This window comes from Pelobates fuscus, chromosome 9 (genome assembly GCF_036172605.1).
Source record: "Pelobates fuscus isolate aPelFus1 chromosome 9, aPelFus1.pri, whole genome shotgun sequence".
In the NCBI taxonomy this organism is placed as follows: Eukaryota; Metazoa; Chordata; class Amphibia; order Anura; family Pelobatidae; genus Pelobates; species Pelobates fuscus.
In genome coordinates this window covers 66,275,819-66,419,997 of record NC_086325.1, presented here as the reverse complement: position 1 = coordinate 66,419,997, position 144,179 = coordinate 66,275,819, and the positions used below count along the sequence as shown (strand labels likewise).

General features: G+C 40.1%; 1 protein-coding gene across 1 annotated transcript; it reads right to left on the bottom strand.

Moving 5' to 3' along the window:
* Positions 1-31,222: 31,222 nt before the first annotated feature.
* On the bottom strand, positions 31,223-130,750 carry GPC4 (glypican 4). Its single transcript, XM_063432043.1, has 9 exons — positions 130,278-130,750; positions 83,675-83,833; positions 64,894-65,285; positions 54,981-55,146; positions 34,617-34,747; positions 34,003-34,149; positions 33,515-33,645; positions 32,436-32,611; positions 31,223-32,348 (listed from the first exon to the last, which is right to left on the bottom strand). The coding sequence occupies exons 1-9, from the start codon at positions 130,435-130,437 to the stop codon at positions 32,125-32,127; spliced, it is 1,686 nt and encodes a 561-aa protein (XP_063288113.1). The 5' UTR covers positions 130,438-130,750; the 3' UTR covers positions 31,223-32,124.
* Between the last annotated feature and the right edge of the window lie 13,429 nt (positions 130,751-144,179).

Sequence of the window (144,179 nt, the reverse complement as noted above, 5' to 3'; positions counted from 1 at the left end):
TCACCCTAACTGAAAAATACATGGGAAAAAACATACATATAGGTATAATAACTTAAAAGTGGGGTTTATCCACTAATCAGTTAAGTGGGGTTAACCACTGTCCGTATTTATATATTTTTAAAGAAAAAGTTAGGCACGTATATAAAACAACTTATTTAGAAACAGGAATGGAGTAAGAGAGACTTACCCTGTTAGTAGATGTAGAACGGAAAACTGTATCTCACTAGGACAGTTGAACCGAACGCTTCTGACAAGGTTGGTGATCGCAGAAAAAACGCCGGGAAGGTCGCGCAATAGAAGCCATTTAAAATGACTGCCTTGACAGTTGACGGGGGCAGGGCTAAGCGTAAGGGAGACGTAGTATTATCAGAATGAGCAAGCAGGTTGCAGAACTTAGGTGCGAACTGCCGGGAAGTCTGAGCTGCAGGGAAAAGGCACCTAAACGTCAGGGAGGAAACCGGACAGTTAGGGGAAGCAGTGTAAAGGTCCCTGACCACGGGGACAGAGAGAAATACTCACAGGCCAACCAGAAAGTCGGCCCTGAGTCTAACAGTAATGAGTGAAGTTATTAATTTAATACAGTATTAAAATAAGGGCAGTATGTTTTTCTCTTTGTAGCAAAGTAATTGGAACAGACTCACCTGGGAGGCAAGCAGCAAAGAAAGAGGAAGCGGGAGGAGCTTCATCATCAGTTATTATGTGATATCTGTACTGTGATTGGGTGATTTTACTTTACATTGTTAACCATTTCTTTGCTGCTGGGAGGTTTGATTAAAGAAAGTAAAGCAAATATGAACCCTCCTATCTTGCCACGGAATCAGAGTTACCATGGCAAAGTTCTGACACTGTTTAAGTGTCGTTGTTCGTGAGACAGTTATACATTGCAAGCACTCGGCGAAGAAAGTGAGAGCCAGTCACTTTCTCCTAGATAACAGACTGAGCCACACGGGAAGGAAGACAGCATGAGGAGGATGGTGAAAATAACTATCTCTGTGCATACATCTCAGCATTTAAACACCAACACTACACACAAATACACCGCTGCATTGAAATATCAACACTACATACAAACACACCACAGCATGCAAAGATCAGCACTACATATAAACACGCCTCTGTATTAAAACACCAACATTACTTATAAACACACCACTGTATTCAAAAAACAACAATACACACAAATGCAAATCACCCTTGCAATAGGGGGCCCAAATAAAATTCTTACACCCAGGCCCCCTCTACGTTAGTTCTGCCATTGGGTGGCGCACTCATAATCTTAGTGTGAGAACTACTCAAACAAAGCAGAAGGGTGTGATGGGGGTGGCTAAATGCAATATTCCTTGCACCAGAAGGGGGGCCCTGTGAGTTTTCAGGCCACCCTTGTGGATTCCCTATTCTGTGAATTTGTGAATTTCCATATGCACAAGAAGCTGTAAATAATTCTTATATTTTTATTCTTCACTTTCTATTCCATTGTCATGTTTATTTTATATATGGAGTATTGAATCCCCACATGGACTATTTAACAATGCATATTTGGAGGAAGGGTACCTGATTGTGGACACATTTATTCTCTTGCTGACTTTGTGTAAGTGTTTAGAGAATGATATGTACACTAGGATGAAATTGAAAAAAATGATCTTAAAAACAGTTTTTATTAGTATAATGCAGTATAGCACCTCTGTTTGACTCTTTATTATTTAGAATGGACAGTCGACAATTAAAAAGAGGTTGATCGAGAAAGGACCCAAGTATAAGAACAAGACATTCACATGCCGATGTCACACTCGGATGAAGCCAGCTGGGTATAACTCTGGCGCAATTATGGGGTGATATTCAGTAGACGGATCGAACCTGGGATGCAGAAGGTTAACCTGTGCTCACATAAGGAGACACCAAGTAAAGATTCAGAATCACTGAACACGTTTATTTTGAGATTAACAGCCTAACAACACTCACAATAGCATAGTGTAAGGTTTTGTTTTTGTTTTTTTAATACTCATGTAATAATTGGTTGCGATGTTACACTATGGTTAAGTTCTCTTTATTTTGGGTACCAGACGCTGCCTAGGAATTTTCTCACAGGGTGCATTATTGGTACAGATAGCACTTTTCGTTGTCTTCTTCTTTTGCATATTTACAAATGATTTGAAATTGGAGAGTAATATGTACTGCTGCATGTAAGTGTTTGTGTGTTCTATTGAACTTGGAGGTGTTGCATGTTAATAGATAATACTACTGTGCACAATATGCTCACAGCCGTTGTTGTAAACATAATTCACCTAGAAGGTTACTGGAAACCTCGGTCCTGTCTTGTCATAATATATACTACCTTCAGGTGTCAGTGTTGCTAATAAAACTCAGGCCTCCATTTTTTTATTGCTCCCTCAAAAACAGAAGGATACCAAAAAAGATGGCTTTCTAAAGCATAAAGACGTGTTTGTTAGCACATGTCTGCTCTATTTTAGCTATGTATTACATGCCATTGTACAGAAAACTGGTGATACCTCACTTGGAGTATTGTACACAGTACTGGAGACCCTATCTCCAGAAGGATATTGATATTTGGAGAGAGTGCAGAGAAGGGCTACTAAACTGGTTCATGGATTGCAGGATAAAACTTACAAGGAAAGGTTAAAGGATCTTAACATGTATAGATGGAAAGGAAAGACGAGACAGGGGGGGATATGATAGAAACCTTTAAATACATAAAGGGAATCAACACAGTAAAGGAGGAGACTATATTTAAAAGAAGAAAAACTACCACAACAAGAGGACATAGCCTTAAATTAGAGGGGCTAAATTAGAGGGGCAAAGGTTTAAAATAATATAATAGAAAGTATTAATTTACTGAGAGGGTAGTGGATCCATGGAATAGCCTTCCAGCTGAAGTGGTAGAGGTTAACACAGTAAAGGACTCTAAGCATGCGTGGGATAGGCATAAGGCTATCCTAACTATGAGATAAGGCCAGGGACTAATTAAAGGACCACTCTAGGCACCCAGACCACTTCAGCTTAATGAGGTGGTCTGGGTGCCAGGTCCTTCTAGGGTTAACCCATTTTTTCATAAACATAGCAGTTTCAGAGAAACTGCTATGTTTATGAATGGGTTAAGCCTTCCCCCTATGTCCTCTAGTGGCTGTCTCATTGACAGCCGCTAGAGGCGCTTGCGTGCTTCTCACTGTGATTTTCACAGTGAGAGCACGCCAGCGTCCATAGGAAAGCATTATGAATGCTTTCCTATGTGACAGGCTGAATGCGCGCGCAGCTCTTGCCGCGCGTGCGCATTCAGCCGACGGGGAGGAGAAGAGGAGGATCGGAGGAGGAGATCTCTCCGCCCAGCGATGTAAAAAGGTAAGATTTAACCCCTTTCTCCTTTCCAGAGCCGGGCGGGAGGGGGTCCCTGAGGGTGGGGGCACCCTCAGGGCACTCTAGTGCCAGGAAAACGAGTATGCTTTCCTGGCACTAGAGTGGTCCTTTAAAGTATTTAGAAAATTGGGCAGACTAGATGGGCTGAATGGTTCTTATGTGCTGTCACATTCTATGTTTCTATTAGTGACAACAAAGATATGGTAAAAAGGTGTCTCTCAAATGCAGGGATCTCAAACTCTGACTCCTGGAATTATTTGGCTACAACAGATGTCTAGAGAATCATGGGAGTTATCGTTCAGCAACATCTGGTCAGAGTTTAAGATTTCTGATCTAATAAAAAATAAATAATGAAATAAATTTTAATTACATATATGCACACACCACAGTCCTGCACTTTCCTGCACCTTTCTCCACATACTGGTTGCAAAGGTGCACCTCGAGCTAGTAAATTGCACAAAGGAGAGAGCTCAGTGGACTTCTTAATAGTGCAACATATACATATACTGATCAGTCACAACATTAAAACCGCCTGCCTAATATCGTGTTGCCATAATAGTTCTAATACATCAAGCCATGGACTCCACAAGACCACTGAAGGTGTCCTACAATATTTGATACCAAAATATTAGCAGCAAATTATTTATGTCCTATAAGTTTCCTGCTTCCAATACATTAAAGTACTGTGCTGGCTGTTCACTTGCTGTCCAACATATCCCACCCCTTGACAGGTAGCATTCTAATCAATGTTTTAACTTCACCTGAAAGTAACCAAGTTTTGGTATTATGTATAGTGCTCAAATTTTCCACCAGCCCACTGACAAGTGGAAATTAAGCCTTGTAAGTGTACCATGGAGTCAAATAGTTTTTTGGGATCTTTGCTATTAATAGTTAAAGCGGCACTGTCATGTCGAACTTACCTTTTCCCAGTCGATTCCTCTTCTCTCTCTCTGTCTGGATCTGTTCTTCATTTCTTCCTGTCTGCTCTAGTTTTCTTTAAAACATAAGACAAAGTAGAGACTACTTTGTCTTATGTATATTTCCTACACTTGACCAGCTTTGACCAGCGGAGGAGCAAAGTGTGCTTCATTTCCTGTGGTCATAGAAATGTTCCCACAATTCTCACCTTTGATCCGTGATCTCGCAATGCTTCCTGTCAGTATTCCCGAACGTCCTGTCATTTAGACAGAACACCGGCGAAACTACCGAATTTCGTCCTAACAGAATGAGAACAGTTTCTCCATTCATGTTAGGACGCAATTCGGGACTTTGTTCGGATCAGAATTTCATTCAAATTAATAAAATTCCAAGCCGATTCGTGCCGTGGCTGCATCTTGCAGCCGCTTAGTAGATAACTCCCTAATTTTCACGTCATCAGGGAGCTATCTACCAAAAGGCTGAAAGACCTAAATTGGTCTTTAAGTCAAACTTACTAATACTAAGTAAAGATTACTTAGTATTAGTAAATTCTGCCCCTACTTGCTACATCACGACTGAGCATGTCTACTAAACAGTGAACTGACTGTGGCTGCTCACTGTTGTAAAAAAAAAACAAAAAAAACAAGTGTTTCCCTCACCTAACCTTGCCGCACAAGTGGGGGCTATTAAACTGAAGGTGAGACCTAGCGTCCCCCCCTTGCCTCCACCCATAAGCGGCGGATGGGGTCCCTAAATGAAAATGGGGGGCCTATTGTCCTTCCCCCGTCCCCCACCCTTGAGCGGCGGGTGAGGGCCCTAAATTACAATAAGGGGGAGGATCTATTGTCCTCTCCCCCGCCTCCACCCATGGGCGACAGGTGGGGGCTCTAAATGAAAATGGGGGGACACATATTGTCCTCCCCACGGCCCCCACCCATCAGCGGCGGATGGGGGCCCTAAATTACAATAAGAGGGGGACCTATTGTCCTCCCCCACTGCCCCCACCCATGAGTGGTGGGTGGGGGCCCTAAATTACAATAAGGGGGGGGAACCTATTGGGGCTGACTAGGGGGACAATTAGATGTAGAGGAGTCGGGAGGGGCGTTAAAAAAAAAGGGGGATTCGGCCATGACAGTGCCGCTTTAAAGGAAAACTATAGTGCCAGAAAACAAACTCGTTTTCCTGGCACTGTAGCGTCCCCTTCTGTCAGGACACCCTCCCGCGGTGCTGAAGGGGTTAATAACCCCTTCAGTCACTTACCTGGCTTCAGAGCCGATGTCCCTTGGCTCAGCTCTGCCCACGCTCCTCCTCCGCCGCCAACTGCCGGCGGAGGAGACCTAGTGCGCATGCGCGGCAATGGCCACGCTCGCATTAGGATCTTCCCATAGGAAAGCATTATGCAATGCTTTCCTGTGGGGATTCCAGCAACGCTGGAGGTCCTCATGTATAGCATGAGGATGTCCAGCATCGTTTAGATGACCAAAAGTCGTCTAAGAACCCAGAAGTCCCTCTAGTGTCTGTCTGGTAGACAGCCACTAGAGGAGGACTTAACCCTGCAAGGTAATTATTGCAGTTTATAAAAACTGCAATAATTACATGCTCACAGTTAAGGGTGATGGGAGTTGACACTCAGACCACTTCAATGGGCTGAAGTGGTCTGGGTGCCTACAGTGTCCCTTTAATCATGAATATTGTCTAAAGGCATCTATAGTGGCATTAAACAATAAAGTGTGGGTCATTGGCAATTTACAAACACGGGAAAGATTGTAGAATTTGCCGGTCAGCCACCATTCTGCACTGGATAGGGAGTATTTGAAATGCTGCAACACGCACCTAATATACTTTCTTGACCAGCTATTATCTTTATAACACAAATAAGTGCCTCTCTATTTCTCATAAATATAAATTCACAGGTATTCCTGAAAGGTTTCAAAATACTATCACAGCAAAGTTGATAACAAACTGGTCCAATTACTTTTTTTTTTAAATGTATTTTTTTTTACTTTACTGTGATTACATTTATGTCATAGGTCATGCAGGAGAAGGTTTGCAATGGTAACTAATAACTCTTAGGGCTGGCTTGTAGCACAGGATTTGAATTGTTGAGACCTTTATTTATATAGCTGTGTTTCTTATTGCATATAACAAAAATGTCCTTTTCTCAGTTTGTGCAATGGTGTGTAGAGCGTAGAGGAAACAGTGGTGAGAACACGCGAAGGACCATCTGGATTTGATGATATAGGTTGAAACTCAGAATATGGAAAATTAGCAAGTCTATGCGTATGGGAAAAAGTTATGTATAGGTGCAGAAATGTATTATGGAAATTTCTGATATAACTCAATTCCATGAACAGCCTACAATATATTCATCTACATTTTGTAAGCTTGAGTACATTATGGTAGTAATCTGCAGTTTGTGTTACAGCAATAAAAGTCACAATAATAGCCAGGGTGCTTTGTATGCAAAGGCGTGCACACTGGGTGTGCGACGTGTGCCTAGGAACACCCTAATGCAGCCGAAGTGCCGGTTGCTGAATAAGCCGGCAGGGAGATGAAAAGGTGTCCCCCCGCTGTCGTGGGGGAGAAAGGAGAACTTGGTCTGTATGTCTAGGCCAAGTTCTCAACTCCTTTTATGGTATTAGACTGTGAGTCTGTATTTTGTATCTGTGTGTGTTTGTATGTGTCTATCTGTGAGTATGTGCATCTCTAAATGAAACTTCCATGACTGATTGTAGTCTCTATATATGTGGGTCTTCTTATTTACATTATTAAAACCAGCATTTTAAAATGTAAAAAATGGGCTACTGTGCCATAAAATACCTAGCTCTATTTTATCTCCCGTGTGAGCCATGACAACTACTCACACACAGTCACACGCATCACTCACAGCTATCCACATTGCCTAAAGACAAAATGCTGGTTGGCGGAGCGCGGTAATTTCCATGCATACACCCTAGCCCCCCAATGCTTCACCATGTGATCTTCAGTAATGAGGAGCTCAACCAGAGGAGGTGCAGTGGCTGCAGCAAGGCTGGCATACTGGGTAGTAAAGGTAAGTAAAACTAATTTATTTTTCTATGTTTGGGGCCCCATAAAATTGAAATAGATACTATATCGCTGACATTAGGAAAATACTAACCAAAATAATGAATAATAATGTTTTTATTCCTAACTACACTTGTGCATGGCAAAATAAAAATGCTTTGTCTGAATCAAGTCATCTGAAAAATATTTTGGTTAGGACAAACAGAAATTCATCCATGTAATGATTTAGTTCCAACAACTTTTGTCCACACAATGCTTTCAAGAAAATCTATTTAGACAAACCAAAATGGACCTATAGTTTACAGGTTTACAGCGATGTCATTGTGATCACATGGCTGGAAGGGCCAGATTTGCAGTAGGGGGACTGGCCGGGTTGTTACGCAGTCCCTTGCTAACCAGATCGTTGTGGTAGTTGAGTGTGAGGATCCACAGGGAGTGGGACTGCAAACCGTTACAACATTTTATGCAGTCATAACTGCTTTTAAAACACAAAAACAAAAAAAGTGTAGCGCTACATACAGATGCGAGAGTTAGTTGAACCAGTCCAAGGAGTGCTTTTCCCAGTAATAACTGCAGGATGGACATATTTTATCTGAGGTATGCCTACAAAATGAATTACAAACTACAATAGTGTGATACTGTAGTAAATTAAATATTATTATATCTTTTTTTGAAAATACACTCACATTCTCCTGAGCTATACACCAAGCTCAGGGATAAACGCATGCAGGTCCGTAAAGGCGACCTTCCCCTTCTTCTGGTTGGGTGGTCCTGTGTAATAAATTAAAGGTGGAGCCTTTATATCGGCTCTGTCACAGCACGTTGTGTAGGTGAGGACTACACTCCTGTATGCAGGAACCAACAGCCCAAATAGGTGAATGTAAAAAGCTTTATTAGGGATCTTACGTTAAAATTCTAATGGCCAATTAAAGGGATTAAAAACACAAGTATAATATATCAAATATGGGCATGTAGGTAATCATAACAAATTCCCTGGACACATTTCACCGTAATCCAATCGGCTTCCTCAGCTGGGTCCAATGTCTCTCCTTGGACTGGTTCAACTAACTCTCGCATCTGTATGTAGCGCTACACCTTTTTTGTTTTTGTGTTTTACGTGAGTTGGCGTAAAAAGAAAGATTACATCTTGGTGTTATAGCAGCTATTAATTTAAAATGGATATACATCTGTAATATTAACCTATATAGATTTAGCGCCAGTATATATTATTCATTCTTTTGTAATAGCTTTTTAAGCCTATTTAAAGCAGTACGACGTAGTACACTGTAATGGCATTAAGGAGCTAAAAAATCAAACTGCTATAGTGTCCCAAAACGAGACTAAGGCCTATCAAATCCATCTATAAAAAAATGTAAGCATGAAAAGTGATAAAGAATACTCTTATATGGTAACTTCACAGAATAGTGGCAAAGGCATACAATGGATGTATCGTTGTACTCAGCTGAACCTCAATATTATTATTATTATTATTTTATTATTATTTTATTATTTATATAGCGCCAACAAATTCCGTAGCGCTGTACAATGGGTGGACTAACAGACACATAATTGAGATCAGACCACTGGACGTACAGGAACAGAGGGGGTTGAGGGCCCTGCTCAATGAGCTTACATGCTAGAGGGAGTGGGGTATAGTGACACAAACGGGTTAAAGTAGGGGAATTAAATAGTTTGTTAGAGAAGGGTTTATTGAGTGCTTGGTAGGTCATTTTTGACAGTTGCAGGAAAGGAGTCATGGGGTGGGGGATGAGAAGCCTGCTGACAGTTTAATTGATACGCTTTAACGAAGAAGTGAGTTTTCAAAGATTTTTTGAAGGAGTGGAGGCTGGGTGAAAGTCTGATTGAGGAGGGAAGGGAGTTCCACAGAATAGGTGCAGCCCTAGAGAAGTCTTGAAGGCGAGCGTCAGGGGTGGGGATCCGGGCAGAGGATAGGCGTAGGTCTTGGGATGAGCGCAGGGGTCTCGACGGGACATACTTGTGTATGAGGGAGGATAGGTATGTTGGAACAGCATTATGTAGGGATTTGTAAGCAAGTGACAGAATTATAGGGTTTCATACAGGAATACTACACTACAGATTTGCACATTAAAAAAAAAAACCTTATTATATATAATGTATGTCCAAAAATCTGGTTAACCTGGGGCAAATCACAGTGCAGCACAGTAAGATGTGCTCAAAGGATCAAAGTCAAGTAAACCATTAATTTAATTTATACCACGTTTAAAGTGGATCTTATATCCGCACTTCATCTATACAGAAAATCTTATAGATCAAAACGATAAAGACGTGAAGAGCTCTATTTAATCTAATATTGGATGGCTAGATGCTTTTTAGCCTCCGAATGGAACAATGTGTAAAGCTATAAATTGGATAAGGTTGGATGCTGTGTAGTTGCTTGAATAGCTTCATAAAGAAGCCATGTTTTTTTTTGTTTTTACCCCGGTCCGTGACACCTAGGTAAAGCCTATACAGCTAAAAAAAAAATAATCTATGTATCTGCTGGCTTCAGGTATCGATGGAAATGTATTTTCTGCAGAGTACCACCATATAATATTTTGCATGACAGGTGCACTTTGAACAACCGCAGTGTAACGAATACTTTACTTAAATTCATTTCTTTCATTTCTTTGTCTGCCAACAAAAACTAGAAGGCATCTGGTCACTGGTGAGTTCTTGATCTCTCTCCTAGCAGTTAAAACATCAAATAGCTGAGCTGGTTAGATACCAGACTTGATTAAGTGCGGATGGGGATACAGAGAATGGGACTTTATTTTGGCACAAATATGAAATGTGGGTGTATTTGCGAAGCTGGGCTAGAAACGCACGGAAAGATTTAAACATAGCACACCTAGAATATATATTTTATTTGGCCCTGCCCTGTCATGGAATTTATATGTGAAGGTATGAGAAAATATTTTCCAATTTAGTTGAATAAGCAGAGAGCAGAATGAAGGGGCCCGCTACCCCATGTTTCAATTCACTGAAGAGACGAGCTGGTAGATCCAGCTTGTAGGACTTTAAATGGTTTAGAAAGAATTTAGCACCACTCCTTCTGCACAAATACATATTTCGGCTCCTCCTAGGTGCTTAGCAAAAGGTTGAGAGTGTAAAAAGTGTTTTCAATGGAAGAGAAAGTGTTTATAAAATATAAGAGGTCGCACAGCTGTGAAGGCTAGAAAACAATGCCCTGCTTATAGGCTCATCCACAGCAGAGGTCATACCTTGGGGAGGATAACAAGAGCAGATGTTTTAGACTTGAAAAGATTTAACCGTGTGTCACCAGAAACTTTCTAGACTTCTTTAACAGTAAGGTAAGTTCGAAATTCCAATGTGAATGTTGAGGTTTTATTCAATAAATTCAGAGTTGGTCAAATGGACCCCATTACAAGCCTTCACTTGTCTCAAATCAGGTCAAAACGTCAAGGTCCATTGGCAATGGGAATCTTCTTACATCAATGTTGATTGCAACTGAAAGACACACTAAACAGCTCAGATCAAGCTCCCATTCTCGACCTTCTCATTGAATTGTAAATTTACTCAAACAGGAGCAAAGAGTATGGAATAGCACCCATATAAGGTGCGAACGTCTCGAGTGGTTGGGGGAGTGAATAACATATCATCTGTCTCTAATGCCCCCTACCATTACCTGAACAATACATAGATTATATATATATATATATATATATTTTAAGTTACCTTTATCTTAGAACAACTTGATTTAATGGTACTTATTGCTAGCAGTGCCATCATGGGCCTAAAATGCCAACAAGCAGGATATTTGAACTTTTTTATTCATTTATTTTGTTACACCTACTATATGCTTTATAGTAATAGTTCCAACCGTATGTGAAATATTACAATGCCCACTTTAACCTTAATTTGCTTGGGGTTGACAGATAAGTGGGTTTAGGATTAGTATTCTATTGTTTGTGATTATTAAGGTGTACTAGGGAACAACATGTTTCAGCTACCAATCTCTATTGGTACGTTTTGAGGTAAGCTAACTATCCTTGCAACATAGGTAGTTTTATATGAACACAGGCGGCTGGTTATGGGATTGCATGAGCATTTTAATGAACTATGTTCTTACGGATGGGATAGAAGTAATATTTTAGCAAGATTATCATTAAAGCCACCTTTAGCAACTGGTCTTTTGCAAAACACTTTAAGGCAACACCTATCAGGGGGTCATCATGGTCAGAACTATAGATGTTTGTTTTTGTTTTTTTTAAGGTTAACCTGCAAGGAGGTAAGATAATCTTATTTTATCTAAGCTACATTATAAGTTAAAGGATCACTATAGTGTCAGGAAAACAAAACGGTTTTCCTGACACTATAGTGCCTTGAGGGTGCTCCCACCCTCAGGGTCCCCCTCCCGTGGCGCTGAAGTGCTTTAAACCCCTTCAGCAGCTTACCTTAATCCAGCGCCGGGCTGCCTCGGCGCTGGTGACCTCTCCTCCCCTGCCGTTGTCAGTGGAGCCGAAGGCACATGCGCAGCAAGTGTCGCGCGCGCATTCAAAGTGTCCATAGGAAAGCATTTCTCAATGCTTTCCTATGGACGCTCTGCACGATGGAGGCGAAATATGCCTCCAGCATCGCAGATGCGCCTCTAGTGGCTGTCCGGAAGACAGCCACTAGAGGCTGGATTAACTCCAAATGTAAACATAGCAGTTTCTCTGAAACTGCTATGTTTGCATCTGAAGGGTTAAAACCTGAGGGACCTGGCACCCAGACCACTTCATTGAGCTGAAGTGGTCTGGGTGACTATAGTGTCCCTTTAAGACTTTGGATGAGATTTTATGGCTTTTGAATTATTTTACAAAAGCCTATCTAAAGCCTAATATACTGCCAGTACCAAGATATGCGTAGAAACTGGCACACACAATGGATTTTATGGAGCAATGGGGTGTAGTAAATATGTAGAGATATTACTAAAGTAGTTACAATTAGTGGATGTAAGTGAAAACAACTGGTTGTGGAAGGGAAAATAAAATAAATGGTAAATGAAAACAATACTGGAAAAAACTAAAAAAAAAGGAAAAAACGTATATAAAAAAAAAAAATATTGTTGCCTAATTGTTTACAGTTTTTTTTCACCCTCTTCTTAGTAGCTTACTTTTCTTAATACCCATAACTTTTAAAAATGTGGGACTATTTTTGTGGTTTTCAAGTTATGCACTTCAGGGTAAAGAATGCACAAGCAACTTATACCAGATGGTAGTGAATTAGGGATAACAATACACTAGAAGGATTTGGGAATTGTTATAGACAACAAACTAGGCAACAATGTCCAATGTCAATCAGCAGTGGCTAAGGCCAGGAAGGTATTAAAATCAAAAATAAAAGGAAGTGATGTGACATCTTTAGTATTTATAGTTTTATAGTGTAGGAGTTTGGTTCTAAGTAATTTTGATCTAAAAATAGTTTTGTTTTTTTTAAGCTGTGACTGATTTTTAAAATGCTCTAATAAAGTGCAATTTCTCCCAATTCGTAGTAACTGGCTTTTAGGGATGTGATTAATCCAGCGCTGTAATAATAGCTACCCTAGTCTATAACAGCATTGGTGGGTATTTTTTTTTGTATGTTTTTTTTTTTTTAAAATGTGTGTATCGATTTTACGGTCTTTAATAAAAATCTAAAAAAATAATTTCAAGTTTATTGTACTGTGATGTGAGGATGATACCTTTATTAGTGTTAAGATATATTAAAAAAAAAAAGTTGACTATTTTTCGATTCTTTCAAATAAAAAAATAGGTCACCAATATAGTGATAGTAGTAGACCAGACTCTAGCTCCAAGCATGCTTCCCTTATAAGGCAGAGGACTTCCAATCTGCAATAAATAGGTAAGCATAACTCGGAGCGACCCTGGTCCTCATAGTTGTTTCATGTTTTTGCAAGTAAAAATAATCTAAAATCCCCTATTATGTAAAATTAAATTAATCCCTTCAATAATAAAGTACATTTCTTGGTTAGGGATAACTTCATCTTTGTAAAGTATGTTATAAACCACTTGACAGCCCTCGTTTGGAGAATAATGGTGTATAGCGACTGAACGTTGCAGGTGACTATTACATAGTTTGATATAATTAAGGGCTTGGATAATGACTTAGAGTCTTCCAAATAAGATTCTCTTTTTTGTTTACAGAGGGTTGTAGGATATGTCTAGATATTCGAATAAGTTTCTTAGTACAAAGCCAATACCAGAGACAAAAGGTCACCCCAGCGAGTTTAGTTTTTTTTTTTTGTGAGTTTTAGGGAGGAGGTATAGTATAAGAATTTTGGATTAAAATTACTCAGAAAACCATTTAGATTTAACAATATAAAAAGTTAAACAAGATAGAACCAAACTTCTACAGTATAAAACTAAAAATACTAAAAATGCCCCATCACTTCCTTTTATTTGTGATTTTAGTAACAAAAAAATTCAAAACTATAATAAAAAAAAAACATTATCACGTCTTAAGATCTTATTCCCCACACAATAGGTGGTGTGGAGAATAAGATCTTAAGATGTGATAATGTTTTTTTTTATTATAGTTTAGATTTTTTTTGTTACTAAAATCTTCAGAGGGCACCTAAAATCTAAAATCATCTTCAGAGGGCACCTAACTGAAAAAAAAATTCTTACAAAACATTATACCAATAAATACAATATTACTAGCAGCATTTTATTCAACTATACAGGTTTTTAATGTTGTATTGAAAGTAGGACTAGTGTACTCACATTTGAAAGAGCAGTAGTTCCGCTCAAATTAATGTGATTTTCTTTTATTTTGTTCTTTTATATTCAGATTTTCCCTGGTAAAAGGCTTGCGACTTTGGCAGCTTGAAAAAGCTGGACATTTAATCAGTTTTTAGGGTCTAAAAGCTATTGTTTATTTTTTCTTTCATATATCTATATTAGTGCCACCAAGTCTGCCCTGAGAGCTCAGTTGTTGTGAATAACAATGTGATGGAGGTTCCATCAGAAAGGATTAATGTCCAACATATACAATTTGCAATATTCTAAAATATTGTAAATATATAAAACAATAAAATTCTAAAACCTAGGAGAACTGATAGATATTTAACAAGGAAATTAGATCTGCATGAGTTCTGAGGGTGGGGGAACCATATGAAATGTAGCTATAGGGGTCTCAATCTGTGTAAAGTCACAAGAATATATATTTAAGATAATGTTTAGACGGTACACAATTCTTGCAAAACTGTTTTGGATGGGGAAGGCACAAAATGTTTTTTTGTTGGAGCGATTTGTGGTAAAATAGGCAATTACCGTCACATGTGGTGGACCTGGTGGAAACTCACTAGTGAGACATCAAGAACATCTTGGTTGGGGGTGGAGCCGAGCTGCCGAGGAAAGCGGTCGCAGGAAACTAGAGCTCTAGACACAACACGACGAAAAACTGCTCAAACTAAACAAAAAATAACCACTGACCCCCAAACGGCTGCAGAGACCCCCCCAAAGCAATATGGGAAAGAAAAATAAAAAACTGGGGCCGGCCAAACCTACTGTGGTGGAATCTCGGTAAAAATAAATTTAGTAGGCCGAGATTACCACGTGGCATGTGTACGTGCATATGCTGACGTATCGATCAGTTGGTTGCACGAGGCAAGATACGATCAGTAGTGTACGGAGCATGTGCAAGAATACAGGATATAGTATTCCCCTCCTCCATTGTGCTGGACAGGCCATGCGGTCAAACAGGAAGTTAATTCTTATTTGTGTTGATTGGTTAAGAGAATGTGCGGGTGGAGCTTAATATGGGAGGAGTTATGTGCCTATATAAGGAGCCTGCACTATTGTCCGGGGCTCAGAACTTGCTGTATTTTGGTGACGTTAGTCCCTCTGAGTCCCGATCGGTGATCCAATAAAGAATCTCTTCCTTCCTGAAGAAACCTGTGTCCATCTCTCTGTGCTTCGCTTCCGTCAGTTTCTCCGGTATCATTTGGTGCATTGGCCGGGAAACTCATCGTTCAACGGTAGCTGAGAGGCAGAGGCGTGAGACGGTCTATCTTTGCCCACGTTCTCTACGGCTGCACCCCTGAACTTCTGCGTGGACCTCCCTTCGTCTCGGCGCCACTGGTCTGTTGTCCAGGAGATCATCGGCCTCTACGTAAGAAGTGCTGGGGTGTCCCCGTCGATGAGTGTGAACTCAGGTTCAGGAACGAGGAGGTAAGACAACTGCTGTTTTAGACGGCAGACCCACTAGGGGTATACCGATTGTGCGGTAGGCCCATAAGGGGTTATTTGTGTATGGAATCTGCCCCCTCTGTCGGAGGGAAGGAGCGAAGGCGCACCGCTCGATCGAACGCTCTTTAGTCAGACCGTTTGATTTTGTTAGTCAGGCGGGGTTCTGGTGTAAATAGCCCTAGCCGGACACCGGTGTCTTGTCTAGACTAGCGTTCTAGGGTGTATATTTTGTTCGCTAGGTCGGAGGGACCGGGAGACTAAGCGGCGTCTGTGTAAATTCGGTTCGCTAGCTCTCAACCTATCTTGGCTAAGTGGGAAGGCGTGTAAATTTGGAACCCACTAGATTTTTGATAGTTATCGACTAAGAGGCGTCTGTGTAAATTCGGTCCTCTAGCTCGCTATATGTGGTGCTTGGGCAGTGTGGCTAACCAAAACGTATGTAGATTGTTTTTAGGTAGTCCATTCAAGGTACTGGCCAATAGTTTAGTTGGGAATTGTAAATGTGTTAAAGATTGTTTAGTAAAGTGTATATCTTGTTAGATAGCGCGAGCTCAGCCGTCTAGCGAGAGTGTTAATAGTGTGTTGCTGTATTATAGTGCACGGTACCATAACCCTGTATATTTACTGACACTGTATATAAGTACTAATCACTGTCGTCCATTGCATGTTTAACACCATAACCACTAATAATTGTATTGTGACCTTAAATTGTGCTTTGACCTATGCTAACCGTACTGTAACCGCTATTTGTAAAAGACGATGTTACTGGGGTGTGTTATAGACGGGTAATTCATATATAGAGAATTATAGCGTGGGTGACTGTATAGTTTCGCCAAAGGGCATAATATTGATTATCTAGTGACTGGTGTAACAGCTGTGTGTGTACGGGAATTCCCTGAGTGTTTATTGTGTTATTGTGTACGTTTCACTTGGTAACCGTACCACGTGGTGCTGTTGCCAGAGGAAACAGGTGTGACTGTTGAATAGTACGCGTGTATAGTATTTGTTGTCGACGACGTTCCATTGATAAGTATGGGCGCGTCGCAGTCAACGATTCCGGATCCCTTAGGTTGTATGGTGAAGAATTTTAAAAAGGGATTTACAAAATGTGATTTTGGGGTTAAAATCTCCTGTACGTTTGGTCACTTTGTGTACTAGGGAGTGGCCTACTTTGGTTGCGGCATGGCCGCCACGTGGCAGTTTGGATCCAACTCTGGTACAGCGCTTACACGTGGCTGTATCAGGTAGGCCTGAACTTTACGGGCAGTTTCCTTATATTGATTGTTGGAGACAGGCCGTAAATGACTCGCCAAAATGGATTCAGACATGCCACGAGGAGCAATGTCGCCTCATGGTGGCTAGGACTTGTTTGTCCACTAGGACTGGTGTTAGGCCCATTTTGGACACGCCCCCTGAGTCCGAGATCCCTTTGCCGCCCCCTTACTTTCCTTTAAGAGGAAGTGACGCAAATGCAGGAAGTCCTGCACCCCTCCCCTCATTGCCCTCATCCACTTCCGCTTCCTCCTCCAGTACAGAATCCACCCCCTCTCGTACTAAATCTCCCCTTCCGGAATCAGAGCCAACCCCCACTAGATCTGAATATCCTGATTTGGCGCCACTTCAGACTTCCGGTCAAGCTTCTTCTAGCTCGGCTCGAAGTGTTTTATTTACTACCTTTTCCCAAAACCATGCTCCCACATCCTCATGCCCTATTTCTCCCCGACTGGAACCCATGACTGACGCCCCTCCACGTAGCCCCATACAAACCCGACAACTGACCGGTACCCAACAATTAAAACATTATCAGATGCCTCTTCGTCTGAATCCCGGGTCAGCCTATATCGATGCCGCAGGTCAAATGGCACATGCTGACCCAGTCTTCGGATATGTCCCATTCACGACAACCGATCTCTTAAACTGGAAGACCCACAATTCCTCGTATACTGAGAAACCACAAGCTATGACAGATCTGTTCACCTCAATAGTTCAGACACATAACCCGACATGGGCTGATTGCCAGCAGTTATTAATGACTTTGTTTAACAATGAGGAAAGGACAAGGATTAATCAAGCAGCCATTAAAGCGCTAGAGGATAAAGCCCGTGCTTTGAATCAAGCCAATCCATCAGCATGGGCCGCAACACATTATCCTAACACCGATCCCGACTGGAATGGTGCTGATATGGTTCAACTCAGAGCCTATAGAGACGCTATAATTGCTGGCATGAAAGCCGGAGGAAAGAAAGCCATTAATATGTCGAAGACAGTTGAGGTGATTCAGAAAAGTGATGAAGCGCCCAGTGTCTTTTATGACCGATTATTGGAGGCATACCGCTTGTATACCCCCTTTAATCCGGAAGACGCAGATAATTCCCGAATGGTGAACTCCGCCTTTGTCAGCCAAGCTTACGGAGATATTAAGCGCAAGCTACAATAGTTAGAAGGGTTTGCAGGTATGTCAATCACCCAACTAATGGAGGTAGCGAATAAAGTATATATGAACAGGGAAACAGAAAGTAAGAAAGAGGAAGAGCGCAAGATGCGTAGAAAGGCAGATATGCTAGCGGTAGCGATCGCAGGCGTAGATAGACGGGGCCCAGATAGAGGCGATAGTAAGTGGAATGAGGAACCTTTAAGTAGAAATCAGTGCGCATACTGTAGGGAAGAAGGGCATTGGAGAAATGAGTGTCCGCGAAGAGAACAGTATGAGAAAGACAGACCTAGGACAGGTTATGGAAACTATAGAGGCAGAGCGAGAGGTAGAGGAGGCCCCGGAGGGAGTAATGGTAATAGAGGGAGCAATGGGAATAGAGGAAGTGTTAGGGAAGATAGGTATTTCCCAGCAGCGCAAAGGTCCCGCGATAGAGAAGGTAGGGACTTTGTAGGATTGGCTGACACGGTCATGGAGGACTATTGATACCGACCGGGCTCCATCCCCCTTGGTCGAGCGGAGCCTATGGTCGATGTATCAATAGGGGGAAAAAGGAGTGCGTTCATGATCGACACTGGTGCTGAACATTCAGTGGTGACTAACCTAGTTGCTCCTCCATCTGGAAGGACTATTACTGTGATAGGAGCAACTGGAAGAAGTGCTGAAAAACCGGTTCTTAAAAGTCGACTCTGTACATTGGGAGGCCACGTAGTAAAACATCAATTCCTTTATATGCCTGAATGTCCAGTCCAATTGCTGGGACGTGATATGCTATCTAAGTTACAAGCGCAGATTACGTTCCTACCAAATGGAACAACATCCTTAAAGTTTAATGGACCTTCAGGTATTATGACATTATCCGTACCAAAGGAAGAAGAGTGGCGACTTTATACAGCGTTGACTAGCCAAAACCCTAGGAGTGATGAGTCCTTATTCAACATACCAGGAGTTTGGGCAGAGAACAACCCACCAGGACTGGCCCGCAATATTCCACCTATTAAAATCGAACTAAAACTTGGGGTTTATCCAGTGAGCCTAAGACAATACCACATCCCGCAGAAGGCTAAGAAGAACATCCAATCTTATCTGGATAAGTTCATACGGTATGGTATCCTAAAATTCTGTACTTCCCCCTGGAACACCCCATTGCTGCCTGTTCAAAAGCCCGGTACAGATGAGTATCGACCTGTACAGGACTTGAGAGCAGTCAATGATGCGGTTGTTAGTATACATCCAGTTGTGCCCAATCCATATAACCTGCTTGCTTTAATTCCGGGCGGGGCTACTCACTTTACAGTCTTAGATCTCAAAGATGCCTTCTTTTGCCTCCGAATTGCTGCAGAAAGTCAATGTATCTTCGCTTTTCAATGGGAAAATGCTGTAACGGGCTCAAAACGCCAAATGACCTGGACAAGACTGCCCCAAGGGTTTAAAAATTCACCTACCCTATTTGGTTCAGCTCTAAGCCAAGATCTACTGGATTTCGAGTCCATCCCAGGAGAGTGTGTATTGTTACAATATGTAGATGACTTGTTGATAGCAGCAGTTACAAAGGAAATATGTCAGCAAGCAACGCACGATCTACTACACATTCTCTGGAAGGCAGGATACAAGGTGTCTAGAAAGAAGGCTCAGTTGTGTTTGCCAACTGTCAAATATCTGGGATTCCATATCTCTGAAGGTCAAAGAATTATGGGGCCAGAGAGAAAAGAAGCTGTGTGCCAAATACCAATACCCAAGAATAGAAGACAAGTGCGAGAATTCTTGGGGGCAGCAGGCTTCTGTAGGATATGGATTCCCAGCTACGCGATACTGGCAAAACCTCTGTATGCAGCTATCAAAGGTACAGAGCACGACCCCTTCTTATGGACTCAAGAACAGCAAACGGCATTTGAAGATGTGGAGAAGGCTTTGATGAGTGCCCCAGCATTAGGTCTACCTGATCACACACGACCATTCTACCTGTATGTACATGAGCAAAGAAGAATGGCTGTGGGAGTATTGACAGTACTTGGGATCATGGCAAAGACCTGTTGCCTATATGTCTAAGCAACTGGATGCAGTGGCCAGCGGACTTCCACCTTGTCTAAGAGCCGTAGCTGCAGCCGCCCTGCTAGTAGCTGAAGCCGATAAACTCACTCTGGGTCAAGAACTTTATGTACGAGTCCCACATGCAGTACAGACGTTGTTGGATTACAAAGGAAATCATTGGTTTAGTAATAGCCGTATGACCAAGTATCAAGCAATGTTGTGTGAAAACCCAAGAGTGCATTTAGAGACTGTAAACACATTAAATCCAGCTACCCTTTTGCCACAACCTACTGAAAGTCAACATGATTGTTTGGAAGTAATGGATGAAGTATTTTCAAGTAGACCAGATCTTCGTGATTTTCCCATCCAGAACCCCGATGTTCAATATTATACCGACGGCAGTAGTTATGTGAAAGAAGGGATCCGCTATGCAGGATATGCAGTAACAACAATAGACAAGGTGATAGAAGCTCGGCCACTGGCGAAAGGAACATCAGCACAAAAGGCAGAATTGATAGCACTAACACGAGCGTTACAATTGGCTGAAGGTTTAAGAGTGAACATCTACACGGACTCCAAGTATGCGTTTTTAACCACTCATGCCCACGGAGCTTTGTATAAAGAAAGAGGACTATTGAATTCAGAAGGCAAAGAAATCAAATATGCAGCTGAAATCCTACAACTATTGGAAGCAGTGTGGGAGCCGAAAGAAGTCGGTATCATACATTGTCGAGCGCATCTGAGAGGAGATGGTGATGTAACTAAAGGAAATCGGATGGCAGACAGTACAGCTAAGCGCGCCGCTGAATCGGGAAGACAGGAATATGTGGGGCATATAGCTGCTCTTATACCAACTCCACTGTCTCAATGGACTCCAGTTTATACAGCTCAAGAAGAGGAGTGGTTAAAGACTGAACCTGGAAAGTACTTGGAGAACAAATGGTATCAGTTAGAAGATGGAAGAATAGTCATTCCAGCATCACTAGCGGTAGAAATTGTCCAAAATTATCACAACGGGACACATTCTGGGAGAGACAGTACAGAAGAATCTCTCAGAAAACATTTCTACATACCAAGATTGTCCAACTTGACTCAGGCCATTGTACGAAGATGTGTAACGTGTGCTAAAAATAATGCAAGACAAGGACCAGTAAAGCCACCAGGAGTCCAGTTTATGGGGGGACTCCCCATGTCCGATCTACAAATAGACTATACAGTGATGCCTAAATCGGGTGGACATCGTTACCTGCTGGTAATTGTGTGCACCTATTCAGGCTGGGTAGAAGCATGTCCTACTCGTACAGAGAAAGCAGGAGAAGTTGTGAGATTCCTGCTACGAGAAATAATACCCCGATATGGACTACCCTGTTCTATAGGATCGGACAATGGTCCAGCTTTTGTTCATCAATGCCTACAACAACTGACTCATATGCTTGGTATAAAGTGGAGGCTTCATACTGCATATAGACCCCAGAGTTCTGGTAAGGTAGAGAGAATGAATAGAACTATTAAGAATCAGTTGGCTAAAATGTGTCAGGAAACCCAACTTAAGTGGAACGTTCTCTTACCCATAGCTCTATTGCGAATCCGCAGTACCCCTACCAGAAGGATGGGCCTCTCTCCTTTTGAAATCATGTATGGGCGACCACCTCCCGTACTTGGTAACTTAAGGGGGGATTTGAGTCAGTTGGGAGAAGGAATTACCCGGCAGCAGGTTCTAGAGTTGGGTAAGACTATGGAGGAGGTACAGAAATGGGTACAAGATAGATTACCTGTGAATATTTATCCCCCAGTTCATAGTTACCATCCAGGAGATCAAGTGTGGATTAAAGAGTGGAATAATGTACCGTTAGGGCCCAAGTGGAGAGGTCCTTATGTTGTTCTTTTGTCTACCCCTACAGCGATAAAAGTAGCCGAAGTGACTCCGTGGATACATCACTCCAGGGTTAAACCAGCAGCAGTCGATTCTTGGCAAGTTACAGCAGATCCAGAGAATCCCTGCAAGATCCGGTTAAAACGCACGACTCAGTCGGAGTAACGAGGAACTTTGTGGATTACAAATTTTATTGTTACAGAGATTTGGTGAAGTGAGTGTTTAGACGGCCATAATAAAGCCTGTCCGCTCACCGACATATAGTGTATAAGCCAGGAAAGTCTCGAAGGGACTCCTGTGAAGACGAGCAGAACTCCATTCCCTGCAGACCTTACATCCTGGAAGCTGAGGTGCCTTCGCACGGACGAAGACTGAGGATGACGACGAAAGATGTGTTTATGATAATGTTTATTTATGTGTGTTTTTATATTCAGGAAGGTAGAGGTACCGACACTCCTAGCTGTGAGGTATGCATTAAGACTACAAGAACAGGTAACCATATTTCCCAAACCCTAATTTGGCATTCACAATACGAGTGTAAAGGAGATGTATCCAGATGTAGATACCTTAATATAGAATATAGTGTGTGCCATTTAGGAGTAGGAGAACCTAAGTGCTTCAGTCCGGAGTATCAACCTCGTACAATTTGGTTGACTCTCAGGAATGGAGATCCTCAGGGGACCCTAATTAATAAGACGGTGTTAGAATCCGTACATTCTTCGGGTGTTCTGCTATTTGATGCATGTAAGGCGATATCAAGTGGTAGAAAGCCGTGGAATGTATGTGGGGATCTTAGATGGGAGAGGACGTATGGGTCTAACGATAAATATATTTGTCCCAGTAGTAAAAATAAATATGTGAGTCCTAGATGCCCAAATAGAGATTATAACTTTTGCCCATATTGGTCTTGTGTGGGGTGGGCAACTTGGGGACAGACAGTAGACAAGGACATGATTGTGACTAAGTTGCCTACCAGCCCATATTGTTAGTCTATGGAATGCAATCCAGTCCATATACTTATAAATAACCCCGACAAGTTCTTAGATACATATGGTAATTTATTTGGGTTTCAAATATATGGGACGGGTTTAGATCCTGGGACAGTATTGTTTATAGGGATAGAGACTGATACAGTATCCTCCCAAACTCATCAAGTATATCATTCCTTTTATGAAGAGATGAGTATAGATAATAAGATCCCCCATAATGCTAAAAACCTGTTCATTGATTTAGCTGAAAGTATTGCCGGTAGTCTTAATGTTACCAACTGCTATGTGTGTGGAGGTACTAACATGGGAGACCAATGGCCTTGGGAAGCAAAGGAGGTAATGTCCGGTTCTGAGGCAGTTGTCCAACTAATATCTACACAAGCCGATTATCATATGAGTATTAGAGGTAAATCTGAGTGGAGATTAAAGACCTCCATCATAGGTTATGTTTGCATAGCAAGGAAAGGAATGATGTATAATACTTCTGTAGGAGAATTAACTTGTCTAGGGCAAAAAGCTTATGATGATGATGATACAAAGAATACAACTTGGTGGTCGGCTTCAAATGTCTCAGAACCATCTAACCCGTTTGCTAGATACGCCAATTTAAAGGATGTGTGGTTTGACCTATCCATCACATCTACCTGGAGAGCCCCAGCAAATTTGTACTGGATCTGTGGTAAGAAAGCCTATTCGGAGTTGCCACAGGACTGGGAAGGGGCATGTGTGTTGGGTATGCTTAAACCATCCTTCTTCTTGTTACCTATTGAAACAGGTGAGACTTTAGGTGTTAAAGTGTATGATGTGAATCATAGGAAGAAAAGGGGACCCATAGAGATAGGCGCCTGGGAAGATAATGAATGGCCTCCCCAGCGTATTATAGATTATTATGGGCCAGCCACGTGGGCAGAAGATGGTACCTTTGGTTATAGAACCCCTATTTATATGCTCAACCGTATTATAAAATTACAGGCTGTGGTTGAGATCATTACTAACGAGACATCACAAGCGCTCAATCTTCTAGCGAAGCATAATACCAGGATGAGGACAGCAGTCTACCAGAATAGATTAGCCTTGGATTACCTTTTGGCAGTAGAGGGAGGTGTATGTGGGAAGTTTAACCTGAGCAATTGCTGTCTTCAAATAGATGACGAAGGGCAAGCAATAGCTGAGCTTACTAGCCATATGGTTAAACTAGCGCATGTGCCTACTCAGGTATGGAAAGGGTACAATCCAAGTAGTTGGTTTGGTAGCTGGTATGAGTGGTTTGGAGGGCTTAAGGCAGTGGTAGGTGGAGTCCTATTGATTTTAATGTTGTGTCTACTCCTGCCGTGTCTTATACCCTTAGTAGTTAGGTCTGTGCAAAGCCTGATAGAAAATATAGCAGAGAGGAAGGCTGCTGCACAGATAATGGCAATTTATAAATATGAGGCTCTAGATCAGGGAGAACCAATGCAGGAAGATGAGTGTTGAAGATTCACATCATAAGATAAGTCTGGTCTGGTTCAAGGTAACTTGCGGTGTATGCAAACTAAGGTTAAGTGATGCCTCAAGTAATTGTGAAATATCAAGAGGCATCAAAGGGGGGAATGTGGTGGAATCTCGGTAAAAATAAATTTAGTAGGCCGAGATTACAACGTGGCATGTGTACGTGCATATGCTGACGTATCGATCAGTTGGTTGCACGAGGCAAGATACGATCAGTAGTGTACGGAGCATGTGCAAGAATACAGGATATAGTATTCCCCTCCTCCATTGTGCTGGACAGGCCATGCGGTCAAACAGGAAGTTAATTCTTATTTGTGTTGATTGGTTAAGAGAATGTGCGGGTGGAGCTTAATATGGGAGGAGTTATGTGCCTATATAAGGAGCCTGCACTATTGTCCGGGGCTCAGAACTTGCTGTATTTTGGTGACGTTAGTCCCTCTGAGTCCCGATCGGTGATCCAATAAAGAATCTCTTCCTTCCTGAAGAAACCTGTGTCCATCTCTCTGTGCTTCGCTTCCGTCAGTTTCTCCGGTATCACTACCTCTGGGCTGATGATCGGAGATATGTGGAGGCAAGCACGACGGAGCCCAATATGGCGGCTGCTCTGATTTTTCTGATGATCTCTCCGGAGACACTGAGGACGACTACCTACCAGCCCCAGCCATACCACAGAAGACCAGGCCCCAAGAGACAGGTACCGACACTGAATTGGTAACCACAGGGGTACTGAAAGCCCTACTGGCAGATCTTCAAAAGAATATACTGACAGGTGTACATGCCCTCAGGAGAGAAATACAGGGCCTGACAGGCCGCATCAGCACGCTGGAGGCATCTTCACAAAGCCACCAGCAGAACCTGTCGTCCTTACAAAAAGCAGTACAGGACTTACAAGGGCAGAACCAGCTATATGAACGCCTCTTTGCGACACAAGAGGACACCAGGAGAAGGCAAAACTTGAAAGTTAGAGGGCTCCCAGACGAGTCCGAACTGCCGCACGTTATACAGCGCATAATAGCAGCCATATTGCCACATGGACAGCCTGAAGCCATCACCCCTGCGGACCAATTTCGGATCCCTAAACCCCCCAGGGCACCGCCTTCAGCCACCATAGTCACATTCCGCACTGGTAGAGATAAATCAATGATCCTCACGGCCCTACGGGGCAAAACCCCACTGCAGTTTGAAAACAGGGGACTGACCTTCTTCGCCGATCTGTCTAACGGCACCCTGGCCTGGCGCAGGTCGCTTCGACCACTCACCTCTCTGCTCCACCAAAACGGAATCAGCTACAAATGGCGGAACCCCAGGACTCTCAGCGTACAACAAGGAAAGGACTCCCATCTGATCCACGACACCCAGGGCGCACCAGACCTTCTGCGGACTCTGGGCATCCCACAGGACTCCCTCACCCGACCACATCAGATCATAATTGGGACCCGACAAAAACCAACCCGTTTATCCCAAGAGGCTCAACCCCTGTGTCCTACGCTGCGGTCACCACCTAATACGTGCGACACACCAAGGACTGTACAATCCTCAGAAGCTGAATGAACGACACCCCAACAGACACCCCTGAGACACCTACAAGAAACACAGATTTCTCCTTGGACTTGTAATGTATATGCCTGAATTACAGGGTGGTGCCCCCCCCCCCTAGGGCACAGCAGGGCCATGACCCCTCCTGACCTCACGAGACCCATAGACAGACTCATTCCCAAATGAAGGGCCGTATAATAGCTTTACTACCCCCTAACACCTACCAGCGGTGACGAGTTATAACCCACTCACGCACACTCACCACACAAATGACCAGACATGGACACGCACCATTCAAGGAGCTGCCGGGGGACACAAAAATATACACTACAACACACCGGACCACACATACACACCAGATCACCCAACTTACACACCTCAACACACCTCCAGACACAAGCCTGCCTTGCAGCAATGGGGTACTGGCCAATGGAGGGCATGACGGAAACACAAGTCCCAGACTAACGTAAGCTAAGATAGGTACGGTCCCCCCTCACATACGCTCACAACCTTCACAATGTCTGGCACAGCGACTATCCCCGAGCGACCCATGACAGACTTTACACGACAGCTGGAGGACCTGCAAGCTAATGTTACCTAACCTCCCACACTGTATAGCACAACACAACTAAATTGCATGTGCAATGTTTGAGATGTGCGACCGACCTGCCTACACCTGTAAACAGTAGTGAAGCCTCACTATGCTATCTATTTCTGTTAGTTATTTATATATATTTGTGACTTTTTTTTTTAAAACGAATCCAATTAGTTACCTATCGCTTTGAGTAATGCGCAGAACGAGCCGTACCCCTTTTCAGAACTTCCCTGATCTCATCCAACGCAATACTACAAGCCCATCTAGACGCATAAATACCGAAAACGACCGACCCTATTACATGCTAACCTAGCCTAGCAGGTTTGATAGTTACCTTTAAACATCACAATCTCTTACACGCCTAGCAAAAACTCGAGAGGATACCACTGAGGCGATCTATTGTTTAATTAAAAAGGAACGAAGTCAGAAAATAGTAGGCAGCTTAAAATGTGCAATGTACACATGGGGCCACTTAACTTAGGGAGTGCTCACAATAATCCCTAGCATGACGCCGTTTTGTCATTACAACCTGATGTCACTGTTAGTATTCAGGGCTCTATCTCAACTCTTTAGTTTACGCAAATTCATTATATTAAAAATGTAAATAATGCAAAATATAAAGAAAATACCCAGCAAAAATCTTGCCCCTCCACCAAGTAGGAAAAAAAAAAAAAAAAAAAAAAAGAAATCCCCCCCCCCCCCCCAAAAAAAAACAACTCCAAAAATAGCTTTTGTTCGCTTTAATTTATTGAAAATTTTGTTTGTGGAACATAATGTCTGAGTATTTAATGCAGACAATGAAACAAGATTGTACAAAATGTGAATTACAACCAATTAACAGACACAAAGTCAATGAAATATCCAAATAAGTGGGACATGTTATAAGCTTTCAATTTGTTTTACACAGGAGATACCATGACATTTTAATTTTTTTTTTTTTTTAAACGCTATTTCTACATACAAAGTATTATTTTATTAGGTATCAGCCACATTATGTCTTTAAATCCACGAGATCTTTGGCTATAGAAAGACGATTTGCCAAGAATCTTCTTTAGTGAACATTCTATGAAATAATGAATGGACGCCGAAAACAAGGTAAATCCAAAAGATATGTTCTCTGTTGCAATTGCACCTACAAAATGATGTATATTCTTTCAATTTCAACAAAGGTTTAGTGTCTGATCAAAACCGGCAGCTTTTTCACCAACATAATGGAGGCACACGTGTCTGACTATAACTTTGTCTTGAAGAAGACCACTTTAAATTTACAAAACAAAATATAGATAAATGGCAAAGCATGATCGATCTCTAAATGAAAGCTAAGGGCCCTACTTTGAAACAGAGCCCATATATAATTACATACATATATATATAATTTAGCAATTACCAACACATTCATTTACTTCCAGCCATCTATGACAACTTATAACTTTGTCCATATAACAAAAAAAAAAAAAAAAATTTAAGAAAAAAAATAAATGTAAAAACAAAACCCTGCAAAGGCTGTCTGCCCTACTTTTATAGTTACTATGTAACTGTGTCAGGTTTTGGTTTGTGCAAAGACATTAGGCAAAAGTTGATTCAGCTGCAAATATAAGCGTGTAAGGACATAGAATACAACTTTCAGTTTATTTTAGTGCATGTCTCTTATTTAAAGGGGGAGAAGGTCAAGGGAAGGTTACTATGGTTTCAACACAATTCACATTTGTGGTTGCGGAGTTTGAGATTAGAACAGCAAAATGTTGACGGTATCCCAATGTTTATAAAATTTTGTTAACAAAACTAAATTTAATATTTACTTTAAAAAAAAATGATGGCTTTATAGCTTACCACAAATATTTATATGCCAGCCCACATCTCTGTACAATAGATATAACAATGGCTTGTTTCTACAAATGATTTAGTTTAATAGCCAGTGATGCGTAAAAAAAAAAAAGCTATTGTTAAAAGGCACATTTTTACATATATTTATATTTTTTTTTTAAAAAGGCTGAACAACCAGTGATTTAATAACGTACAATGTAGCTGTTCAGAAGGCCAGCATTGCCCCTTACACAGCAAATGGGGTAAAATTATTGATGGATTACAGACACATCATATTTAACTAATCTGCATAAACAGATATATACACATACACATCTAGAAGAACGTCCTCACAAGGCTTTAAGGAGGACACACACATACATGTTTTCATGTGTCAAGCGTTTTACAATGCCGTATTTATATTTTGCTCTGTTTACCAATTCAAGATGTAATTTGGGAACATAATACATCCATAAACCGTATTAAAATCTATACATAGCCAGATAAATTAACTGAGATGTAGATCTCCCATGTTCACGGAGAATTCAGCCCTATGAAAAAGTAATTGTCTCATTGTCTATTGGCAAGATTTTTAAAGAACATATATATGTATGTGAAGTATATGTGTGTACAATTCTATATTCACAACAAATTTAATCATAGATTAATATACAACTACTTGCACTTTCCTTCATAGCTTAAATAAATATAGACATATTTAGACATGGAGATTATTTATAAGGTCTAGGAAAGATCCAAATGTGTGTCTGGGTTTGCAGACTAGCTTTTGGAATGGGAACCTGTTTTGAGAACCTGGATTGTAAGGGTACACATGAGATATAGTCTAATGATCTTAATGCCATTAAATTCTATAAATTCTTGTTTTCCAGTGAGTTACATTTACCCAATATCAAGAGCTGGAGTATGTCTTCCTGTTACTAAGGTTGGTGAGAAATCAATTTTCAAATAATCCTGCAACACCCCTTAAATCAAAGCTAAGCAGATTATTAGTCATGGAAAAAAAAATAGTACATATCTTAGGATCTTACTTATTGACAATGGAAATAGATCTTTATAATTAGAAAAAAATTATATATAATATTAGTAGATTTGGGGTTTTAAGATCTTTCTGCCGTTTCAAAACATTTGTTTTGCCTCCATAACTTGTCTACAGCGTAAAACCCATTCGCACAAGCCTATTTATGTCCTAGCACATACTACTCGTATCCTTGATTTACACATACTTCAATATTCATGTAATTTTCCAAAATCCTTATGTTATGAAATACATTTATACTTTTTTTATTTTTTTGTTACAATGGTCCCAGGTTTTAGCAAATACAAAATTAAATTCCTTACACTGACCAGGAACCGTTGTCAAGATAAAATGTTTGCATATTAATAGCAGTCAGGCTAAAATATTGTATACATAACGTCTAACTCATTTATAGCAGAATACATATTTAGAGATGTCTTGGGAAATCTGATCAATTTACCACTATTGCCTCAAAAAAATAAAAAAAAAGGAAAAAGTGTGTGTGTATATTTTTTTTAGTTGCCAATCGGAATTGAAACCAGAATATTTACGCAAACAATATCTCTGGAAATCATAGAAAAAATAAATAAAAAAAAATTTGCTTCATTCAAAATAACAAAAATGCAAAACTCTTTGAAAATGTCAGTTCTAAAGAGCCATCATAACTATGTCAATACTGAATCGGATGGAAATACTTTGAAGTCATGCCAAACTATCAAAGCTTTAGTTTGTATAGAGGGCAAACATTTGGGTTGCTGCAAACCATTTCTACCAGAGGAGAGTGCAAAAAGAAAATCTACGAAGTTAGAGTACATGGACTAAAGAAAAACAGCTGGAAAAAGTTCAATACTTTAAATGAAAAGCAATCTTATAAGGTCTATAGGGATACGTTTTCTAGTTACATTATGGAACCCAGATTCATTCCTACTAAAAGTAATGGCCTCAAAGCTAAAAAGGAAATTCCTCAGAATTGAGGTAGTTACAAAATATGGGCACATTTTCCTGCATCTCACATCCTCACTAAAACTATTTACAACTGTTCTTTCTTCCACAAGCTTATTTTTTTCCTTTTTCCTGGAAAACAAACAAACAAGTAATTTCCAGATGAACCATTCTGTTATGTTTTAATAAATAATGGCTAAAGAAATTACCCCTCAAAATATGTGGGTTTAAAATTGAATATTCTATGGCAAAACTAGTAAATACATTTGGGAATTAACTCTACAAATCTGTTCCTTTTTATTCTAGATATAAAATACATTTAGACAAATACGCAAAATGTCAACTTCTTGTAACTGTAAAAGTAAGCTTTACTAAATTTTTTACAAAAAAAAAAAGAAAAGAAAATACGAAAACAAATCAAAAATACATTATATGAAAGATTTTTTTTTTTTTTTTTCATTTTTACAAGTAAATAAGTAAAATTTTGAATTCAGACTATGGAGCAGAACTGAAAATTATACGAGTTGATGTAACTGATATGGACACTTTAGATTTGAAATCCAGTTTATAATAGACACATTTAAGTACCATTATAAAGCAAATAAATTACCCTGAGCTGATAATGAATTGAAATTTGTATCTGAACGCTAATTTTAAAGATACTGCAAACAGTACATCATTAGGGGAAACATGAGAACATTTGTTGTGTTGTGTAGTATTAAAAACCTGGACAACACCTCTAGCAATTGATAAGTTGAGTGGAAATGTCTAGGTAGGATGTCTGCAATATTATTAATTTGCAATGTGTTAGTCACGCTTATATGCCCTATGGTGGTGCTATACAAGCAAGAATAAAAAAAAAAAAAATAAAGATTTAATATTGCAAGTATAAAAGTGTGTATAAAAATAAACAATGCCACTGTTCAGAGAAAAAAATATGACCCACAAATGACTGTCTTCTTGAAACAATTTAATAGCATGGCACCCAGAAGAAGCAGTCATTCACATCGTTGTCAACAGTATCACTATTTAGTACAACTTGGTAACACACAAAATCACACGCGCACATGAACACACATACACCAAATTAATGAAAATCCTAATGTTGCATCTGAGTGATTTTTTTGGGGTGTTTAGAAGCACACAGAAAAATATAAAAATGACAAAAATAAGGATCTATTACATACAGTGATAAAAACAGGTTAAAACAGACTTATTTTTTTACTGTTATCAAAGGCCTCTTTGCTTGCATTAAGTAAGCTGTACTATTGTTATTGTAGCCAGTATTATTACTGTGTAGCAGTGGATTTAGCCCAAACACTTGGTCAACGTACCAAATAAGTCATTGCAATTCGTACTAGTTGAAACCAATTTTGAGATCGAGCAAGTGCAGTATTGCCATATAACTGAAATCTTAACTCGAAGAAGCATATGTTGCTGACTGCTTGGTCATTTTTTTCCTCTCAAAGAAGTTGGTTACAATGATAAATAAAAATAGCTTCTGTACAGATATTTCAATAAAAAAAAAAGCATAATTGTTACATGCCAAGGTGTGACCATAGTATTAATTGTATGGAAATGTGATAAAACAATAATGCAAAGCTACCTACAAATCTGTATATACATGTTTTGTCTGCCACATTAAACCGGACAGGTCATTAAAGTCCATATCCCACCCCAATGATACTGTGGGTTACAGGTGGATCCAACTTGAACCAGTGGCAACATAGTAGAAATGGCACACCTTTGTCCGTTAACTTAAAAAGACGAGTCAATTGATGGTAAAAATGTAGAAAAGGTGCAGTTCCATATTGAGAAAATTAGTCTCTTCGCTATAGCATAAAATCCACTTTCATTATCTCAATTGCCTCAGCAAAACCAAGGTGTTGAGAAGCAGGACTAGTAGTGAGACAGTGCTGGTGGAAGCTGCGCTGGGCTGTTCTTCCTTTCTATTGTCACCCACTGGCTTGTGCTTTTTTGTGTTTATATTAGGCTCATCTGTGCTGTTAAACACAAATTCTCCGGAACACTTCTGAGGATCACAACCGCTGCCGCTTCCTTCCCCACTGCTCTCGTCACCTGCAAAGCCCAAGTGGAAAATGTTTAGAGTGCTTGTCCTTACAGCTCTCTTTGAGCAAGAAATTATTTTGACGAAACAATACTTACTTATATCAATGAAATTCACATCGTTCCCATTGTAGGCGTTCTTCATTTTGTTTGTCATTACACGTAACGCCATGATCTGCTGACGGATCACCATGTCAGGCCTTGTGATATCGACTATAACATCAGGGTTGTTGATCTGATTCGCCAAGCCGTTTCCCATCACGGCATACAAGTACCTGAAACAAAAACATCAACCATTATTCTTTGCATGTCAATAATAGAATTCAATATTTTGGGGTCACAGATATCGCATTCGTTTACAGGGATGTTCCATGCACCACAACCTATGAATTTGCACAGGATTTGGTGTGAGCAGGTTTCTTATCCTTGTACACATCCTTTGAGTTACCCTATTTTGTTGATTTGCCAAAATAATTGCAGAGCTCTAACATGTCAGTCATTTTATTCGACATAGAATCAATTTTCCGAAATGTGTTTTTCTCCAAATCTATACATTTGCTAGCACAATGTATAGATATAGAATTTAATGCTACTGGAAAAGTTGTACATGGAATGACAGCTACCCTTTAAGTTTAAAACCAAATCTAAATGTACCCATTTCATGAATAGCACTTGTAGAAGCTCTTAACAATGCAAGATGGATGTGCTAGGATGCGCTGCAATATGTAGTCAAGGGGAATTAAGTCCTGAATATATCAACAGGATGTTTCAACAGGTTTTATTCCATAAAAAGTAAATAGAATCCCAGAAATATGTCTAATAGCTCATACCATTTCTGCATATTATCCTTCAAGCAACAAGTCATTACCCATTCTCAATACAAGTAAAGAAAATTTTTCATAAACAATACATTTTACATAAAAAGTATGCATCATAACATAGCATAGCATGTACAACAGAATCACAAAATGCCAAGCTTCTTCTGAGCTCAACTGGGGAGTACATTCAAATGTAAAATCTGGCACTAAATTCTAAAAATGCAGCAAGTGGTAGGAACATTTTACTAATTTCATTGAGTGTTCCTCTACTTTTAGAACTTGAAAAACCCTAACCCCAAATCTTTTTCAAGAAAAAAAAAACAAAAAAAAAAACAAAAAAAACACAATCATCACACCAACCTGCTCTTGTCGCTTCCATTCCAACAGTCATCTTCATTGGCTCCCGATGTCCAGTTATTCTTACAAATGCTTCCAGGCAGGGAGGACCAGAACTTTTTAGCATTCTTCAACTTTTCTTTAACATCTGCCACCTGCAGACAAAAGATATCATTGGAGGATTTGCATACGATTATATATCTGCGCAAATATAAATTGCTAAACAGTTCAACTGGGTATTCAAAATATTAGATCAGGCCCTGGTATGAAGGAAACATGCAAAATGGTTTCAAGTCTGGATCAGCCAGAAGATTATATCCTTTTATCTTGTAAGCCACTGGATCATAGTTTCACGGTCACTCAAAAAACTTGAGGATATTAACTACAGGAAAAGAAATAGAGAGGCACAGCTGTGCAAGCACATGTACAGTGGACTGTGTTTAATAATCTAAAAAAAATACAAAAAAAGTCCAACAGGCATCATTAATTTGTATGAGAAAACAAAAGCTTACCAGTCTATCTAAGCTTGTACCAGCAGCTGTTGTTGGCCTTTCTTCGGGAGCATAGGATCTAAAGCGAGAGTTGAATCCTACATCTGAAGCCGAACGGGCAGTTCTTCCTGGAGGAAGAGGTTTTGGCTGGCCACATCCTTGGAACACCTTTAAAGGTAATGGTACAGATTTGAAAAGAATGCATTGAAACGGTCAGGTAACAATCTGCCAAAGTCTGAACTTTTTTCAAACACAAGGCTGATTTGTTTTATATTGCTTTGCTTCTTCAAACTACGTAAGCCAGATTTTACATTCTTCTGGTTTAACATGGCAAAACTAGCAAAATCTAGCGCTATGTTAAAGGACCACCATAGTACCATAGCATCATTGCAATGAATTTATAATGGTGTGAAGGTGGTACCGGGCAGCATTTTACAGTAACGAACGGTTCAATCCCCAAAGTTGGCTAGCGTTCACTCTGCCCTTTCACTTTCTATGCAGGTTTGAGGCTTTAATCAAAAATCCTCGGACTAGGTAATGTTCACCATGTGAAAAGTTTATTCAAGGTAAAATATAAGCAAGTTTTCCATTACTGTCTATTACAGGTTAGACCATCTGAATTCTTGTGTACATACCTTTTCGGAGACTTGCACGCTATTTTCTTGCATGTTCATTATGGCGTCAGAAATCTTCACATCAATTGGGTCCATGACAGTTTCAATGTTAAATGGGCCCTCCAGCCGCTCTGCTACCATTAACATGGCATCTATAAAACAAACGTTTTGAATATAATAGATGTGCAAAATGTGAATGCCATTCAAATTACTTTGAAACAAGTTCCACTGCCATGGTGGAACAGACCTGTCATTATGTTTTGCTGGCACAAATGCTACATCACACGGAATGCTAACACTTGTAACTATATTGATTTACACAGTGTATGACTGTTCTCAAGATTTATCTGCTACTGTAGCCTGTTAAAAAAAAGCAATATGGCCATTGCCAGCAATCCTTTTTTTTTTCCTGAATTTGAAACATTTTATAAATTAATTGCATACATTTAAAAGAGATAGGCGACCTACCCAAACTTCCGCCCCATCTCCCTACTGAATGCAAATGTGAAGTTATACGCCAAAATATTAGCAAACAGAATGGCAGCAACATTTATACCACGTATAGTTAACACAGATCAGTCGGGCTTTGTTCGCAACAGGCAGGGGTCAGATAACAAGCGCAAAATATTGAACATTATATCACACATGCAAGAGTCAAAGAGAGAAGGTCTTCTACTGGCATTATATGCAGAGAATATGCAGAGAGGCTCATTGGCGCTACATGGAGAAAGTTCTCACGAAATTTCTAAAGGCATTCACAGCTGGAATCCTAGCACTCTATAATCGCTCAGAAGCTTGTGTCTCCAATGCGGGGTTTCTCTCCTCCAAATTCCATATCACCAAGGGCTCTAGACAGGGTTGCCCTCTCTCCCTTCTTGTTTATACTCTCTCTGGAGCCATTGGCGAATAAAATCAGACACCACTACAGCGAGTGAGGATAGGCAATGACCGCTATTGCCTCTCAATGTTTGCAGAGGATATCCTGCTAACCCGAGAGCAGCTGACCACTATGGTTCCAGGCCTCCATCCAATTACTACAGGAATATGGGAACATTTCCCATTACAAACTAAACCAATCAAAAACTCAGGCCTTGCTGATTGGTCTACCAACAAACACTGTTCAACACCTCACTCACCGATACCAGTTTGACTGGAGAAAGTCTACTCTGACATATCTAGGGGTTAAATTGACAGTCTCACTACAGAATATCTTTAATATGAATTACAAAACCTTGCCCAACATATGTACTGCAACCTTCTCAAAATGGAAAATCGGTAAAGCCCACATGGCTGGGAAGAGTAAACAACTAAAATGGTAATTCTGCCCAAACTTCTCTATGTCTTTAGGATGCTGCCCCTCCCTATGCCCATCTCCCTAGGCAAACGCCTACAGAAAATAATTAACGCATTCATTTGGGATCATCATAGGCCCCGCATAACACTCTTACACATACAGAAACATCTGACACAGGGAGGAGAGGGCTTACCCAAAATAATGGCGTATCACAAAGCTTCACTGTTAGAATCTGCAATAAAAATAAATGAACGCACGGGCATACTACATTGGGTGGATATTGAGAATTCACGAGTGACTGGCTCCACATTAACCGATATCATGTGGACACCCAAGCACCTGAGGCCGAAGCCTTTACGTTTGTTGCCAACCACACAACTGTCTATTACCCAATAGGGAGGCAGTTAGGAGGGTCCCACAAATATAATTATGGCACACCACTGACAGCTTTGACAGCTCTGTCTCCTTGGCTTACCTTCAATTCCTGGATCAGCAAGGGCATATACACTATAGGCGATGTATACAAATACTGAGAGATCCTACCATTCCCAGATCTCCAAAACACATATCAATTGCCAAACTCATATGTATTTCAATACCTTCAACTAAAAAGTAGTCATCTCACACGTACACACACAGGAACACACCATCCCACAGCTAACAACCGTAGCCTCCACCATTTATGATAGATGTTGGAAAAAAACGGAGGCATCCCAAGGTTTTATCGGTTTGCTATAAAGCTTTGAGAGAGGTGGTGCCTGATATACCCCTCCTCTTTATTAAAGGTGTTGACAATCAATTCGCTGAAGGGTATCACTAAATGTTACTCACACGTAGAGGCACATAGGAAGCTCATCTACAGATGGCATTGCACTCCACATAAATTGCACAAGGTGTACCCCACAATGCCCAAAAACTGTTGGCGCTGTGACCATGCTGTAGGCAACATGTCTCACATTTGGTGGCAATGCCCAACCATATCCCCACTATGGGAGTCAGTGGCACACATCCTAACAACTCTGGGGTTACTAGACATTAAAATTAATACGTCTACTTGTCTATTCCCAACTATCTAAATCATCTAAGCAAATGGGAGTATTAATCATACTAGCGGCCCATAGCCTGATCGCCCTACACTGGAAACAGCGGTTGTGTCCTTCCAGATCCCAACTCAGAGAAAATACAGTTATTCTATACATATGCACATATGGCCATAGAGACAGCAGGAAACTACCATTCCTTCACAAACTCATGGCAACCATGGGTAGATTGTTACACCAAAGAATGCCTTAGCACCAGGTGGCCCCAAAGGCCTACAGGGAAGTTTTGTGTCAAAACCTAGAACTTAGACTGGATTGTATATCCTATGTCATATAGCTTGGGAAATGTATAGCTGTAGAGTGTTGTCACCCCTCACTTACCCCCCCCCCTTTCTCTTTCTGTACCCCTCTTACCTCCCTACGATAATTTGTAATAGAGTAACTATTGTGTGTATGTTAGCCTGAAAGACAATATGGGACACAAACATTCTATAGTTGCAATGTATAATTATTTGTAGCAAGATGCTCGCAACTGCATGACTATTAAAAGGGCTGTAAGCTGCGGATCCAATTGTTGATCCTGAACGTAACCAACCTGATAATCTCAGTAAGCAGTATCAAGACACAAGGCAACATTTGTATTATGCCTGAGTTGCAGCCTTGCTTTTGTCAGTACCTCGAAATGCATCAATTGGGAATACTGAATATTGTATGCCATGCAGGTTGTTTTTAACATCCTTCCCTCCCCTTCCTTCTTTTATTCTGTACCCTCTCCCCTACTCGTTATGATTTGAACAAAATAAAAAAATTCAAATCAAAAAAAAGAGATAGGCGATACAAAGTTTTATAACCGTTAATTCATACGACATAAAACTTATAAATATCCAGATTTCATTCAGTAAGCTTGAAGTCTAAAATACATAGTATCTTGTACAGAAGTGCTGGCCATTCACATGATAGCATGTCTAGATGTACCTAGTATCTGTACAGAGACTTTAGCACTTTCAGCAGAGTACAGAGACAGCACCCCATTCTCCAGGAACTAGAAATTACTGGAGGTATCCCAACACAAATTGAACAACTTTTATCTAGACCAGCGGTTCCCACAACGGAACACACACACACGGATACTGCCCCTATCCTGGCAGATCCCAGGTAAGTTGTCAAACCGTTCTTAAACAGTTTGACCACTTACTCTGGGAGGGCACTACTGGCACCATATCCACTGCAAAGTGATGTAGTGGTTATTGTGCCTGTATTGTTTCTTTAAATATTCTACCAGTGCCCCTCCCAAGATTAGGTTCTGGATCTGCGCTTGAACGGCAAGCATTTCTGCCGAACAGGGGTCCAGTATATGCCGCTGCGCATATTATATATACACACATACATACACATATATACATACACACCTAGGAAACTATTTTAACTTGGAATATTGAAATATTAAGGGCGCTTTGAACCTAAATCGTTTGGGAACCACTGATCTAGACCCTTAACCATTGTAACTAAATGTAACACGCTTCACCACATATATATATATATATGTATAAACTTGTATTATATATATTAACTTTCAAAAGAAAGGACTCCATAATGTGTTTAATAGCTCATGCATTTAATGTAAATGATTTCATGATTCCGATCAAATCTCTGGCAAAGTTCCTCAATGGGACTGCTATTGTTATTGGTTATTAATGCAGCATCGACTCCACTTAGACAAACTAAGGAATGCCCCAAGATGACTTCCCAATTAAACCAAAATGATTCATCTCTAAAGGATAGCTACAGAAACTCATGGATGAAAACATAGAATTACTATTTAAAATGGCAGCTTGCAGGGGGCGTGGCCTGGCAGCTCGAGGAGATGGTTGTGTGAGCTGTTAGCTCCAGCGAGGGTACGTACTAAACAGCGATTAGAAGAGAATTCCTGACCTGACCCAGCACTCATACACCACCACACGACGCCCGAGATAGCCATGGCACAAAGAACAACCAAAAAAAACAAAATTCGCCCTGCAACTATGAAAATCGCGGCACTTACACCTCCGCGACGGACCTCTCAAAATGGCGCCGGCGGCCCAACATCTCCCGCGGCACGCTCAGATAGAAGTGACAGCACCTCAATTTCAATAGGGACTGCTATACCAACGTCGGAATCGACCCTTCAAAGACTGCTACAAGATTTACAACAATCGCTCCAGGCAGACTTCTCCAAACTAGCCCGTGATGTGAGGGCAGATATACAGGCTATTGGGGAACGCACATCTCTACTAGAAGATAAATCGGAAGAGATTATTGCTGCTCACAACTCCCTAGCAGGTGCTTATGACGCCATGGAAGAAAAACTCACCTATCTCACAGCAAAGGTAGCCGATCAAGAAGATCGAGACCGACGTAACAATATACGTATTAGGGGGATTTCTGAGGAAGTAGGCCCCGCGGAACTGAGAGATATACTGTCAACTTCTTCAAAACACTCTGTCCGGAACTCTCGGACCGGGACCTATGTTTGGACCGAGTGCACAGGCTGCCAAGGCCCAAATTTCTAGCTCCATCTGTGCCCAGAGATGTTATCACCCGAGTGCATCACTTTGTCTCCAAAGAAGCCATAATGCGCGCGGCGCGAATTACCAGCAACACGCCAGCTCAATATGACGGGATTAAATTATTCATGGATTTATCTGCAGCCACCTTAATGAAACGTAAGGAATTTATGCCTGTCACCAAAGCATTACGAGACTCTGAGATATCTTACAAATGGGGCTACCCCACACGTATTATAATCAAGAAAAATGGTTTGGAACATCAGATCAGATCCCTGGCGGAAGGAGTAAAGCTATTGAAGGAGTGGGACATCTCTATTGAATATCCAGAAGATGGCAATTCTACTAAAATCACGCACAAATCACCTACGAAGATCACTAAAGACTGGACTCAAGTGGCACGAAACAAATGAGACTTTACCCTTCGTAGCTGCCAAGTGCAGCCTTGATCTTTCATGACGGTGATCCGTGAGGACACGTGAGAAAACTATACCGTTAACATTATTATTATTTCTGTTATTGCTATTATCGTTTTTTTATTGTTAAGTATGTATATCTCTATGCCAGACGGTATCTGAAGGTCAAGATATCCAACAGGCTAATAGCTCCACCAATCTTTTAAATACTCTTGATTTAGGGCGTTACTGGCCGTTGCCGTGACCTTGAAATTATCTCCCCTGAAAGTGCAGGTCTTACTAACCGTTGGCGACCGGAGGTCAACATGCAGAATGGGCACTAAGAACTGCGAGGTCAGGCACACATAATCAACATTTACCCTCCCCCATTATGGCTCCGAAGGGCCGAAACTTTTTACTTTTATTTGGACAGTGGACTCAATGTCCTGGTTTGTCCTTATGTATATAGTTGCCCTAGGGCATTATGTTTGTTATGTACACCTTGTATCCCTCCCCCCGGTGTCACGAGATATAGCACCATATACCAGCAGGTTCAGATTCACTAAGGGCTGTGTTGTACTTAATTGGATATGCATGAACAATAAGGTGCCAAATAGGCTTGGCGGACAGGTTCATTCAGGCTATAAGGATAGGAAATACTGTGATGCCCTAGATCTCAAAACTTTTCATGTTCTACCATACCGGTACCGCTCAACATTGTTTGTGGTAGTGCACCACACAGGCGCACATAATAAGCACGGCGCAAGGGCCAAATGGGCAATTGTCATAAAAATTTTAAGTGACGGTATAGGTATTAATCTAGGCTCCTATCAAAAGGCACTTGCAATGATGTCGCTGGATGCACATACTTCCACTATCTATGGCCTTAACTATAATGTCCCTTAACGCCAAAGGCCTGAACTCCCCTCACAAGAGGAGACTGGCCTTGGCTGAAGCAAAAAAGCTAGGAGCAAATATAGCATTCTATCAAGAAACCCATTTTTTGAAGGGCCATATGCCTAAATTTTATTCCAAATCCTTCCCAATTAATTTTCACACTGGTTATACCAAAAAGAAAAGAGGGGTGTCGATATTGGTGCACAAAGATGTGGTTTTTGCACTCCAAAAAGTTGTGAAGGACAAGGAGGGTAGATTCATCCTCATTCAATGCAGCATAAATAATGAACCATACACACTACTGAACGTGTACGGTCCACATGAGAATCAAATAGATTTTGCGAATAAAATGATTTCTCTAGCTCACATGCACTCTGTTGGGACGCTAATTATAGGAGGGGACACAAATTTTATTCTAGACAGTGGCCTAGATACCTCATCAGGCACATCAGTAACACATGCAACCGCTCAAAAAAGATCTCAGGTGGCAACACACATTAGAACAGCAATACATGATGCGGGACTATTAGACATATGGAGGGTGTTACATCCCTCAGAAAAGGATTACACGTTCCACTCTCAGGCACATAATTCGTATTCACGAATTGATAGATTCCTGACTCATGCATCCATTACACCGACAGTAACGGCAGCACATATCGGGGTCATTACGTGGTCTGACCATGCCCCTATTACCATATCGATAAAAGAAAAATTTTCCACCATAGGAAGGGGAACTTGGCGTCTCAATGACACTTTATTAAAAAACCCTCTGATCGTTGCCCAAATTAAAGAGGATTTGACCTCTTATTTTGAACTTAATACCACCCAAGACTCCTCCATAGACACAATATGGCTGGCCCATAAGGCAGTAGTAAGAGGTCTGTTCATTAAACATGCTAGCCGAGCCAAACGCATAAGAGAGGAAATATATCGCAAACTTTTAGCAGACATAACGGCTCTTACGCACACTAATAAAAATAGTCCAACCCCAGCGCAATCTAGTGAACTGAGGAAACTCCAAACTACACTACAGGAATTTGAACTAGAAAAAACAAACTATATGCTACAAAGATGTAAATTTAAATTCTTTGCACGTGGGAACAAATCTGGTGCGGTGTTAGCATCCAAACTGAAAGCACGAATGGCCAACTCACGGGTGGCTGGGCTCCAATCCTCTGACAATAGCAAAATTACCAACCCCCAGAAAATCGTAGACGAATTTGCACAATACTATAAGAAACTGTACAACCTTCGGGAAGACGCAGACACACACACGCCATCGCTAGCCCAAATTCAGGATTTCTTAGAATCAGTTATCATTCCCAAGCTACACAAATCAGACATGGATCTCCTCACATGCCCGATTACCGACACTGAAGTGTTACAGGTGATTAAGACTTTACCCGCACAAAAATCACCAGGACCAGATGGCCTCCCTAACATCTACTACCAGACGTTCTCTGGGACTCTCATTTCCCCTCTTACAATGCTCCTAAACCACTGTTTCCTAAACGGCAATATGCCAAAGGAGATGTTAAGAGCCCACGTCTCCATCCTGCCGAAACCAGGCAAACCAGCCACTCTATGTCAAAATTTCCGGCCTATTTCATTGCTGAATTGTGACGCAAAATTGTATGCTAAAATCTTGGCTGAGAGAATGAAACACATAATGACAAGGATAATTCACAACGACCAATCTGGCTTTATTAAACACAGGCAAGGTTCAGACAATACGAGAAAAATTTTGAATATATTGTCCCATATGGAATCACAGAATATGGAAGGTCTTCTCTTAGCGCTGGACGCGGAGAAGGCCTTTGATAGGCTAAATTGGTGCTATATGGAGCAAGTCCTCCTAAAATTTGGGTTTCCTACAATATTTATCACTGGGATCTTTACCCTATATTCTAACCCTACGGCTAATGTTTCTAATGCTGGCTTTTTGTCGCAGCCCTTCCCAATTACCAATGGTACCCGCCAAGGTTGCCCTTTATCACCCCTATTGTTTGTGCTGTCCTTGGAACCTTTAGCTTATAAAATACGAGAATGTAAAGAAATCACAGGGGTTCAGGTATCTGCTAAGGAGTATAAACTGTCCATGTTTGCTGATGATGTTTTAATATCTCTGTCTACACCAATGCAAGCCTTACCCCACCTCATGCGAATTTTAGACGAATATAGTGCAATATCATACTATAAACTGAATAAAGCAAAAACTCAAGCCCTACCAATCAGACTTCCTACAACTGCAGTACAAAAATTAAAGAACACATTCTCCTTTGATTGGAGACACACACATATTACCTACTTAGGGATTAAAATAACACCTACTCTTAGAGGCATCACCACTCATAACTTGTCTCCTTTACCACTAATGTGCACACGATTACTCCATAAATGGAAAGATGTTAAGCTGTCCTGGATGGGAAGGATCAATGCCATTAAAATGGTGATACTCCCCAAACTATTATATATCTTCCGAATGATTACAATTCCAATCTCACCTACGCTGAGCAAACACATTCAACGCATAATTACTACGTATATATGGGAAGGGAAAAAGCCGAGGTTACCATTGTCCTTACTCCAGACCCCAACTAATGGGGGTGGATTGGGTGTCCCCAATATCTTAAATTATCAAAGAGCGGCTGTGTTGGAAACAGCGGTTAAACTCCACGCTCCTAAGAACACCATACAATGGGTGGACCTTGAAAACGAGTACAATCCGAAAAGCTCAATTCCGGAATACATGTGGACCCCCAAAAGCCTTAGAGATCCTACATGTACCTTGCTACCACTGTCGAGGTTCTCAATAAAAGCATGGGATAGCATACACCGCAATCTCACTACTGAAAATAAATTCTTGCCGTGGGCCCCACTGACTACTCTAAACACAATATCGCCTTGGTTATCTCTAAATAAATGGAAAGATCTGGGAATCTCCCGCATTATTGATCTTTGTAGACAAGGCGAAATCAAACCGTTCCCAGAATTGCAAGCCACATATAACCTACCTCACTCATATATCTTCCCCTACTTGCAATTAAAAAGCATAATAGGGAACAAAGTAATAACATCTTTGGGAGAGACACAGGACAAGGTGGGAGACAGGATCGCTCTATATGACAGGTGCCATAAAAACCCGATTAAAAACAAAACTTTATCTCTAAGCTACTCAGTACTACAGAACCTGATCCCTACCACAGAATTTAAGTTTAAAACACAATGGGAAAGGGAAGTTCAATTGAACTTTACTAATGAGCAATGGATCAAATCGATACTAGCATTAAAAGGGATAACATCTTGCTATTCCCATTTAGAGGCCCATAAGAAACTAATTTTCCGATGGTACCTAACACCCGACAGACTTCATAAAATTTATCCGAATTCTCCGGATAGATGCTGGAGATGTAGTCGAGAAAAAGGAACCATGTCCCACATTTGGTGGGAATGTAACATTATTGCTCCCCTATGGGGCGAAATTAAGAATTTATGGACCAAGATTTATTCACAAACTCTTAAACTAACAATGCCCGTAGGCATCTTTCTTAGGCTACCTGACGATTTAGCTGTCCCAGACAGACAAATACTCACGGTAATGATACTGGCGGTTCGCAACCTAATTGCCACACACTGGAAGCAGACAATATGCCCACCCTTACCACTGCTTCACCAAATAATTCGAGCATATCTAAAATATGAAATGCTCTCTGCCATTACTCCCAAACAGCAAGAAACCTCGCAATATAGTTGGACACGATGGTCTTCCTTAAATATGGAAAACATAGGGTGAAGAGGTGATTTAGTGCTTCAACACACAGCCCCCCACACTACAATCGTTTAACAGGATGCACTAATGCACTACCTGCACAATATTACTGTAAATATCACAATCTCGCTCCTCTTTAGTTGTATATCTCTTGCAAGACTATTGACGCAATGTATGTAATTGTGGGGTTTGCTGCAAAATACTACTACTGTTTTTAGTTTGTATAACTGGGACATATGTATCTAGTACGATGTGAAAATTGTATACTATCATATTAACTTGTCAATGCTGTATAATCTCGTGACCTTACCCCCCCCCCTTCTTTTGTTTTCTGTTTGTTAATAGTGATAAACGATTGTTGTCGCCCCCCCTTTTTATTTCTGTATCCCTTATTGTATTTGAAACTGAATAAAATACAAATTTGAAAATGGCAGCTTGCAATATCTAGTTCAGTGTAATGGTCTTATTTATACATCTTATTTGGCAAAATGCATCAATGTTTAGTTGAATGAATATACTATAAAACATTAAAGCTGGTATTGCCATATACAGACAGAGAGAAAAAGTGATGAGGTGCCTGGTTACACACATGAGCATGTATGAAAATGCAAAGAAACTGCATACATTTTTTAAATATAACAGAAATGATGTTTAAATCTGAAACGGTGCATGGAAGGGCATATTTTCCAAGCTGGATATTTGCTGTAAATGGGCACTTTGTGAAATGAAGTAGCTGAGGTTCCAAGACAAACTGTACATTTTGTCAAAGCAGGAAGACTATTCTGGCAGACCTTTATCTATTAATAAGACTTCGACCAAGACGGTGTTATTGGATCCTTTACCAGAAATAGGTCAAATGGCCACCCGTTAACTAATGTTAACAAGACACCTTAACACTATACACCAGACAGTGTACAGCATGTACAGATTGAAGAATATGCTATAATTATAGAAAGAGCCAACAACGCTATCCGTTTATTCAATGACGGCTGAATATCAACCTTTTATTATATATGTTTTATAAAACAAGAATGAACCTGAGATTTATGCACAAAACCGTGAGATGCGTTGTATTAGAGAGCCGAGCCAATCAGGAGGTTTTTTTTTTTTTAATTTGTTTATTCTAGCTCGCAATATTTGTTGCGGTCATCCGAAACAGGGTTGCTTTTTGCTGCCTATTGCTCAGTAAGTTTAACTGCAAAGACCAGTCATCAATGTGATTTTAACACATGTGACTCATTCCGCATATACGGATAGAAACTCTGCAAAGCATATTCTCAAAGACAAGCTCATTGTTATACAGCCCAACTACTGTATACTACAATTCTTTTTTTGTGCTAACATTTTTTTTTGCATTGTACTACTAATTATAATATTTCTATGGTTCTCAAAAAAAGTATTTTTACTTTTTATTTATTAATTTTAAGAGGGGCCTAAATTATAGAAAAGTCATTAGTTTAAAAACTATTTTTCAACACAAATATGTTATCTGGTGAATAAATTCTGCAAAACACCTTCAGATTCTTCCCAGATTCAAAACGGTCTGCAAGCTGTTTCATGGGATCTGACCAATGATGTGCCAGTTTCCGTTTCAGTGAGAAAAAGTTGCATTATGTAAAATTAGTAGCCACATAAAGGTCATAAAAAGGGGGAAAGATTGACTTGGCTACACCCAAAGGGACAACTAAAATTCCTGTCCCTATAAGTTACTATCCTTGGCCCACATCTGCAAAAACTTTATGCACACCGCCTCAAAAATATCAACAGACATGCTTAAAATCAGAAAGATTTTTATAGAAACCTTTAAAGGAACACTATAGTCACCTAAATTACTTTAGCTAAATAAAGCAGTTTTAGTGTATAGATCTTTCCCCTGCAATTTCACTGCTCAATTCACTGTCATTTAGGAGTTAAATCACTTTGTTTCTGTTTATGCAGCCCTAGCCACACCTCCCCTGGCTATAATTGACTGAGCCTGCATGAAGAAAAAATGGTTTTAGTTTCAAACAGATGTAATTTACCTTAAATAATTGTATCTCAATCTCTAAATTGAACTTTAATCACATACAGGAGGCTCTTGCAGGGTCTAGCAAGCTATTAACATAGCAGGGAATAAGAAAATCTTAATTAAACAGAACTTGCAATAAAGAAAGCCTAAATAGGGCTCTCTTTACAGGAAGTGTTTATGGAAGGCTGTGCAAGTCACATGCAGGGATGTGTGACTAGGGTTCATAAACAAAGGGATTTAACTCCTAAATGGCAGAGGATTGAGCAATGAGGCTGCAGGGGCATGTTCTATACACCAAAACTGCTTCATTAAGCTAAAGTTGTTCAGGTGACTATAGTGTGCCTTTAAAAATTATATCAATTAATACCAGAAAATATGTGGCAAATATAAATAGGGCCCTTAAAAAAAAATAATAAATAAAAATAATTGAAATATATACACAAAACCAACCATACAAATGTTTAAATCACAATTACAGTTTAAAAAAAAAAAAAAAAAACATAAAGTGATATGTAATTAAAAATAAATTAAATTGCTGTATATTAGAGAAAAATGCTAGGCTATAATAAAACAATAATACCCCAAAACACCAACACAAATAACTAAATATATATTCTCGTCTGGCTTTTCACGAACTATGCTCTGAAAAGGAACGACAAAGCCTCTCACTAAGGAATTCAATTGATCTGACCTGGAGACAGGAATCTGACTAAATGAATATTTTGTTGAAGGAAAGAAAATGTAATAAAACAAAAGAGTCAGACTTTTTTGTGATGGTCTTCAATAAAAAAGTTGCTTCAAATCCCTTTGCAAAGACTGCTGGCATGAATATACTATTGTGATACGGAAGAGAAAAAATCTTTTGATGTGTCAGCAAACGAGGCTTGGTAAATAAAAACGCACAAGCCAAACTTGCCGGCTGTCTTAGTAGCCATTCTTTAGTTTGTAACCGGCCAGGTTAAGGAAGCTCCCTTTTACATTTTAATATGGCAAGCATTCTCACTGTTCCATATAGAATTACAGTTTTGGTGTGCGATGGCTATTTGAAGAATTTTTTTTTTTCATCTGGTAACTTTGTATTCCCTTAGTGGCCAAGGGAAGGCCCCCAGATCAATAATGTGTTTGTGAATGCCTGAAAAGAAACACAAACCCCAATTCTTCTGGCTGTTTGGGGTCTTTGTCAAAGCTGAGCTATCCAGGCCATACACAAGAGCATGGGAATTCTGTACGAATCAGGGCTTTTTGTTAGTCCTGGTGCCATGGCGTTGCATGTAACCCAGAGAAGGAATGCAGTTTTTCGCTTTTGTCTGCCCATATAGAAAAAGCATTTGGGCTCCAGCTGAGCACCTAAAGTATGCTATAAAAAGATAAGGACTTGAATATGTAGTTGTGGACTAATTATTAAACTGTGGCTCTTCTGTGGCAGATTGACATTGTCAGAAAAGAGCTCTTTAGAATTATAGAGTTACTGTATTTGATTTTTTTCAGGTCTCACTCTACACAACTTGGCTGCAATCTCATTCCTGGCACCAGGAGCTAACCCTGCAAAGATCACCATGTCTTCATATAACAGAGTTTTGGGAATGTATATCATATATGTAGAAACCAAAGGGATGTACACTTATACCAGCTCTTCTAAATAACAGACGGGAGGGTGTATTCAAAAGAAAGAAAGGAACAAATAAAATGTGGACAGGTAACTGTAGTGTCTAAAGGTTTGGATCAATTTTATGCCCAGTGTTCCCAGACTGCCGTGTGATTGCAAGGCAATCGCAGAGTGGTGCAAAAAATAGGTAGCATGGGGTAATGAATACATACAGGGCACAGAGCCCTTTCTCAATGTACAAATGTCCCCTTGAAGTACCACAATAAAAAGGGTGCTATGAATAACTCCCCTCCTGGGAGGTAAATAAAAAAAAGTTCTAAAAAAAGTCAGATGATTATTTAACTGCGAAAATAAATAAAATATACAGAGCACAAGAATGCATGTGCAGCAACATAACATCAGATTTACTCATAAATATCCAATTGGGTGGCACAAAATCAAAGTAGGTCTGAGCAATAACTCTTCAAGTACAAGAACGTGTGGATCAAAGACACGACAAGTTTAAAATACGGTAAGCCAAGCCCTGGTCCTTAAGTGGTTAAAGACCACAGTTAAAGAGAATTGATGATAAAAAAATAAATAAAAAAAAATAAAAGTGATCCATCTCCTTTCTCCGATTTACATGCTGTTAAAGGGGGTATGAAATATTTATATCATATGGCAACTGTACACATGCATCATCATAAATACCCGTATTTATCGGCGTATAACATGCACTTTTTTCCCCTGAAAATAGGGGAAAAATCGTGGGTGCGTGTTATACGCCGATATCCCATAATTACTTACCTGTCCTGAAGCGTGGGCCGGCTTCACAGCTTGCACCGCGGTACAGGAACTTTAATTTCATGTTCCGGTTTCCGGCGGGACTGAAAGGAAGTGTGCACAATAGTGTGCACACTTCCTTTCAGTCCCGCCGGAAACCGGAACATGAAATTAAAGTTCCTGTACCGCGGTGCGCGCTGTGAAGCCGGCCCATGCTTCAGGACAGGTAAGTAATCATGGGAGGGGAAGTACACTATGGGAGGGGAGGGGGGGGAGGGAAGTACACTATGGGAGGGGAGGGGGGGGGGGAAGTACACTATGGGAGGGGAGGGGGGGAGAATACTATGGGAGGGGGGGGAGAATACTATGGGAGGGGGGGGAGAATACTATGGGGAGGGGAGGGGGAGAATACTATGGGAGGGGAGGGGGGGAGAATACTATGGGAGGGGAGGGGGGGAGAATACTATGGGAGAGGAGGGGAGGGGGGAGAATACTATGGGAGAGGAGGGGAGGGGGGAGAATACTATGGGAGGGGAGGGGGAGATGATACTATGGGAGGGGGGGAATACTATGGAAAGGGGGGGGGAGACTATGGGATGAGGGGGGAACACTATGGGATGAGGGGGGAACACTATGGGATGAGGGGGGAATACTATGGGATGAGGGGGGAATACTATGGGATGAGGGGGGAATACTATGGGATGAGGGGACATTTCCTGGAATTTCTTTCTAAAAATGAGGTGCGTGTTATACGCCGGTGCGTGTTATACGCCGATAAATACGGTACATGTTCTAAGTAAGCAATGTTTGGTTTTCCTAGGTTACTTTAGTAAGTGGGAACCAAGACAGAATGGCTGGCCTGAGAATTTTAGGAATGTTCGTTTACTAGTTATTTAAACAACATTTTTGAGTAGCATAATCCAATAATGCGGCCAAAACAAGATGTGTAAGGGAGAAACTTTTATAAATAGAAAAGAAAAAAAAAATGGCATTTTAAAAATGCAATCATTTTGTCACTTTATTAACACAGACCTAAAACCTTAATGCTCTTAGTTTGGCTACTACTTTGCATATAATTAAGATGGCATCTGTGCCTTTGTGTCGGTGGGAGTCGTGATTGTCACCCCTGCCTTTGACATTCACTCGCTGGTATCCCAAGAAATAAAAACCTTGTTAGAGGTTTAGGAATGCTAACTAAAAACTGATCTGTCTGCTAGGGTAAGCTCATTGTAACTGTGCAATATGCTTTATAAAGAACGCCATAGTAAGACGTTTATTTCAATGACTTCAGTGCAAGATTAGTGGATGTGGATAATGTGCAATATACTGCGTCAGGCTTCGATTTCACAAACTCTACATCACTGCTATGGCTGGTAAATATAAATGTATCTTTCATTATTAAAGGGACACTATAGTCACCAGAACAACTACATCTTATTGAATTTGTTCTGGTGAGTAGAATCATTACCTTCAGGCTTTTGGCTGTAAACACTGTCTTTTCAGAGAAAATGCAGTGTTTACATTACAGCCTAGTGATAACTCCACTGGCCACTCCTCAGATGGCTGTTAGAGATCCTTCCTGGGTCATGGCTGCCTAAAATGCATCCAAACATCCAGTGTCTCCTCCCTCTGCATGCAGACACTGAACATTCCTCATAGAGATGCATTGATCCAATTCATTTCTATGAGGAGATGATGATTGGACAGGGCTGTGTTTGAATCATGCTGGCGCTGCCCCTGATCTGCCTCCTTGTCAGTCTCTGACAATCCTATGGGGAAGCATTGTGATTGGATCAGACTACCACTTCTGATGAGGTCAGCAGACTGCTTGTTTTTCTGAGTCTAACAGCATGCAGAGTTACAGCTTCAGGCTTGAATACAGTAAGATTTTTACTATATTTTTGGAGGCATGAGGGGCCCAGGGGGGCTAGATGGTGGTTTTAACACTATAGGGTGAGGAATACAAGTTTGTGTTCCTGACCCCAATTTGAGACTTTAATTATGCATGGGCAGACAGCCTAACACTCCTGCTTTCATATTACATTTGCATCAGCCTCACTATATTCTGTGACAGCCAGACAACACAGAATTATTACCAGGGACAGTATTTAACACTTCACGTTCCGGAATACTGGACTCTAGCATTCTACCTAGTACACAGAGGGTAAAAATGGGTTTGCAATTCTGTGAATCTGGGCAACTTTATTCTTTAACACAGCAAATTATACTTTGTTTATATGGCTCCTTGCCTCAAAGAGAAAAACTAACATACACATCAGTCAGATTAGTTGTACTAAATCAGAAAAGCCTAATGACAGATACACAAAGCAATTTGCTGTCAGAGGCTTCTGGAAAAAAATAAAATAGATATGTATACCCATAACTTAAATCATAAACAAATAGTGATTTCTGTGTTTTAAGTAATGTATATTAATACATTTTTAGCCATTTGGGATAAATGAAATGGCAACACACACACTTCCACCTGAGGGCGATAATGCTCTTTGGAATGGATAATAAGCAAGTCTGAACATTTCCTGTTCATAAACAAGTCTCTTCACTGAAAGGGGTATTTGCATCATGAAAGCATCATCTACAGATACTCTTTCTTGGTGTCACAAAACGCGTTTGCAGTACCGTGAGATAGTTACACTTTCAGCAGACAGTGAAACACTGAAAAAGCATTCTTTGTGGTCCTCGTTTGATTTAATAAACAGGAGGCAAAAACCCTTAAAATCATCTTTTACTTAATGGGAAAAATATATATTTCTCTAAAAAAATATTGCAAAAAAGTAGTTTATCCGAACAGGAGCTAGGATCATTCCATCGGCCACTGCGTCTAAAAAGAATTTGGGGGTAGTCAGGGGCGGACTGACCGGTCGGGCACTTCGGACATGGTCCGAGGGCCCGGCCGGGAGGGGGGCCCGCCATCAGGGGGCCCGGCCGCCCCTTTAAATGCTGCAGCCGCCTGAGCGCTCTCTTAAGAGCGCTCAGGCGGCTGCAGCTTCTCACCTCCCATCCCCGTAGCGTGGCCGAGCTGCTCTGCGTCCGCGGTGCCGGCCGGAGTGATAGGAAGGTGCACACACACTGAGTGTGCACCTTCCTGTCAGTCCGGCCGGGTACAGGAAACAGAAACTCCTGTTCCGCGCGGAACAGGAGTTTCTGTTTCCTGTACCCGGCCGGACTGACAGGAAGGTGCACACTCAGTGTGTGTGCACCTTCCTATCAATCCGGTCGGCACCGCGGACGCAGAGCCTCTCGGCCACGCTACGGGGAGGGGGTAAAAAGAGAGGGGGGGGGGGGGGGGGGTAAAAAGAGAGGGGGGGGGGGGGGGGTAAAAAGAGAGGGGGGGGGGGGGGGGTAAAAAGAGAGAGGGAGGGAGGGGGGGGGTAAAAAGAGAGAGGGAGGGGGTTAAAAGAGAGAGGGAGGGGGGGTTAAAAGAGAGAGGGGGGGTTAAAAGAGAGAGGGGGGGTTAAAAGAGAGAGGGGGGGTTAAAAGAGAGAGGGAGGGGTGGTTAAAAGAGAGAGGGAGGGGTGGTTAAAAGAGAGAGGGAGGGGGGGTTAAAAGAGAGAGGGAGGGGGGGTTAAAAGAGAGAGGGAGGGGGGGGTTAAAAGAGATGGGTTAAAAGAGAGAGGGAGGGGGGTTAAAAGAGAGAGGGAGGGGGGGTTAAAAGAGAGAGGGGGTTGTTAAAAGAGAGGGAGGGGAGGTTAAAAGAGAGAGAGAGGGAGGGGGTTAAAAGAGAGAGGGAGGGGGTAAAAAGGGAGGGAGGGGGTAAGAAGAGAGGGAGGGGGTAAGAAGAGAGAGAGGGGGAGTAAGAATGGGGTAAGAAGAGGGGGAGGGGCGAGTAAAAGAGGAAGGGGGGAGTAAGAAGAGGGGGAGGAGAGAGTAAGAAGAGGGGGGAGGAGGGTAAGAAGAGGGGAGAGTAAGAAGAGAGGGGGGGAGTAAAGGGGGTAAGAAAAGGGGAGGGGGGAGTAAAAAGAGGAAGGGGGAGTAAGAAGAGGGGGAGGGGGGAGTAAGAAGAGGGGGAGAGTAAGAAGGGGGGTAAGAAGAGAGTGGGAGTAAGAAGGGGGTAAGAAGAGGGGGAGGGGGGGTAAGAGGAGGGCAATTGCCCCCTCCCCTGTCTACAGGCACCGTGCGGGCAGCCGGCAGGGGAGGGAGGAAGAGAGGACCCGGGAGCTCAGCCTGCAGCTCCTCTGGGTCCTTCTTGCGCGAGCACAGATCGTTGCCGCAGTTACCACGGCAACGTTACGGCTCTTGCGAGAGTAAACTCTAGCCCTGGAGCTACGGGCTAGAGTTCACTCTCAACACTGTGACCACCAGGTATTCCTGGTGGTCGCAGTGGTGAGAGTGAACTTTAGCCCCATAAACACACTGCCCCCACACACCATACACATTCACACACATTGCCTCACACACACACACACATACACTGCCCACCCATACACACACAGCCCCCATACTAACATTGCCACACACATACACAGCCCCCTCGTACACACATTGCCCCACACACCCTACACATTCACACACTACACACACTGGACCTTTCACACACACTGCAACCCTTACACATTGCACCACTGCTCCTATACCCTACTACAGCCTCATATCCCAGCAGACCCCAGGTAAGTTGTCAAACTGTTCTTAAACGGTTTGACTACTTACTCTGGGAGGGGGGCCCGGCCCTCCTGGCACCATAACGACTACACAGAGTAGTAGTGGTTATTGTGCATGGATTATTTCTTTAAATAATCTACGAGTGCCCCAGTAGCCAGCAAGCCAGCCAACCCACAGGCCAGCCAGCCCACAGGCTGGCCAGTAGACAGCCAGCCAGCCTACAGGCCACTAGTTAGGCTTAAAGCCAGCAAACCCACAGCCTGCCAACCGCAGCCAGCAAGCCACAGCCTGCCAGCCAGCAAGCCACAGCCAGCAAGCCACAGCCTGCCAGCCGCAGCCAGCAAGCCCACAGCCTGCCAGCCGCAGCCAGCAAGCCCACAGCCTGCCGGCAGTAGCCAGCAAGCCCACAGCCTGCCAGCCGCAGCCAGTAAGCCCACAGCCTTCCAGCAAGCCCACAGACTGCCAGCCAGCAACAGTAATTAAGGTAAGAGGAGCCAACTTGGCCTAGGTATCAGCTATGTTGTGTTGCTATATTGTGAATAGGAACCAGAGTGTTGGAGAGACCCCCCTCCAGGCCCCATTAGACTCCATTGTAGTCTCTAATGGGACCTGGAGGAAATTCTTTCTAACACACTCTCTAAAGGACACTGAGATAGCCTCTGCTAGAATGCTCCCCCCCCTCCATGGCCCATTAGCCCTCAATTGTAGTCTCTACTGGGGCCTGGAGGCGACTGTTTCCAGCAGGGACACTGAGATGGCCTCTGTTAGAAAGACCCCCTTCCAAGCCTATCAGACTCCATTGTAGTCTCTAATAGGGCCTGGAGGGGATTCTTTCTAACACACTCTCTAAAGGACACTGAGATAGCCTCTGCTAGAAAGACCCCCCTCCATGGCCCATTAGCCCTCAATTGTAGTCTCTACTGGGGCCTTGAAGGGATTATTGCACTTTTGTTCCTTGTGTCTAAAGATTGTGTAGGGTGTGGCTGGAGGCGGTGCATGGAGGCGGGACATGGGTGGCGCTTGCTGCGGAGTATGGGTGGGGCCTCTAAGGGGGCTCTTGATTTATTTTGCCCGGGGGCCCTGAGGGTTCTCAGTCCGCCCCTGGGGGTAGTGTATCTGGGGCAAAGCTCTGCATTCCTCTGGTTTCCGAGGAGATGGCTCCACTTTGAAAACATTGTGCCAGAATTCTTAATTTTACATATTAACTCCCATTACGCCAAGGTTTAATCTAACTGGCAGACAAAATATAACCACATTTTGTAAAAGCTAAATTTTTAGTGCAACAGTTCTGTAGAAACACCATGAAATTAAATATAAAAATACATGATGTGACCTCTGGAAGATCAACTAAAAGTATGATGCCAAGAAAAAAAAAGTGTTTTTTTTTATGCCAATTCAAAATACAATACTTTTTTGTATTGTTCCTTCATTAAAGTGGTTAGAATTCTTACCAATAAAGTTGTTCCATTCAGCGTCCAGATCTCCAGGATTAGCGAGACAGCCTTTCATTACGTTCAGACAGTAATTATTACAAGGTTTTACAGTAACAAGCCCACGACAATAAGGACAGTAGGTCATTTTCATCATTGCTTTAATACAGTGAGGTGTGGGATTTACCTAAAGGGTATAAAAAAATAAAAATTACAAATTTTAAAGCGATTTAAAACGCAGTGATATATTAAAATCTCCCAGTGTTTACAACAAATACCAGTGAAAATTAAAAATACTACTATAATTAAACATTAGCATGGGTTTAAACACAAAGGATAAACTGTAACAGACAGACTGGGAGCAATTTATTTTTTTTCCCAGAAGTGCATCTGATGTGCTGCAGAAAAATTAGAACGAGGAATTCGCATGCGGATATTTTGCTCTGTGAAAGTTTGTCGCTGACCTTACATTTTTGTTCTGCTGTAACTACTTAAACCTTTATATTAACCTAAAGTAAAACAGCCAAGTTACTTATCCAAAAGAGAAAACAGGAAACAAGGTAGTAAAAACACAGACCTCTGATTACATTCAGAGTAAGTTAAACATCACAGTGTTGGAATGGGTCAATCAAATAATCTTATCTTCACTGGCATGTTTACCAAGGTGTAAATGTGCCCCCTATTACTTATCATATTAAATGCTTGTTTCAGGCTGTTAAATACATCACAGCACAAAACACTTGTTTAAACAAAGAATCCAATTGTTCTCTTTCTAATGGTAATACACTCCATTGTTATTCATTAACATTACAAGTCACTGAAACCAATTATACAATTAAGTAAAGCATACAATATAAAGGTTTATTTGGGCTTATTTTTACCCAGTCTGAATTTATGTCAAAGATTAAGGGCTGAGTGAGCACATTTGTGCTGCTATTGGTCTATTTGGAATGAAAAGATCTAAGCAATTGGCCAATCATTCTTGGTTCAGGGAAGTCCATAATCCCCTATTAATGTATGGGCCTGAGTGTGTTACTCTGATTTATCTGACAATGTCACAATGCAGAGATATGTAGCTATGTGGGTTTCAGTGGTGTGCTGGAGTGTATGTGGTCTGCCACTGTGCCACCTCATTTTCCTCTATACTGCTGCTTACGTGATGCTAAAAGCAACAAGCACATTCACTCATATTGACACTACACACAAATACACAAGCAAGTATATATTCAGAGACATAATACCCACACTTTAGAGCCTTATGCGATTGTCCAAATGCTGACCATGTCTAATTAAGGTCTAAACAGTTGCTTCAATTGGCAACTACATAAACTGCAGATATTTATAGATGGTATAAATTTACACATGGCTGTTTAGGAAAGGCAACTTGCAGATGATGCGGGAACTGAGAATGTTGCATAATGAACACTTAAAATCACTGTAAGGATATGTTGATACATAGAACATCTTGTAGATAAAATGGAACCAGACTTGTAGTACACATTCTAATATTTACGGTTCTTCGCTCTGTTATGGTAACGCTTGCCTTAGCACTTCATCCAGAGAAGGTTGTTCAAGCAGTACCGTAAACAAGTCGATGGAGTTCAGATGGAGATACGGATGGTCAGCAAAGGCATTTGTGTTTGTTCAAGCAAAAATTAGCCAAGAGCTCAGCATTCCAAACTCCTGAACCAGTGACTTCTATATGCTAACTCTTCATTCCATGTAAGCAGTTATTGCACAAAAGTATTTTCTTGAACAGCCGAAGACTGACCAAAAGGAATTTTAGACTAGATATGGTACCTTTCAGAAGGAATAAACTACATTAATTTATGGTGCAGTTTGCTGTATAGGTAGTTTTGTTTTCCCAACATTAACTTCCAGAAACTCGATGGCAGAAGAAAATCACAGCTCATGTTAAACCTAACTTTATTTTCTCTCTCCTGGAAATGAAATGCGAACTTCCATACTGATGGTCATGGCGTTTGGGTCAAGAATACAGCTCTGGATAAATCATCAGGTAGCTGACTTGCACAACACGTAAAAATACTAATACCTCCCCATCTTAAACCAGTAGTCAGGAAACAGGTAGCCACGTAATGCTATTGTGGGTTTCTGGGCAAGCATAAATGATCCACTCACCGACATGTCTACAAGAACTGGAACCAGATAGCAAGTAAATGTTTTCCTTGAACAAGTCTTCTTAAGCCTTGTTTCTGGCTTAACTACCAAGAATTGAATAGATCCCTTTACGACAAACCACATACAGCCAGCACACACCACATGCAGCCAGAATACACCACACTTGCACCAAACAGTCAGTACTCTGTGCATGAACATTACACACAGTCAGCACCCACTGCAAATTCACATGACATACAGCCAGCATTCACCACACACACAATGTAAAAAGGGGAGACTATGGGAGAAATACCCTTAGGGTATTTCGCAAGACTAAGTTTTGCAAAATAAATCCAAATGGCAAAGCTGGGACAAATAGAGCCATGTTGTCACTATAGCAGAGTTAGATAATATTTCCACATTAGCTAGCTATTTTTGCCTCCACTGTTTTCATTTAGATTTATTTTGTGAAAATTCAGAGTTCAGCAAATAGCCCTGTCAATGTCCTGGGCGAGAGGGTAGAGAGATAGAGGGTAGAGAGATAGAGGGTAGAGAGATAGAGGGTAGAGAGATAGAGGGTAGAGAGATAGAGGGTAGAGAGATAGAGGGTAGAGAGATAGAGGGTAGAGAGATAGAGGGTAGAGAGATAGAGGGTAGAGAGATAGAGGGTAGAGAGATAGAGGGTAGAGAGATAGAGGGTAGAGAGATAGAGGGTAGAGAGATAGAGGGTAGAGAGATAGAGGGTAGAGAGATAGAGGGTAGAGAGATAGAGGGTAGAGAGATAGAGGGTAGAGAGATAGAGGGTAGAGAGATAGAGGGTAGAGAGATAGAGGGTAGAGAGATAGAGGGTAGAGAGATAGAGGGTAGAGAGATAGAGGGTAGAGAGATAGAGGGTAGAGAGATAGAGGGTAGAGAGATAGAGGGTAGAGAGATAGAGAGATAGAGAGAGAGGATAGAGGATAGAGAGATAGAGAGAGAGAATAGAGGATAGAGAGATAGAGGATAGAGGGTAGAGGAGAGAGAGATAAAGGGTAGAGGATAGAGGGGGAGAGAGAGGGACAGAGGGGGAGAGAGGGGGACAATTTTAGACCACTGCAGACAAATTTTGGAAAACGTATTCTAATAATTTTATATTTGTAGAAGCCAGGAATTGTAATATAACATTCGTCGAGATTCTGATATAATGTCTTTTTTGTCTGGGAGCCCTCAGGGACCAGACAAATGTAAAACCAAGGAAGCACATGCCATGCATTACCACAGTGAAAGCCATCTCACACTACACCCTTGATTACATGTGTCACGCACACAGCATGATTAGGTTCCTTCCAAGTTTGTATGGGTTAAGGAGCACTGGTGATGAAAGTGGGCCTATGTGTATGGTGTGTGTATTTAATAGATCGCAATCTTGATCCATATTTACTGTCCCCCTGAGTGCTGTAGGGTACTCCAGATCCTGGAAACGTAAAGACCAATTCAGATCTGTTGAACAGATACACTTAAAAATTGTACATTCATCAGCAAAACATAGGTCACTATTCAATATTCCAATTCAGTAATTTTGAAGAATACATCAGAATTATATCTATAATACATGGTTGAGATATTGTGTAATTGTGCTTTCAAAATGAAGTCTGAAAATAGCAAACTGCATGTAAATAACAAGGAAGAATCCAAGGAGAACTCCAGATGCTAAATTAAATATCCTGCCATGTTCGGCGCCCATCAATTAGTGAATATTACATGTGATATTTTTTTTTTATCCAATACATTTTCAATCCTGCAAAGTTTTTCCTGTATGCTCATATAAAAAGTTCTACATAAAGGAAACAATATAAAGCTGCTACCACACTGATGTAAATACTTTGCAAAATTTACACACACTTAACATGAAAAGAAAAGTATAACTGTGTGGCAAGGTCCACACCAGTTAAATCAGTGGAGCACCAAGATGAATAAAACACTTACCCCGTATTAACATAGGGGTACTACAAATTTATAGCTTTAACCCCTTAAGGACCAATTTTCTGGAATAAAAGGGAAATCATGACATGTCACATGTCATGTGTCCTTAAGGGGTTAAAGAGAAAAAAAATAAAAATAAAGATATAGTTCCATACAGTTTAAAATTAAGAAAAATGTTGGAAATGCTTGAGGTAAATTCACTCACATACGGTAGAGACACTATTTGATGGGCTCAAATCAGAAGCGCAAGTGAAGTGTGTGCTTAAGTGACTCCAAACCTCTTCTATGATGAATCAGGAACCAGCTTCAGTAAAATATAATGTGGTAGAATTTTGTGCAGCATCAGAACAGCTCACCTTAAACAGAGCCACTTATTGACCTGGCTCTAAGAGTACTTGCATATGTGTCTAAAAGGGAGACACTTATACAAGACACCAACAGGACTTCAAAGTGCAGTGTTGCCAAATAAATATTGATTTATGCCAATATGCACATACAAAATAAAAAAACTAGTTCAAAAACAATCTTCTTCAAGATACGTTTCACCGATAAAAGCTTTCTCAATCCGGTTGTGATGTCTGGCAGTTGAAACATAAACAGTCTAACTGGCACGTGTACATTAGAGATTTCTGTGCTAGGTTTTAAACGGACAGTCTATGCACCATTACAAATTTGTCAAAATAGCGCTTGAAAGAAGAGCTGATAATATTGTAAAATGCATTTTACATAAGTGTTGAACTAGAAGACATTTTGTCACGGTATAAATGTATACGATTTTTGATACATTTTAACAGCTCCTTCAGGGCTCATGTCACTGTAACCGGTGTAGGGCCACTTTCCAACTCGAATACATAAGCACATGCCTACATATGGAGTTAATTGAGCCGCTGCAGCATTGTCCTCATTACAGAAATCTGCTTTTGCGTGGGGAAGGGAAGAGTCCGAAACAAAGAATCGAAGAATGATCCTGTAGTGGAATTCAGGGGTTTAACCCAACTTCTATCAAAAGGAGTTAGCAGAATGCTGCGGTGCCTTGTTCAAGAGATTCGGTGTTAACATGGGTTAAGACGGCATTAAAATGAACATTGCTCTCAGTTTAGTTCCTCTGCTACAGTTTGCACAACTGATGTGAATCCCACGTCCTTATTATCAGCCCTGCAGGCTGTGACCTGCAGGCATGCGTCTATTATCTTTGTGCTGCCAAGTCATACGTTGTGCTACAAAAAGAGCGACTCAGGAATCCTATGCAGTCTAGACAAAGGGAGTCAGGACTTTCCAGTCCGGCCCTTTAGGTTTTAAGGATTAAACATCTCAGATTCCTGGTTAAATCCTTGCTTTAGGAGATTTACTTACTCAGGTGCACGTTTTCCCTATTTACTCTTCTAGCTCCTCACCTGATTAAAAGAAAAATTAAAAAGAAAACCAAGTAAAAAAAAAAAAAAAAAAAAAAAAAGAACTCTTTAATTCTTTTTCCGGGAAACTAAAACAAAATAAATACAGACATAAAATGGTCTTTAAGACATTTACTCCCTTCGGTTACTAAGGGAGCACAGCGATCACCACTCCTGTCATTGCTGCAAAGGTACAATGGTTAATAATATACCCAAAGAGGCCATAATGTGCACCTGGTGTTTTCAGTTTACCCCTGTGCTGTCTAGCAATCTAGGACTGGATTTTTCTCTATTGAAATATCGATAGCCATCAATTTAAAACTACTGAATGAAGAATTTACAACTATAGTTCCAAGGGTGCAAGGCAAGAGACCCTCATGATTGTGTGATTAAGAAAATAAATTAGCACTTTTATACAAGAAGACAGAAGGAATCTTCTGTTAACCCCTTAGAGGGTTACTCCAAGCACCATGACCAATGCAGTGCTTTGAAAAGGTCATGGTGCCTGAAGTCTGTATGTGCAGCAATTTGCTTTGAAATGCGAATACAGAGTTTAAAGGGACACTCCAGGCACCCAGACCACTTCTGCCCATTGGAGTGGTCTGGGTGCCAACTCCCACTACTCTTAACCCTGCAAGTGGAATTATTGCAGTTTCTTATAAACTGCAATAATTACCTTGCAGGGTTAACTCCACCTCTAGTGGCTGTCTGCTAGACAGCCACTAGAGGGCACTTCCTGGTTCCTAGCACAGGAGCGTCGCTGGACGTCCTCACACTGTGTTTTCAATGTTTTTTCAATGTTTTCCTATGGGGAGCGCTAATGCGCGGCATTGCCGCGCATGCGCATTAGGTCTCCCCCGCCGGTGGGCGGGATCAGTCTCGCCCACCGACCAACGCAGTCAGAAGGAGGAGCGGTGCGGAGGGAGAAGCAGCGACGTGGGACATCGTCGCTGTCTCAGGTAAGTTACTGAAGGGGTTTTCACCCCTTCAGCAACCGGGGATTGAGGGGTGGGAGGAAGAGGGGACCTGCAGTGCCAGGAAAACGGATTGTTTTCCTGGCACTGGAGTTTCCCTCTAAGGCCTCTGTTACTGAAGGTATAACTCCACCTCTGGCAGCAGCATTGAGGTGTCAACCAGCAACTTATTGGGAGTTCCGGACTGGCAAATGTCAATGCCGTGCAACTGTCAGTACACAGATTTGCATTCATTGGCTGAGAGCATCAGTTGATGTTCTCAATTAACATAGAAACATAGAATGTGATGGCAGATAACCAATTAACCCATCTAGTCTGCCCAATTTACTAAATAAATACTTTACATTGGTGAATGGTGATTGCTGTAGCAGAAGACTTAAGTGCATCACCAGATCACCAGGGAGTCTGGCTGGGACCTAGGTAAGGGAGCAAACCATTGCTAAACGGTTTATCACTTTAATTGGGGGAACCAAGCCACGATACTCCTCACATCAGCAGGCTGTAGTGGTTAAGATGATTAAAATAAACCTTTAGTTAGGCACTTCAGCGAGTCAAAGGGTTTCATGGACTGTAGCATTCCTGTACGTAATAATATTTTAAGGCTTGACTTAAAAAGACTTCCTTCAATCTTCAACCTGTTGGTGCAAATGACTTATTGTTGTGGCATATGTACCCCCCATGGATACTACTTGAAAGGTGAGCTAGAGATCAGAGATGATTTTGCCTACAGAAATATTTTTAAAGCAAACACCCAGGTAGAATATTTAATACTTAGATATTACTCATTGACAGAAACTCTGAGATGCTCACATTTTGAAAGTTCCAAAAATAGGAGTGAAATGAATGAAGGCCCAGAATTCCTTCAGTATATACCAGAGTGTGCCAATGGCTATTAAAAGGGGTTAACATTAGGGTATATCCACATTTGCTTTCGAGTCTATTCATCTTTGACTGTCTACAGAGTACCAAGTCATGGTACATTCCTTGATCAATAGTATTGTCCACCGCAAGGGAATTCTCAACTATTTATCCTGTGCAACCGTGAAAATAAAGGAGTCAAATAAAACGCTTCTGTGTTCCTTTTAAGGTGATACCATCCCCCAAAGCCATGCAGACATTTTGACTGTATAAACAGCTATACCATAACAGTATTCAAGCAACAATAATATCTAGCAATTATGTTACACACAATTACACAGACATGTATTTAAAGATGTCAGATTGCACATTAATAGAGGTGTATGGACTTGCCCTTCCATACAAACAAAAGTATGATCTTAAAAAAAAAAAAAAAAAAAAGTATACACATACCTCTCACACACACACACGCATGTACACATACAAAAATACATGAGTGTCTGGTATCTTCTTTTAGATTGTGCTGTAGTGATTATGGTGCTAGGAATGTTCCACCAACAATATTAAACAACATTATAAAGATTATGACATTAATATTGTGCAAACACTTTGAAACAAATGTGTACATTTTGTTGGCAAGATTACTAGGAACATGCAGATACAGTTGAAGTTTTATGTATGACTGCAGCTTGAATCTTTAATTCTTAAGAATATATTATAAATTATTTTTACTATTATGTAATAAGACTGTGTGAAGGAATACTTTGATCAGGAGTGTACAACTTCATACTCCATGTGCTACAGGACATTATCCACAAATCTCTGCTAGCAATGGCTGACAGAGAATTAACTGAGCAGCCCGTCAGCTAGTGCCCAAAAAATATATATATAACATGGGGGGATGGTTGCACTCACCTGAACATGCTTAAATGGGGTGCTGCTGGGGGCCATATTATACAATAAACAATACACAAGATCCAGCGCACTCTCCTAGCTACTAAACAGCAACTTCGATGTTGACAGATTGTATTAGTTTTTAAAAGTTTTTTTTTTTTAAAAACACCTAATCTAGGCAAAAAAAAATAATGGGGATTTAGTTAGATTATATGATCATATATTGCATAAGCCTGCCACAACGTCAATGTACCCCATCTTTGGCAGGGCGCATATATATATATATATATATATATATATATATATATTTTATTATTATTTTTTTTTAAGGTAAAGCAATTTCATTTACAAGAATATTTCAGCAGTGACTCACAGGTTTAATCAAACTGATCAGTATTTCGACACCTTTCAGCAAACCTGAACAGTTGGAACAAAGAGAATGTAACAAATGACTATTTCAAGGCTTCTACCAGAAAAAAAAATATATATATTACGCAACACCAATGAATACAAGACTGAAAAATCTTGTGTTAACTTTTTTCATGCAATGCACAGTTTTCTTGCAAATTTATTTTAAAGGTCTAGCAATTGACATCACAACCCAGTTTAAGTCCAGGCACAGCCAGGGGGCACACACTGGATGCTCAATGGAAAAAGGGTAGAGCTTCAAATGGTCCAGAGCTGACAGGAATCCAAGATGCAGACATTCAGTTTCAGAATGTAGCTGCTAAACGCAGCTTAGTGCAGTTAGAAAGTATGGACAGAACAAAAATGGCATCCTTAATTTGACGTACAAACGTTTATTCTAAAGAGTCTTATACAAAGAGTAGAATGTTCAGATAAATGCATATTTCTCCCCCTCCACCAACGGCTCGGAATACTTTTACACAAGCTTTTATATGTGGGAGGCAAAAAATGACATTAAAATTGAAATATGAAACCCTTCGAGTAAGGGAACTACCTACACATTATAAAAAATTATAGTCAATTTTACCTACGAAAATCCCTGTAATTTAACATCCAGCGATGTGCTCTCGATCATTGCAGAAAGTTTATGTGGTTGACTTTAAAAAAAAAAAAGCAAACATACCTGCATCCTGGGGGGTGAGATTTAAAGTGGAACAATACCAAGCAAGAATTCTAACAATCTCCTAATGTAACTCCTCGTCTTATTTTACTATTGGGGGTTGAGAATAACTTTGTGAATGGTGGTCAGCCCATCCCCTAGAAAACATCTTATCACAATATTGAGCAAGCACTTCCCTGTGAGTACTATAGGGCATCTATTGCATTAAAGGATCACTCAAAGCTCAAATAACCACTTAATTTCATGCACAGCATAACACTACTGACTTACCTCCCCTTTATTAAAAACAAATGCAAATAATCAAAATTTCTGTCTAGTTCTAAACCAACACTCAACTCTCAAAATATAGGTCATCCTTAATTACAAGAAATATATATTTTCTTAGAATAAAAAAAACTAAACTAAAACAAAATACATCTAGATTACAAAGCACATCTACAAAATCTAGAGAAGAAACTGGCTTATAAAGTGGTCAGTGTGTGGTCTCCTTAGTCTAGTGTGGCACGTAGACCTCGTACAAGGCTATTACTACACAGAGCATCAGCCAAAAGACTGAGCTTATTCCCAAATCCATTGCCAAAACACATTAATACCTCTGACAAAATATAAAAATGTCATCAGGTTTCAGATGTTAAATAAAAAGATCTTACCGTTGAAACCTTGTTGACTACATCTCTAGCCACTGAAAGCCCTTGTGCAAAGGTTCGAGCTGCTACGAAGGCACGTGTGATTTGGATTTTGAGTTTACGTGGTACATCCCCAAAAGGTTTTAACTGGTCAGTGTACTTGCTAACACATTCTAAATAGTCATCTGTGAACTGGAACTGTGGGTTTACCAGTCGGAACATGCGTTCTAGAAGTCGTGCCCAGAAATCATTCAACATCTCCTCTAAGTTGACATTGCCACCAACATAGTATTTTTTCAGTTCCACAAAGAAATCTTTAAAAAGCTCGGAGTTCTGCATGTAGAGTCTTCCGTAAGTCCGCACAAACATATCATTCAATGAGGTCTCAGAATTTTTAAGCAGCTCCTTGAAAAACTCTGAAGGTGGGAAGGAAAACAAAATATTGTTAATATGAATCAAATGAAAGGAATAATGATCATCATCAGTATGTTAACATTTTAACAATTGCTTCTCCTGATAATAGTCTCCTTAAATCAGAGAAGCCACTTTTATTGTTCTGTCTCATACAAAGTAATAACATTCTGCAAATACTAGGAAAGCCTCAGGAGTCAGATAGCCAAAGTTTCGAACCTTTCAGCTATTTTATATGACCTGTAGGCCTGTATACTTTTACTTTCTAAAATGCATTACATAAATGAAATACCACTAATGTGAACTCGACCTCCTATTTTCAAAGTACAAAAAAAACAAAAAAAAAACACTTCGGGTTAAATGACAGAATGCATTAACAGTGGTCTACATTACATTCAACAAACTTTTTTTTTCTCATTTATAACAAATGAGACGTACAAATTTCCCACGGCAAATTAAATAAAAGAAAAAAAAAGGTTGAGAAAATACAATTAACTCTTAGAGTGTCCCAGAGGCCTTTAATATGTTGTAGGTCAAAAGGCACTAAAATTACACACATTCCATTAGGTAGGTCTGTTTCTTATCTCTTCGTTGTAGACCAGGGCTTTCCAACCTGCGGCCCCCCAGATGTTGCTAAACTACAACTCCCATGATTCCCTGGCTATCTGTTTCATTGAAAGAATCATGGGAGTTGTAGTTCAGCAACATCTGGGGGGGCCGCAGGTTGGACAGGCCTGTTGTAGACCAATGATCAATAAATGTTTACATTTTGCTGCCCTTAACCTCAATATATACAATTAAAAAAAAAACCCTGACTAAATAAATGCATTTAGTACGAATTCATTGATAAAAAAATTTAATAAAAAAGATTAAAAAGAACAACCAAGTCATTTTCCCCAAACATTAGCAAAACAATTTCCTATACGAGTGGCAATTCCTGTCTGATGGTGAACTTCGGGTTTTAGTGGAGAATGTTTCAAATTGTTGGGTGAATGCATATTAACCACAAAATCACCCTGGTTGAAAAAAAAAAAAAAAAAGAAAAGTTCTGCCTTTACTGGAGCCCTTTACACAGGGAGGGCATGTGGTTTACCTACAATATTTCATAAATTGTGGGTTTACTCTTACAATGAACAAACACAGATATCATTATGCAACAAGCCAACAGGAACTACATGCTTATGCAGTGTTAAGACACATTCATCCACAATTACATATTTCCATGGCTGAATGAATGTGGGACCTTGAACACAAAAGCTTACAATCGACATACTGTTTGCATTTGTTTTCATTTTTATGGCTCTCAAAATGTGCATACTACAAAGTATAATTAAACAGTGTTCACAAAACTTTAAAGGGACACTGTAGGCACCCAGACCACTTCAGCTAATTGAAGTAGTCTGGGTGCTGTGACCCTTTTGCACTTAGAGCTGCAATGTTCATATTGAAGCTCTAAGTCTGCCAGACAGCCACTGAGGGTGCTTCCAGAATCCTAAGGGAGTTTTGGTCCGTTATCAGACCTCCTCCTCACAGACCTCCAGCGTCAGATTTTCCCCATAGGAAAGCATTGAATAATGCTTTCCTATGGGGAGGTCTAATGCGCCATTGTCACGCATGCGCATTAGGTCTCCCGCACAGGCTGACTTTATAACCCCTTCAGCCCTGCGGGGGGGGGGGGGGGGGGGGGGGGGGGAGTCCTATTAACCCTATAGTGCCAGGAAAAAAAACGGCTTTGTTTTCATGGCACTAAAGGATCCCTTTAAGTGTGGAGAGGTAATTATTGTCCTGAAGGGATTATAGAATACGGCTCAGTCAATGATGAGAATTAAATTCACTAGAGAGTACACTGTTCTGCTATTTTTTTTTTTTTTTTTTTTAAGTGTTGGTTTACAATTCTTACAAAGTTACTTTTCTATGAAATGTCTATCACAGAGAAAATTCTATTTATATCAGCAGTGGTAAAACATCTATAGAATGCAAAAGAAAAATGACTGCAATGATATATAATACTTCTTAAAGGGACACTCCAGTGCCAGAAAAACAAACAGTTTTCCTGACACTGCAGGTCGCCTCTCCCTCCCACCCCCACCCCCACCCCATGTTGCTGAAGGGGTTCAAACCCCTTCAGTGGCTTACCTGATTCCAGCGCTGGTGTTCCTCGGCGCTGGGTCAGGGTCCGCCCACGCTCCTCCCCCACCAACGTCATCCGGCGTGGGAGACCGATTGCGCATACGCGGCTGCCGGCGGGGAGACCTAATGCGCATGCGTGGCAATGCCGCGCACGCGCATTAGACCTCCCCATAGGAGAGCATTGAAAATGCATTCAATGCTTTCCTATGGGAATTTAAGCGACTTGGGAGGTCCTCACATAGCTAGAATCTGTGCTAGAATCCTGGAAGTGCCCTCTAGTGAGTGTCTAGTAGACAGCCACTAGAGGAGGAGTTAACCCTGCAAGGTAAATATTGCAGTTTATGAAAACTGCAATATTTACAGTTGCAGGGTTAAGGGTAGTGGGAGTTGGCACCCAGACCACTCCAATGGGCAGAAGTGGTCTGTGTGTCTGCAGTGTCCCTTTAAGTCAATGTTTTGTGTGATTCACATGAAATTCAAAACATAAATTAATTTCAACAATTTGAACAATGAACAGTATTTTTCTTGTGATCACATAGTTTTATCATTGGGTCGGCAAAAAACAAACAACAACAACAAAAAAACTGAGTATGTACATTCTGGGATCATTCTGCTCACTCCAGTACATTAATCATGTTTACCGGTTATTTTTCTATTATTTTCCACAATTATGGTCTTTTACATACTGTGTATCTTTGTTTTGTGTTCCATTATATGCTCAACTCTACCTGCAAGACCAGTTCTTGTAAGACAAACAAAATCCATGTACTTAGAGGAAACCTGCCACCACTTACCTGACACTCCGCTGCAATCTCATTACAGAGGTGGGTGTTACACTTCTGTAACAGCCATCTCCGGTTGGCCCTCACTCCTCCTGCTCACGAATTTGCCCTGCTTGGGAACACTTCCAAAAGCAAAGTAAACCCACTCCCAATCCATAATGCTGACACTGGCTTGGTTGCTTCAATCTCAATGTTCCCATGCTTCCTTGTCAATGCCAGTAACTAAGGAATTACTAAAGCAACCAAAGGACATGCGCTGTGGTTGCTATGGGTTGATAGCAGATGAACCACCTGTAGGAGGAGCCTTCTGCTCTCATTTATCAATTAAGTCCTTGGCATAGAGTCTGTGCCAAATAATTGATTGACAGGCAGGAGAAAAAACTAAAAATGAATTTAAAGATTTCTTCTCACAATCTATACATTTTCTAGCAACAGTGCCAACTAATTTGGTTATTGATTAACTCATTCAACTGCTCCACAATGTTTAATTTGCTGAAACACAATTCAATCTTGTAACTTCTACTACTAAAGTTGGTCTTTATACTATGTTCAATACAAACATGGCTGGTGCAATAGCAAACACACAAAAGAAGGGGAGAGGGAGAAAGGCAAGATAAATCCCAGAAATGCTGTGGATTTTTATGTGAGTGCCTTTGAACATAGAGCTAATGACTTCCTTATATTTACAAGCCTCAAGATAAAAGAAACAGATGTCATATCAAGATTTTTTTAATTCCCGATTAAGTGGGTAACCTCAAATGGCCAGCTTATCCAAATAAAGCACTCAACAGCCAAAGTCATAAAACCACACAATCTCATTACCGGGTCTTGTCATGATACATTAAAACACACACACACACACACACACACACACAAATTCAGTGTGCACTGCCAGTCCTATGAAATGTGTATGGTTTTAAAATTATCAGTATATTTGCCACAAAAAGTTGTGGGTTTACCAGTTCTTTAAAGAACACAATATTGAAGTTTCTACGATAGACAAAATCTAGTCTAAATCAGTTGTGAGTGGAAGAGTAGTAGGGCTTACAAGTAGAACAAGAAGTCAACTCTATGGCACTACCTACAGACTGAAGAGTCGAACAGAATATTTTTTTTACAGAAATATTCCGGACACCTAAGGTGCAAGAACAGACAAATCAAACAAAGTCCTGTGAATTCTTTGGCGTAGTTTTATATGCATGTAAGGAAAAGCCAATGTATGACTCTATAGCTCAGTCCCTTTGTCCTCCACTTTAGTATACCTAAAATAAACCCATAAGTTTCTATGCACTAATGCATAGCAACTGTGATATATTTAATTTGGGGGAAAATGTTATTAGAATATATATAACGTTCAAGAAGCAGTAGACCCCAGGTATTACGAAACAATGGGTTTACTTCGCTTTAATATCGTTTTAGAAAGTATTCATTTAGTTCCCCTTTATTGACTGTACTTGAAACCATGTCACCAAAAAAAAAAAAACATACCGCTCCATAAAATAAAGAATGATAACTAAAAAAAAAAAAAACTAAAATAATCTGATAAAACCCAGAGAATATTATCCATAATCTATGAAAGATAATAAACTGCAATCGGTAAAAGCTTTGGCCCTACCAGTTTAGGAAAAACTAGAAGATTGCTTTAGAATTGTATTCTTCAGTCATTACTTACATGAAGTGTTAAGCGGCATTTATTACAAAAGAAAACCCACTACATACCATTCAAAATTTATTTGGGGAAAAGATGTGGAATCAATGCTCTTTTTCTTCGGTGTCTCGACTACTGGGTTCCATAAATTAACACCTCTATCCAGAGTCGCTTAAACAAAGTCTACGCACACAAGGATTACGTTCTTACTTTGCAGCGTTGTAAAAACATGTTTTATTGCTGAACGACAAATACACTACACTCATTAAATCACCACATCAACACAAATCCCTTGAAAATCTGTTGAACACAAACATTTTTTTTTAGGGATGACAAATCATACTTTTCTTCACTCTTCGAACACAAACAAACAATGTTCCCTTTTTCACCTAGATTCCCTCCCCCACCCCTTCAGCCAGGTACTTGTGCTAGGGTGGAAAAAGTTTTATGATTTAAGTTAGGACAGTGGTTGCCAAACTTTTTAGGTTCAAGGCGCCCTTAATATTTTTACAAGGCACCCCAAGTAAAAACAATTTTCTAGGTTGTATAAACGTACAGCACAGCTGCATATACTGGGCCCCTGCTCGGTAGAAATTCATGCTGTACAAGCACAGATCGATCCAGAACCTAATCTTGGGAGGGGCCCTGGTAGATTACTTAAAGAAACAATCCAGGCACAATAACCACTACAGCACTTTGTCGTGGTTATGGTGCCAATAGTCCCATAGTGCCCTCCCAAAGTACTAAAACTGTTTAAGAACAGTTTGACAACTTACCTGGGATCTCCTGGGATAGGGGCTGTAGAAGAGGATAGAGGCAGTAGTGTGTGTGAGGCATGTAATGTGTGTGTGTGTGTGTGGTGGAGTGTGCGTGTGAGGGGTGCGTGTGTATGAGTGGTGGAGTGTGTGTGTGAGAGGTGCGTGTGTGTGAGATGTGTCTGCATGTGGAGCAGCTTGTGCTTGTGGTGGACAGTGTGTGTGAGGGGTACAGTTTGTGTGTATGGAGGGGCAGTGTGTGCGAGGGGTACAGTTTGTGTAGGGAGGCAGTGTGTGTGGGGGGGGAAGCAGTGTGTGTGTGTTGGGGGGGGGGGGAGCAGTGTGTGTGTATTGGGGGAGTTATTGTTGTGGTGTGGGGTCTGTGGCGGTGGGAGGGCAAATTCATAAAATATATAAAAAAAAAATTATTTTAATTAAAAATAATAATTTTCATATCCCCCTTCCCTGCTTACCTTTGCCTGGGAGGTGGGACTTTTCCTGCAATCCTGGTGATGAGAGTGAATTCTAGCAGCCTCTGCTAGAGTTAATTCTCGCGAGATTCGGAGCGTTGCCGTGGTAACCGCAGCAATGCTCCGAGCTCGCGAGAGGAGAACCCAGAGAGGAGAGCTCCCCAGAGTCCTCTCTCCCTCCCCTACCAGCATTATACTGCTACCAGACTGGAGGGGGAGATCTCTAAACTCCCCTCCGGTCCTGCAGAGCCAGCAGGGGAGAGGAAGGCACAGTTCACGGTGCAATGATCATAGCACCTAGAAAATATCTTGCGGCTCCCCTGTGTGCCACACAGTTTGGGAACCACTGAGTTAGGAAATAATATTTCAAACCTATCATATCAATCCAAGAGGAATAACTGATCGACTGCTATGACTAGCAAATTGGGAAACATTGGCATAGAAAGTGTAGTATAGCCAAGTTATGCCTTTTCAAATAGTCTTTCATTATGTCAGTAACTCAATGGGGGAGATTTCTAAATTTGACGTGAAGAGTTTATTTTATTTTTCATCTCTAATCCGTTTGCATTTATTTAATTGTTCCAAATGTAATGTAAGAAGAGTTTGCCTAAATCATAGGCGTGCGCAGCCTATTGCATAAGAGTGGGCACCCTAAAGCACACACACACACCGCATGCATGTATGTATATATATATATATATATATATATATATATATATATATATATACATACATATACACACATATACATATACACATATATATACATATACATATACACATATACACATATATATACATATACACATATATATACATATATATACATATATATACATATATATACATATATATACATATATATACATATATATACATATATATACATATATATACATATATACATATTTGTAGTCGGGGACAAAAGCCGTATACATGATAAGTTAGATATATGAGCAAGTCGGTTGTGGTGTGCCGAAACCGACGTATCGGGTAGGCCTGTAATAAAAGAGGGCCCACCTGTAATAGTAATATGTATAAGGGGAGAGGTGGGAGGGATGAACCAGGCAGCATCAGCCCTGTGGTGTAGGGGGCCTGAGTTTAAATAGCCGGGTAACCCCTCCCACAACTTCAGGCTACGCCTTCCAATTTGTAGTCGGGGACAAAAGCCGTATACATGATAAGTTAGATATATGAGCAAGTCGGTTGTGGTGTGCCGAAACCGACGTATCGGGTAGGCCTGTAATAAAAGAGGGCAAAAAGTTGAATAAGATACCTTATTACACACCTTTACGTTGCAAGATTCATAACGGCTTGTCCTACTCAACTCTAGCTCTGGTTGTGGTATGTATCTAGTATTATACTGTGGATTTCCAGCGTCCTAATGTTTATGGTGTGAGCAGGGACATTTTTCTGGAAGCAGCTGATGCTGCCCTGATTCTGGAGGAATGTCCCGAAAAGGCATTGGGGTTGAGTCCCCGCCTAGTTAAGAGGGTTCTGAGGTACATTATGAATTTAGCTGTAGTGAGTGGTTTGCCCTGCAGTTAAATAGGGGCATATTGAGATTTGGTCCTGTGAGTGATAACCTGTAAAGGTCTGACATTTTGACCGGCACCTTATTGCCCGTAGGATTGTCCCTACGTATTACATATGGCAAGAGGATGTGAACTGTTTGGTACTAGGATGGGCACTTAAGACATGGTGTAGCCAGCCAGGTAAGTTTTGTAGTGTTAAGAGAGATTTTATAAATTGTGTGGGCAAAAAGGAGAGGAGTGTCGCAATGGTGACTAGTGAACGAATATCGGTTTTATGGTAATCGGTGGTAAACTTGTTGTAAAGGTGAAATCTCTATTGTATGCTTGTGATGTATAATCAGAGAGGGCAGCTCAATCCAGAAATCTGCCAAATGCCATGAGGCGAGTTAGTGCAGTATTAAGCCATGGAATGTGGGTATAGCCAGCTGCTTTATTGTCAGAAAATCACTTGACTTCCCCTATCCGATCATACCTCCCCAGGCCTTGTAGGCGGCCACTATGGGGCAGATTCCAAAGAAATGTTGACGAGGAATAGAATTTTTTTTTTTTTTTTTTTTTTTTTTTTTTAAGAGTCTCAACTGGCCAGGCAACTCAGAACCAAAAGTCACCAAATTGGCTGTGAAATCAGTGTGTGCGGACGCATTGGTCCATGTAACTGGGAAATGATGAGAAATGGCCTGAGCCATATGTGTAGGTCTGCTTACAACTAGTGCCAGAATGCAACTGTCGGTGGGAAGAAGACTCAGCGGTCGGGAAATAAATGTGCAGAATAATTCTCATGGCAAACCTCAATGTGCCCAGTAGGACTGTAGATCCATTCTCCCCCCACCCTCCCCGCTTGTTCTTCAGAAGGAAAGGTTCCCAGGACTCCGATGCGCTGTACCTTCTCTGTAGGTGGACATGTTCTGTAGCTTATTAATGTCAAGATGAATGCCTAAGAAGGTCAATTTGTGAAAGTGGAACCCATAGTGAGGAAAAGTGCCATCGTCTTGTGAATACTAACCAGAGCGGAGTGAGGGCGTTCTATCGTGAGGAAGTTATCTAAGATAACCGGTGACTGCAGGACATTCGCTAATATTGAGTGTTAGTCAACATAGTGTGTTAGCAAATAAGATAAACAGCTTGGGGTTACTCTTTGCTCTAAAAGTTACACGTGAGGGAAATTCATGACAATCCCTCCATAAAATGCCATGAACATGCCCTTGGGATGGCTGAATAGGTAGAAGCTTGGAGGCATAGGAAATGTCTGTCTTGCCCACCCAAGCTCTGGTCAACCCCTTTGGCTTAGTGCTGGGAGAATTCCTTAGAGGAAATCAATGAGTTGAGGCTAGGGGTGGGTAATTAATATGGTTGAATACCTTCTTAAGCAACGTGATTGTGTTGCGGGGTCTATTAATGCAGACAGAAGGTTCTGACACTCGTGCATACCGGACAGGAGTGTGACCTTGACCTGTGTGGAACTGGTGTGTGGAAACCTTGATGTATAAGTCGACTGAGTGACAGAAAGGCTGTGCTTAGAGGTAAAACTCCAGGTTGTCGATGCAAACCTTCTCTATGGTGAGGAGAAGTAGAGCCACTTACATCACAAAAGTCTGAAGGCTAGGATGAATTCTGGGATAGTGAGTTTCTGATTGAGTCTGGGATTCTGGTGTATAGAACGACGTACAGATCATCGTAGTAGTAAGACTTGTACTCCAAGACATTGTGGGAGGCAATCAGTAAGGAGACTGAATTAACCTTTCCAGATGTCTTTGCGTATGGTCAGGGACACAAAGTATGAGGGAGTAATAATGTAAACCGATGTGCTAAGGGAGGGATTTGAAAGGATAACATAACCATGAGAGGGATTTGGGAGTCCTGTGGCTGGGATGTGCATCAGTGCCTGTGGAGATTCCAGTCTCTGTAGTCCATCGTTGATGTTATATATGGAGGCAAGTAGAGTGGATATCAACGGTTTGACTTCATGTGATTTGGACTAGTGGGCAGGGGCCACTGAAAGGTGTGGCAAGAACGTTGGCCTCTTGGGGACTGTAAAAAGAGTCAATATAAGAGGCCATGCTGGGTGAGGCCCTAACTCGTAACCTGGAGAGGTTGATGTGAGGCGTTAGCTATGTGTTGGGCCGAGGGGCGTGTACCTCCATATGCGGATGAAGATGGGTGTTGGCCTCACGGAACTGATAATGATGAGGCTAGTTACTGGCATAGCTGGGTACCAGGCTGATAGCTGACATAGCGGATCCGAGAATGGGACGGGTAATGGGTAGTAGCGAGGTGGGTAAACATACCTTGCTTGGGGTAGAATGTGGTTTCCTTGCCAGAGGAATGAGCTATTGGAGAACCTAAAGAGAAATGATGGTGGGAGGCAAGTTGGAACTGGAATTGGGCTTGACTTACTGTGAACGAAATACGCCTGTATAATCGGGGTGGTTGGTCTTGAGGCTGGTCTATGAATAGGTAACCTGAGGACAGTTGTTAGAATCCTGACCCTACGATGGTGGGTACAAGATTCATAGGACATAAATCAAATATCCCAATAAGTGAGTAGGGTGAGGATCCTAGGCCATTACCAGAGACCATGGGGAGTGTTTGACCAATACTGCGACAATAATGGGGGATAGGCTGAGTCATGAGTGACCACTAATTGGTCCTGTGACTTCTTTAGCTAAAATACATATAGGGGGATATGGAATACCAAGCTATGATGGCAGTTTTGAGCTATCCCGGTAGGACTTAGAATATTTAATTATGGTCGTGCCAGCATGGGAAGGAGGGTGTATGTGTGGGGAATTAAGGATCCCCGGGCGTGGGCCTGTGTACGGCCTGGCAAAGGAATTGCGTTCCAGCGTTGGCTGATGTAACATAGAACAGTTAGAGTGGAGTTGCTGTAGGTTTAGTGATACAAGGGTCGGTTAGGATGATGAACTTGCTTGAGTAGAATATAGCAGCAATGAGTAAATAACCTTTAGTGCATAATACGTGATTATTTTGACGTAGAGTCAGGGGGAACATATGATGGTATGGTAAAGCCTGGTACACTAGGGTTTGTCCCAGGGAACATGACGATACATATGAACATAGGAGTGTGGCGTGTTACAAAAAGGTTTAGCGAATAGGTGATCGTCCTCCAAATAAGTAATATACCTATCGTGGGAGCAAGTATACAGATTGGCCATAACACATGGTAACAAATGTGAACGTGATGACTGCCTCAGAACAGTACCAGGTCCATAAGTGATAGAATAAGACATATGCGATATATGATGGTAATGCTATAAATGTAGTGAATATTAAATGCTTACCAGAGCTGAATTAGTAATGGGAAACTGACAATATCCATGCACAATCGTAAATAATAACAAGAAACATAGCAAATATAACAGAACTACAGGGGGCATGTAAGGATAACTAGTAGCAGGCTAAAGAACCTGGACATTTCATGTATCAGGGAACAGTGTAAAACTAACGAATTGGTACTATGATTGTGGTGGCCGTTAGATGGAAGCATGTAATTGAGATAGACTGGAGACTAGTTCGGTAGAAATTTGACGAAAAGAAACTAGCGAATAGGAATGGAACGAAGAGCAGGCAGGAGTAGGTGAACTGACTTAAGTCCTGAATGGGAAAAAGTCCAGAATAGACGGTATGTAAAAACGTAAACGTGTGAACAATTGTGTGTTCATGTATTTGGCCCGTACAGGCAGACTCACGGTTCGTGGATTTGACTGGTACAGGAAACAAACGAGAGGTCAGCTATGTGGCTGGAAAGTACCCAGACTTGGTGGACACGGAGGTTTGGTCCAGAAAAAGGCCCGATAAGCCGGTAAGGGGTCTCATAGCGCCAGCGGGAACGAACGGGCAGTTCTGGAGAGGAGGTGAGTAGTCTTTGACTGCGTGTGGCTGGAACAGCGTGATGGGAGTTGTTGGAGCAGGGAAAACTTGGTCCGATCGGCGTGGGAGTCAATGACCACATGTGGCTGGAACAGCGTGATGGGAGTTGTTGGAGCTGGGAGAACTTGGTCCGATCGGCGTGGGAGTCTGACCGCATGTGGCTGGAACAGCGTGATGGGAGTTGTTGGAGCAGGGAGAACTTGTCCAATCGGCTTGGGAGACTTTGACCGCATGTGGCTGGAACAGCGTGATGGGAGTTGTTGGACCAGGGAGAACTAGGTCCAATCATCGTGGGAGTCTCTTACTGCATGTGGCTGGAACAGCATGATGGGAGTTGTTGGAGCAGAGAGAACTTGGTCCGATCGTCCTGGGAGTCTCTGACCGCATGCGGCTGGAACAGCATGATGGGAGTTGTTGGAGCAGGGAGAACTTGGACCAATCAGCGTGGGAGTCTCTGACCGCATGTGGATGGAACAGCAGGATGGGAGTTGCTGGAGCAGGGAAAAACTTGGTCCGATCGGCATGGGAGCCACAGTAGGCCCAGACCAGCTTGTTTGGAGTTTTAGGCAGTCTGTGTTGATGACCTTTGAACTGGAAGTAGTCATGAACCAGGCAGCATCAGCCCTGTGGTGTAGGGGGCCTGAGTTTAAATAGCCGGGTAACCCCTCCCACAACTTCAGGCTACGCCTTCCAATATATACATATATATATACATATATACATATATATACATACATATATACATATACATACATATACACATACACATACACATACACACAGATATACACACACACACACACTGCTGTGTGTGAGGGTGCCGTTAGTGTGCTTTGTGTGTGTATGTAAGGGTGCTGTGTGTGTGTGCTGTGTGAATTTGTTTGGAGGGATTGTGTGTTGGGGTAGGGGGACAGATTAGGAAACAGCCCCTTTTTACCTTTTGTTAAGCAAACACAATATATATACACAACACTTTATCTAAATCAATAATGTGATGGAAAAACAAGAATAGATAGTGGTAGCCTTCTCCAGGAATATCCCAGACTATATTCATTTTATATATCATCTTGTGAGCGCAATTTGTGTTTGCGCATGTGATTATTTCATATAACAGTGTTACGCTATATTTGTTACTTTTGTGTTTCCTCATTTTGTTTGTAGCTCTACAGCCAGTCTCTCCAACACACTTGCTCCTTTTTAACTTTTGCCTGGAAGGGGGGATCCTTGCTGCCATCCCTGATCCCTGGTGGTCCTAGTGTGAGTGAACTCTAACCTGCAGGGCCACAGTTCACTCTCACGAGATCTGAGCATTACCGCGGCAACGCTCTGACCTCGCGAACGGAACCCCGCGGACCTGCTGGCAAGAGCTCCCCAGGTCCTCTTCTGCCTCCCTCCCTGCCTGTGGAGGCACACAGCACGGGCCGCAGGGATTAGGGTGTGCCCAGGCACACCCGGTACACGCCCATGGCCTAAATTGCCATTTTTTTTTTGCAGAGAAGGTCATTCAGGGTAAGCTGGCAAAATTAGAGCGTGAAATAGAACATATTTCTGGGGCAGAAAAAAAATAACAAAAACATAAATCTGTTGTGTTGCCAAAAAAAAGGCACAGACAAAAAAAAAAAAAACCCTGAAAGGATGCACAAAAAATAAAATATATATTTTAATATATATTTTTAGTATTCCAAGTGTCACTAACGGTGTGACTAGGGTTGGAGATTATCATGTAGCCAATTTATTCATATATACTTGCATTCCTACTCAGAATGGGACTGTATTTTGAGAGGTGGTTGTGTGGGATAAACATGCACTAAGTATTATGTATTTTGGCAATTTTGGTATGTAAGGAGGTAAGGAAATCACTTATATATATTCTGACAGGGGGGAAATAAATGCTGTTTTGATTGACCACTAAAGATAGCGATAAATAATAAAAAATAAAAAAATTACCTACAAACCAAAATAAATACGGATGCAGCCTGCTAGGGAAATTGCATAGCCAGGCACCACATATATCTACCAACTCTTCCAGGGAATTGCCCAATTCCCCATGGCGTTTAGTAAGTGTGCCCATTCCACATTTTAAGTAGTCACAAGACATGGAGTGCTCCCTACCAGTCAATTTGTTTCAAGTTGGCTACGTAGAGCACAATATCTGCCAGAATTAAGAAAATCGTTTATATAGAATTCCCGTGTAAGATGATGAAACATGCTTTTGTCAAGCATTTACTTTAAGTTTTTATCTCCTGCACTTTACATTGAAAGTTAAACACACACAAGAGGCTTCTATGGCGTCTATATGGCTTTTAACAAAGCAGAAGAAAATAAATTGTAAATGAAGCAGACTGTGCAATAAAGGAAGTTTAAACATTAGAATTCTCTTTACAGGAAGTGTTTAGGAAGGCTGTGTGAGTGACATGCAGTGAGGTGTGACTAGGGCACTATAAACAAAGTGATTTAACTCCTAAATGGCAGAGAATTTAACAGTGCTCTTGCAGTGGGGTAATCTACACACCAAAACAGCTTAATTTAGTCCAGCCATCCCTGTTTATGTGCTACACAAAATGTAACTTTTACCGACATCCAAAAAAGTTTATATCAGTTGGCTGTGGTGTTTTGATAGATGTAATGTAACCTGCTGAAATGAAAAATCAGCATTTACAAAGCGCGCGCACACATACACACACACGTCTGGATTACTAAGGCTGGTGCTCAAGTGGCTCTTCGTTTCTCCCATGTCTTAATCAGAACAGTTGTGCTGCATGTATGAACCTACCAGGCCAGCTGCTTTGGACCAGCCCTGGCATGAGAGATAGAATGACTTGAATGGCTGAAATAGCTGTAATCTGGGAGCAGGTCAAACATATTAATGCACTAAGCCATATCTGAAAAAGCACTGCTGTTTCCACCAATAGCAAGCTTTCTTTTACTTGATCCAATACTAGGCTGTGCCGAAATTACCTGGTTCCCCATAAATCCTCAGCTCACCACCTGCATGGATAGTGTTCATGCTTGTTCACAACAATCTACTTGCATCAGAATATTTTGCAAAATGTCCTTGAAGAATCCTTCTACAAAACTGGGATATTCCACCAAGATTATCAGCGGATATCAACAACACAGCAAATCACTTACAAACGTAGACATTTCAATGTTGTTGGGTTGGGGATGTTCTTTGGATTTATTCCCAACAAGATCACATCACTATGAACTCCATTAAAGGCTGCCACCGAATTTGGTGTTAAAGAGCACCGTATGCCCACACAAGAACTTGTGCAGTATGTACACATCATATATTTTCTAAGTAACTTAAAAGAGAAATTGTTTAGCAGCCACCAGCAATTATATTTATTAAAGGCACTTGGCTACGCAAGATACCTGGTGGCTGTTTTTACAAATGTAGTTTCCTTCCTGTATTTCATGAATAAAACTACTCTCAGCTAGGTCTCCATCTTGCTGCAAAAAAAACAAAAACAAAAAAAGAAAGAAACTAACAGCCAGATGAACTACACATCCCATAACCACTTGCTGCAATTATATGAGGGTAAATGCAGGTCAGCAAAAGTCACTTAAGAGAAGGATGAAGTACAGTCATTTATTTTCACTAGATCACCATCACCAACAGAAAAATCATAGGTACAATAACATGATTCGGTTTTGTCAGCAGTTGAAATTAGTTTTTAAAATAAAATGTGTTTGTATTTCCATCCAGACCAACCCTGTGAAAATCTAATGTGTAGTGTGTTTTCGAATATAAAAAGGGGGCTAAGCAGGGGGTTAAGAATGTGCACGGTAATAGATCTTCAAAACAAGTACTGTTCTAAAAACACTTTATTTTAAAGTCCCATTTTTAGTACAATATTATTTGTAGACATTCTATACACCAGCAGGGTCACTATTAATAGAGCTGTGTGTCTATTGCTATGTAAAAGTGGTAATACACAGCAAGTAGCAATGGTTTTTGGCCAAGATGTACTTCGTGAGTTATGAATGTTTTACTTCTACCTACTGTGCACAAAAGGTCAACTCTCCCCGAATCAATGAGGTGCAGCTTTCAATGCATGACACAGTGGGCGTATGATTATCTAAATTATCAGTCTGAGCGCGCAACAAAATTAAAAATAGGAATTGTATCTCACAAGATGATTACACTATATACCGGTATATAGGCTTAAATAAAATGCCACATTCACACAGGTCTCTATAATTTCTGTAAATTATCGTCTGAATACTAATGGAGAGATTCCCATGGCTGAACATACAGGGCAGTTAATTTATATGCAGTATTTCCAAATTTTAATATAGCCTATTTGCCAGATCAGCAGGTGACGAGGAAACCTATTTTAACATGTGCCCTAAAGGGCAGCATGAGTAGAGCATGGAGACGCTACCTCATAAGTACCAAAACAGCAGCAAGGACTTCCACTGGCTGCTTCTACTTTTTCTTGTGAGCTACGTGGAGGTCCCAGAGACCACTCAGATCTGGCCGTTTCTACTTACACAATGGAGGAAATATTTTGTGAATGTACTGCTAAAAATGGCTATTCTGCTGAAAGCCCCAAAGTAATTAGATATGTAACATATATTAATAAAAACATGGGTGTGTGTGTGTAGCAAGCGTTGATACACACCCTCAATATGTGAAACTTGTATAAACTCCCAGGACTTTGCTTGCAGAGAATTCCACATTTTGGGTGTGTGTAATATTGTGGTTAAATGGCTCCCATCCAAAAGGGAAGCTTTGTAATTGGAAAAAGGGGGAAAATATGGTACAAGTCCAAAGGTGAATGAATCCTCAAAATGTTTTAACTGAACTCAGGCATGCAATAGGTATAAAAACGTCTTAACTACAAGTGGAACATAAGTTTGAGGGGAAAAAAAAATAAAACTTTATTATATACATATACGTGTGTGTAAATTACATTTAAAAAATATTATGCCCATTTTCAATGGCATACAAACCCATAATTACACAGAACAATCTCTAAACAGCTGTCCATTTTTTTTATGGCCACCATCTAAGTTTTGTGGTTTAGGATTACGACCAACCCCTTCCAGAAGGAATTCATTCTTTGGTTAGGAGCTGAATTAGATTTGGATAAACAGCAATTAGGGGCACTTGGGGTCTGGTGGCAGCTGGGGTAAGGGTCAGCAGGCCTCACATGTAAGTCCAAGTGGGATGCCAGACTTGGTGAGGGGGTTAAATAATAAATGCCTTCTAAATAAAGGTTGTTTGGGTCATAAAATACTCTGCCTGTACAGTCAAAGCTGTGTTATTTAAAAAGAGTCCAGAGGGAGTTCGGTGCTGAACAGCCTAAAAGCAAAAATAAAGTGTGGCTTTCAAGCGAATATGAGCTCTAAAAGTTTTTATTCCACATGAGCAAGTATTCCCATTATATATTATGTACATGTGCTCATATGACATCAAACACATGCAAACGAGAAGGATATTTGAAATAAGTGAAGGAAAAGCATTTAAGTAAACCTATTTAAATTGTTTCAGTTAATGAGAAGCTGTCATTGTCTCTGTGCAAGCACGATTCTGTACAAACCTTAACCTTTGAAAATTGAATTATACAGAGCTGAATGCAAAATCCAGCAGGTTTGTAGCTCATATTGAATAGTATACTAATGCTGTGCATCACCTGCATATCCAAGTTTAACTGCCATTGGGCACAGAGATTTGAGAAATCATGTTTCCACAGCTATCCCAGCTTGACATGCATATGAGCACAGGCAGGCACTTGCTTCAGACTTCACCTTACCGTTCTGCAGGCACCCTTGGTAATGGACACTCTTTTAAACAGGTTTTTTTTTTTTTTTTTTTTTTTTAGATTCAAACTAGAGCATGGGTTATGATTAAAAAAAAAAGTGACTAGAAATCAGTCATGGACTGCACAGTTTCAACAGTTTTGGTCTGACCAGTATGGGGCTGGTTTTGGTCTGAAAGTTAAAGGGATTCTATAGTGCCAGGAAAACAAACCTGTTTTCCGGGCACTATGCTCCTGCAGTGCCCCACTCCTTCATGCCTCCCCTCCCACGGTGCTGAAGGAGTTAAAACCTGAATCCAGCGCCCATGTCCTTCTTCGCTGGGTCAGGCTCCAACCACGCTCCTCCCCCACTGATGTCAGGCGGCGAGGGAGACCTAATAAGCATGTGGGGAGGAATTAACTGTTAGAGGTAATTATTACAGTTTCTCAGAAACTGCAATAATTAGCACTGCGGGGTTAAGGGACATTGCACCCAGACCACTTCAATGAGAGTGTATAGCTAGGTACCAAAAGTAACACCAAACACAATAAAACTCTGCACAGTGCTTGGTCTCACCATATTTACACACGTACACATATATATTCATCTCATATGCTTAAATCACAGTTGTAGGCACACTGCGGAGTCTAGTCACCAATCTGTATCCCATTACTAGAAATTAATTTAACTCTAGTAACTGGATAGCAGTTCTCTCAGACACTTATGAGTCGGCCACTATTCATCATCAGAGTTTGGCTTTTCTCCAACAATAGAACCTAGCACCTGGTTTAAAAAAAAAATAAAAAATAAAAATCTTAAAATGAGCCCCGGGATTAACACTACTATACTTCCAAAGATGTTTTGGGTCCTGGGACAAACTATAGATTAAGCAGGAAATTTACTGCATTGAATGTTGAAATGGCAATCCTTTTTATGATAGATGTGTTTTGCATTGCCTGAGGTTAAAGGGTTACCAATGATTACTTGTACGCAAAAGAAAGGGACATTATGGATTTGGCCATTTGTAGACTACAATAAAAACAAACCAAAACCCAGAATTCATGTAATATGTGAAATGGATTTAAAGCTTTCGTATGTTTGGAGAGTGAGGTGTCACCTATTCCAAAGGCTGGGGGAACAACAAGGGAGTGGACTATAAAAATCTTCAAGGCCAATGCTTGGGTATGACAGATGGTTCTCATATGTCTGTCTGCTGGTAGGAGAAGGGCGTTAAACCAAAACATATAGTATCAAAAGGAAAGAGAAACACAAAAATATAGTATCAGCACATATTTTACCTACAGCGAGCCACCGATACTGTCTGCCTAAAATAATGCAGCAGAGACCATTCACTATTAAAGGCTGAAAAACTGCAATATATTACATAGAGATAGACAAACACAGCATTGCTTTTAAAAGGTAAATAAATTGTCCTTACCATCAAATTTGCTGTATCTGGAAGCAAAAGTATTTTGCACATTGTTGCATGGTTCGATGACGGCTGCCTTGAAGTCGTGCTTGCTCTGTTGGCTGTATTTTTCCTCCATAGCCTGGGAGCAGCATGTGTGCCCCTGTGGACATACTTTCAAATGATCACCTATAAGATAAAAATGTATTTAATCAAATTGCACAGGACTTAAGGACTGCCAATAAGGAAAGGGTATCACTCAATGAAAATCTATGGGTTATCTTTCAATATTCAATAAAAGCTCTGTGCCCACATAGGTCTTACCTACATAACTTTCACATTTTGCCTCAGAGTGAGCAAGAAAGAGAGTTCATTATCGATTTAACAAGATATCCAGTTGCTTTGGAATGGAAAACTTACATACTGCCCAACTACTTGTGCTTCTTCTAGGCACTCATTTGGCCACCTATGCCTCTGTTAATTCTGTCCCTGGGAAAAGCGAGTGCCTCTGTTACTGATAAATTTGTAAGAGGAGATGGGCAGAATTACATGTATCTGCTAGGTAGCATTGTTCATTTTTAAAGGAACACTATAGGATCAGGAACACAAACATGTATTCCTGACCCTATAGGGTTAAAACCACCATTTAGGTGGCTTGCCCCCCCTTAGAAGGGGTTAAAATGTACCTTATTTCTAGCGCTAGGTGGATCCACTGGTGCTGACCCTGGCCCCAATCCGCCTCTTTGTTGACATCAGAAATGCAGATTTTTAGCCAATCCAATGCTTTCCCATTGGGAATGTATTGGATTGGCTAAAATCGCCAAGGAGGCGGGATGAAGTGGGGCCAAATCCCGTTTTGGCCAATCAGCATCTCCTCATAGAAATGCACTGAATCAATGCATCTCTATGAGAAAGATTCAGCGTGGAAAAAAAAAGCAGAGCGTGGAGATGCTGAACGGTAGTGCTGCCTACTGTACAGCACTGTCCCAGGAAACACCTCCAGTGGTCATCTGAGGTTATGATTCTACTTACCAAAACAAATACATTAACCTGTAGTTTTCTGGTGACTCTAGTGTCCCTTTAAAGTTTAAACAAAAAAAAAAAAAAACAAAAAAAAAAGGTTCACAAATTTATCCCAAACAAAACAGTAAAATGCACTGCTGTAAGTTATACTGCTATAATATAGGAGCCCTTTCTGCTGCACAGAAGCTCCATGTCTTTTATTTCACTTTGTCCATTAGGTTTGCTCTATTCTGTGATAAATACACACAATACACAGACATATATGTGACATATACATACATATATATATATATATATATATATATATATATATATATATATATATATATATATATATATATATATATATATATATATATATATATATATATATATATATATACATATATATATACACATATATATATATATATATATATATATATATATATATATATATATATGTGTGTGTGTGTGTGTTTTGGAAGACTAGGATAACATAAATCAAAGGCCACAACTGTTGTTTTACAGAATAATTAAATATATATGGAATCATTCACTTAAAACACCTCGTTACTGAGATAAATAAGTTAAAAAGTTTCATAACAAGTCAGGGAGATATCTGTAAAAAGCTGCTCAGCCTGATCCAAATCTTCTGGGCTGGGGGCAAAGGTTCATTCAATAGAAGACAGCAAGCACATTTTTCAAGCAGGTCTCTTGGTTAGGGGCAGATTCATAAAACCTCACTCAGCTGTTCGGGGCTATCAAAGGATCATTTGTGTTCATAATTGGCAGATTCACTGTACACAGGCATGCAGCATTCAAAGGAAAATCCTCTGTCTGGGATGAAGATGAGCCGTTCTTTATGTGCAATCACCAATGTTTTATTTAAGTTTCTAATCAGTACAACTTTCTTTTAAATCAGTGTTCCTTAATGTGATATGCTAAGCAACATAATTACAGCCTGCTATAGTGGTTTTGGTGCATGTTTCCCCTAATCAAACCATGAGAGCACCCAATGTCCATAGCTTATATTTGCTGTCCAAATTTTGATGTATTTATAAAACTTTCACATTATCTCAATACCAGCAGAGGGGGCATGCTTTAATTGCTAAAAGAGCCCAATTACAGAAATAATTTGACAAAAAAAAACAAAAAAAAACACAAACACAAAATAAACACCACAAAACAGAGGGACTACACTAAACGCTCCCTGAACCACAAGTACAAAAAACTGTAGTGGATAGGATGATCAGGTCAGATTTAAAGGGACACTATAGTCACCAGAACAACTACAGCTTAATGTAGTTGTTCTGGTGAGTATTATAGTTCCCTTCAGGAATTTTTATGTAAACCCTGCCTTTTCAGAGTAGTGGGTTTAGCACTATAGTGTCAGGAATACATGCTTGTGTTCCTGACCCTATAGAGATCCTTTAATATTGGGAAATGCTATTTTATTACAAAATTTGTGAATAAAAATAAAATAAAAAATATATATAAATTAAAACAAAAAAAAAAAAAAAGACTGAGGGATTCTTTTTGAGGGCAAGTTTGGAGCCAGTAATGTTGCCCTTAAGGGCAACACATGCGTGAAGGTTGACAACTGTTAACAATGTAACAGAGCACAGTTAAACCTGATGCGGGGAAAGGCCTATCTAAACTGAGCTACCTCATTCTGTTTCAACTGAAATATTGAAAAATAAACTGTTTTGCATCAGTGTGACACATTTGCATAGCTCTGACAAATTATGTATGCTTGTGGCATAGATATCATCTAAAGTAATAGCACTTTAATGAAACCTACTAAGTTTATTTATTTTAATAGAGCTCTTACCCTCAGGGCACAAGGAGATCGGTTGGCCAATGAGGGACATGGCGAGACACTACTAATCTAGCATACATTAACATTCTTCAGAGTAGAGAAACAGCTGAATATAGATCAGGTAATTTATTTCAGATTAAACACTCAGCGGGGAGGATGAAAAGTACATGAAATAATATAGTAATATGAATATATACTACAGAAAATAATAGCTCGAAGAAATGGGTTCTGTTCACTTTTTGCTAAAACATGGTGGGAAACCACGTTGTGTATATTACAGCGACATATACGCCAGACATCTTTCCGAACACCTAATGAGTCGACAAGCCAATAAAATTATTTTCACCTGGCACGCAGATTATAAAGATAAGAAATTAATCTACAATCCTGTAAACCCCTCCCTTCCTGTTGTATTTAGCAGGAACTAGCAACAAAACAAACATACAATTAACTGAAACATTTTCTAAATGACTTGCAAATTTGTCATAAACCAAAATCTCAAATCTCAAGCGCACAATTTTTGGAAAATAAAGTTTCCAAAATTTGAATGCGCAACATATTAGATAGCGCATTACATTTGGGGCAAAATTAAAAATTTTCTGGCAAATTTACACAGGCAAATTAAAGCAGGTAAATTCACACATGCAAATTTACACAGGCGAATTTCATTTGGGAGAATTCACACAGGCAAATTCCGTTCCTGAAAGAGGGCTTAAGAAAAGATAGACTTAACATGTAACACTAAAACTGAAATACCTTCAATGTTACTATGGTACATGGCAATACACATTTTCATTGTAGCACAACGTGCATTACATTCGCCAGCAAAAACATTTGTTTGCCGTCATGCTTCAAAATTTATTTATTTTTAAATATTAAAAAAAAATAGAGGTGTGTATTAAATTCGATGGCGCATTAGATTTGAGTAAATACACTATAAAAAAAAAATTGACTAGAAATTTGAGGCATGATGTTGGAATCAATATCACAGAGTGCTTGGCCAGGACAACATTAAGCGCGTTTGATAGCCCTATGCATGAAGCATGTGCCTATGGCGCTTTGAGAGTTCCTTTAATAAAATGCTGCATAATGTCAATTACATTGAAAGAGTGTTGCAATATTTATGCAACATAATGTTTATTTTAAGTGGGAGTCGATTTGCATACAAAGTCTGTTTATGACTGTCTTATTGTTTAAAGACATTTCGCCATGTGATCAAGTTTGCAGTGCTTATGGCCAAAGCCCTCCAAATCAAGTCTCAACAGAGATCATTACTGTAAAACAACGAGGGCCTCTGTTTGTGATGGCATAAAATAAGAATGAAAAAACCCTACAGATTGTTGGAAGAAAAAAAAAAAAATAACATTCTAAGAAAGACGTATCATCAGCATTTCTAAGGAAGAAGCAGAGGGTGACGCAAAGGTGTGCAAGTGTAATAGAGCAACTCTTGCACTTGGGCAGTGGGATAACAAGAACATGCAAGCTGTTTAAAATAACATGTTTCTGCTTTGTTGGAATTCTTGCATTTGTGCTGCGCATGTTTGTATGATCACGATTTCCACTGAACTGACCAACGCGCATACAGGAAATTACTTAGCTTGCTCTTTGCGGTATATGCCACAAAAGCAAAACATTTGCAATTTTTTTTTTGCAAGTATCACAATCAAAATACAGAAAGTTCTTTTTGAGATTGCAATATCCGCTTCTTTTTCTCATGGTTATTAAGATTATCCAGAAGCATGTGTTAAAAAATAAATAAAAAAATGCTGATACATATTTTCACAAGAGGAGAAGTGTACCTACTCTCAACTTTATTACGTCGTAATAAACACAGGTTTCACCTACCGACCTGAGATACACAGCTAGGACAAGAAGATATATGTGAAACTAATCTCTTAGCTACACCGCAATGGCAAAAGCAAGGTTTGATTTTTTTTTTTTTTTAAACAAAATCATGCAATGGCACTTGCACTAACTACAACAAGCTACTTTTTTTTTTTAATAAAAATAAAAACAGTATAATCGCCAGTATAATCAAATCCCACTGGGTGCGAAGGTAATTCCGATATTAACTAGACAATACAAATGTGACTGTTCAAAGAAATCCGAGTCTTTGGGAAAAGTTCCTCTCTTGAGTTCGTAACCCGAGTGAGTAGGTGTTCCTCGTTATTTAGAAATTCTCATTTGCAAGAGGAAAGCCAAAGAAGAATACATTTAAAACCGCCAGACAGATTATTTTCAAAGCCCTGTAATAATAAAACTACTCAACAAGCGGGATGTATGTTTTGGCTGAACTGGTATTTAATAAAGCGATATGTCAGCTGGACGTTAGCAGCAACACCCTCCTCCTTAATGCTGTATCATCCATATTTTGTGAATAAGCAGCCAACCTAAACACTTAGATTGAGTGCCAGCCCAAGTAAGCATTAAGATCTACCATACGAGGAGATTTGCACCATTACCGCAAGCACTTTTGTACTGAAAAACACAAGAAAGGCTTTTTTGCTGGTTCATAAGTAAAGGAAGTACAAGGGGAAAGTTTTTTTATTTTTATTACATTCTATATGCACATTATCAAATCACAGTATTTTTTTTTTTTTTTTTTTTTTTTTTTAAAAGGTAGGCCTTGAAAAAGGCCCAAACGGGTCGAAACGTTGATCGGTGCAGATATTATTTTATTTGGTGAATACATGTTGTAAAGTCCTCTGAGTGCGTGCAGCGCGCGCGCACACACACACGTTCACACGCACACACGCTAAACCAGCAGAAACATAAAGTAAGCAGTCTCTGAAATCGGTTTATAGGGTTCATCACCTAATAAAGCAAATTTAGCTTTCAATTGTGGGCTGGTTGCCAATGGGTAGTGAGAATAATACCCAATACCAGTAGACAAATAGATCGATTTCTAGTATGTGTAAAAAACAAAACAGATTTCAAGGTTTCATTTGATTTAGTTCTGTTGGGATGTAAGGTTACTTCAATAGCAGTATCATTACAAAATGAAAATCTATAGCCATTAGTAGCACTTGCCAATTAACCCAAAATAAGGGGTGTTGGATTGAATGATCCCTGCGTGGTGTAAAGTTGAGAAAATAAAGAAGACTCTGTTCATGATTCTTCTCCGATATACTCACATGAATATCGATGTCCCCTCAACACTTAAGAGTATACAATCTTACTCTGAATATAAAGACCACAACATGGGAAACAGATGCATAGCAAATTTCCTGAGTGTTGCTACAATGGGTAACAGTGTTATTTACTGAGAGAATCACTGTCAATACAAAGATTTTCAAATTTAAAGGACCACTCTAGGCACCCAGACCACTTCAGCTTAATGAGGTGGTCTGGGTGCCAGGTCCTTCTAGGGTTAACCCATTTTTTCATAAACATAGCAGTTTCAGAGAAACTGCTATGTTTATGAATGGATTAAGCCTCCCCCCTATGTCCTCTAGTGGCTGTCTCATTGACAGCCGCTAGAGGCGCTTGCGTGCTTCTCACTGTGATTTTCACAGTGAGAGCACGCCAGCGTCCATAGGAAAGCATTGAGAATGCTTTCCTATGTGACCGGCTGAATGCGCGCGCAGCTCTTGCCGCGCGTGCGCATTCAGCCGACGGGGAGGAGAAGAGGCGGATCGGAGGAGGAGAGCAGGAGGAGATCTCTCCGCCCAGCGCTGGAAAAAGGTACGTTTTTACCCCTTTCCCCTTTCCAGAGCCGGGCGGGAGTGGGTCCCTGAGGGTGGGGGCACCCTCAGGGCACTCTAGTGCCAGGAAAACGAGTATGTTTTCCTGGCACTAGAGTGGTCCTTTAATGCCGATGTAGTCAAACTGGAAAAAAGTCTCCAGGTCAACTGTGCTTCCAGTTTGACTTACCGTATATACTCGAGTATAAGCTGACCCGAATATAAGCCGAGGCCACTAATTTTACCCCAAAAAACTGGGAAAACTTATTGACTCGAGTATAAGACTAGGGTGGGAAATGCAGCAGCTACTGGTAAATTAGATCCTAAAAAAAAAAAAAAAAATTAGATCCTAAAAAAAATATATTAACTGAATATTTATTTACAGTGTGTGTATAATGAATGCAGTGTGTGTGTATAATGAATGCAGTGTGTGTGTATAATGAATGCAGTGTGTGTATAATGAGTGCAGTGTGTGTGTATGAGTGCAGTGTGTGTGTGTATGAGTGCAGTGTGTGTGTGTATGAGTGCAGTGTGTGTGTGTATGAGTGCAGTGTGTGTGTGTATGAGTGCAGTGTGTGTGTGTATGAGTGCAGTGTGTGTGTGTGTGTATGAGTGCAGTGTGTGTGTATGAGTGCAGTGTGTGTGTATGAATGCAGTGTGTGTATGAATGCAGTGTGTGTGTATGAGTGCAGTGCGTGTGTATGAATGCAGTGTGTATGTGTGCAGTGTGTGTGTGTGTGTGTGTGTTACAGTGGTGGGGGTGGGCAATTTTATTATTTTTTTATTATTATTTTTTTATAATTATTTTAATATTTTTTTTTTAATTATTCTTCATCTCATTTTTTATTTTATTATTATTATTTTTTTTTCGTCCCCTTGATATATGGCAGGGAGGGGGGCTCTTACTCCCTGGTGGTCCAGCATTGGTAGTTCAGTGGGGGCTGTGGGGGCTGCAGAGAGCGTTACTTACCTGTCCTGCAGCTCCTGTCAGCTCTCTCCTCCTCCGCGCCGTCCGTGCAGCTCCCTCTGTCAGCTCCCAGTGTAAGTCTCGCGAGAGCCGCGGCTCTCGCGAGATTTACACTGGGAGCTGACCGAGGTGCTGAACGGACGGCGCGGAGGAGAAGAGAGCTAACAAGAGCTGCAGGACAGGTAAGTAACGCTCTCTGCAGCCCCCACAGCCCCTGTCTGTATTATGGCAATGCAAATTGCCATAATACAGACTATTGACTCGAGTATAAGCCGAGTTGGGGTTTTTCAGCACAAAAAATGTGCTGAAAAACTCTGCTTATACTCGAGTATATACGGTACTTTGGCCTTAAATTTTAAATGTTCTTTTAAGACACTTTGAAATTATGTCGATTCTCACGTAAATAACTCTGAAAAATACCCAATGCAATTTGATGTAAAATCCAGGGAAATATATCAGACAGACAGACACATCCGCAATGTCATTATTCACCAGAAAACTTCATATGGTGATTTATGTAGATTCTGGTTCTCTGCTAAACTGGAATGTGAAGAACAAAAAGTGGATAACTCAGGATATACTATATTATTATTATTATTATTATTATATTATTAATATAGCGCCAACAAATTCCATAGCGCAGTACAATGGGATATCAAGATGAACCCAACCACAATCATCAAGCTACTTGCCGATTCTATGCAAGGTCATGTATTGGTTCACTTAAAGTTGCTCTGTCACCAAACAAAGTGTATCTGAATTTGGTTTTATTTTATTTCTTGAGCTCCATCGTTTTCATTATTTACATATATAAAAGTAGGGACCATTTTCCCTCATGTTTAGCAGTCACATTGACAAAACTTGACAATGGATGAGGCTTAAAGGACCACTAAAGTCACCCAGAACACTTCAGTTTAATGAAGTGGTTTGGGTGCCAGGTCCCCCAGGTTTAACCCTGCAGCTGTAAACACAGAGAAACTGCTATATTTACATAGCAGGGTTAATGCAACCTCTAGAGGCTGTCTTCTTGACAGCCGCTAGAGGCGCTTCTACGACGCTCAATGCGAAAATCGCATTGAGCACGCAGAACGTCCATAGGAAAGCATTGAGTATGGGTGGTTTGAATGCGCGCGCGGCTCTGGCCGCGCATGTGGCTCCACTTGGGAGTTTACGTCGGAGGGGGAGGACAGGTCACCAGCGCTGAGGGAGCCCGACGCTGGATTAAGGTATGTGGCTGAAGGGGTTTTAAGCCTAGCGGGAGGGTGGCCCTGAGGGTGGGGGCAACCTAAGAACTATATAGTGCCAGGAAAACAAACTATAGTGGTCCTTTAAAGTAAGATTCTGTTTCACTTAGCAATTAAATATACCCACAAACCATCAGTTATATCAGTCCACAGAAGGCAAACAGCAGACATCATGGGCAGTGGAAAACAAAATGGCTGCATCCAGATATTGATATCCAGCACAAGGAAGAAAATAAAATATAAATAAAAGCAAGTGGCACAGACCAGGAATATAATCATTAAGACACAGGGGACATAAAGAAAGCTTTAAGAGAATATCTGTGTTCATCACTACTGGGTGAAACTTTGGCTTTTTGATTCAGATGTAAATTTTAAATATTGTTCAATGAATTCCAATCCTTTGTATGCAAGCCAATTCTTTCATTAAATACATTTCTGATTACATGCTAGGGGTCATTAATTACTATTGTTTATTTTTCCAAATGTGTTCCTTGTGGCAATATCTGCTTCGAGAGTAAGATAAATAGTTTGAATAAAACTTTAAATAACCAGGAAAAGTGCTTGCATTAGATTTGCCAATTTTGGTTCCAACGCACAATCCATTTGGCATGTTAAGATCTAGAGGGAATATTTTTTAATAAACACAATCTTGCCTACAAGTCATTTAGTTAAATACAACGCACAGTGATTGTTTGTTTTATAAATTTAGTTAAATGTAAGAAGAAGCAGACAAAATAATAACAATGGTTTCTTTGTGCAAAAACTTGCATACGGAGGGAGCAAACTTTGCTCTAGTGATAAAGGTTGTATATGTTTTTCTATTTACGCAATTAACTATAAAATTCTTAATAAAACAAACAGGAAGGGTTCCATGAGTTTCAAGTGCAACGTTTGCAAATTTTTAATATATATATAATATTAGATATAAAAAACACACACACACACACACAGGGAAATGAAAAGATATATACAAAATTGTATTAGTGAGAAAAAGTTATCCTCCATCCTATATTTGTCATTATCGCCATGACAAGAAAGGTCACAAATGTGCCATCATTTTGTTCTCATGTATAAAGTCTGCTTAGACAGATTTATGAATACTGTATGTAAAAAGAGTAAAGGTAAAAATATGCCCAAATAACAGATACTGGCCTCTACTTAATAAGTTTTTCAAATTATTTTTTTGGGGTGGTAAACTATCAACATTTAATGGAACTATTAAAATATTTTTCAAAACAAAATCATTTTAGAGGTTTATCCCAAAATATTAAATCCAGGGCACTGCTGGCCCCAAGGTTCATATAAAGAGATGTTGGATAAACTGATCGTTAGGACTTTTTTTTTTTTTTTTTTTTAGAACATAAGTCATAGTGATTTGTGTCACGAACCCTTACAGAGATAGTTAGACTGAGTTTACATTCAAAATAAAACCTTAAAAATCAATAAGTTATTTTGTTCTTTTCTTCAATTTAACATTTCGCTCTTGTAACTAGCAAAATCTCGGTTTTTAAGAAGTCATGAGATTTTAGTCAGCGAATTTATTAACCCGAGGCCAAATCGTGGTCACTAATTATTCCAAGAACGTGGTAAGTTCATTGCACAGTTCCGTCAACGTCTCATCAAGATAAGAAGAAATTAGACTTGTTTTAGACAGAGAAACAAAAGCTGTTCTGTGCAAGACATAGAAAGTAAGGACAAACAAAATATGACCTTTAAAAGGGGGGCTATAAAATATAAACACAAAATGATCTCAAATTTAACACGGGCTGTCACATTTATAGTTCTAATTTTACATTCATTAGAAACCATTTCCTTTCTAGCAGATGTGGAGAAGCTTACTTTAGTAGGTGCATCTTCCGAGACGCACGCCATATCAGTTAATTGTAGGGTAAATATCACAAATGCTCATCAATGGCTAGTGTGGGCTAGAGCCTCAAGTTGAACAATGGAGCATCAGCAGAAGAAGGTACTGAAATCTGTCTAATAACCAAGTCCAGCTCACTGTCTGTTCCTCATCCAGCACAAATACCAATTACACTGCTCCATTGACTTTCAGTGTGGTCATGTCCACGGGGTATTGGGGTAGAAAAGTTCTATTCCAGGGCTCACCACAAACGTTAAAAGTAAATATATTACATTTAAATATGGAGAGGAGGACAGGACCTAATTTTGCCAATGAGATGAGCTTTAACCCCTCATGAGCTGCCTCCATGTTTTAGCGTAAAGGATGCCGACTGCCCCAGTTGATAAAAGTCACTTACTGTTAAAATCTTGTTTTGTCAAGTAAATCAGCAAAATGGATCTCAGCTAGGTTACATCCAAAAAAATAAGGTTCTCATTGCAAGAACAAAGACAGGGGTCTCTCACTGCAGAAACAGAGACGGGGCTATCCTCCACGGACAGACAATAGCAGACAATCCTCACACATATTGCCTTAGTACGCAGTCTACAGACACCTACAGCTTGTCAGCCATGTCAGTGTAAAACATCAAGGACAAATATGTCAATTTTACACAGCTTAAGTGACACATACATTTTAAGTTTTGGTTAAATACCAAAGTATTATATGTGCAGGGTCAACACACTAGATCTGATCTGCTCTCGTGTTTGACTTCTTATAAACACATTTAACAGATTCTTTAAAATATTTCACTTAAAGTGTTAAAGAAGCAAACAACGCGTATCTAGAATTTAGTCAAAGTTTAGTCACTAAACAATGAATTGTAGCGAATTGAAAACCAAAATTGTGATTTTAGATTAGAGCTATTGCAAATCAGTACTTTTTGTCAAACTTTTACAAATCTGTTTTAGTCAATACAATTCACCGTTTAGAGAATAAACCCCCACAATGTAAAACAAAAGCGTAAAAAAAAAAAACACAATTACAAAGTTGGCTTAAAGGAACACTATAGTGTTAAGAATATAGACTGTAAGCCGTTTGAGCAGGGTCCTCTTCAACCTATTGTTCCTGTAAGTTTACCTGTAATTCTCCTATTTATAGTTAAATCCCCACTCTCATAATATTGTAAAGCGCTACGGAATCTGTTGGCGCTATTTAAATGGCGATAATAATAATAGAAGCCTGTATTCGTAGTGCCCCTGTCCCTAGTTTTATTCAGCATCCTCCCCTATTTTTTTTAAAATTTCCTTTTTCCAGCATCAAGAATACCTTGGTACTGCTGTCCTCTCTGCCTCCCGCAATGTGGAGAAGGCATGATTTCCTCAGGCAATGTCCCTCTCAGCTGCAATGTCACATGGCCAACCTTTACTCTGTCAGAGCAGCTGCAGCACCTCTAGTGGCTAGAAACCTTTTCAACCATTCAAGGTAACATTACCCTTTCTGCAAAATGGCAATGTTTTCATTTGTAGGGTTAAACATACAAAACCACCCAGACCACTTCATGTACCGCCTTAAATGAGAGAAAATTAAAAGATAAATTAAGACAACACATGTGTGAGGGTTAGGGAAGCAATGAATGCAGAGAAGGGTTACAAATTAAAACAGTGTGGGAAAAGTAGCCATTTGTTAAAAAATATATTTAGTAAACACTTGTCTAACTACTCATCCTCCCTATTACTCCGTACAAAATAACACACTAAGCATCCTGACATCTGGTGCAATGTTATTTTTTAATACAAAATAAAAAAGATGGTCAGAAGTTCAGTTTAGCTGTGCTTTGGAAAAACACCAAACCCTGAGGTAATAGAAAATATTCCATGTACCATCAATGGTTCAGCGGACACAGATCATGTGATCTAGCAGATACAAGGCATGCTGCATGAACAACGCAAATGGCGCGGGGGAACACACCGCAAATGGCGCGGGGGAACACACCGCAAATGGCACGGGGGGGAGCAGGGAGAATCCCAGCACAATTTTTTTTTTTTTTTTTTTAAATAATAAATCTGAAGCGTGATCTTTGGCAGATATGCATACACACAAGCTCATGGCATTGAGAGTTAACAAGTATTAGAACGCCCCCCACAGTAAAATACAGACTAGGTCAGACAGAAGCACCACATCCTCAGACATTGACCCTACAGGAATGTCTATTAGCTCAATCAGCTACATTAGGCTACCCAGGCAGCACCCATAATTAGTTCAACCTCCATTTTGGAAAGGACAGTGCATTCTCCCATTACAGCAAACTCCCTGCCAAACAGACCAAATAATGCTGTGCTATGAAAACATGTAGGTATGCTTTTTAAGAGCATAATATTTCCACACTACAGCATAAAGTTAAGAAGAGGTATGTGAGGTATTATATACATTTATATTTATGAAATAGTGCCAGATGGTATTTTAATGTTGACTGTGTGTAAGTGTGCATTTCACCTTGCTAGAGATAAAATAATGACACTATAGTCATAACTTGGCAAAATTGAGGCCAAAATAGATAAACTGTGACTATAGTGAACTTGGGGCCTTTCAAAATCAGCACCTTTTCACTACATTTTGCAATTTGATTTTCAATTCACAACAATTCTGTTTTTAGTGAATAAACACAGATGAACTAGGTGGAGTTAATATTTAAAAAGCAACCCAAAATATTAAAAAAAAAAAAAGACAATGAAAAATTTGGCTCAGAGAAAGGGCAATGTTTACATGAGCCAGAGAAAACACTTCTAGTGGTCACTAGAGAGAGGCACTTCATCATTAAGACCTTCGGAAATCAAAGGTCTTCATTTTCAGGGGTCATCACACATGGCATGAAGATGCCATACAGTGTTAATACTTTTATCAGAGAAGAACTCTGTTCAATGCTTCTCTATGCATTGTGTTTCAGACTTCATCTTGTACTTGGCACCGATACCAATAGAACAATGTTTTAAAGGGACACTATGGGCACCTAGAACACGTCATTGCAATGAAGTTGAATGGATGCAGTACTCCTGGAATTTGAACCATGCATTGTAAATTACAATATGTATCCTTAACACTTAAGTGTATTTTCTGGAGACCAAAAGTTATACTACAAACACCCTAGCAAATCTGTTATAAGAATCCCAAAGTCCTTGAAGAAAGATATCTTATTTGCCATTGCATTCCTTCTAAAGCTTTTTGGTTTTTTTTAACACTGCAAATATTTCACCTCTGTTATCTGTTTATTTAGCAGCCTACCCCCTGGGAAAGATCAACACTAATACACCTGAGGTGTTCGACCCCAATTTCCTGCTACTAAATCAAACTGAAATACTGAAAAGGCAACAAATATGTCATTTTTTTGTATAAAAATTCTAACATATATAATTTAACATATAAGTACCGTGGACAATTAACATTTTAGCAAAGTGCAGTAGCGAGTGCTTTCTCAAATGTGTGTACGCTAATTAAAAGTTTTGACTTTATTAAAGGAGACAGAGCAATTAAGATTTTCAGGTGGGACCTTTTTTTTGTTAATTCTCAGTTTTTACAAGAAATATAAAAAAAAAGTTATTTAAAGGAACATTCCCACGTTATAAATATATTCATTTATACCACTAGAGTGTTGGATGTGCTATTGCTATCTATTGCGCTTTCCTTCACCCTATATTAATGAGGTTACTTACCTCTAATTCAGCTGCGAGAGGGAAAGTTCATCACTGGCGCTGATATTCTAACCAATCTAATGCTTACAAAGTAAAGCAGTATGAGGCACGGGAGATGTGCAGCAATCACTGCACAACAATGCTTCTCATAGAAATGTAATCAATCCAATATTTTTTTGTTGTTATAAAAAGCCTTCCATCCTCTGAGCTTACGCTCAAAGCGTGCAAGGAACAGGGTGCAACGCAGGACCTTTATAAGTAACAATTTCTCTTGAGGTCAGCCTTTTTCCCAAAGACAGAAAGAGTTGAAGTATCCCTTAAAAAAATAAAAAAAAATAAACTTGTTTAAAAGTGACAATTTTTATGTAGATTAATATGATCGTACAGGAATGTATCTTCCAGAAGTGGAACAAGCAAACAAAATTTAACAATGATCTGTATCAGAAGGCCACTGAGTTAATCACTTAACTGGAAATTGTAGAGAATTGACAAAAATAATTTCAAGCTTTAGGCTACAATAATTGATCCAGAAAATTTAATTTGGAAACTGTTTGGCCAAAAGTTTGCAATTCCCCACAATATTTTTTTGTTGTTTTTAATTAATTTATTTTTTTAATAAAGAAACAGAAATTAGACTGTTTAGCATTAAAGAGAGGGTGCATCCATAGAGAATTATCTCCACTAAGTATCTCCACTAAGAGCCGGTAGTAAAATTTAAGAAGGCAAGGCTCTGAGCATGTAGGACACAGAATGCAAACTTGGGTAACTGCGAGAGAATGCAAATGTTACGAGCTGTGACTGAAAAATCAGTAGCTCATTAATCATGCTCTTTACTCAATCTCCCAGACAATTTCAGGCCATCTGTGAGTAACTGAGAACATGTGGCTTCTCGGAGCGAGTATACCATGCAGCAACATGTACAAATGAAAGCAGGGTTTGGAACTAAGGAATATCTTCATCATACGAATGGAATCATCCTACAATTCCGTTTGCAAGTTAAATATGAGAATTTAAGTTTAAAGGAAATATAGAGTTAGGAATACAAACATGTATTCCACATGCATGTTCTGATAATATTTTGCCGATAATTAAATTAAAAAAATAATAATTGCACAGCAAATCACCAAGCTTTGCCGATCAGCATAGAGATACATTGAATCGATCTTTGCAAGACCAAACTCAGGAAGTTCCACTAGTATATTATGGCATTAATCAATTAACTGAAAATCTTTTTTCAGGCAAGGGTTAACTAGTGATTACATTTGTCCCTAAAGGTAAATATAGGTGATCACTCACAGTGGTTTCACTTTAATTAAAAAGGGTTTCAATCCACAGTGGAAAGCAGTTTCTATCTGCATGGAATTCTGAGGAAGATTTTGAGCTAGAAATGCAACGATCACTGAAAACATTCTACACCATTATCTGCATATTGTTTCTAGACGATAAAATCCTTTTCTCCCAAAGTCTATTTTCAGCTATTTTGGCCTTAAATTTGAAATTCACTTTGTATTCAAGTAAAACTCAAAATTTTAGTGAATAGCCTGGTAGATTACAATCCAATGAAAGTGTACACTTTTTCCCCCTGAAAGGAACAATCTAAACACCATAACCACTACAGCCCTGATGCACTAAGCAAATGAGCACAGTTCCTCATGGCGCTCCCATCAGTCTGCTGATGGATCCGATGGATCCCAGGTAAGACATTAAAACTGCGCCAAGACGTTTTAGCTATTTACTGTGGGACATTGCCAGAGCACGACTGGCACCATAACCACTACAACCTGGCTTAAGTAGTTATGGCGCTGCTTGGAGTAACTGACGATAGTAACAGCATTTTCTAAATAGGACATAGTTTAAAACGTTGACTCAGTTTTGATGGCTAACTTTGGCACCGCACAGGCTTAACTGCAGTTCCCATGATGCCAATCGCAATAGCGAGCCACTATGTTTCTAAAGAGAAAAGTATGAACAAAACAAAATCATGTGATCTGCTTACCACACGCACTGGAGGCTACGGTAGGATCCACATGTTTTTTAAAAACATCTGTTCCAGTGAAAAAAGTGGGCCATATAATCACATGTAACATGGTGAGCCATGTTTGTGACGGCTATACAGGAATTTCAGATCACACGCTAAACTACTTATTTTGCAATTGAAAAATAGGCCCTGACCTTCCACATTATCTATTCCCCCTTCTAAAACAATGCTTTGGAAAAGGAGGTGGAGACCTGAGTAAAAATGGACAGGGTAACAGCAGGAGAGCATTTAAAATGTAACAGAAACAGAAGGGGGTTAAAGTCTGCGAGATAAAGTTGCACATCAAACACTCTGACGTTTTTTCACATCTGTAAGTCAGTGGAAGCTTAACAGAAGGTGTAAAAAAAAAAAACTGCCCAATCAAATGTTTGCAGATCTGAGTTGTCACAATAACTTGTGAGCATGTTTTCCATTCTATCCCCCCTGAATGGAAGAATTCAATATACATACATAAATGGGTACCTAAACCTTCCAAATAAAATCTACCGAAGCTAAGGTACGTTTAAGCATTAATAGAATGTGTAATGTTGCAGTGTGGGGAATAAAACAGGTCATGAAGGGGTTAATCGCATATGGTACAAAACAGTCTTTAGGCATACATGAAAAATATCAGCCTAAAATCTATTGATTGCCAATAAGCCCCCAAGTCTTTTAACATGCCTTTACAGGCTTTATTTAGCTCTGCAGACCTTGTGTTATACAAATAAACAGCAGATATTATGGGATATTAGAGTCCATTTAAAAAAAAGTAGTGTAATGCATTGCACAATAAAACACAAAACACAAGTAAAAAAGAAAATTCTCTAAGTCTATGACGAAGGTTTATTTTCTAACAGTAACTTATCAATCTATTTAATTACACCTTCTGGCGTGAAGGGGTAAGATAGGTATGCATCTTAATCAGGAAGGAAGGTTTAAGAAAATAATATTGAGCTTTTTTGCACATGTTGATGTTCTGTAGAAAACAGAACACAGTGCCTTGATACAAAAGAGATACCATCACTTTCCCAGGTTTAGCTTAAAGGGACACTATAGTCACCAGAACAACTACAGCTTTTGGAAATTGTTCTGGTGTGTAGAATCATTACCTTCAGGCTAGGGATCGACCGATATTGATTTTTTAGAGCCGATACCGATACTGATATCCTGTGAACTTTCAGGCCGATAGCCGATATAATTTGCCGATATTCTGTACATTTACCATTTTGGAAAATAAACTATTTCTAAAGGTAAATGCACAAAATATACATGCCACGTGTAGTGGATGCAGTGTGTTTAGACAGGGGAGCTGTGTATGTGTGTGTAGTGGATGCAGTGTTTGTGTTTGTATAGGGTGTGTGTATATAATGCAGTGTGTGTTTGTATAGGGTGTGTGTATATAATGCAGTGTGTGTTTGTATAGTGTGTGTGTATATAATTCAGTGTGTTTGTATACTGTGTGTGTATATAATGCAGTGTGTTTGTATAGTGTGTGTGTATATAATGCAGTGTGTGTGTATATAATACAGTGTGTTTGTGTAGTGTGCATTATATATACACACACTATACAAACACACTGCATTATATATACACACACTGAATGATATACACAGTGTGTTTGTGTAGTGTATGTGTATATATGTAATATTGAGTGTGTGAGGGGGCATTTTTTATTAAACACATTTTTTTTTTATTTTTATATTAAATTTTTTTTTTTTATATATTTAATTATGATTATTATTTATTTTTTGTTGTCCCCCCTCCCTGCTTGTTGCCTTGCCAGGGAGGGGGGATCTGTTAATCCCTGGTGGTCCAGTGGCATTGGCTTAGCTGGGGGAGGGGAGGGAAGTGAGGTGGGCAGCAAGCGTTTACTCACCTCCCAGCAGCTCCTCCAGCTCCCCAGTGTAAATCTTGCGAGACCCGCGGCCTTCAGAGCTGGCCGCGGGTCTCGCGAGATTTACACTGGGGAGCTGGAGGAGCTGCTGGGAGGTGAGTAAACGCTTGCTGCCCGCCCCCCCCAGGACCGCCGGGCTTGTAATGAGCCTGGCGGTCCTGGGAGGTATTATCGGCAATATCGGTATCCCTATTGGCCGATACCGATAGTGCCGAAAATACCGAATATCGGCCGATTATATCGGTAAAAACGATTATCGGTCGATCCCTACTTCAGGCTTTTTGCAGTAAACCCTGTCTTTTCAGAGAAAATGCATTCATTGATTCAACTCATCTCTATGAGGAGATGCTGATTGGCCAGGGCTGTGTTTGAATCATGCTGGCTCTGCCCCTGATCTGCCTCCTTGTCAGTCTCAGCCAATCCTATGGGGAAGCACTGTGATTGCATCAGGCTACCACTTCTGATGATGTCAGCAGACTGCTTGTTTTATTTTTTAGGCAAACAGCATGCAGATCTACAGCTTCAGGCTTGAATACAGTAAGATGTTGCTATATTTATGGAGGCATGAGGGGCCCAGGGGTGCTAGATGGTGGTTTTAACACTGTAGGGTCAGAAATACATGTTTGTATTCCTGCCCCTATAGTGTTCCTTTAACAAATAATGTAGCTATTGATTGAGCTTAAACATAAGTAAATTAATAAAATCTACATTGTTTCTTTTACTTTAACTCGCATGCTTTAGTGGGGAACAAGAAACAGTCACATCTCTGGAAGGGTTAGTACCTCTTTAAACTAAGACTAAAAAATACTATTGCCAAGTTATGGGTGAAAAAAACAGGCACAGTGGTGTATTAAAAAAAAAAAAAGAGGCATAGTGATGAACCTTTTAAATTTTTTTTCCGTTTTGTTTTATATGTAGAAAAAAATAGAATTGAGAACCAAAAAGTAACAGGATATAAGTATGCAAATGTGTTCACTTGTAGTGCCGTACACATGCACTCAATGTGAGCCTGAGGGTTTGCGAATCACATAAGATCTGCTGGGGGTGTATAAAATAAATAAATAAATAAATAAATAAAACCGACAGCATAGGCACAAGACTGTTCTTAGTAGATCTGGTCAGCACGACGGGTCATTTTCTCTCAAAGCTACTTTCAGAGACGATATTCTTAGAATCCACTGTACTACTTACAAATATATATTCCCACTGGTTGCAGAGTGGCAGTCACTGACAAGATTGTCGCTCTTCTCTGCCATACGCTTAAACACAGACACCAGGCAGAAGGGAGTGCGGGAGTATGTATGAAATGTGCATTCCATTATAGGACACTAATTTGGTTGCAGTTTAAAATGAACATCTGCTGCTATAAAAAAGCATAAAGAGTTATTTTAAAAATGTAGTTACTGAAGACAGGGCCTTCAATTCAAATTTTAACACAAAACATTTTTAATGAGCATTAACTTTTTCACCTTGAAAAACATTCATTCTATACACAAACACATCCATAAAATACATACATACATACACATATATTTCTTCTTTGGAAATTAAAAATGTATCCGCTTGTCTGTTTTACGCTGGATATGTACAAAAGCCCCTTGAAAAAGGTCCCCCCTGATCAAAATATTTTTAGATCTCGTTTTACATACAGAATGGAATTCCACACAAGCACTGACCACGAGAGATGTTCCTTTCAGATCTCTGTACCGGAATATAAAGCTTGAAGTAAAAGGCAAGTTCTAATTACACTGTGAAGCAGAGCAGAAAAAATGATAGGAGATCCAAGAAGGCATTATTAGCCATGACAGGGAAACACTTCCCATTCTTATATGAACTCACAGGACAAAATAAGCTCAACTTGTACAATCGTACAAAACCTGTGATCAGACCCCAACACAAAATTTCAGGAAATAAATGACTTATTTTGCTGATACAGGGGAAAAGGAGGAAGTAAAATATTTGGATATTTGGCAGGGAAAGAATGCTAAGATATATGACATCAACCCTCAGGGGATGTTGAGAAAACATTAATCTTATGGGAACAACACACTGAGATGCCAAATACTTAGAAAAAAAAAAAAAGTTGTGGGACACAAGTGAGGAACAAGCAAATCATGCGTTTTTGGCACTCGGAGGAATTATCTCTATGTAGACTCGTGGTGGGAGAATGTTATACAGCGTGCCAAAAGTCAAATGTTCCTGCCCTATGCCCCAAGTTTCCTTATGGATATTCATGCAAAGGAAACTTGCCATGATCCACTGCAGGACCATGGTGTCAAGATACAGAGATGACCAATAGATTTTTTTGAATATGAGAAAGACAAAGGAAAGCAGAGACATGGCTGACTGATTTTAATTCCCAAGATGCATTCTCATTTCTATGAACAAATAAGTAACAGTATGCCAAGATTTTCAAGGGTCGGGGTCGTGTGTAAGAAAAACACCCACTAAACTCTGCTGACATTTCCCACAGACCAAGGGAGCCTAGTTTGTGGAAACATAAACCATTATGACATTCAACCATGCACAATACGTGATATGGGAGGCTTTTTCCTTTTCACAATTAATAAAACGCAAGATAACCTCAAGTGAATAGTTTCTCATGTCCCAGCCCTCTCAAAAGATTACCGCCTAATCCTTTCTCATACGAACATGGGATAGGAACCCAGAGGATCCCATGTCGCTATAGCGTTTCAGTTCAACTAACTTATGCATTGGGATTTAAAAACAGCCCAGCCTTGGAATGACTTCATTTGAGGCTGATCTTGTAAATTTGCTCCTGACTGTTCACAAATTTTACAAAATTGCTACTACTCTCACACAGCTTTTACTGTAAAACCATGGATAAATCCAGATAACAAGAGTCAGATATCACTTTTACAATTCATGAAGAATAGAACAATGGCTCACTTTAGACAAATTGATTTCCACACACCTACACAACACTTGTACACTCATATTACAGTAAATGATCACACTGAATATTTGAGCACTCATTCATACCTCTTAGGGAATAAGAAATTAGAACCATCCATCTTCAGCAAACAAAGAACATTCTTTAAAAGATGTCGGAGAATTACTGCAGATTACCCACCAGTGGTATACACAGGGTTAATAGAGGAATGAACCATTTATTAAGCTGATAAGAAAAAAACCTAACTTCATTTTTCAGACGTTAGACTTGAGCGTCTGCTTTATCGCACAGTTTATGAATCATCTTTTGTAGATTTATTTCTGCACAAAAAAAAAGTTAGTAAAATAAACTGGCTGTTGTCAGATGTGTTCAAAAGTGTAACATGAACAGAATGGAACTAAAACAGAAGAACCAGGCGTACAGCTTTGATGAAATAAACAGTTTTAGAAAGACATGGTTTACACAGTTTCTTAAAGGAACACTAAGCACCATAACCACAGCAAGAGTCTCTATGAGAGCCAGAAGCTCTCTACTTGGAGCAAACCCTAGCGTGGTTTAGTGGTTATGGTGCCTGGAGGATTCCTTTATGTCACAGAAAGGTTGGATGGGGTAGGAGGAGCTAAAAATGGTAACATCACACTAAACTTACTCCCTTAACCGTAAAGGTGACTAACAAGGCCTAAAAGATCTCAGCTTTAAAGAGCTAAAAGTGTTATGTACCCCCAGCCCCTCCATATGGACAGAACATACGACTACGGGCTTACTCATAGGACTACATTTGTAGGAAATAACTGCTTACTGAACAGAGCGGGCAATTGAAGACCACTTTTTTAAAGTGCAGTGAGCAGACATTTTTGCATCAAACAAGAAATCCATTGAAGATATTGTCTCTTTTTTAAGGTGGCAATCTTGCAAGTCTGAATGAGTTATCAAACTAGATTAAATTTGAAAGGTTGTAGTTTATGCTTTCCTTTAGAAATCCCAACCCATCATTTTAATTTTGAAATGCATGAAACATTACCTATGTATCTAAACTGTATCTATTGCAGGGATGGATATTTTTGGCAAAATAGCTATTGTCGCTTTTTAAATGTTGCCATTTTATTTCAATTCATTACAGTTCGGTGTTTAGTAAATAAACGTAGGTGTAGGTAGTGTATAAAAAGTAAAAAAAAAAATAAACTTAAATAAAAAGTCTAGCCCTAAATTGAGTCTATACGGAATATTTTAGATAGAAGTTTTAGAAGGGATTTTTCAACCAGGAGTCAAATAAATGAGCAAGGAAAGTCTGCATCTATGAATTTAAAACCTACATTCATGAATAAATCGACCATATGTGATTTGTCTTGCTAAATCTTCCCATAACAGAGCGCCACTGAGAGAAAGCATTCACAGTGCATTGCTATTCAGCTCTGTTTTGTAAATTCAGACATATTTTTCTGCATTCTTAATCCTGCTGTCTGAAATGTCTTAACAACTCTTCATTAAGCTTTCCATAAAGGTCAGAAACATCTTTGGTGGGATTTAGCGAACACATGTGGCCTACAGAAATTTCATCGCAGCCCTAATGAGCATAAAACGTCCACCTAACAGATACTGGTGGGGTATCGGCTTCAGAACAGAACGGTTTGCAAATTTTTTTCGTTAATTTTAATAGGAATTGTAACTTTAAAAAAAAAAAAAGGAAAAATAATAAAAAAAAAGAATGGTCAAAGCTGGTACCGTGAAAACCAGAGGCCACACATTTTAAGACATTTCTTTTCACAGAAAAAGTCAGTCAAATAAAAGTAATCTGTACTGCAAGAATGATAAAAGGAAATAGATTTTATTTAAGTTTCCATAATTTCCAAGTAACTTCCCAACATTTAAATGATACACACTAGAGTCCTTAGCCTATCCCCATTTTCTGAATAAGTTAGGGTTAGATTTAAAGGGACACTGTAGTCACCGGAACAACTACAGCTTTTTGCATTTGTTCTGGTAAGTTGAATTATTACCTTCAGGCTTTTTGCTGTAAACACTGTCTTTTCAGAGAAAATGCAGTGTTTACATTACAGCCTAGTGATAACTTCACTGGCTTCTCCTCAGATGGCTGTTAGAGATCCTTCCTAGGTCATGGCTGCCTAAAATGCATCCAAACATTCAGTATTTCTCCTCCCTCTGCATGCAGACACTGAACTTTCCTCTTAGAGATTCATTGATTCAATTCATCTCTATGAGGAGATGCTGATTGGCAGGGCTGTGTTTGAATCATGCTGGCTCTGCTCCTGATCTGTCTCCTTGACAATCTTAGCCAATCCTATAAGGAGTCATTGTGATTGGCTCAGAACAACACTTCTGATGTCAGCAGACAGCTTGCTATTCTGAGCTATACAGGGGCAGATCCAGCAGCTTCAGGCTTGAATACAAGTTAGATCTTACCATATTTAGGGAGGCAAGTGAGGGCCAGGGGGGCTAGATGGTGGTTTTAACACAATAGGGTCAGAAATATAGGTTTGTGTTCCTGACCCTATAGTGTTCCTTTAATGGACCACTATAGTCACCCAGAACACTTCAGCTCAATGAAGTGGTGTGGGTGCCAGGTCCCCCAGATTTTAACCCTACAGCTATAGACATAGAAGTTTCAAAGAAACTGCTAAATTTAAATTGCAGGGTTAATCCAGCCTCTAGTAGCGGTCTTCCTGACAGCCGCTAGAGGCGTTTCCCCGACGTTCAATGCGAAAAATCGCATTGAGCACGCAGAACGTTTTTAGTGCGTGTGCGGCTCCACTTGGGAGCTTCCGTCGAAGGGGGAGAGGTCACCAGCGCCAAGGGAGCCCGGTGCTGGATTAAAGTATGTGGCTGAAGGAGTTTAACCCCTTCAGCCCAGCGGGAAGGGAGCCCTGAGGGAGGGGAGTGGGGTGGGAGGAAGAGTTTTTTTTTCCTGACACTAAATTTTTGTTTTGAGATTAGAGTCATTAAGGAAAACATTAAATGTAAAGTTATGTATAGGGTTAATTTAAGCCTTACTCCTAGAGTTCGGGGTGAAAGAGGTTAAATTTGTTACCGACCCTAATTTTAACCCTCACTTAACCCTAAACGTCCCACGTGCCTGTTCTGGTTAAATGCCCTAACTATAATGTGAGTGTGAAAATAGATTTACTTAATTTGCAGGACCTTGCTGAGGAAGAGTTAGCAGTCCAGCTAATGCCCTGTCATCAGGAGTGACGTGGTAGTTTCGCGCATGCTCTCAACCACCATCAGATTCCTATACCCGTCAGGAGTACTAGCATATGTGCAGCACAAGTGACAACTGATTTTTTTTTGACAGGTTATAGAAATCTTACAAAACACTGGGAAATGGGGCCAGGGAACGCCTCACATTATAACCACTTTAAAATATTCTCCAGATCCTGTGAGCATTTCTTCTAATGTGCTCATGTTCCAACTATGTAAGGACTACTTTATCTTATTGGCCCTCTTTCTGATGCCTTGTGATGTTAATTTACTTCTAGTGCCTTAGCACATGGTTAGTAATAATGGGAATATTCAATAAACTAACCAAGAGGATTTCTAATATAGGCAACTGAACTTGTGGACAAACAGGATTACTTTGGTAAATCATGTAGAGGTCAAGCTAGATATAGGAAGACCAGTGTGGGTCCTACACATATTCCAACACCTTGAAACTGGCATTTACAATGTGCATACACTCTATTTTAATCACAGTTTTAAACGGTAAAGAACAAAGTATAGGGGATGTCACAATTCATTAGAACGTTGGGGAAAAAAAAAAAAAAAAAAAACATATGCAATAGGCACAAAACCCCTGTGGCCAGCAAACCAACCTTCTATAACACAGGCACACATCCATGGAAATTTAGTAGTGGAAATTAGGTATAACACTACACAGACTTAAAATAGATTGGAAGCTTATGGGCCTGCATAGCACTTCATTAGATTAAAGCCATGGACAGGGTTTGGTGTACATTATATGGCATTATTACCAATTGCATCTCAAGTAGAAAAGTCTGTACAGTAATAATCAATCTGACCTTGTTATTCTGAACCCATGGTGGACTGGTTACCACAAATTTCATTTTGGTAGATAAATATCCTTGTACTGTACATTGGCTACAGAAAGAGAGGGGAGTGATTGTCTAAGTGCCTCTTTTTCCTGGTGATCATCACACCCACCTATTACAATAATTATATGGAATGGGATTTTCCTCCTCTGGTTTATTGGCAAATCTTAGAACCCATAGTATGTTTTAATATGTCCACAGACTCCCCTTCAACAACTTCAAATAAGGCAAGGTCTAATGCAAGACTGAAAAAACAGCAAGCCTCCAGCTGTCTCTGGACTATAAATCACACATCACTCAGCCAAGACGTGGATATGGGTTGACTTCCAATAACAGCTGGAGAGTCTCACTTGCCCAGCCCTATCTTCAGTATAAAAAAAAAAAAAAAAAAAAAACATCCCAGTAATGAGCATTCTTCTTCAATGATGTGATGAGAAGTATAAAAGTGTGCCAAGTTTTCTTTATTAGTCCTATAGTGAATGCATGTACAGATGTCGCACAAAGACACTTAACTTCTGGTTAAAAAGGAATATAAGAGGTAGGCAAATTACAAAAACTATTACTATACAATATTTCTAATTCATTCTAGTGCTGAAGTGGTAAAAAAAAAAAAAAATAAGGCATACAGATTTGCAGTTATAGAACTACGAATTCCAATTTGCTTTGCAAGTATATCACTAACAAAGCATCATGGGTGTTGTCCTCAAACAGCTCCGTGTCTACATTTTGGCTACAGCTGCTCTAAAGCATTCCCTACATATCTCACCTGAGTTACCCCATCATGCCTATAAGGCACATAGCTTGACATAAAAGTATAAAAAAATAAATAAAAAATGTACTAAAAAACAAGTTGCGATGAACAAATTACAATATGTAGGCTAGCGTGCAGTCGATGAAACTTACCTACCAACTACTATGTTTTGTTTTTTTGAAAATGTTTAATGTTTTATTAGATTAAGTACAGCGAAAAGAACAAACTTGGTGGACAGAAGAAGACAAACATTACAAGGTGAAAATAATGAAGATGGGACCACCACCCAACTGTAGGATTCAGAAGCAGGAATTAAAAGTAACTGTGGCTGCAAGTCAAAATAAGTTGCATTCATACCAACTACTATGTTGAAAATACTGGGTTACGCCACAACGTTACACATTCTTATTGGGGCAGGGAGGTATTTGAGTTGCTGGGTTTTATTTTTAATTTTTTATTTTTTTTTATTCCTTTATTTTGGCCTAAATTTCATGGCTAATTCTAGAAAAATCCAAACCAATTCACAGTTCACCGAATAGCCACGATAGATAATAGGATAACCCCAAATTGATGTCAGAAATTCACATGATACTTATAGAGATAGGAGATATGAGGACAGAAAATCTGTTGTAACAAGCACACCGTGAAAAACAACAGTATTGAGCAAGTTTTTCTCTTATACCTAGAAGCAGTGTTATTCCTCCCAAGTAATTAAGATGATAATGAAGTGTTAAAAAGAATGGCCGCGCACTTTCCTTACATAACATGTCAACAAAACCATTACAGAATATATTAGACATAGATATTTAGGAGGCAACTTGATTCATCTAAAGTTCCTTTCTTAGACACAAGGAATATTTTATATTATTTAAAACGATCTGAGGTATACACACGCAATAGTAGCTTCAAAACATCATGGTGCTCTAATGTTTATTAAAGAAGCCTAGGGTGTGGAGGGAAAAAGGAATCTGGAAAATGTTCTGTATGGAACTGAAGGCATGATCCAGTTTTGTAGTCACAGAACAGTATCAGGTGCCAAACTAGATAGCAACCAGAGTAATAATTCAGAAACTCTGCACCAAACACTTAATATAAAATTTTCATACAACTGCTGCAAAGGTTAGGACCCTTGCATGACAAAGCTCCAGTCTGGTTTTACGTTGCTATAAGATAGAGGCTTTCCTATACACCTTGACTGGACCCACAACCTGGTGGTGGACAAAAGTGGGATCCTGCTAGGACATGATTGTCAAAGATTCTCAGGCAGCTAAGTTTGACCCTGATAGGCTTTTTATCGCCTAAATAATTTGTTTGGGTGCCAAACTAACACCACCATCTGTTTCATCTAAGGTCCCTCTTATTTACTGAAGACAGAACTTGTCTATACACATTCATAAGAAAATTAGACTATACATGATCTAAAGTGCAATTATTATAGCTATGTTAGCTTTGATCAGTCTATAAAAAGAAACAAAAATGTCACCATGGGGCTGATACAATAAGTTAACACCCCATTACAAATGAGGCAACCAATTTCCTTGTGTCCTCTACAACACAAGACATGATGAAGGACTGAAGATGTTATTTAATGGTTCTACAGAACAGAGTTCCATGTTACATTGGTATCTTTTAAAAGTGCTACGACAGAAGAGTTTGTAATCTTGGCACCTCGCTTAGCCACAATTGGCTCAACTCAAGCGGGAGGGAGGCCCTTTGATTAGATTACAGTTTAAAGCTTTTAGCTTAATTTGTCTTTGCCCCCAATTGGCCTATAAAGACTTCCCAAACAATATCTAATTCTAAAGCGAAGGCATGTTCAGACTTGCTTTGAGAGAGGCGCAGACTGGCAGCAATGGAGCATACTCGATTACAGCATTCTGTGGACCCACTGTTTCCAAAACTCTTAGCCACCAACAATCTTAAACTCGGCATAGAGTGAGTTTGTACTTGTGTCTACTTCTCCAATTTACATCCATGCCATTATACTGCTTGATAAAACCAACAACTGATAATGCATTCTTTTGTACCCATTAGGCAAATTCAGAGATTCCAATTTGATATTTTAAATCAGAAATCTGTTTTGAGATTTGTTTATTTGCTTTGTGGCAGATTTGCAGAGGGGGTGGGAGAGGGTCAACACAGTACTCAAGTCAAGATATTAACTAAACAAGAGTATGCTCAGTAAGAAGCTTAACTCTTACATCACTGCTTGGATGTCCTCCTGCTTTTTGAAACTCAGTCTCTCTTAAACTGAACTCCTGGTCTTTCCTCCCCCTAATACTGATCCCCCTCTTTCGCCCTCCCTTCAAGTGAGTGATACTCACATCAGTCCATCCTTGAAAGCTATCCCCTAGTCTTCAATAGTTTAAGAAGTGCGTCAAAACCCATCTCTATAGGAAAGATTATGGTCTCCCAGAGTAACCTCTACCTCACATTCCTGTCCCTTGCTCTCTTTTAAAGGGCAGCACTATATTCTCTCCTCCAGCTCTGCTTCACTCCACCGTGTTTGATTGCCAGCTCCTGTCCTGTTGAGTTTTACGCCCCACCTCCTATAGATTGTAAGCTCGTTTGAGCAGGGCCCTCTTCAACCTATTGTTCCTGTCAGTTTTTGCAATTGTCTAATTTATTGGTAAATAAATATTGTAAAACACTGCGGAATATGCTGGTGCTATATAAATACCAGTGATGATAATAATCATAATACATCCCTTTATGTTCATCCAAGAAAATGTCCGGACAGAGTTAAGCATTTGCTTATATTTTTGCCGTTCACCCCTTTTCACGTCCCTGTTTGACATAGCTGGTCTTGCATAAACAAACAACATAAAAGGATGACTATTTGTAACTTATTTCGTAATAAAAAAGAAAAAGAAAAAAGAAAAAAATAGTAAGTTTTTCTAAGTAAAAGGAGGTCAATTCATTGCATGAACCTAAGAAGGGGGGCATCTGCACAGTCAGACCAAAACAGCCAGGTGAAGAAGACCTGATTATTCCACAAATATAATTTCTCACTACATTCCACAATTTACTACACTATAGTTAAAAATTACCAGGAACGTTTGGCTGAAACAAATACAGAATCCTCAGCTGACCACACACAGAAAAAGTCTTACAAATCTAAACTACAGCTGAGCAGAAACTAGGATTTTATCTCTACAAATTGATTATTTTTTTCCAACCTAGCCATGCATTCTTCCATTATCTCTACATTACCACCCCCTACAGACCCAGGAGTTCAGTTCACGTGATGGCAAATTGGCTTTAAACTGTTCTCCATTTCACAAAACATATGTTCAACTCAAGCTTCCCAGAGGCCAGGGATAAAATGCAGGAGTTCAGCTCCCCAAACTACAATGAAAGTTTGAAACTCCACCAAGGCAATTATCTATCAATTTTACTAGTTTTTACAGATGAATGAAAGAGCCTGATCACATATATTTGCACGTTCAAAATTTAAAGTCAAAGTATAGGGGCGCCAGGCTAGATGCGACCACTATAATGTAATCTATGACACAGATAAATTATTAAAAATACAATACAAGAAAACAAATATTTAGTTTTTGCTTTTTGTGCAAATCCTTAGAGGGGAAAATCGCCTTAACCCCCTCCACCCTCCAGGAAGTAATGTTGCTGAAAAGTCTTTCCTTCTGGCCAGGGCAAGGATTTTTTAGCTACACAGGCTAAGATGCATTTTACATACAAGCACACAGAGACATACATACATCCACAAACAGTCACAAGGTACAGACAGGTCCCTGGGGTGCATGCTGTCCAACTCTGTGGAGTCTTGGGCGCCAGCCACGCTGTGTGGTACACAAGGAGCAGGGATATGATGTCATTCATATCCCCGCCCCCTCCACACAGCTTGCGGCAGACACGAGTGTAGGAGGCTCCTTGGGCGGCAGTAAGAGGCTGGACTGTGCTGAAGAAAGGCGGTTGCGCTCAGCCACACTTCAAAAAGTAACCGGATGGACGGGAGAGCAGAGTGCTTCCCTCCTGCCGGACAGCCTGACATTGGGCCCCCTTGGTCAGTCTGCCCTAAGTTGGCCGCCTGACGGTAGCCCAGCTCTGGTTCTGGCCTATTGAGCCTGAAGTGTTGGACAAGTTTAAGACGACATTGCAAGGGTTAAAATCTAGATCAGACACTGGCTGTTTAACACACTTTGCAAAGATTAGAAATGTGACAGACACTAGCCCGAGTTAGAGGGACACTATAGTCACCAAAACTACAGCTAATTGCATGTTTGGTGAGTAAAATCATTCCCTTCAGGCTTTTTGATGTAAACAGAGATTTTAAGAGAAAATGCAGTGTTAACATTTACATGGTGAAGCATTGTGATTGGCTCAGACCACCACTTCTGATGATGTCAGCAGATATCAGGCAGGTCAGAGGCAGACAGGGCAAAGCCAGGAGCTGCAGACTTGAAAATAAGTAAGATTTTACTATATTTAGAGAGGCAAGAAAAGGGGGCTAGATGGTGGTTTTAACAGTATACAGTCAGGAATACACATTTGTGTTCCTGACCCTATAGTGTTCCTTTAATTCACACCTACAAATCTTTGAAACATTCTGTTTATATGCACACTGTATGGAAGGAGGAGTTGACTAGCAGATTTCAACCTCAGTTCTATGCAGACCAGAGGTTTATGAGACTGGTAATTCACTCAAAAAATTAAATAAAAAAGCTACAGTCCAACTCCCAAAATCTTTGCTGTGCTTATGGATTTTAAGAATGTAAACTCGTTTGTGCAGGATCCTCATCAACCTATTGTTTCTGTAAAAAAAATATTTTTTTTTTCTCATTTGTTGTTAAGAGTCCCCTTCAGTGGCGCTACGTTATAAGTTGGCGCTATATAAATGCTGATATAATATTAGGAATAAAAATTTTGACACTTTAACACAGGTTAGGTGGGCAGGACTGACAGGAAGCTGCGACATCACACACGGTTACATTAACTAGTAATGATGTGTTTTAGAATGCCAATGGGTAACTTAAAGAGGAACTAGGATACAAGAAGCTGCAATTTTTGTTTTTTTATTTATTTTTGCAAAAGCTACATACAATTGGGGGGGTGCACATGAATACATTATTTAGGACAAAACTACAAAATGTAAAACATTGCACTTGAAAGTGATATATCTCCTGACTTCTGGACTTTGAGGCATTAATATTCCCTGTGCGCTTGTTACACTATTTATATGTTACCATGGTAAAGATCAAGCACGGCCTAGACTGTCCTAACAATTTGGTCCTTAAAGACCTACTCTGACATGGAATGTCCTACTCGTTTAGTGACAGCATGGTTCTATTGAGCTCCCGCTGAAAAATATGCAGGACATTCCATGGTGGCATAGGGTCTACACGTACCAGATTGTGATGACAGCACTGAATGTCATTGTTGTTTAACCCACTAAGAATCACGCATTTGTTTTTACCCAAACTACAATCTGATATTTAAAGACTTCATAGCAGGAGAGTTTGCCGTGCATATTTAGAATTGTAAATACTATACTAACCCTGCAATGCAATGACTGTGATATTCCATTTTAGAGAAAGATCCTTAAAGATCAGATTATTAGGACAGCACAGAACCTTATTACTGTACACTATAGCAGTCATTTTCAAATGTGTGGCATCTCTGGTCACAAATGAAAACCAACTGAAGAGCTTGTGTGTAATGTTTATGATTTAAACATTGCCACAAAAGCACCAATGTCAATATAACAATGCTGAAAGGTTGCTATTGGGGTTCACCCTTGAAGGTTACAGTCCACCGCATCTTGAAGGCAGATACCCCTTTAAAAAGTTACTCAGAGCACCATGACAAATTTAGATTAGGGCCAGAGGTGGAATTCCACCATTAGCAGTGCCATTATCCTACCCTGAACGAGTATACTGAGCTGGCTAATGTCAATGCTATGCATGTTATGTGGCCGAGAGTAATCGGCTAAGGTTTTTCGGACACCGAACGGAATCAGCTTCTACAGTTCTGTAAAAGCTGAATGCACACCACCAGCCATTTTAAAAGCAGGGGGGCCAAGGTAGAAGGGCAAACTTGCAAAGCGAACCGAAGAACAGCAGGTTGAATTTGTTATGATGTATCGAGTAACCCTTACTGTGCAAAGTACACAGCTGCATCGCTACCCATTACACCTGTAATGGTAGACATTTAAGTGGTTTGACCAAAAAACATGCTCTCCCATTGCTAAACATACAAACCCTCTGCTGTGACTCACCTAATGTGGAAATTAATTCTCCAACTTTGCATGACAATTAAAAGATTAAAAGTGCTGGAAACAGATTGGTTCACTTCCTCATCAACCAGTCGGCAGCAGAGAGGAAGGGCTTTAGGCGTTTGTTAAACTACACTCAAAAAACTCTTTACATTATAACCCATGAGCTGTAGTGGTTATATTGCCCCCTTTAAGGAATGTTTAGCTCGGGAAATAACTTCACAAAGCTCTGTAGAGTTGAATATTTCAAGGCAAAACTAACCCTGCATACACGTTACATTATAAAGTCCACTTGGATTTTGTTTTAAGGTCAGAACAAAAGTCTATCTAGTTGCTCTAAATGTCAGTTCCTATAATATTTACTTTCCAACCACATTAATTACACACAACTTTGTTTAAGCAAACACAATAAAAGAAATCAAGCTTCTAAAGTTAATCTCTTTTCTGCCTGCAGTGTTTTGGGAACACACACAGCCTACAGCAAAATAATCTTTATGTCCTGATAACTAATAGAGGATATACATGATTGCGAGCACGGAGCAGTCTGGCTCTGATAGACTACTATTCGTAGCATTCCCTTCACAATTAGTGACCCACAAACTGCACACTAGAGCTGCTAAGGCTATTCACTCAAGTGAGAACTGTATGGACTTCAAAGTTAATTCAATATTCTTCAATTTAGCTACTTTGTAATACACATTAAATTCCTGACAATTCTAACTTTTGTGAATAAGCTAAAAACCGAATTAAAAAATTTTATGTCCAAAAAAAAAAAAAAAAAATGAAAAATTCTACAAGTGCACCATGTTTTTCAGTTCATTTACTTTGGCCTAAAACATTGAATTTCTACTATACTGAAAAAGTTACAGTGATAACGATTTATGAAAATGCAAGATTAAGTGGTATGCCATTATCAATTAACCCCTTAAGGACACATGACATGTGTGACATGTTATGATTCCCTTTTATTCCAGAAGTTTGGTCCTTAAGGGGTTAAGAGGCTCTGTATAGATAATGTTATCAGGAGCCGAAGATAGTGCTGCCCCATAACATGGCAGTGCCAACAAGGACGGATTTCAGATATATATACATTCATTCTCACAGGCCTTCCCTAAACAAGTCAGAACCACAATGTATTCCCACTTGTGGATACCAAAAATAAAAATGGTCAAAATTTTGGGCATGTCTCAGAATGAAACAAAGTGTTTGTAATGAACGAACAAATAAATTGAAAAAAAGTATGCTGAAATAACCAAATTAGATGCACAGCCAAATGTAATCATTTTAGTAATGTGTCACTGCTGGCCTAATTTTGGGCATTTTGTAATTTACCACTGGTCACTGTGTAGATAATAAACCTTAAAACGGTGTTTTACATATCAACACAAATGATATCTAACAAAATAAAATACAAAGGAAACAGTTCAAATATTACTGCCTTTCTAAGTACAGCCATTTCCTTGGTGGAGTTCTGAACTTCACAATATAAAGTGATTTTATATTCACCACCCAACACCAAGGGACTTGTGGGCTTAGGAATAAACTAGTTTCAGGGCTGGACTCACATACTTTAATATAAACATAAGTGTTTTTAGCAGGAATAAACCTTAAACTCTACCATTGTCATGGGGATGATAGATACAAACCATTAAAAGGGTTACAGCTGTATATACAGGAAGTTACCATTTAAATAAAAAAAATTTGCAAAGTGAAATTATCGATTTCCTTCTTATCATAAAAATATGCATGGCCTCTGTCAGCGAGCGCGCCTCTGTCAGCGAGCGCGCCTCTGTCAGCGAGCGTGTGTGGGTCAATATTGAAATGACAGCGTTTACATTGAATAGCCTGCAGGGACATACTTTACTCACAAGAACATTAAGATGTAGTTGTACTGGTGACTATAATGTATTTTTAAGTACCCCATGCTGTAAAAAATAAAAAAAATGTAGGTGTTACTTGGGACACCTCCTGCACCTACACCAGGATTTAGGAATTACACAGTTGTGTCTACAGTGTTTTTAGAAAAAGAAAAAAAAAAAACTCCTTAGACAACTGAGTAATCCCTAAATCCTGGACAAGTAGGGGGACCTTGAGGACTGGTTTGGGAACCACTAGGTTAGGGTATAGTATGTTATGTCGAGTGTTTTTGGTTTTGTTTCTCTATAAACCCACTTTTTGACCCTCCAACCTGTAGTGTTTCTCTTTTTGCTCCAGTAACACAGCTGTACATTAGGTCATCACTTGTGTTGTGCTCATAAACCACTGCTGTAGGATATACCGTAATCAACTCTGCCACATAAAATTAAGAAAGTATCACGACTGGATGAGTCACCCGTGATCTGGTTAAAGTGCACTGCAGAAACTGGAATTCAAAGTTCCTGAATATGCTGTAAACGCATTTAAAATCCAAAACAGATGGGTCATTTCTAGCCTGGAGCGTCCCTTTAACGCTGCTCGGCCAGTCCCTTTAAATTCTCAACTGTGTCTGGATAGAAAGGCTTTCTAACAATGTTCCAGTCACAGGATCTAATAAGAGCTCCAGAGACGCAGGCTTTATGTCTTGATAAAGATCTTGAAAGGACTAAACACGCATCACATCATAAATCTCTTATTGCACAACAATCCCCTGTAAGTAATCCCTTTCCATGGGTGGCAGAACTATGCAGCCACCCAAACCAAGGCTAATTTGTCATGTTTAAAGTGTCCTTAAAGCAAAATGCAAGTCACATGGAGCAGAGAAGGAAGATCACAGCGTGGATAAGGAGCATCCATTTCTTATCAGAGCAATTACTGCAAAAGGCAATAATTTGACAATAGGTTGGATTGGATAAAACAACTGCTTACTCTGGCAGAAATAGCTTTGCATCCTCTGAAGTCTCTGCCAATGATAGCAAGCCTCCCACTAGCTGGAAAACTCAAAGCAGTTACTGCTAAGTACCCGATTAACACTGCAGCTCACTAGAATTCTACAACCATTTGTGATTTGAAAGCAAAAAAAAAAAAAAAATGAAAATTCTGGCAAAAAAAAAAAATTAACAAAAAGTCATTACCTACAGTTATTGCTAAACCAAGTAGATCAAAGGTCTCCAATCTCCTAATCAAAACTATTGCTTGATTTTTAACACAGAGTAAGAGGGAATGTATATATATTTTTGTAAAACTAAACAAAAACACACACACCATCTAATTGCTTTCGAAGTTAACAATGCCGATAGACACTAAAGAAGTAGACAGGAAGACAAGTGGCAAATCTTTGTCAAAAACAAAGCCCCTATTCCAAAGTATTAAACACCATTCAATGAATAGAGATTCCTATGTAAATAGGCAGACTGAGTGGACATATAAAAAGGTAGTTAAGCCTGTTGAACAGTGCATCAATAGCCAAAGACTGTTTACAAGCACATACAAGGTTCAACAGCAGCTCATCTTTGCAGAAAAGCAGGGTAGTTACTTATAACCTAATGGGCCTCGGTAGTTACAATGCAAATGAAAAGTAGCAATTTAAAATAACAGGACAATTTGGAAAAGAATAAAAGAAAAAAAAAATTCCATTTACCAACAAATGGGGAAAACTATTTATTCAGCAGAGTAAGTCATACCTTATCCCTAGAATTGGTGCTTCACTACAAACCTCACAATTCCAAAGAATATGTTAATTGTAATGCAAGGACGCAGATTTTAGCATGTTTCCATTTAAGCTATTTTGGCTTAAAATTTGAAATCCAGAATGAATGCCTGACAAGTCACACTTTAGTGATAAACCATGTCAGACTTCTTGCTTCTTAAACAACTCATCACTTTAACATTTAGATATATAGAAAACCTAAAAAGCAGATCTGACATGAGATATCGAGAGCTAGATGTTTTCTATAATATCAGAGACAATTCAAATAGGAGGGAAAAAAAAAAAATCCACTAGCATTTTTATAAAGAAATCTCAAGGGACGGTTAATGCAGTGTCAATGTTAATACGTCGACATCCTTTTCACTTGATGACATGTAAATTACCCAAAAAAGCAAAATCTAGTGTCACCAATAAGCCATTTACACATTTGCATAATTACTTACGGTACCTAGAGATGAGTGTCTTTGCTCCATTAACTCAATCAATAAGGCTGATTGTTTCTACCTTTCCAAGATAACCACCCCCCAATAATGGAAAAAAGATTAGCTAATGGAATGCTCTCCTGCAGAGTAGGAAAGAAAGGTGTACTGATGGCTAAAGAGACAAATGCCACAATCACTGTTCTACCAAGCAATTATTCCTCATGTAGAACTGATGACAAAAACAAGATATCGTAACGACTTAATTATCATGCAAATTACAATGCTTGCATATTAGACATACTGAAACAAAGTCAAAATCCAACATTTTAACCATTTGTTAGAACGAAGACATACATACGCACATAAAAATATACACACATACAGCAGACACACACGGCACAAGATTTCCACTTGCCAGTAGTTTTAACCTCGTCAAATTTTAAGCCTTGTCCAATACAATACTAGCACACACACACACAACTTTTGGTGACAGTTGTTTTAAATACGGTAGGTCTATATCCCAATTCCATATAAGCTATCCGGTGATAGTGTATCATTTTGTCTACAGAAAACTGCATGATTTAATATTTGCTCCCTAAAAGGACACTGGGTTTGTTATGACAGAATGCATCACTTAGATTTTCCTACACCCATACATCTAAATAAAACCGTGCTTAAAAGGCACGGCCAAATGGATTCATCTGAAATGAACTCTTTATAGCAACACTGAGCTTTGTGCTTTTGAAATTAATATTTACAAAAAGCTTTAGTAAAGTCAGCCAAGCATTGCCCACGATGTGAGATCAAAATCAAAGAGATGCAGCATGTATAGGACATGCAGAGTCTGCGATGCTATGGGCCGTTGGCCTATTAGCATCTAATGCAGTGTGGCAGAGCAAGTGTTAAAATGGTGTTGCAGGGCAGATTAGGCAGGTGTGAGTTAAGGCAAGCAGGTTTTGGCTGCAGGTAGAAAGGAATATTATAAAAGGGGCAACATTTCACTATAAAAAGTAATCCCCTAAGTAAAAGTAAACCCTGATTAAAATCAGGTATTCACCCAGCAGCTCATAGAATGACTGACCAAGCCATGACATGTGCGGTAAAATGGCCATATGTAAATAATGGTTTCCCACAGTTTAATATCTATGTAAACCATGCAACAAGTAGCTTTCAGCAGAGGCACATGTGCACCAAACCCAGTTGTTGAGTTGGGTCCATAACGATGGCTATTCAGTAGTTTGTTGGCTACTTGTTGGGTGTAAAGGACAGAACTATGCACACAGATTAGAAGACAAACATAACCAGAACCAAGCCAGACAGCAAACAAGCTGTGTTTATAAAGGCCTTGGGTATTTACTGACATATACAGCCATCAATTATTTCTAGGCTAGTTTGTAAGTTTGTAACTTGCAATTTACCAGAAAGTGCCTTGTTCATTTATTCACATGCTGACTGTAATGGCAGTCTTTAGAAATCATTGAACATGTGCTCATGGAGAGCAGACGGCACTAAAAGAGAGCATATGTATGAAAAGTGCATTTCAACCCAGCCCTCAACAAAAATACCAAATGTTCTGGTTGCATTGAACATCACTGTGAGGCACTGTGCTTTTGCATATGTAAATACTCATTATCTTTAGTACTGAGGGGAAAAGGCATAAAAATGAACCGTAATCAGTTTTTTTTATTTGTATTTTTTTTTTTTTAAATACAAATATGGACTTGCCAGCAATATTAACATGGAGTGTACAGAATCTACAATAAAGGAACACTACAACTTGAAAATATACAAAGATTGCCTTAGTACAAATTATCTTCTAGTCTCCCTAACACGATGCTTTTGAATGACTGATAGCCATCCATGTCACTGCAGCCTGTTTCCCCATAATGCTCAGCTGAGGTTAAAGTAAACGTAGCCATCAACAGCTGGAATTACATTGTAGCCAGAGGTTTTCATTGTGCCACTTTGCAGATACAGAATATCTATAAAATATTAAATATTTTCTGCATTTTTTATTATTTTTTTTGCCTGCTTACGCAGAGCACTGACTGGTGTTGCTAACATCGGCCAATCACAGAGATACAGGACGTTTAACATTAGTTACACCAATCACAGCTCTGCATAAGCAGCCAATCAAAAGGTATCGTTCAGTTCAGTGACAGACATTCTCCTCAATAGCAGGTTAGAGAAGGGAAGACTAAAACAGGCTGAATCCATCACATGAGAGGTAAACAGGAAGTGTTAGTCTGTTGCCCAGATGTAGTTACCTCATAAATAATAATAATAATAATAAGAAGAAGAAGAAATATTCACAGCAAAAATAAATGGGGAAAAAAAACAAAACACACACACACACACATATATATTATATATACGTACACTATATGGACCAAAGAAGCAAAAGTATTGTGACAAATCTTAATTTTGGAATTCAGGTGTTTACATTAGACCCATTGACTCTGGTGTATAAAATAAAGCCATGCAATTTGCATTTATTTACAAACATTTGTGAATAAAATAGGTAATTCTGAAGAACTCTGAATTCAAGCATGGCACTGTGATAGGATGCCACCTTTGCAATAAGTCAATTGGTGATATTTAATCCCTGCTAGATATTCCACAGTCAAATGTAAGTGGTATTATTGGAAAACTGGAAATGTTTAGGAAGAGCAGAAACTCCGCCACGAAGCAGAAGACCACGTAAAGTCCCAGAGCGTGGTCACAGAGTAGTGAGGTGCGTGGTTTGTAAAAGTTGCCAATGTTTTGCTGATTCCATATCTGAAGAGTTCCAAACTTCCACTGGCATTAACATCAGCACAAAAACTGTGCGGTAGGAGCTTCATGGAATGGGCTTCCATTGAGGAGCAGCTGTATGAAAGCCTCACATCACCAAGCACAATACAAGTGCTTGAGTGGACTCTGGAGCAATGGAAAAGTGTTCTGGAGTGCCAAATAACACTTGCATGTTTAACAGTCTGATAGGCTATTCTGGGTTTGGCAGATGCAAGGAGAACGTTACCTGCCTGACCGCATTGCGTCGACTGTAAAGATTAGTGGATGAAGGATAATGGTATGATGTGTCTGTTTTTCAGGGACTGGGCTCAGGCCCTTACTTACAGGGAAAAGAAATCTTAATGCTACAGCATACCAAGACAATTTGGACAATATTATGCTTCCAACTTTGTAGGAACAGTTTGGGGAATGTCCATTTCTTTTCCAGCATGACACTGTCCCAGTGGATAAAGCAAGGTCCATAAAAGGCATGGTTGGAAGACTTTGGTGTGGAAGAACTTGAATGGCCCACACAGAGTCCTGACCTAAAACCCCTTCTAACACATTTGGGATGAAATGGAACAGAGATTGTGAACCAGGCCTTCTCGTCCAACATCAGTGCCTCACCTCACAAATTCTCCAAAATCTTGTGAAAAGCCTTTCCAGAAGAGTTGAAGCGGTTATAGCTGCAAAGATGAACCAACTAGATATTAATGTCTATGTATTTAGAATGAGAAGTCATAACACTCCCTGTTGGAGTGTAATGGTAAGGTGTCCCAATAGGTCCATGAGGTTAATTACTATTATGAGGTTAATTATTTTAGTCCTTCAGGAGTTAAGGCATGTGTTTATATTATTGCTTATCATGTAAGCAGCTTATCGAAAATAAAAATAGTATATACACACACACACACACACACACACACACACACACACACACACACACAAAAGCTGGTTGGACATCATTATAGTTTGAAATGTGTCATTAATGAGAAAGGGTTACAAAAATAAAACGTTGTTGGGATACATGGGCAGCTAACCAGAGAAGTAACAATGAAGATTACTCCATTATCTATTTTAGCAGCCTAAAGGTATTTGCTTGGGTCTGTCTGTGTTGTGACAGTGCCCTAGATTTGAATGGAATGCCTGTACCATACTGCATTTTTAAAGTAGTCAGTCATGCATTTTTAGTTTTTGTTGAATGTGGTGTGAAATTGCACGGTGTGAGCTGAAGTTCTTGGTGGTCCCCTCAGGATTCAGGCTAAAAAGGCATCTCCTTTGTTCCCAAACAGAATGCAGTCCAGTAGGGTCATTGTAAATATCCAATAAAAGCAGCGTTAGGAGGGAGAAACAAAAAAACAAGACATATAGTGTGTTGAGGATTTTTTTTTTTTTGGTAGGGTTTGAACACTTAAGCCACTATTACCAACTGAACGTAACCGAGTCATAAAGAAGCAGTCTCTTATTTCAGTTGGTAGCCATTTGGGAAATACGAGTAGTACGAATTACAGTAGTGAGCGAAGACTACCAGCAGATTTTATATCCAAAACCCTGGATTATTTGAAATTAACATTTACTTTATTGAATGCATTCCACGCTATTTAAAATTAGTAGATGCAGTCAGCAAGAAAAAAAAAAAAAAAAAAGTTTTCCCCACCCAAGTTCAAAAATCAAAACCCAACATTCGTAAATACCGTTGGCAAGATGAGGAGCAAGGCCACATACCCAGACAAGTATATAACGGCCTCGTCCAAACGTGGATCAATTGATGCATTATGGTGAGGAAAGAAGCACAAGACTTTCCAGTGCTTACACATCCCTGGTATGAAGGGAGCCATCCAAAATATTACCGAAAATGTAAACTGTTCTAAAACCAGGATTTCCTGAGCAAAAACTGCAATTAGCACAAGATGTCCAAGTGACAGAGCCAACAAACATCACTAGGCTCTTCCATCCAGGCAAAACCTTGTTCCCCAGGCGTGTATCAGGAGACCCAGTAATGTTAACAATTTGTCAAAGTAAGAAATACATAAAAGTAAGGATATCTGTGTAATCATTTTTTTAAAAATCTACCATGTCCACGTTTTTCTGCCATTTACTCAAGCCACGTGCTAATTTCTGTAGTCCCACACAGTATCTATATGTAACCAGCTAACAAGGGGAAACAAATTGATCCTGTCCCATGTGAGAGGAAAGTACTTTTTTAATACAGTGATAGCTATTTTATTGCATACACATTATGTTTAATAAAATTTATCTAATTTGCTTTTGAAAAAGCCTTGGTTAAGGCATTTAATGCAAATCGCATAACATTTACCATAATTCCTATTGCATACCATGCAGCTATGGAAGCTGAATGCTGTGAAAACCCAATTTGGCCACAGTGTTTAATGCAAATGAAAAAAACAAAACAAATAAAATAAAAAATAGGACAGGCCCCGTTTAGCACAAGAGAAACATGTCTCTTGTTATAAAAGCCTACAGAACAGCAGGCAGCCAATAGAAACGGGTTACATCAGTTACACAATTGCAAGCAGGAGGTATGCAGCCAGTTTGTTGAAAAAAAAAAAAAAAGGCCTTTGTAGAATGAAAAAATATTTGCCACATTGTAGAGATGTTTTTAATGCTTAATTCAGAAGTTTCCCCAATAAAAAGTGTTTTTTTTTTTTTGGAGGGGAGGTTCAGGTCTTTTAAAGTAACATTTGTTAACTTTTATTCTGACAAAATTCTTCCTGTAAATGATATTCCCACCTCAGCTACATAGCTTCTCAGAATGTCGGGAAATTAGCCATTTTCAACCCCCGCTTTGTAAATATGCACACAGTAATCTGACCGCTTTGCATTTAAATTAGGACAATGAAAGAATGAGCTAATCAGTCCAAGTACAATTCATTGGCAGCAATGATTACCCAAAGTAGAAACATATTGCAACCTTACCAGGGATTTTATGCCCTGCGTTCTCAACAAGTTTCTGAATAAAGTCCAGCACTATGCATCTTAATGTCTTGCCAGGGCTACAGCGACCGTCATTGGCATATGGCCAATGTCCGCCTATTCAGCCACAAACAGTTGAAATATTAGTGCATGTGTATCCTTAAATAAACCTCATAACATCCATCTGATTATTGAATTAGCTGAATGATTATTAGCAAAGGCTCATAAAAAGTATAAAAAAAAAAAAAAAAAAAAAAGCAGATGATCACTAGTAGTTTAATACTAAAAGGGTTAATGGTGACAGGACCCCTTACTCTTCCACCCTAGAGATTAGCTTTTCTTCATTTGCATTAGCATCTCTAAACAAAAGGAGATTTCAGTTTCCTGTAATTACTCTTTTCAGATGTGTCTAATAGCATTTGAAATTTATCCTCAGGCCAAAAAAAAAAAAAAAAAAAACTAGTCACAAATACACCATTCTCATGGGTATGTTCACACCAAAGTGGTAAAAAAATAAAACACCATGTTTAATTTGTGTTATAAAACTACACCATAATTAAACAGAAAGCTCTGACGTTAATTATTCTCAAAATGCTTTCCCCTCTTGCTCAGAGTGCAGGGACTAGGCACATTTTTCTCATTCTGAAGTCACAAATATTTCTGTGCAGCTCAGATCAAATTTCTCTTGTAGAAAATTCAGCCTCCCTAACTTGGGCAGACAAAGACAGAAGAGAAGGGAGGGGGGGAGCTTGTGTGCAACCTTTTAGGAGGCTCATAGTGGAAAGCCAGAAAGCACTGACACTGTTGTATGGGGTGCACAAAGAGGGTCATTTAAAGATCACAGCTGCCTGCAGCTCTTAGCTGTATAACAGACTGCAAAAAGTAGTTGCAACAGATATTTCTGTCTCTTTTACAGGGATGAACATTTTTCACACCACTTTAGTGTTTCACTACTTTGAGGCTTCCTCAGTTCTCCATTTCTGGATCAATTAATACTAAACGTATCATATCTGTTTTAGCCATCCTCTGAGTTCCAGGGAATCCTCATAAGGCCAAGGGAAATCTGAATGTAAATGCTCTAGAATGTCAAGCTGCCATGCTATTGAATTTGGGTGATTTATCCTATTGTCACCAACAAAATGGTAGCCACTTTTGTTAGTTTAAATGCACGTGTGGTCCTGGTTACCTCCTGTTTTTACATCTAATGTTGTGTTGTCACTAAATGCCTAAATGAGTTGTTTACCCATATTACAACACTGTGGGAAGTGTTGGTGTTTTAGAAGTAAAATTACTACAAGGCAGGGATTAGCAAGAGGCATTGAAACAATATTAAAAAGTTGTACAGTCAAAGTCCCTTAAGGACCAAACTTCTGGAATAAAAGGGAATCATGACATGTCACACATGTCATGTGTCCTTAAGGGGTTAATGAACATATATAAAAAAAAAAATCTTTAATATATTTGTTCAGCAAATCTAGGTGAACTGCAATACATAGGCAAAAATATTATTTAGAAAAAATCTCAAACCTTTATTTGCCAAAATGTAGCTGTTGTGATGTAAATTTGTGGTAAAAAAAAAAAAAACATTCCCAGTGTAACGACAAAGTTGCAAACAGTGCACGCGGATAGTATAGTATTGACATTTTCTGTAGTACAGTAGACCAATGTGACGATAACAACACAAGAATGTGACAATAGAAAAGCAATGTAATGTTTTGTTCATTCTGTGTGTCCTGGAAATCTTAGACTTCATAGGTGTTAACAAGGCACCACTGTATTCTGGCCTACACAACATTAACATTTCTGTAGTGCTTAATGTACTTTATGAGGCCTGGCAGCAAAAATAATAAGCACTCAAAGCAAAACACAGAAAGAAATAAAATAATAAAAATAATATATATATATATATATTATATATATATATATATATATATATATATAATTTTTTTATATTTTTCTTAGATTACAACACAAGAATATATAGAGAACAGAAATTATACTTTGTCTCTTATTTGGATCTTCATAAAAAAAAATACAAATTTACAGATTCTGAAACCCAAAGACAGATGCTTAGAGGGTAATGGGTCAGCTTGATAGAACCTATCCGATTTTAAATGTTTCACTCAGAAATCAGATGCCCATCAACTACTGCTGGGTGACTCTTCCTCTTAAACTTACAAAAGGTGATCAAAACAAGATACAACAATAGTGTCAATCGTCCTCAAAAACAGCAAATCATTTCTTAATAAACACACTGATAAAATGTAATAGAATTCACAATATTAAGCATAAAAGCTCGTGAATAATAAGTAATTATAACCTGTGGCCTTTTGAAGACAGCTACAATAATGTTCAACCAACCACACAACTGGAATACCAAAAGTTAGTCATCACTAGAGAAGGGAATATTACTTGATTTTAAAAAAAACAAAAAAAACAAAAAACACCTAATAGATTTTAGAATCAATAGGGGTGGGCAACACAACCAAAAAAAAAAAAAGAATATCTACAGCAGCAGCATATAGATGTACATATGCTGTGACAAGCCTACCAGCATGCGGAGAATCCATATGCTGACGATGAACAGAAAGGTTGCCTAACAAAGCAACACAGGATTTTTACAATATTCTTGTAATTTACTGAAATAAAAGCACTGCGTGTGTAATTACATTTATTGTTATAATACAAAAGGATATACTATTCCATTTTAACAGTTATTACAATGCACCAGTGACAGATTATTGACAAGCATAAATAGCAGGCCTTGGTAGAACTGCAAATGATCTGGAAAAGAACATGCCCAGATCATTCTCAATTCCACATGGAATCAACTAACAGCAGGTGACAAAATTTTGAATAGACTTGGACCAACAGATCAATCTTTTCCTTATCTAAAATAAAGCTAATCAATTAAAGAAAGAGCAAGCTAAGTGTAATTGAAGAGCTGCAATCACCATATGGGACAGTTCGATAGTCTGAAGAACCCCTGAGGTGTGCCTTCTAACAGACTTTGTACCCAAAGATAGATCACAAAAGGATTGCATTTACTATCTAGAAAATTGTGGCAACTGGAAAATGTACATTTACTAAAATAAAATATATAATAATAATAATAATAATAATAATAATAATAATAATAATAATAATAATAATAAAATTGGACAGAAGGAACACATTCATATCTTATTGTGGCCTTAATTTAAACAATTTAAAACTGTTGAAAACAAAACAAACAAAAAAAAAGTATGTTTGAAAGGCTTAAATGTTAAGCATCACTTTTATCCCATGTAAGGCATTATTCAGACAGCCAACCAATTAATAGCTGAAGTGGCAGGTAAAGGGTTACACGGATGCTCTAAATGCTTAACCCATTACCTTTCATAGGTCTGCTGCTCCCATTACCAGCACAGTAACTTGTCTAAGTCTGTTCCTACAAATGCCAGCCACTTAACTATGCAAAAGGAGCTAGATGAAGATTTCTGCACGCATGAATTGTATTTGTGCTGTAACTGTACACACTCTAAATGTATGTGTGAGATGCACACTACATACATTACTTTGCCAGGTACTATAAAGCATTTGTAACAAAGCAAAAGAAAGTTGTAAAGAGGGAGGAGCATTAAACACATGCTTAAGCTCAGCTAACAATGTATTCTGGAAAAGGCAGCAAACTATATCAAAGTTCGCGCAAAGGTCCAACATATGTTGTTCCCCCTCCCCTATTATTCACAATGCAGTCTTTGGGTGCTGAGAGTTGTAGTCCAGCAAGAGTTTCAGTTTGCCAAATGCTTATCCATGCTCTTGGATGACTGAATCCAAACCAACCCCTTATTTCCTGTGCTTCTGAGTCACTCAAGAGCTGCCTCAGGGGCTTAGCACACAGGCAAATTCTCTACTGGTATTCCTTTCTTACCTGGCTCCTCAGCCAGTAATAGGAGGGGGAGGATCAGCCTCACTTATAATGAATCACCATACACTTCATCACCATCTACATTGTTACTAACAAGTAGTGATACTGTACATAGTGACAACCCCCTCAAAGTAGAGTGGGGGCAAGTCACTGACATTCAGCAGACTGATTTACAGCAATGATTGCTACTCTTTGGCATGGCATTCCAGGTGTTCGAAACTCTGGAACTCCACATTCTCAGGCAGACTGGCCCAGCATCATGCAATACTTCATGCCAACATGCATTGCCCTCACTGGCTTAATACAGAGTACCTGTCTCATAGAGTAACTCTATTCTTTGTCAAATAACAGTGATGACTGACTTTGGAACCCCAAAGTGCTGTACATGGAGGGTAATTCACAAACATCTGAGGTGCCCAAGTCTTTTACAGACACAGTTAAGAACCCAAAATACAAAAACACACAAACTACTAATTCTTAGAATTCCAGCCTTCTTAAAACTCTGCTATCTCCCTGTAAGATCATATGCCCACGTGAGATCCCCTGCTAAATCCAATGCAAATCAAACTCCACATTGCCCCATGGGTCTCTTGTCAAGTCAATTCCCATCAAAATCCTTATAACCCAATGAAACCCCCACTTAAAAACCAATGCCCATTGCAGTCCATGATGTCCTAAGTGAATCCCTGCTACACCAATGCCCATTCAAGATCTATAACCCCCATGAAATTCCCTGTTAAACCAATGCCCACCCAATCCACTATTGCCCCCAGGATTCCCTTACTGAAACCATTGCCAACCCAATTCCACATTGCCCCCAGGGATCCCCTTACTGAGTGCTCACTCACCATTGATTTCATGGTAGGGTGCATCGTTTTGGTTGAAACCCTTGGAAATATAAAGTCTCCGGACCTCCACGCAACTTTTAGTCTTGAGATCAGCCCAGGCAGGGAGGCTGCAGACTGCTAGAGTGCAAACCAGCAGGAGGGGGGCAGCCATCCGGAGCATGGTGAGTGAACCAAGGCAAGGTGGACACACACAAAGGGTTCGAGGGAACGGGGCAGGGGGGAGTCCCGTGAACTGCTACAAGGCGTACCGGGAGTTATACAGCAAGGCAGGCACAGAGGGTGAGTATCAGATAAGCAATGCCCACTGACTGTCCCCTGGGCTGGTTCGCTCTCTGGTTTGCTAGCTGTGGCTCACACCGGCGACCTTTACTTGCCAGAAGAAGTTTGCAAAGTGCTGCTGGAGCCGTGGCTCTGCCCCTGCTGCCGCCTCCTGAGTGATTGGCCGCAGCGCTGCTCGCTTGCCCCCCTCCTCCTCCTCCTGTTTCCTCCTCCCAGTCTGTGTCCGGGGCGCACTCAGCATGGAGCCAGCACAGGGCGCGCAGGAAAACCAGGCGCATGGAACGCGCATGGAATGTTGGACTGGGAGAGAGCGAGAGAGAGAGAGAGCGCTCTGATTAACTCTTACCGTGCTAACCTACCTAAATTCCCCCTCTACACCTCCAGCGTGCTGTGTGTCAGCAAGCACTCACTGTGAGCGCTGGATAGGGATTGCTAGGGATATCTCCAGGGAATTGCACATTTAATTAGAGCCAAGTTTGAAATACAGCTCAATTTAGAGTTAGACAATTCTCAGTTTACAAATAACCCAGTGACTCGTTTCAGAAGTACGGACACAGTCCAGGCTTTCCAACAGTACCTGGGGTGTGTGTATTTGCTTTGGAAAAGTGTATAATGTGTGATTATTTGTTATTTTAATTAATTTGATTAGGTGAACATGTTGTCAAAAGAAGTATACCTTTTTTTTTTTTTTAATTAGTCCTAATGCTAGTTGAGCTTGGCAGAAGTTGTAGTTAACAGCAGCTGTAGTACAATAAGTTGGCCATCTCACATTAGTGTAAATATAGACATTAAGGCTGCAAGGCATATGAACAGCCCCAGATTCAGCAGGACCTTCTATCCCTAATAAGTACAGCATGAGCCCATCTTTAGATACATTGTGCAGTGTAAACTCAATTCACCCTCTTTTTTGGGGGGATGGTCCCTCCCACGCCATGCCATCATCATATCCCCTCTTGTCCAGTTCCACCCACATTCATACGTCCCAGTATTAGGAAGCATACCTTCTTTTTGTAGTGTTTAATTTTTATATATTATATTATTATAATTTTATTATTTACATAGCGCCATCAGATGTCATAGCGCTGTACAATGGGATACAATGAATACTACACTATCTGCTCTTATTTCAACAAACAGATCATCATGTGTTCAAGTCTCATTCGGAACAGAGAGTGAGGCCACAGCTGCCACACCGTGATGTAAAAAACATTTTTCATGGTTTGTCTCTGAACCGTGCAGTCCCGGGACGAAAGCATCCCAGCCTTCCCTAGACTAATAGGAGTTATTTTCACTGGCAGCGGGAGCCATTAATTCATAAACGTTCACACTAATAATATGCTGGGAGCAGAATTTGGAAGAGAGAGAATCACACTCAGAGGTTTAGTCACTAGACACAGAATGTACTGAATACCAATTTGAGAAATTTAGGCAAATAGACTAAATTCCCCAATTTAGCTACAGCAACAGCTTTGCTCTCTCAGCCTAAAATTTTAAATCACATTTTCAGTTCACAGCAGCTCAGAGTTTAGTTATTCAGGGTCAGGCCCTGAGTGGCCATCAGAGAGCTCAGGGACGTTGCTAGGTAGCAATAAGACCAAGGATGCCTGCCTCTTTTATGGCCACATATAGACTTAGGCCCCTACTCAGAACCTGCCCTATATCATGCCCTTTATCCAACCAAGTTCTCAGTACTTACCAAGTAAATATCGACTGGGCTATCAGGGTGTCAGTAACACTCACCACAAAGCCCATGGCACATCTCTTTGAGGCAATACAAACATCTCTTCTCATTTGCCATACTCCCTGACACCTCCTTTTATTTTCCAAACGTTTCCACTGCCACCTCCATATATTTGCCCTGACTGCAATTTCGATGTTTGCGCCACTTCCCACTAATTATTTTCCTAGTTATAACACTCTTCCCTGCCACTTCCTTTGTTATTACAGTTATTATTTATAAAGCACCAATAAATTCTGCAGGGCTGTACTATAGATGGACTAACAGACAAGTGTTTGCACAAATACAAATTGGATGCCCAGGAACAGAGGGTGCTGGGGGCCCTGCTCAAACGAGCTTCCATTATAAGGGGAGTGAGGTAAAGTGGCACAAGAGGTAAGGGTAAGATGTATTTTTATGTAATAGAAAACTAGGTTGGTAGAGAAGTTTATACATTTTTTCGCAGGAGAGGAAGTAAGGTGGGATAATAAGGAGTTTGGAGGGAAAGCTATTGACAATTTAATTGATATGCTTTCCTGAGTTTTCAATTTATTTCGGAGATTGAGTGAGAGTCTAATGGAGAAGGGAAGGCAGTTCCACAGGAACAGTGCAGCCCTAGAGAAAGTGGGCGTCAGAGGTGCAAGTACGAACAGTGGATAGACACAGGTCTTCGGCAGAGTGTAGGGACATGGATGGGACATACTTGTGTGTTAGTGAGAATAGGTAGGAGGAGTGTTATGTAGAGATTTTTAAGCAATTGCCAGAATTTTTAATTGAGTTCTAAATCTTAAATGAAGTCAGTGTAGGGACTGACAGAGGTGGTAGTGTGAGAGGTGCATCAGGACAGGACGAGCCTCGCCACTGCATTAATTATAGACTGTAACTAGGCAAGCTGGAAACGCGTAAGACCAATGCTAAGCAGATTTCAGTAGTCAAGGCTGGAGAAGATAGCAGCATGTACTAGCACACCATGTTAGATAGGGGTGGATACAAGCTATGTTTTTTAGGTGGAAGGGGCAGGATTTGGTGATTGACTGGAAATGAGGGGTGAAGCAGAGGTTAGAGTCAAAGAGAAAACCTAGGTAGTAAGCTTGTGGGGCCGGTGAGGTAGATCTATTGGTAGTGCCATTGACTTATAAATCCTGGGGGGTGGGAGGGTGCCCCACCCTGGGGGGGGGGGGGGGGAGGGGGGGCAGGGGGTGCCCCGGGGTGCTCCTTCTGCTCTTCCTGTCAATCAGTGCTTTGGCATAGAGTCCAAATTGATTGACAGCTGGGAGAAAAAAAACATTTTTAAATAGGTATCTCTCCTAATCTTTAAATTTGCAAGCAAAACTGCCAGCCTACTGTATACATGAAATGTCAGATTTTTTTCAAAGAGCATTAGTAGTTGTTGTTTTTGTTGGGGGGGAGGGGAGGGGCGGCAGGTTCCTTTTAAGGGCCCAAGGCAAGTAAAGGTTTAGCCCCCCTTCAGTCTTCACATAGAGATGGTAAATGGGGTCAATACAATTCATAGTTCCAGGGCCCCTGCCTAACTCATGGGCTCTAGATGGCTGCATAAGGTCACCTTGTGATTTTTTCTTATTGTGTAGGTAGTTAAATAGGTGATTGGTTAGATAGGGATTTGTTTGTTTATTGTCGCTAGGAGAGGTACCTTAGTGGTGGTGATATTACTGTGTGAATATTGAAAGCACCTCCTTTTGTGGTATTTTAAATGATGACTTAATAAACTCCCCCAAATGACACTGTATCAGCATACATAATAACCCTACTTATAGAGCAAATGCCTAAATATAACCAGGAGGAAAGCAAAGGATAGATTGACTTTTTAACTGTCTATGTAATGGCCATGCTGAATTATATACGTAGAATTAGGTAAAACGATCCTTGCTAGTCGAGGAACTAATCTAGATGAAGGGTTAGAGAAGATTACTTTAATGAGGACATTAACCAAGTCAGAAATACTAAAAGACAGGATAAGTGATAAACAAGCCGATTCAATACTATATGTTAGGTACTAAGGAAAGCACTATCTGGCTATATCTTAACCAACTCTGAGAGAGCCCGGCTTATTAAGAAGCAGATAATGGCATAATTGACCTGCATCAAATCTTCGTCTACAGAAAGTGAGAAACAGAGGAAGAACTGGTCACAAAATGACACAAGTCTTGGACTAGATAAATAAAAGTGGATGAGTAGCGTCTGGCATCAGAAACAATGCTGAAATTAGTCATCAGACATGGATGGAGTAATGCTGAGGAGTGAAAATGGACAACTCAACGTAAGAAATCAAAGGCATTATGACGCCACTGGTCCATTGACCCAGAAATACTTAGCAACTATATTGTATATATTCTAACTGTGGTCCTTCAACCCATACGTCATGATAAAACTGTGTCAATATGAGATGCCTGTATTTCAGAGACATAATTGTACTCAAATTTGGGATATTTCCTACATACACCCAATACATACTAGCCTGCTTAAAACCCACTACTCTTCCTATATGTTGTGGTAATTTTCTTCAATTGAAACTGTCCCTGGGCAGTTGTTTAGCTGTGTCACCCCTCTGTGCAGTGTTTGGAGAAGATGATGATGACTGGGCTGCAAAGCAGTTGGAAATTGTGGTTCATGATTGTGCACATGTGGGGCATGAAACAAAGGGCAGTTCGGTGCTTGTAAAAATTGACTGAATACTTTGTCACCATGCTGTCATTTACTGAGACCAGAATGGCACCGATCTGTCTAGGCCTTCTTCCAATGAAGAATCAAAGTAACACAAAAAGCCAGTGGGTCTATGGGCCAGTGGTGGAAATTATGTAGAGAGGGCCGTGGTGCAAGACATTTTTCTGCCTCCCCCTTTTCCGTATCTCCACCAGTGCAAGGGTGGCCAAAAGGAAGATTCCCATCTGTCGTACAACTCCTGCGATGTGTTGCCAGCTGGGTATCCGCAATTTGCCTATCCCTGCAGGTTTTATTTGTGGGCAGTGTTTGTTTGTTTGTTTAAATGTAAGCACGTGTTTGTATGGAGTATGTTTGTGTGTGTTTGAACATAGGTTTCTATTTGTGTGTAGTGTTGGCATTTGAATGCAGTTGTGCCTGTATGTACCGTTGCCACTTGATAACAGTGTGTAGTGTGTTTAAATGCAGGAGTGTTTTGTATGTAGTGTTGGCAATTGATTGTAACAGTGTGTTTGTATGTAGTGTGTGCATTTGATGGCAGATATGTGTTTGCATATAGTGTTGGTGTTTGATTGGAAAGGTGTGTTTGTATGTGAATGCTGTAATCTATGCACATATACACATATGCAGCCACACACACCGTGACACAGATGCACACTAACACACACACATATACTCACAATGCAACACACACAGATACCCACACACAGATACACATACATACTGACACACACAAGTCTCAATTTACATATTTTAGCCACCCCCTGTTTCAATACATTTTGGGTGCAGTAGGGTGGCTTCCTGGGCTGGCTGAAGCTGATGCCTGTCCGGGCTCTCTGTCTACAGTGCACTCCCTCCTCTCTCTCTGTGCCTCCTCTGTGCTCCTAGCCCACGCAGTCTGTAAGCTGGGAGGAAGTGACAGATAGTCATTTCCTCCCAGTACTGGCTGTCGACATTAAAGGGAGCTTCATTAGTTCTGCCTCTGCAATGGGCTATGACCGCCACCATTCTCAAATATGTACAATAAACCCTTTGACAGTAATGAGTCAGCGTAATAGTGATGTTTTTGGTTGATGTTTTTGGTGATGTTTTTGGTTGATGTTTTTGGTGATGTTTTTGATTGAACTTGGGACAAAACTGGGGACTTACACCCAAGTCCTACTACCACCATAAAACTACAATGGGCTGTAATGGTAGTAGGACTAGACTATGCCTTAAAGCCTAAAATAGTCAAGTTATGATTATGGCCAACAATAAAATAGAATATTTCTAAATCAGCTATTTATTTGCCCTCAAATTTTGCAATTCAGTTTTCAAATCACCTTAATTTGATGTTTCGTATATAACTATCTCGATTTTTAACATATAACAACACCTTAACATACCTACAGTTGTCTTTCTATTGCAGAGGTTCTTCTTCAATCTATACTAATTAAGACTCATCATTTATGATGTTCCACTGCCAGAGTTTTTTCCTGGTATAGGATTCTGCAGGCATGTGTCTGTCATCTCTAGAACGCAGCCTGCTTCTTTCAGACTCCGAGTTTATATTTGTAAATCATGTGAGGCATTTCCTTATTCCTCTGGGTAGCCAGTAAATAACATTCCAGTTCCACTGGTTTCCCAATATACGATTATTTCATTCAAAAGGAATTGTGGGCCTGGAGCAGGAATGCAGTGCCAGGGGTACTATATATTAAGTCTACCGTGCATCTTATTAAAGACTGCAAACCCATGTACAAAAGGTTTCAATCACATCAGGTCCAACAGCTCCTCTCGTCTATGGCTGATTTGCCTCTTGCAATCAAAGGAATAATAACAGTATATAAATAAGAATGAGGTAATAAATCGCATATACTTTAAAGCTTTGAAAATATGTTTTCTATGAAGAGGGAATTTTCAAATATTTTTTCATCAATAACCCATAACCCTTTCACTGCTGAGCCTCTGGAAGTTTTTTAACTGCAGTGCTAAAGAGAATTAAAATGATTTTTGAAGGCCTTCATCCTAACACACATGTCAGTGTGTTGTCTAGTGTGTGTGCTCTCTATACATGATGAACTTAGTTGCTTAGTTTTGTCCCTGCAGCTTAAAACATTGGCGTTCTGCAGAACAGCAATGTTTACATTGCAGAGTTTAAATGTCACACAGAAGGCCACTAGGGGCACATTCGATAAAATAGAATGGTAAAACTCTGCTACTTCAATAAGATGGTCTCATAGAGCATTGGATTGGATGAGATCATAAATCTCGATGATCTCAGCCAAGGAGGTGGGGCGAGGTGCGGACAGAACAGCAAAAGGAGGGAAAGTTAACTGATTTTTAACTCCTTCAGGTGAGAGCAGGGGACCTAATCATTTAAGAGGAACTATAGCAATATGAATACACATTTACAAAATAGTGTTCCTTTAAAGCCGCTGGCTATTTTTAATTCTGTGCCTATTTGGCATCTGTTGTCAGCATGTAGTGCATGCTGGTGATAAATAACCAATGGTGGCACAGCCCCCACTGTGCTGCCAAAGTCCTCTCCGACATCCCTTCCTCTGCAGTGAGGGGCAGTGACGGAATATTGGACTGATGGGAGACTTTCGCCGTGTGGGATTTCCTGTACATTTTAGTTATTTTCTTTTATTATTATTTCTCTTGGGTGTATTCCATTAAGGGGTATTGTAATCAAAAACACTATTAAATTGAAACCCTGTTTTTTTGGTTGAGTAACCGTTTAATAATGAGGTGCTTCTCTAATGTCCACTTGGCTCTCTCCAAAGGTGAGAGAGATGTGTTCTAACTCTGCACATTGCATGCACAACTTGGACAAATCTTGGATGGCAAAAGAGGAAATTAAATGTATCCTATGACATCACTGATCTAGGGGGCAGTCTTTTAGATGTAGCTGTTTTTACAAATCACTGCTAGTCAGGGTACTCTACTCACCAGATCCTACCTAAACACTGGTGCTTAGAATGACCTTTTTTTTAATCCAAATTCCTAGAACCATATCTGGAATTGAATATACAAAATAATTATTGCAAGAAGTTACATCTTAGGTGTAGCCAGTCATTTTATTTTTTACAGTATAAGTGTAAGTATAAGTGGTGGAGTTCAATAGAGTGTAAGACTTTGAGCAAGATTTAGGTAGGTAAATCACTGTTTTAAACAGAAAATAATTAATTTGCCTTTAGTTGGAAGACACCAGTAGGCTTTTAGATGCCACCAAAATCTTGTGTTTCTGTTTTGTTTCCAAAAGGTTAAAACAAAAACACACCTGGGGATGGGGTAGAAATCTCCCTACTGTTTTCTGCTTGGTAATTTAAATGTTATTATTGTTATCAATATTATTTACATAAAACATATTCTGCTGAGGTTTACAACAGATTGACTAACACACAAATAGTTTCGACAAAAGAAGTTGGATAGAAAGGAGCAAAAAGTAGTGAGGGCCCTGTTCAAAAGAGTGTGCATTCTAGTTGGAGTGTGGAATAGTTCCACAAATTGTAAAATGCATTTTATACTAAGTAAAGTTTGGAAGCAAGATGAGATTACCATATAGGCTGAGATCTCTGAATATTAAAAGGCACTGTTGGAGGAAAAGAAGGATTTGTAGAGAAAAGAAGGGAAGATTATTTACAGTTTAATTCATATACTCTTTTAAATGCATGAGTTTCTTAAGTGAATGTGCATAGTAAAAATGTTTGTTCGAACTGAAAATAAAACATTTTTTTTGAATGGCCAAAAATAGATTTGGAAAATGAATCTGTGGCTCTCTGCTTTGTGACAAGCAGAGGAAAGGGACACATCTTTAGCAGAGCGGAGGGTATGGGTAGGACATATTTATTAGTAATGATCAATAGATAGAGCCAGTGCATCTTGCTTGCAGCTACTGCAAGCCCCCTTCTTCCCCAACACAAACTTTATATGGTTGTCCAATCAAAGACTTTTCTTGACAATTGCAAGTCTCTTGAGTTTAGCTCTGGAGAGCTAAACGACCAGGGAAATTCATGACTGGCTGTTTTACTGACAGCCAGGGAGGTGTAAACAGGATCATTTAAAAAAAATGCTGGTTTGTATTGAAATCTGCACTTTATAAAATGACTAAAAAAAGGACACACTTCACACATACGGTACTTCAAGAATCTGTTAAACAATCAGAAAATGATCTATGTAAATGTTATATAACTTGTTCTTTATACAGAAGGTCATATATCACTCACAAGTATATAACTTGTTGAAGGGGGGGAGATGGATGTAAATCAATGATGTAACATCATAAAAACAGACTGGGGGCTGTTTGTAAAGCTCTACGGTATGTATTCAGCCCACGAGTCTCCAGTTGGAAAACCCTGTTCAATAGTAATAATTGGGCAATAAATTGTAGTGTTTTAGAATAGAGAATGGAGGCAAGCAGATGTCTCTTATAGTTATGAATCATATAAATGGCACTTACAGCTTGCTTTATGAGATCCTCCTTCCCAGTCATCCGAGCTTCAAAGAAAAAGTCAGATGGGGAAAAAAGAAGAAGAAAAAAGTTTATTGGAAAAATGAATCTGAACTACATTATGATTTTCTGATACACATGGAATAGAATATAGTATTTATGTGATCAGGGATGTGTGTAGCAAACACACACTTTTTGTTTAGTATTTAATGCACGTTTACCTCCAAATAACCTTGAAGTACGCATATATTTATAAGTGAGTCTGATTAAAATGGGCATGTAGCGTGTTGAAAAACCATACAACAGGCTGTATGCTGCAATGCAGGAACTCCCAAATTGTTTAACACGTGTGTCATCAGTTACCCGTGATCTAAAACAGCATACTAGAACTAGCAACGCCAGAACAGTGAATCAAAACATATTTTGCTTCATATAACCAAATTTGATTTACAGTTTCATGTAAGATTTTATCCAAACACCTACATAATTTTTGCGTTTTAATAGAAATTGACACTTTTTTAAATTAACCTGGTTACACCCCCTTGGCTGTCAATCAGACAACTGGTCCTATTACTTCCTGATTTGGTTAGCTCAGTGAATTTAAACTCAAAAGGCAGAACATTTCTCAGAGCGCCAGCCTTGCAGAGACACAGAAAGAAAGCCTGGGATTAGAAGGGAGGGGGCTTGCAAAGCAGCAGACAAGAAATCTGCAGGCTTTACATGCTGTTTTTAGATATACTCCCAATGAAAAAAAATAAAATTAAATGAATGCATGTTGTCATTGGGTATATATATGCATGTTGTCATTGGGCATGTTGTCATTGGGTATATATATATATATATATATATATATATATGTATTAAGGCCTTTTGGCCTGTAATTGTGGGAGGGGCGTATGACTCACCTTCTACCTACTTAAGGGACACCCCTTACCTGGCTCCATACCGTCCGAGGTCAGCGCTGCATCCTGAATCCACTTCCGGTTCACGGACGGCGCCATCTTGCTTTCGGGAAAACTCTGCGTTTCGTTGGTGTTAGCTGTGTCCAGGAACTCCTTTCAGGTCTTTTCCTCCCGGCCAGCCACGCACAAAAACACGGTCTTCATTGTTGATTGAGTCCTCAGGTCTTCAAAAACGTAAGTCCGTCGCCCGGATCACTTCCCACGGCGTCGCGATTTTTCACGGCCTTACTTTACGGCCGCACGCTTTACGGCCAAGTCACAGGCGAATTAACCCTCTGGTTTCCGGAAACCTATGTACCGGGTATGTAGCAATCGTATGCATCCTTATTCAGTATTCACAGTATGTCACCATGTTTCTATTTATCCTTATAAAATTTTCTGTACTTGGCAATTATCCTGGTAAATAAGCTTAATTATAGTCTTTTATTAAGTACCTCTGTATATATATTTTCATCTTGATACTTCATCTATTTTATACATACACACACACACACACAGACTGTATTTTATATACATATGATGTTTAAGCATATCCTCCCTATTCATGTGTTATAAATTATACTTAAGTGAGGGCTCAAGATATATTATTAAATTAGGATATATTAGTATAACATCCTGTTATACAACAGTTATGGTTAGCCTACATTACGGCTCCTTTTTCTGTCATGCTCGTACAACATACCACAAGCTCAAGGACACGGTCCTATTTTCTAAGAGTTTAATGGAGATATGATGTTATTACAACCATGTACATTACGATTACATGGCACTAACTATTCAGGCCATTTCTTATCATACTCATACGAAATACCACGAGTATATAAGAACACGGTCCTACCTTCCACAGAGGGTTTCGGGTTGAATCACACGCATTGGTTCAACCACTCATACGTCACGTTACAACATTTTCTGCATAGATTGTCATTTCACATAATTTCACATGGCATTTACAAACTCAGGCCTTTTCTTGACACACTCAGACGACGTAACACGAGTATTCAAGAACACGGCATATACGTCTCACAAGAATTTCGGTTTTGAATCACACGTTCTGGTTCATACATTCATACGTCACTTTACAGCAACATTTATGATTCTGCATATTGTCATTTTCACATTAAAAGTCCCTTACATTCCCAGATCAGTTTAGTGACATGCATATCATCTGATCACCTTCCATATATACACATTACACGGCCAATCCCCTGCTGCCAGGTATCGGACTCAGCATAACGCTTGTCACCAAGCATGGGCAGTCATGTCACTATCCTACTCATAGACTTTTACACCTCCCACACATACTGCTAGAAGCCCTAATCCCAGCCTATACAGATTACACAGGTCTCACGGGATCCATTCTCACTCTATCCCTTTTTAGGTTTATCCAGGTTTTCATACCTGTCGATTCTCAAAACGTTATACATACTACCAGGTACGTAAGCCTGCTCACGTTGTAGTTCACATACGTTTCATTCTTCTAGGCCATAGAGTACTGGCAAGTTAGGGGTATAGGCCCAAATAGGTATCTCCCTTCTTGGCATTTCTGCCTATCGTTTAGTGGTCCGCGAGGCCAACACCCCGCCTCCAAGTCTCGGAGGCAAACGCCATCGGGCCACACGTGAGTTAGCCGCCTCGCAATATTTATAGAGAGGGCCTCACCTGTCACTCCCTCCCCCTGTTTTCTTTTACTATCACCGAGAGGCCTACGATTCCTGCCACTACGACGGGTGGCCTCAATAACCCCTCGCGCCAACTCATAGACAGAGCCTCTCATAGCCACTTGGCAACTAGCAGGGCCTCACCTGTCACCAAAGAACAAGATTAATGGTTTCGCCTTACCCGGCATAATTAGCCTGCCAGTACATCCCCTAGGATTTTTCCAAAGTGTCTGGCGCATTCTCACAGTACGGGACAAGGTCCAACTGGAGCAAGATTGATACAGTCATTTTCTGCAGACACTTTGCAGGTCTGAGAACACCGGCCCGTGCATACTGCTCCTCCATGGCCATACTGCCAATTTTGTCCTACCACTGCAAACGAACCTACTACCTCACAGGGCACTGGTTCCGCTGGTTCAGCAGAGGAAACGCCCAAAGATAAACTGGGTCGTCCTATCAAGTTTTTTGGGGAAATCCCAAATATGTAATAATTTCAATGTCTGTGCATGTAATTACAGTGGATGTAGGTTATTGCATATATGTTCAAACATGCTTTAGAGCACAGGCGAAAACTATGTGTCCAATTAAAATGTACCCTAAGCAATACTTAACGGATATAAAGGGAAATCTTCCCACAAACAAAGATTTATCATCGATCTGTCTGCACCTCACACCTCTGCCACACCGAGTCTGAACTCCCTTATCCCCTCTGAGGAATTTTCTCTTCACTACTCCACCATAGATCACGCCAATACGGCTATCATGCAGGCAGGTGTCGGAGCACGGCTCAGCAAGACTGACATAACACATGCTTTCAAATTATTGCCTATCCACCCTACACTATGGCACCTGCATGGCATTAAGTGGGCCGGGCACTACTACTTTTTCTCACGTTTAACGTTTGGTTCAAAAGTAGTCCGGCCATTTTCGACGTATTGGCCGAAACACTATGCTGGTTATTGTTAAATGTAGCCAGATGCCCTACAGTTATACACTACTGGATGATTTCTTACTGATCGAAGAGAATATTTCTCCACCCAGTAGCCTCATAGAAACCATCAGTCTTTTTAAACAGGTGGGCGTCCCAGTTTCCCCCACCAAAACCGAAGGACCAGATACAGTTATCACTTTCCTAGGAATCATACTAGACTCAGCCACAGCCAGCAAGCCAGCCTGCCACACACCAAGATAGAGAACATTCTTACCAACATCAACCTTTACTTACACCTCGGTTCTTGCAACCGCAAGAATTACAATCTCTACTTGGGTCACTAAATTTTGCCATGCGCATTATACCCCAAGGCCGGGCTTTCATCTCACGACTCCTAAACATGTTCCCACTGTTTAGCATGATGCACACAGGTTACCCCTGGATACCCAGGCCACGGCAGACCTACTTATGTGGAGAAACTTTTAACCACCTGGAATGGGAAAAGCATGTTCCCCCCTGAATTGTCTGACTCTTCACCTACCATCTGGTCAGACGCGGGTCTACCACAGGTTTCGCAGTAATTTACGGGAATGAATGGCTTTGGGGTAGTTGGCCTCCAGAGGTTCAGGACCTGGAGAGTTTTTCAACTACTTCAGCTCTATTTGAGATATATCCCATTGTGGCAGCTGCCGTGACATGGGGGCATCTATGGGCAGGTTCGTCAGTACGTTGCTACTCAGACAACCAGCAACGTACCACATCATAAACAAAGGTCGATCCAAATCACTGACCATTATGAGGTTCTTGAGGAAACTCACCTTGCTGGCCGCGTGTCACAATTTCTTCTTGTTTTGTGTGCATGTCCCAGGTGTATGCAACACGGCTGCTGACCATTTGTCTCGTTTCAATTTACAGGCTTTTCGGCAAATACTTCCGTCAGCTGCACGCACAGCCACGACCACTCCACCTTTTCCACCAACTAGTCATGGACTTGACGCTATAATGCAACATAGCAGGACATTGTCACAATTAGCGCTATCCTCCAATACCCGGAAGACCTATGACAGGGCTTTCCTTCTATTCAAAAGATTTCTGTCATCACACAATATCGCACAACCTTTCATTATGACATCCTTGTTGGGTTTTGCTTCCTTTTTGCCACCTCAAACTCAAATTATCATACAACACAATCAAGCTATATCTAACAGGCATACAACATCACATGTTAACATTACAACCAA

Excerpts from the sequence above, each read along its gene's own strand:
- GPC4 (XM_063432043.1), bottom strand. The coding sequence starts at position 130,437 with ATGCTCCGGATGGCTGCCCCCCTCCTGCTGGTTTGCACTCTAGCAGTC. Across the intron at positions 65,286-83,674 it reads CAGATACAGCAAATTTGATG|AGTTTTTCAAGGAGCTGCTT; the intron begins GTAAGGACAATT and ends TCCCACCTTCAG. Across the intron at positions 32,612-33,514 it reads AATGGAAGCGACAAGAGCAG|GTACTTGTATGCCGTGATGG; the intron begins GTTGGTGTGATG and ends TTTTTGTTTCAG.